The sequence below is a fragment of the Strigops habroptila genome, chromosome 9 (assembly GCF_004027225.2).
Source record: "Strigops habroptila isolate Jane chromosome 9, bStrHab1.2.pri, whole genome shotgun sequence".
NCBI classification, from domain to species: Eukaryota; Metazoa; Chordata; class Aves; order Psittaciformes; family Psittacidae; genus Strigops; species Strigops habroptila.
The window spans coordinates 43,036,201-43,155,814 of record NC_044285.2 but is presented as its reverse complement, the minus strand read 5'-3'; the positions used below and the strand labels follow the sequence as shown (position 1 = coordinate 43,155,814).

The 119,614-nt window shown below is 48.4% G+C and overlaps 2 protein-coding genes and 1 long non-coding RNA gene across 7 annotated transcripts; all 3 read left to right on the top strand.

Annotated features, from left to right (window-relative positions):
* The first annotated feature begins 8,739 nt into the window (after positions 1-8,739).
* Positions 8,740-82,646, top strand: DOCK11 (dedicator of cytokinesis 11). 5 transcript variants are annotated; one of them, XM_030498713.1, is made up of 55 exons: positions 8,740-9,518; positions 24,784-24,900; positions 25,126-25,215; positions 25,385-25,467; positions 26,940-27,009; positions 29,434-29,529; positions 32,605-32,739; positions 33,941-34,118; positions 34,570-34,649; positions 35,649-35,732; positions 37,641-37,781; positions 38,946-39,155; positions 39,500-39,622; positions 40,673-40,755; positions 42,217-42,339; positions 42,511-42,587; positions 43,661-43,845; positions 43,937-44,002; positions 44,150-44,242; positions 44,643-44,766; positions 45,428-45,549; positions 45,978-46,064; positions 47,191-47,280; positions 48,844-48,962; positions 50,886-50,955; positions 51,034-51,159; positions 51,771-51,842; positions 52,172-52,318; positions 52,908-52,991; positions 53,402-53,513; positions 57,061-57,239; positions 59,273-59,389; positions 60,228-60,303; positions 60,734-60,840; positions 62,838-62,949; positions 63,077-63,143; positions 63,961-64,008; positions 64,179-64,256; positions 64,481-64,623; positions 65,241-65,356; positions 65,674-65,811; positions 66,742-66,924; positions 67,589-67,702; positions 69,386-69,601; positions 69,685-69,742; positions 71,260-71,366; positions 72,784-72,906; positions 73,887-74,000; positions 75,800-75,946; positions 76,857-77,067; positions 77,392-77,582; positions 78,171-78,271; positions 78,555-78,693; positions 79,524-79,536; positions 79,631-80,117. In XM_030498713.1, the coding sequence occupies exons 1-54, from the start codon at positions 9,417-9,419 to the stop codon at positions 79,527-79,529; spliced, it is 6,180 nt and encodes a 2,059-aa protein (XP_030354573.1). In that variant the 5' UTR covers positions 8,740-9,416; the 3' UTR covers positions 79,530-79,536; positions 79,631-80,117. The 5 variants fall into 5 exon arrangements, with proteins under 5 accessions (XP_030354573.1, XP_030354569.1, XP_030354571.1 ...); XM_030498709.1 differs by lacking the exon at positions 79,524-79,536 and having other exon boundaries at positions 79,631-82,646; XM_030498710.1 differs by lacking the exon at positions 79,524-79,536 and having other exon boundaries at positions 9,356-9,518; positions 45,981-46,064; positions 79,631-82,646.
* Positions 82,647-85,939: 3,293 nt separating this feature from the next.
* Positions 85,940-87,275, top strand: LOC115613129. Its single transcript, XR_003993282.1, has 2 exons — positions 85,940-86,009; positions 86,739-87,275. It is a non-coding gene; the product is annotated as an uncharacterized LOC115613129 (long non-coding RNA).
* Positions 87,276-88,842: 1,567 nt separating this feature from the next.
* Positions 88,843-101,306, top strand: IL13RA1 (interleukin 13 receptor subunit alpha 1). The gene is made up of 9 exons (XM_030498233.1): positions 88,843-89,217; positions 91,064-91,199; positions 92,892-93,012; positions 95,124-95,308; positions 95,659-95,810; positions 96,584-96,716; positions 97,163-97,259; positions 97,848-97,932; positions 98,542-101,306. The coding sequence occupies exons 1-9, from the start codon at positions 89,017-89,019 to the stop codon at positions 98,656-98,658; spliced, it is 1,227 nt and encodes a 408-aa protein (XP_030354093.1). The 5' UTR covers positions 88,843-89,016; the 3' UTR covers positions 98,659-101,306.
* Positions 101,307-119,614: the final 18,308 nt, after the last annotated feature.

Here is a 119,614-nt window from a genome sequence, read left to right as displayed (position 1 = left end):
AACTCGCTCAAATCTTAGCGGAGCTCAAAGTAACACACATGAGGAGATGGCACAAGACAACACGTGGTTTGTGACTCCAAACATGAGTTTCTGTATCAGGTTATATATGTGGAAGACTGACTGTGATTCCTGTGAGCTGATCCGAGCCACTTCTGGAGTTTGCTGCAGCTGTTCTATGTGTTAAGTGACAAATGCAAGGTAAGAAGCTGCTCTGTGCAGTGCAAACACCATCACTTCACTTACAGGTTCCTTCTCTCTACTATCGGGGCACATTTGGCCTTCCTGCCTCTGGAACTAGAAGCCCAGACTGGAGGAAAAGGCCTGTGGGCTCTGCATTGGGGTTTGGGGGGTATTATTTTAGGTTGCTGCTGTCCCCATATTCTAGTTAAAATGGCAATGGCAAAAGTCAGTGATGGGTGACAGAAGGAGGGAGCACTCACTAGGTGGAAGGGATACAAACAGGATGGGGGCAAGCCCAGCTTTTCGGTTCACTGTGGGGCGTGTTAAGATTTAAACATGACTGCTTTGGATACCTGAGTTGAGCTGTAGTTTTGCCTTGTAGCTGCCAGAAGCTGTGTTAAGGTGTGTTGGACCTGTTTAGTACCCAGGTGATCATAAAGAAGGTTATTGTTGTTCATGATGCAGGACCTTGAGGAAGCTGTTGGACTTCATTTAGCTTGATACTTCGCTTCTAGCACTCAGTTCTGGTGCTCCTCCGCAGTGCTCCAGTATTCCCTGTGCTTATCCCCCAGTGGAACTGTGCTGCACACTTTGTTCAGAAATCGGTGCCTCTTTCCCTCTGCTTCCCAAAGCGGCATCAGTTCAGGGGTATTCCAGTTGGAGTAGTCCACGTCCTGTCTAATCTTGTCCAATACTGGGTCGTAAGGCTTGTCTGGTTCCTTGCACAGCTGGGCTTTTCTGCTTAGAGCCTCCCAGCTCTTGTAGGTGAATGTCCCATAGTTTGCTGAGCTTGTTCTGTTCACTCCAGTGTCTTCACTGCGTGCCCATCAGGCGCTGCCCTTGCACTGCAGAGTGATGCTCCCTCGAGCACAAGCAAAGCATGGCTCGGGGTCAGTTAAATACAACACTTCTTGTGCAGGAGGGTTACTCTGGCTGCTGACCCAAGGGCTTCCTTGACCTTGTGTCCTTTAACAGAAGTTGTTGACATCTGTGTCAAAACCCTGTTCATAAAATACGATTGAGAAATCCCAGGGGCAGAAGTGAGGAACTGCTGTTGTACAGGACCTTGGTGCAGATGTCTCAGTTAACTCGGGCACTTCCCAATAATCAATAAAATGAGCTGATGGGAATGTCATGGATCACTTGGAAATCTTCCCTCAACACCTCATTTCTTCTGTAAGTGGCTCCTGTCAGCTGGCTCGGGCAGGAAGCAGCTATGAAGGAAGCAAAGCTGTTCCTCTGCTACCTTTGTCTCTTGCAGTGCTGGGCACCAACCCCAGTGCGTGTGCAGAGGACAAAGCCAACAGCTCAAGAAGGTGAATGCTGCATAACTCATGGTTTCTTAAGCTAAGAAGGGTGGGGGTATTTCATAGAATCATCACAGAGTGGTTTGGGTTGGATGGGACCTTAAAGCTCCTCCAGTTCCAACCCCTGCCACGGGCAGGGACACCTTCCACTAGAGCAGGTTGCTCAGTGTTTAGAACCGTCCTGGTGCCACAACCAGACATCTGAGCGTACCACAAGTGCTGCTGAGCTGCAGGTTTGGCTGAGCACTGATGTCTCACCACATCACCCAGACACACACCATTGCCATTGCTTCCATGGGAGGCATGAGCTGCGCAAAAAGCTTTGCTGGAGGAGTTCTTCACTTGTGGCCCTGGAGTCGCCTGGTCTTGGCTTTGTTACCGGCAGAGGTACAGGTAAGTGTGCAGGTGTGATTATAAGGCCACATCTGAGGTATTAGAAATCCATTAAAACATCACAGCTGTATCGATATCCCACAGGGATTCTGAAGCTGGGAAACTGCAGGTGTAACGGCATTTATAACCCTCTGCCTCCCCACCTGGAAAACGTGTCTGGATCTGGGTTCCTGAGCCCCATGGGTCAGTGCAGGAATAGCGGCCCCAATCCAATGGATGAAGCACTGGGATTAATCACTTGCTTAAGGCTGATCACGCAGTGAAGTGCTTTTCTGGGCTAGGCCCATTTGCAGGTGATGAAAGGGCTCACAGACATCCAGTGCAGGCAGGGCAGGATGGAGGATTATTGCATAATGATATTAAGAGCCTTTTATCTTGGATGGCTTATGAGAAATTAAATCCTAAACCTGCCACTAACCCTTCCAGTCACAGGGACGGTTCTCAGGGCTGATCCCTGCACCCGGTTCCAGCCCTTACAGCTGCACGGACAGATGTTAGGAAAGAAATACTGATTCTTCCTTACTGCACCCTCGGTGCTATGGTGCTGCTGGTGAGTGGAAAGGACTCCACCATCAGCCTAATCCCATGTCCCCTGCTGCCCGTGCTGACCCCAGGCCAGGGAAGGAGGCGGCAGAGGAGCTGTTTTGCCCGTGTTGGCTGCACCTTCCAGCCTGGTTCCCCCTGGTCACTGCAGCCCAGTCAGGGCTGGTGCCCCGATAGGGTGGGGGACAAACCCCAGGTGCTCTGAAGGCTGCAATGGATGTGGTTAGGAATGGAACTATACAGAAGGTCACTTCAAGATGTGTGTGTTGTCTTTTGCAGGTATCCCGGGATGATGGGCTGAGACACCCTCGTGCGGATACAACAGAACATTTAACATCTTTATTTATTTAACTTTAACTTTATTTATTAAACCACTATTACTAGCACTGTTATTACTATTTTTAGCAGCAGCATTCAGCTGCACTTCAGTTATTAAACTGTTCTCTCACAACACTTTGTGTTTCTCTTCCCATTCTCCAAGCGCCGGCACCAGGCGCATCCCATAGGATTGACCAGGGCGAGGAATTCCTGGGCGAGGGGCCATGGCTGGGGCTTTGTTGACAGCCCCGGGTCGGCGGGATTGGACTGGCCGAGACGTTCCCTTTGGAGCTGGCGGGACCTCGCCGGGATTGAGTTTGGGGCATTTCACTCTCCAGCCACAGCCAACGCTGCTCCTCTTCACCACCGGGATCCTGGCCCGGCCGAGCCGATCCGGTGTCGGGAGAACATCAGGACTCAGAGCTGTTTAATGAAGGGGGGAAGGAGATGAACCCCAAGCAGTGGCACTGACAGAAGAGATCCCCACCCCTGCAGCCACGCCACGCACCATTCCCTGTTTTGTCCAGTCCCTGAGCACCAAAATCAATCCAGCGGAGTCTCGGTGCTCCCCAGGGCAAAAATCCCCCCCAAGACAAACTCTTCCTGCTTTCAGATGGGGGAAATCTGGGAAATTACCCCCAGGATGCGCTTACACTGGTCAAAGTTGGGTAAAATCCATCTTGTGAAGCAATAAAGTTGCCCCCAGAAGGGTGCTCAGTTGTCTTTAGGGGTTCCCAGTTACCCCCATAGCCTCCAGGGACTCCCAAAGGCTCTTGAGGTGTTCCCAGTTACTCCCAATTGCCCCCAGGGTCTCTTGAATTGTACTCAGTTACTCTCAGTTGCCCCTAAAAGGTTCTCAGGAGGTTCTGGGGGTTCCCAGTTGCACCCAGAGGCTCTTGAGGGGTTCCCAGTTTCTCCCAGTTGTCCCACAAAGGTGCTGGGTTGCCCTCAGGGATTCCCAGTATCCCCCAGTTGCCTCCACAAGGCTCTGGGATGTTCCCAGATTTCCCCCTAAGGGGCTCGCCAGTGGTCCCAGCCCTCCAAAGGGGGTCTCAGGGTGCTCAGATCCCACGCTCCCAGTGCTCCCAGTGCCCACCAGGCCAGGCTGTAGAGGAGCATCATGCACAAGCAGGTGACCATGGTGCTGCTGGAGAGCAGCTGGTGCCACATGGCTGTAGGGGTGCTCCTCTGGGGGCAGGGGGGCACCCTGGGACACATGGAGCAGCCCAGGGACCCCCAGGCCCCCCAACCTGCTGGAGGTGGTAGAGCACGGCCAACACCTCCTGCACCCTCGGGACCATCTGCTCAGGGCTGTTGGAGTCCTCAGCCTTGTGGCCATCTCGTGGAGCAGGGACATCTGCCACCGCATGGGGGGACACAGGGACATGGAGACCATGGGGACATGGTGACCATGGGGACATGGGGACCACAGGGGTCCCAGCTCCTGCGCGCTGGCAGAGCCCCAGCAAAGCGGCTGTAACTTTGACACTTGGACCTGTCCCTGTCCCTGCCCCGGGAGCTGCAACTCCCGGAACTGCAACTCCCACAACTCCCGGAACCGCTCGGATCAAATCCTGGCTTTAAGCAGCGTTTGGCTTCAGCGTGTTCATTTTCCACCCCATTCCCTGGTTCCTCCCTCAGGAGCAGCCCCTCTCCCTGCTCCTGATGCCACCAGCACTGACAGGGCCTCTGGGCGAGAGGAGCTTTACTCGCTGTAGCAGCGCTTGTGATCCCCATTCATGGAGAACCGATTGGGAAGTGACTTGAGTGAACACTTGCACATCAGCTTTCACCATGTCCAGGTGTGTGAGGCCACGGCATCTCACGGAACCCCTATGGAACCCAGTGGAACCCCCACTGAACCCCAAAGGAACCCACATGGAACCCAGCGGAACCCGTCACCGGGGCAACAGGAGAGTATAACTGCCCCGCAGAGCACAAGCTGCCAGTGCAGGAGACGACGGCAGCTCCTGTGGTGTCTCCTGCAAGAGAGCAGAAAGAGGTGGGTGCCGATCCCGTCCTTCGGGTGTTTCAGGAATGACCAAGAACACCTCGACCGGCCTCAGCGGAGCCGCTGCTTTGGTCAGCGCTGTGCGAGTGCCGCTGGCTCAGCCGCAGCCGAGCGCTCCGGTGCCTGAAATCCTGGGATCTGCCTTGGTTCTTGGAGGGAGAACAGGGGCCTGTGGGGACGGGACAGGGGGGAATGGCTTTAACCTGACAGAGGGGAGGTTGAGATGAGCCCTTAGGCACAAGTTCTTCCCTGTGAGGCTGGTGGGACACCAAAACGGGTTGAACGCAGAAGCTGTGGCTGCCCCATCCCTGCTCTAGTGGAAGGTGTCCCTGTCCCTTGCTTGGAACTGGATGAGCTTGGAGGTCCCTTCCAACCCAAAGCATTCCATGATTCTGAATGCCCCAAATTACACCCAAGTCACCCACGGGCAGGGACTTGCTGGAACTTCCTGAGGTAACAGACACGCTGAAAAATCAAAGGTGACGGGGGACATATGGACACCACGATGCAGGACGGGCACAAAACCTAGGGAAAAATGTGTCATTTTGCTGGGCAGTTGGAGTTTTCCATCGCAATTTGAGGAATTTCCAGGCAATTTCAGAATTTACTGGGTTTATTTTCCTTTCAGCACTCCGAGGCCATGCCAAGCTCGCTTCTCTATGTTCTCAAGCGCCTCCAAGTTGTTCTGCTCCTTTTCTGCCATGATCAGGGATTTGATGGTTTCTTTGGATTTGTTTTGTTCAGGTGTCCTGACTTAGAACGATCATAGCTGTCCATCAGAACTTTCTCCTCTTCCTCCTCCAAAGCCACCGCCGATTCCATCCAGCTCCTGATTGCTGTGTTAGGTACAAAAACCCTCATGCCTGCACTCAGCGGGTAGTAGGACGGGAGGGGGATCCATGGGCCTGTGGTCGCTTCCTCCCAGGTCAGATCGGATCCGCGGGGTCCATCTCCTGAAGCTTCCAAGCACAAAGGGAGCGGAATTGGTGAAATGAGGGGAATTTGGGGTTCCAGTTGGTGATTTGCACCAGCGAGGATGTGCCGAAGGCTGAAGGCCCGTCTCGGCAGAAGGATTGGAATGTTGAGCGGGTTTTCCTCTCTTCCAGGTGGGATGGACTCCAGGGACTCTGGGCTCTGCCTGATGGAGGATCCGACCAGCGCTGGGCCGTGAGTGATGGCACCGCACCGGGAATGCCACAAATCTTTGGGAAAGAGGCGCTGAGGGAGCCAGCGCTGTGGGGTCGGCGTGTGGTCGCTGCGAGTGCCGCGGGCTGCGCGGGGCTGTCAGCGTCCACCGGCCACAATGACGGTGCCACCAAACACCCGGGGCCATTGTGGCGCAATCCTGGTTTATTCCTGAGCTGGGTGTTGGAAAGACCATTCCCAGACGTTGTTTTCCATCCAGGGTCATGGCCTCAGCTCTTCTTTGCCCGCTCACTCTAAGTCTCGAAGCGAAGCTCTCAACTTTGGTCAGGGTTTGAGGACAGTGATACATCTCTTCACCCCTCGCCTTCCTCACCTCCTCTTTCTCCTTACTGCAGGCACATTAACATCGGTGCAGCCTATCAGGCAGAGATCCCAGAGCTCTGGGATCCATCCCATTTGGAGCGGGAGGAGGAGGAGGAGAAAGCATCATTGGTGTGGGACCCGGAAACACCCAACCGAGGTTTCTTTAATGCCTTTCTTCCAAAGGACCCCCAAGATTTTCCTCCCGTCTCCCGTCTCCCCTTGTTTGGACAGAATCTTGACTTTCCCTTGTTCCCGTTGTGCTTGCAGTGACTGAGCTCCTCACCTTGGCCAGCTCCAGCGACGTGCCGCGCGCCAGGACCACCATAGAGCGTGCCCTGCACTGCCTGCACGAGGCGCGCGGCGACGTCCTGGTAAGAGCAGCTCTTGGGGCGTCATTAATAACGCTCTGGGACGGCCTCTGTGTCCCTGGGGCGAGCTGGAGGCGCTGCCAGGTCTCTGCTCCACGCGCTGCAATCTGCTCTCTTGGCTCAAGGGCCCGGTTCTTGCTGCCGCAGCCGCGTTAAGGGCTGGTGGAGCACGGACCTGCCTCGGCGTGTGGATCATTCCCACACCTTCCTGTGGCCGAGGGCATCCTGGAGCGCTGTCACCAACAGGTTTTCCATTCACTTCCACAGGAGGCTCTGGAGCTGCTGCGCCAGGGGGGTCCCCAGCCATATGAACACCATCCGCTGGCTGGGTACCATTATGCAGGTAACCTCCAGCGTGGGGCTCTGGGCTTGGGCAGTTGCTCTCTGAAGGAGCAGAGATGTCGATAGGGCAGTGAGGAGCTGTGCTGACGTCTCTGTGGCTGCGGTCATCTCCCCATTTACACCTTGCGGGTCCCTCCCAGGCACGGACACGTGGACCCCCCTGGAGCAGCAGCTCTTTGGCCGAGCATTTAAAAAATACAAGAAGAATTTCCACCTGATCCAGAAGGAGGTAAAGCAGCTGGATGGATTTGTTGTATGTGTGTGCCTTCAGGGTTTGCCTCCTGCATCACCCTTACAGATTGCTTCTGGTTTGCTCACAACAGATTCCAACTAAGTCAGCGGCACAATGTGTGGAATATTACTATACATATAAGAAGAAGATCCGTTTTGCCTGCCAAGTATTTACACTGACGGGAGGGAAGACCAAGAGGCTGCTGCAGGAGGTGGAGGAGCTCGAAGAGAAGGTGCTCAGTTATTCCCCACTTGCAACTTTGGGGCAGGAAAGGGCGACTCCACTCCCAGCACCCAAAATCATCCCAATTTTCTGCTGAGGTGCCCATCCTCTCCATCCCATTAAAGCATTTTTGGGCTCATTGGCGTTCAGAGGAGCTCACTGGGGCAGGCTTGGGCTGATAGTTGGGGTTTGTGCTGGATCTAACACATTCCCATGTGCCTGGGCCCTTCCCAGAGATTTTAAGCTCGTTTTTCCCTTCAGCTCTCCACCTTTTGGGAAGAGAAGGAAGAAGAAGGAATAAAGCAATAAACTCTCTCTGGTTTACAGACCCTTTGCAGCCCCAAGAAGAGGCGCCGTGTTCTGCCGCCCGAGCACGAAACACCACAGCGGCAGGACCGGCGCCGGGCTCCGGAGCAGCCCCGCGGCGGCGGTGATGGGAGTGGATTTTCCTGCCCTGAGTGCCCAAGGTGACTCTGGATTTAGCTTCTTCTGGAAACTAAACGGAAACTTCCCGAGCAGGAGGCGGAGCTCAGGATCTCCCTCGGCCTTCCCGCGCCTTTACAACCAGCTTCCAGCCCAACCATGTGCTTTGTTTAAACACCGACCTGCCCAAATCCCCCAAACAGAGACTCGGGAGCTTGGCTTGAGGGTGGTGGTGGAATTGTCAGAGGAATTACAAATCCCTGCATGTTTTCTACCTTCCAGGCTCTTCAACACCATCCAGGGCAGGAACTCCCACATGAAGATCCACCGCCGCCAGCGGAAATAACCACCCGCGGGCTGAGCTCCTCCACTGCGATAACACCAGAGCGCAGCAGCCCTGTTCCCTCCCGTTGCTATTTCCCTTGTTGTTATTTTTGTTGTTACTGTTGAAGTTGTTGTTGTTGTTTGTTAGTATTGGTAGCATTAGATTGTGGTAGGAGTAGTGTTATGTTGTTCTTATTGTTAGTAGTAGTAGTCTGTTGTTGTTAGTAGTAGTAGTATTCTACTGTAGGTAGTAGTAGTATTGTTTTACTTTAGATATTATCATTGTTATTAGTAGCCATATTCCATTGTGTTCTGTTATTGTTATTGTTAGTAGTATTCCATTCTATGTTATTTATAATTTCTATTATTCATATTATTGTATTCCACAGCACTTTATTAAGCTACTATTATTAGCACTGTTATTACTACTTTTGGCAGCAGCATTCAGCTGCACTTCAGTTATTAAACTGTTCTCTTCCAACCTGTTGTGTTTCTCTTCCCATTCTCCTCCCACCCCGCCCGCGGGGCGCAGGGGCTGAGTGAGCGGCTCCGTGCTCCTCAGTTCCCGGCTGGGCTCAGCCCCGACCCGGCTCCGGCGCAGGTTCCCTCCCGCCTCCCGAGGGGCTCCACGAGGTCGCTCCGCGCCAGAGGCTCAGGATCCCAAATGCCTCTTCCCGGGGCAGCCAGAGGGAAATCCCATCGGCTGCGGGCGCTGCCCATCCGTTCAGGATCTGTCCCGCTGCGGGTCTGATCCTGCCCGGCGCAGGCAGGGGAGGGCAGGGCCAAGCGCCGGCATCAGGCGCGTCCCATAGGATTGACCAGGGCGAGGAATTCCTGGGCGAGGGGCCGGGCCTGGGGCTTTGTTGGCAGCCCCGGGTTGACGGGATTGGACTGGCCGAGACGTTCCCTTGTTCTATCCCTACAGGCCCTTGTCCAAAGCCCGGTTCCAGTGCCCGCTCCCTTCACCCTAACGCCTTCGGGCGAGCCCGTGTGCTCCGCTGGGTAACCCCCGCAGCTCCCCCAGGGTAGCACCGGCCGCTACGCCGCGGCAGCACCTGCTGCGGGGACAAAGCGGAGCCGAGCCGAAGCAGGGCGGGGCGGACCGAGCCGAGCCGCGGCCTCCCAGTCCCGGCCCCGCCCAGCGGCTCCGCCCGCCCCTGGCCCGGCCCCGCCGCGCCCGCCCGCAGGGAGGCAGCGGCTCGGCTCGGCGCGGCCCCGCGGCGGTCGGTTCGGACCATGTCGCCATGTCGGAAGTGAGGAAGTTCACGAAGCGGCTCAGCAAGCCGGGCACGGCCGCCGAGCTGCGGCAGAGCGTCTCGGAGGCGGTGCGCAGCTCCTTCGTCCTGGTGAGCGCGGCTCGGCTGGGCTCGGGGGGCGCCGCCGCCGCCAGGAGCCCCGCCCGGCCCGGCGGTACCCGCGGGGAAGGGACAGGGTTGGGCAGGGGATGCGCTGAACGGGGGAGGAGGAGGAGGAAGAGGAAGGGGTTAGGCGGGGGTCGGGCAGCGCTGGGCGAGGCAGGGGATGGAGATGCGGATGGGGATGGGAAGGGCAGCATTCCCGCTCCGGGTTCCCCCCATGTGCATCCCGCCTTCCGCCCCGCTCGCCACCTGCCGGCTCTAAGCTCTCCCCAGCGCCGCTTGCTGCCGGCGGGGTCGCGGCGACCCGGCGCTGGGGTCAGCGCTCGTGTGGTGGGAGCGGGAGTTAACGGGAACGAGCCGTGCGGGGCAGCGGGCGGACAGGCACGGAGCTCCCCCCGCAGCGGGCAGGCGGGCAGCGCGGGGCTGAGCCGCTCGGCCTGGCAGCGGGAGAGGCACCGGCGCTGGTGTGAGCCGGGACCACCACCGACATATCCCGGGAATCCGGTGCCTGGGCGAAGCCACGTGCGTTCCGGGATGCTCTTCCTGCAGCAGGTTGTGTGCGTTGTGCTGCAGCGTTCGTGCCCTGCCCCGGCGGGCGCTGGGCCCCGCAGCTGCTGGGGCTGTGCTGGATGTGCCACTCGTTGGGTTACTCCAGCGTGTAATTAACTTTGACCTTGGTGGTGGTGGAAGGGTAGCAATGGGATGTGCAGAAAGTGTGGTACAAGTTCAGAGAGGAATTTCTGTTATAGAATCATGGTATCCCAGACTGGTTTGGGTTGGAAGGGACCTTAAAGCTCATCCAGCTCAACCCCTTGCCACGGGCAGGGACACCTTCCACTAGAGCAGGTTGCTCAAGATTAGTTCTCTCCCGTCACGTTAGATGGCATGTGTTGTTAAATAAACAGAGGGGATTCAAGTATTCTTTTAAAACCAGAGTTTTCTTGTACATTTACTGATTTCTGAAGCTGGAAATAGCCATGGTGATAATCCAGTCTCATTTCCTAGTGCCGTGGCTATTGCCTCCTATGTGCTGTTGTTCGGGGATCCTTACGGGCTCCCATGGGATGTGCTTTCCCTCTTTCGGCAACAATACATAGGAACAAATGCTTTGTGTACAACCTGATGGAACCTCTCATTAAAAATGAAATTGTTTGTGTAGGACCCAAAGAGCTTTGGTATCCTGCAGGCAAATGGTTCCTCAGTGCCTGCTGTCAGCAAGGGAAGGGATGGGTGGGACTGCAGATGAAAAGGAAGAACACCTTGATAGCATCGTGAAGGAGCTGGCAGAGCCCAGCATCCATCAGCAGCCGCCCTGTTTCTGATGCTCTCCAGGGTTTCATTGCCCATGTCCCTGCCAACTTCTCCCTCCTTTAACAGGCAAATCCCCCGGAGCTGCTCCAGAGGAGGGTGAGGGCAGGTCTCTGATTCCTGGGTCTTGGCAGAGTTTCCTGCTTTTGGCAGTTCAGCAGCAAGGGATAAATCCCAGCACTTCCGCATCACTAAGAAGAGCCATAGGACACTGCAGTGTTCAGGGAGGGAGGAAGGAGGTGGCATAAGCTTATAGGACTGTCATACTCGGTAATTAAGGATGAGGTTCATGCTTTCCAGGTTGCTCCAAGAAAAAGGTGGTTCCTCTCCATCCACCAGGTAGTCATCCTTGTAAAGAAGGCTATTGTCTATGGCTGTTGGGAGGGTGGAGAGGGCATCCTGGAAGGTGATGGGGGGTGGCAGAGGGGGAGATGAAAAGCCATCATTTCTGATCCCACGCCCAAGGTGAGGCTCAGCCTTGGTGCTGGTGAGCTGGGCAGCTGCGGAGCACGGTGTGGGCATGTCCCCTGCCAGCCTGCCCCCTCCTTGGGACCCAGGGCCCCAGCACGGGGAGCAGGGGCTGGTGCAGGCTGCCAGCGTGCTGTGTCCTGAGGTGTCGGGAGCTGGGGCTTTCGGGCAGTCTGAGGCAGACTGGAGTTGCACATCCTGGAGATCCCGTCCCCTTCCTGCAGCCTGGCTACAGCAGGTGATGGGACATCAACAGAAGCAAGTGAACATGGAATAACAGGACAAGGGGAATGGCTTTAACCTGCCAGAGGACAGACTGAGATGAGCCCTGAGACAGAAGTTCTTCCCTGTGAGGGTGCTGAGGCGCTGGCACAGGGTGCCCAGAGAAGCTGTGGCTGCCCCATCCCTGGCAGTGTTCAAGGCCAGGTTGGACACAGGGGCTTGGAGCAACCTGCTCTAGTGGAAGGTGTCCCTGCCTGTGGCAGGGGGTTGGAGCTGGATGAGCTTTAAGCTCCCTTCCAACACAAACCAGTCTGGGATTCTATGATTTTATGAGTAGTTTAACACTCCCTGAGCCTTGGGGGACACCCTGCCCGTCCCCCAGTGATCCTGTCTGGTACTTTGGCTGTCTCCTTGCCTTGGGGGTGATCTTAGTTGAAACCACGGGTATCCATGGTGGTAAGCATGGATGAGATGAAGGGGTGGGGGGCAGAGCTAATGCTGCAGGTACCAGAACATGCAGCTTCAAACACGGGAGTGGTCACTGTAGGGCTCTTTCAGTGCATACGCTGAGCTCGGCATTTTGGGCATTCAGGGTACTCCCTCAACACAAGGAACCATCTGGAGTAAGGAGCCACTTGTAGGCAGTGAATGAAATACTCCTAAATGAAAATGTCTCAGTGAGGAAAGCTTTTAGTGTCATGGACGTGGGCAGCTTGTGAGGAGCGTAATTTGTGTGTTAAAGGAGACTCATCTAGCCAGGAGCACTGTGCTCTGCGTGACCAGCCTGAGCAAGTTTGATGTCTGGGTCAATGCAGCTCCAAACATGCTGTCCTGCAGGTGACGTGAAGCTCACGTCATCCGATTTCTGTTCCTGGTTTTCCATTTATGCTTGTCATTAAGCACCAGGAGAATATTTACACTTCTCTTTAGGTTGCAAAGCTGCAGTGGAGTTGGTGGGAGTTAGGTTGGTGACTGCTGGCAGAGCTTTGCTCCTTTGTGTGTGTGAAAGGGAAGCATTGGATGTGGTGCTGGTCAGAGGGAAGGGAGGTTGTGCCTTCCCGAGGTGTTCTGGAGTACCCGTGTCGCACCCTGTGGACCAGCTGCTCGGATTCATTCGCTGCTGCTCCTGTCATGGTATCAGTGGAGCTGTAATCTGGAGCCATAGCAGCGAGAGTAAGTGAGGGCTGTGGTGGGGAGCTCAGAGGAACTTCAGGACCCGTGGATGGGGAAGGATCACAAAATCCCATATTGGGTTGGATTGGAAGGGACCTTAAAGCTCATCCAGTTACAGGCCCTTGTCCAAAGCCCCTCTCCAGGTTTCCTGGAGCCCCTTTAGGCACTGGAGCTGCTCCCCTTAAGGAGCCTTCTCTTCTCCAGCCCAGCTCTCTCAGCCTGGCTCCAGAGCAGAGCTGCTCCAGCCCTCGCAGCATCTCCATGGCCTCCTCTGGACTCGCTCCAACAGCTCCACATCCCTCCTGTGTTGGGGGCCCCAGAGCTGGGGCTCCTTTTTTTCCTTTTACTGCACTGGTGTTCCAGCATCCTGGATGTTGTTCTGGCTGTGTGTCCTGTTCACAGACAGGCTGTGTAAGGGAGGTCTTGGTGAGGAAAAGGAGTTCAGGAATCCCTGCGAGCAGGCAGAGCCCCGCGGAGCAGAGCTGGGAGCAGCCAGTGTGTGTGGGTACCCCAGTTCTCTGTGCATTTCCCTCTGCAAAGCTGTAGAGCAGGTTGTATCAATTGCAGCTTCGAACAGTCCCTGATGTGTGCTGCAGATTATAACTCACGGATGGAGTTTTGGCAGAATAACTCACAAACAATGTCACTATTTAAACAAACAGACAAATTGAGCAAATGCTTTAAGTTGGCAGGTGGGATAAATGAGATGCTAAAAAACGAAGCAAAAGTTAAGATTAGGTTAAGGAGAGGAACAGTCAAAGCCTCAGTGTGGTAACTTAAACCAATCTTCACCAAGAGATTATCTGCAGCTTAAAGTTTGGGCACCACAGTAAAACCCTGTGTCAGAAGTGCAACTTCAGAGCCAGAGTGCGAAGTGCTGGTCAGAGCTGGGAGAGACAGCAAGGCTTGACCTAAGAATTGCAGCCAGGGACCCTTGGCAGTGGATAGACAGGGATGGTTTTGGCTCAGACCTTCAGTGCAGTCTCCCTCTTCCCATCCTCTCCACGCTCAGGATGTTGCTGAGTGTTAATGGGAAAATCATGCAGCAAGGCAGGAGGAACCAGCGCCGAGGTGCTGCCTGACACAGGACCTGGGCGGCCATGGGGGTGTTGCAAGGCACAATCATAGAACCATAGACATAGGTTTGGGTTTGAAGGGACCTTAAAGCTCATCCAGTTCCAACCCCTGCCACGGGCAGGGACACCTTCCACTAGAGCAGGTTGCTCCAAACCCCTGTGTCCAACCTGGCCTTAAATACTGCCAGGGATGGGGTATTCAAACCCAGCGCCTGCTCCCCATGCTGTGTGGTGCTGCGGGATGTGCTCCCTGGAACCTCACCACGGGCACTGTGCCGGGAGGGGATGGGTTTTGTTTGGTCCTGGCTGGGCTGTGCTGATGTAGGTGGCTCAGTTTCAGGCAGGCTCAAAAAAGAGGCAAAAAGCTCCTTAATGGTGGTATTAAGAAGGTTTTGACTGGAGGCAAAAAGGCATTTTGTTCTTTCTGTGTGGTTTTCTTTTTTCTTTACAGCTTAAACTATATTATTAGTGTCTGAATTTATACTCATGCAGAAGTAATCAGTTTTCTGCATAGAATCCTCTCTTAATAAGCTAAATTCACTTTGATCAATGTGAAGACTTCACATGCAGCGTTTGTAGTGCTCTTGGCGCGCAAGAGAGACACAGAATATGGGCATGTCCCCCCTGGGTGTAGTCAGCATGCTGTGTTTGCATAATTTACATAGAAAAAGAGATGTACATGAGACATGGGAGGAAATTCTGCCCCTGTGTAAGCAGTGGGAGTTGTGCTGTTGTTCAGCCAGGGCAGGTTCTGCCTCCAGAGTGGCTGCTTGGGCGGCTTCTGTGGAAGTGCTCACGGGGAGATGCTTGCTCACAAGGGCTTACTCAAGAAACACTTCAGTGCATTCTTAACATTAATCACATGCTTTCCTGACATGGGGCTCGCTCGTGTGCTCGAAGGGGCTGAGTTTAGCCGGGTGCTGGCTGGGTGCCGTGGCACAGCGTGTGCGCCATGGACGTGTCCGGTGCACACCCTGGTCGTGCAATGGATGAAGGGCGATGTTCCATGGAGGGGAGCACGGCCCCAAGCCCACGGTGCAGCGATCTGGGGCCACTTAGCAAATCCCCAGCATGTCTCCTACCAACACCCAGTCCAGGGGAAATGAAGCAATCCCTTACTCCCTCATGCACACCAGTGCGCTGAGGAATGGGTGCTGTAGGATGAGCTGTAGTCAATGCATCCATTTCTTGAGGTTTTTAGAGGCTATGACAAGCTTTTGATGGGCACTAGATCTTATCCTTCCCAAGGATCACTTTAGTGTATGTGTCCTTCTGCCTATTATAGGCAAGCTTGAGGAAGAGAACAAAGCACCCAGGCCTTACACATGTGTGCATATACCTCTTCCCATGTCCTGCTGGCCATGTGGCTGGGGTTTTGGCATTTGCTGGGCCAGGCTGAGAGTGGTTTGTTCTGTGCCAGAGACAATGTCATGGAAATGGAGGTGTCCCTGCACTGCCAGCATCTGCCCTCCCACCATCAGTGCAGTGAAACGCCTGGAACAGATGGTGGTGGTGCCTGCAGCAAATGCCAGCACTGCGGATGGGGCTTTGGTGCACTCTGCATCTGGTGAGGGGATGCTCTTGGCCTTTGTTTCAGCCTCCTGTGTTATCTGGAGATATTTGCAGAGATCCCCCCCAGGACCACAGGCATTTGAACTTGGACTACCTGCTCTAGAGCAAATTGGAGCACCCTTCTATATATGCGGCTTGGTGACTCCTGCAGCATTTCACTTAGCCCTTTGCAGCTGAATTATTATCTCTAATGACGCAAAATTGCACAAAGCTTTTGACGTTTCCATGGCCTAAGAATGCAAGTCACGGTCGCACACAGCAGCTGAACAGCAGCCAGGCTTGGGACACGTGTGTGCTTTAGCTTCCTTGCTTGATTGGCCTCACTCCTGTTGTGTCCAAGGAAGAAAAGAGTAGTTCAATATCCATTGTGGCCATGGCTGTCATCTTAGAAATGCTGGAGCACGTTTTCCTGCCACCAACTCCCTCCATCTCTTTCATCCCTTAAAAAGTACAAATCAAAGCTCTTCCTTGCTGGCTTCTCTTTCCTTCAGCACAGCCCTGACTTATCTTTACAGCTTCTCCCTGTCTCTCACTGGTTGTCTAATGGGGTCAGGTCTGCTCATTCCTGACCCTTTTCTCACCCCTCTCTGCTTTCTTGCTGAAATGCGATTTTTTCTCTCCCCTATTAATATCTCCTGCCATGGGGCTGTCCCTTGGGAGCAGTTCCAGCTGGAAGAGACGCTGCCTGCTTCAGACCAGGGCAATCCCTGCTCCCTCCTGCTCCTGGCTCTGTGCTGGGTGACATCCCCACCGCAGCCTGGCCCCTGGGGAGGGGACACTGCATGGGAGCAGCCAGAAATACTTCATCTCTCCTGTGCAGTGTTAGGACCTGGTCATCTCCGACTGCCATAGAACTACAGCCTGGTTTGTGTTGGAAGGGACCTCAAAGCTCACCCAGTTGCAACCCCCTGCCCTGGGCAGGGACACCTTCCACTAGAGCAGGTTGCTCCAAGCCCCTGTGTCCAACCTGGCCTTGAACACTGCCAGGGATGGGGCAGCCACAGCTTCTCTGGGCACCCTGTGCCAGCGCCTCAGCACCCTCACAGGGAAGAGCTTCTGCCTCAGAGCTCATCTCAATCTCCCCTCTGGCAGGTTAAAGCCATTCCCCTTGTCCTGTCCCTACAGGCCCTTGTCCAAAGCCCTCTCCAGGTTTCCTGGAGCCCCGTTAGGCACTGTACCATTCCTTGCTCTCTAGCAGCCATGTTCATGACTATGTTGGCAGTGCTGGGCAGCCTGAGCTGTGGGTTGGATGTGGTTTCTGTGTGTGGAGCAGCTCTGGAGGAAGCCACAGCTCAGGGTGGCAGCAGCCCCAGCTTCTGCCAGCTGGACATGGCCGCGGCCCTGTGGCTCGGGCCTTGGGAGCAGAGGGTTTGCTGGAATGGGGACCCAAGGGAGTCTTGTGCCAGCAAGAGACAGGCAGAGGGGCACAGGGAGAGGAGAGGCCGGGCTGGGTTTGTGATAGGGACAGTCAGGAGCAGAGAAAGGAGCCTCCATCCCTTGGAGGGAGGTGCTGGCGCTGGCTGGGTTTCATGTTGGCAAACCCAACAGGGAGCCGCTTGCTGTGGTGGTCTGGGGGCTCCAGGAACGCACTGGAGTCAGGCAGGTTTCCCTCACAGATCTGTGCCCGGGGAGCCCTACACACTCCCTCGTCCCTTTGCACAATGGACGTCTTCATCTGGGGGAAGCTTTGAGGTGCTTGTGTTGACAAAGAGTGCTCTGAGGTGCTCTGGGGTGTGTTCTGCAGCATTCTGGCTGCAGCGGGGTGGCAGGGCCCATCCGCAGCCCTCCTGTGTCTGCTGCGGAGAGGAGGGCTGGATGCCGCAGCCGTTGCCTGAAGCCTGGGGATGGAGCTAAGATGGCGGCTGAGGCCAACGACTTCCTGAGCTGCTTAAACCACCGCCACCATCTCTGGGGTTTGACTTCCCTGCCGGGGTGTTTGCTGTGCTGCTGAGGCAGCCCAAAGCTGTCCTGTGACTTCCTGCTCCGTTCTCCCCCGGTGTTGTTGCATGGGTTTGGGCAAGTTCTGCCTGAGTCCAGAGGAGGCCCCGGAGCTGCTGCGAGGGCTGGAGCAGCTCTGCTCTGGAGCCAGGCTGAGAGAGCTGGGCTGGGGCAGCCTGGAGAAGAGAAGGCTCCTGAAGGGGAGACCTTAGAGCAGCTCCAGTGCCTAAAGGGGCTCCAGGAAACCTGGAGAGGGGCTTTGGACAAGGGCCTGTAGGGACAGGCCAGGGGGAATGGCTTTAACCTGCCAGAGGGGAGACTGAGATGAGCTCTTAGGCAGAAGCTCTTCCCTGTGAGGGTGCTGAGGCGCTGGCACAGGGTGCCCAGAGAAGCTGTGGCTGCCCCATCCCTGGCAGTGTTCAAGGCCAGGTTGGACACAGGGGCTTGGAGCAACCTGCTCTAGTGGAAGGTGTCCCTGCCCGCGGCAGGAAGTTGGGGCTCGATGAGCTGTAAGGTCCCATCCAACACAAACCATGACATGATTCTATTAAGTCTCTCCGCACTGCCTGGCTCGCTCCATGTCACAAAGGAGCCAGGGAGCGTTTCTCTTGCTCGGCTCGGCCCCTGCACAAGTGGTTTCTTGAGTGAAAAACAAGAGTTTTGAAGAGCAGGCAGGAAAGGGAGGGGCTCTGCTCGTTGTGATTAATTGCTCTCAGATGTTCTGAAGCTGGCTATTCTGGAACTGGATGCTAAATATAAAACTGATACTACATAAATAAATGATGAAATGCCAGTGACATCTGAAAAGCACTTTGGGATGCGCCAGTTAAGAACTTATATAAATAACGTATTATTGTCATCGTAATTACTATTTTCCTTTTTTTAGCATGCCTTTGCTTACAGAATGCTTTGAGGAGTCGTATCTGGCAGAAATTTGGCTGTCCCATAGAAACCAGTGCTCTTTTTCCAGTTTCTATCAATGCTGTTATTTTCAGAAGAGAACGTCAAAGCTGTGCCGTGTTTCTGTGGCTCTGGCTCTGCGGCAGATGCTCAGCTGGGTGCGGGTGCAGCTCCACTGACGTAGAGCTGCACTGATCCCTCTCCCTGCTCCTCGTGCAGAAGGGCTGGATTTGAGCCAGGATGTACCTGGTCCGGGAGGGACTGCAGGGGGCTGGAGATGCCGTGGCAGTCTGTGCTGAGCTGTCGCTGCTCTCACACAGTGAGAGGTACAAGGGTACCAAAAGCAATCTCAGATGCTGGCCCTGTGCAGGTGCTGTGCTGGGCCGCCTCAAGCATCTCCTTGCGTCAGAGATGGTCCGTGCCCCAGCTACCACTTGCCTCCAACAGTGCTTTTGCTGTTGACTTGCTCAGGACATCGTTTTCAGAGGTGATGTAGCAGCTCTACCACTTCGTTGCAGTGCAGTTTCTTTCTGAGGGCGGTTTCCTTTGCTCAAGTGATCATGCCGGGATCTTAAGCTTTCAGGAAAAAAACAGCATTCCTGGTCCTCGTGGCTGCAGAGCTAGGTTTCAGAATGTGATCTGCTAAAGGATGTGAAGTGTGGAGTCCACTTCTGAGTAACTGGAAGGGAAATGAAGAGCCATACGCTGATTATCCTGACTTCCTGTAATTTGTAAGCCAATTTGAAGACATTTCAAGGCCTGAATTAGTTTTATTTGCCAGGCCTAATAATGACAGGTAAATGTTTGTATGTCAACTGACTGTTTCTTCAAGAGTTCTTCAAGCTGGCGTCTTGCACTGATGCTACGCCACGCTCAGGGGCAGTGCTGATGACTGCAGACACTCTCTTTGTCACTGGAGAGTTGGCATTACACTGAAAAACAGGACATCCAAGTCACACAACCCAGCACGCAGCCTGCCCTTCATGGTGCCCACATGAGGTTCTGCTGCCACCCAGGGCCATCAATGCAGGAGGGAGATGTGGGTCTGTGAGATGCTTTCAGACCCCGCCTTGTAGTGCTGTGTCCAGCTCTGGGGCAACAACACCAGAGGGACATGGAGCTGCTGGAGCGAGTCCAGAGGAGGCCCCGGAGCTGCTGCGAGGGCTGGAGCAGCTCTGCTCTGGAGCCAGGCTGAGAGAGCTGGGCTGGGGCAGCCTGGAGAAGAGAAGGCTCCTGAAGGGGAGACCTTAGAGCAGCTCCAGTGCCTGAAGGGGCTCCAGGAGACCTGGAGAGGGGCTTTGGACAAGGGCCTGTAGGGACAGGCCAAGGGGAATGGCTTTAACCTGCCAGAGGGGAGACTGAGATGAGCTCTGAGGCAGAAGCTCTTCCCTGTGAGGGTGCTGAGGCGCTGGCACAGACTTTTCCCAGAGAAGCTGTGGCTGCCCCATCCCTGGCAGTGTTCAAGGCCAGGTTGGACACAGGGGCTTGGAGCAACCTGCTCTAGTGGAAGGTGTCCCTGCCCGTGGCAGGGGTTGGAACTGGATGAGCTTTAAGGTCTCTTCCAACAAAACCGGTCTGCGATTCCATGGTTCTCAAGCTCAGTGTTTTTGTGCCTTCAGCACAGCCAGGGTTCCTGTCTGGGCATTCCTCCTGGTTTTTTAAACTTCTTTCTCTCTGGCCAGTGTAAAAATAGTTTTGGTCTCCTCGTGCTGAGCTTCATCGACTATTTTCCATCCTTGTGGTTTTACCACAGCCCATCTCTGCACATCTCACCCTGGGCCCTGCTGTTCCATCCAGCTGAGTGCTGGGTTTGCAGCAAGCTCATGGGTACAACCTCCCCATCACCTGCCGAGAGCTGCTTCCTCATCTCACTGCTGATTCCCTCCATCGGAATCCACATGGCTTTGCTGAGAAGCCCACGAACCTCCTGGCAGCAGCAAGGCTGTATCAGTTGTGACTGCTGCCATGTGTGCTGACTCACACTGCCTCCGCTTGCTCATTCCTCATTCTGCTTCCACCTCTTCCCTCTCCTGTGCTTTTGAATGCCACGTCTTTGGGGTGCAGACTTTATTCTGCCTTTGCACGGGGTTGCGGTGGTTCCAGGCACTGGATAACCAAGCTCAGGGTTTCTCACTTTTCATTCTTATGCCTGGGTGCTGGAAGGATGAATTCTGTGTGAATCTCAGCTCTGCAGCCTTCCTGCAAGCTGGAGTCAGAGCATGTCCATAGGATCAGACGGGAGTGCAGGAGCTTGGGGCAGAAAAAGGGAAGAGTCACAAATGTGCTGTTTAAAAACAGACAGGTGATAAAGACCACACGATTTGAGAGAGCCCTGAGCAGAGATCTTTGTATCCCTGCCTTTGGAAAGCTTTGCTGTGGATAGTAATTTCTCAGTTCCATGTGCCCATGTGGTTTGCCAAGTGAATTTTCTCAGTTCCCAGGCACCATTTAAATTCTCCCATGTACTGTCAGGTTTCATGAGCCAAATAAGAAATGGGGAGTTCTCTTTGCTGTCTGCAAGGTATCCTCACGTTTCCACTCTGTGCATTGCAGTGGGAAATGGTCCTGTTCTGCCCTAGGCTGTTGCCAGCCTTGGGAGTGATGTGATGGTGACCAGTATGTCCAAAGGGTAGTTGTATGCTTCTGGTTTTGTCCCCTCTTTAGTTTTTAATGGATTCCCCAGATCGCCTTTTCCTCCTATTTTCTGTGTATTTCACCTATTTTGCCCTTGGGGATTTGTTTTAAAATCAGGGCTTTGCTGAGTTTTCCACCTTCGTGCGTTACAGGGTCGCAATAGCTGAGGCAGGAAATAGGGGGGCTGTAAAATGCTTGCTAAATTATGGGGAACAGTTGTAAAGCTTGAGATAATACATTAATATGGACACGTGGTCCGTGCTATTTCCTCTTCTCTTTTTGGCTGCTCTAGAGAACCATCAATTTAATCACAGAACCACAAACTGGTTTGTGTTGGAAGGGACCTTACAGCTCATCCAGTTCCAACCCCCTGCCCCGGGCAGGGACACCTTCCACTAGAGCAGGTTGCTCCAAGCCCCTGTGTCCAATCTGGCCTTGAACACTGCCAGGGATGGGGCAGCCACAGCTTCTCTGGGAAAAGTCTGTGCCAGCGCCTCAGCACCCTCACAGGGAAGAGCTTCTGCCTCAGAGCTCATCTCAATCTCCCCTCTGGCAGGTTAAAGCCATTCCCCTTGGCCTGTCCCTACAGGCCCTTGTCCAAAGCCCCTCTCCAGGTTTCCTGGAGCCCCCTTTAGGCACTGGAGCTGCTCTAAGGTCTCCCTGGAGTCTTAATACTCAGTTCAGTTGTGTTTCTCCAGGTACTTTGTGAGTGTGAGTACATGCACTGGGTAGAGCTTTGTTTCTGCGGAAGTGAGAAAGCCCAGGACCTCGGGGCTGCCGAACCCACAGGCTGTTCAGAGGCAGGCACAGAGGAAGCGCTGCAGGGCTGGTGGAGCTGGGTGGGGATGGAGACGTGTGTGTTTGTGTCTCTGTGCTGGCTGTTGGTGCCCTGAGAAGCTACCGTTGATGGTGGTGCAGCTCTTGTGCTGGGTCAGGGTTTGCTCTGGGCTTGGCTTCCGCTGTGCAGTGGGAAACGTGGTGGCAGCCACCACGGAGCTTGTGTCAGTGCAAAGGGATGAGCATATTAGTTAAAGGTGACCCCCCCCCCCGCAATTCTGATCCAGCTCTGGGGCAACAGCACAAGAGGGACGTGGAGCTGCTGGAGCGAGTCCAGAGGAGGCCCCGGAGCTGCTGCGAGGGCTGGAGCAGCTCTGCTCTGGAGCCAGGCTGAGAGAGCTGGGCTGGGGCAGCCTGGAGAAGAGAAGGCTCTGGGCAGCTTCTTTTGCTGATGTTTTAAAAAAAGTCCTTGTATTAAACATTTTTCATTCACTTCTTCTATACATTCACTTCACTTGGATTATACCTGTTGTAATTCTGGGAGAATAGAATCATTGTTACCAAAGAACCCCAGCCTGGTTTGTGTCGAAGGGACCTTAAAGCTCATCCAGCTCCAACCCCCTGCCATGGGCAGGGACACCTTCCACTAGAGCAGGTTGCTCCAAGCCCCTGTGTCCAACCTGGCCTTGAACACTGCCAGGGATGGGGCAGCCACAGCTCCTCTGGGCACCCTGTGCCAGCGCCTCAGCACCCTCACAGGGAAGAATAATGTTGATTAATATCAATTATCATAAAAATACCAGCATGTTTGTGTGATATCCAAATGCAGAACTCTAGAACACAGGTGGCTGCTGTTTTTCAGGCAATAAAAGTCTAAAATAGAAATGTCCTTTCCTATCCTTTCCCACATGAATATTCTCAGCTGTCATTGTGAACCTTTGTTTGTAAAGCAAATACAAGGAATTTTATAAGCTTTGCAAATGGATACTGAAAGGTGAGAAATTAATCTGACTTCTAAGGATTCCCTCTCTTGGGTATTGGGTATCTCCCTTGCTCAGCCTTTCCTTCAGACTCTCTCTGGTGCTTTCTGTCCAGTGGGGATTTGTGCTCGGGCTCGCAGAGGGCAGCAGGACGAGCAGGGAACTGAGGATCAGGACCTTTCCTTGGGGGTTTCCTTGTGCTCGTGCTTGGCTAAAGCAGAGCCTTGCGTTGGTGTTCGTGGGCATGTTTCTGTTGAAGTAGTGTCATTGAATTTCCTGTTCAAATGTCAGCCAATTTGCTTGGTGAAGAGTCAATACTCTAATAGAGAGGCTGTTGTTTCCCTGTGTGTTGTCCAACGGGAGCCTCGTGACCCAGCCTGCATGGGGCAGGCGACCCTATTATTTGTGCGTGGGGGAGCAGCGGTCTCAGGACAGATGCAGAAGGACAGAGAGAGCAACACGTGTTTTGGGGCACAGGCTGGCGTGTGGGGCTTGAACCGGTGGGGTTTCAGGAGGTGAGTGTGCTTACCCAGGCAGGCACACCGCTCTCCTCTTCTCTCCCTTTAAAATCAGGTTTGGTTTTGCCCTCTGAGGTGTTTCCCACGGGTCTTGATTTTGATCCTGGTGCTTTGGGCTGGGGGCTGCTGCCCCCTATCTAACCTGATATATCTAACCTGAACTTCCCCTGTTTCAGTTTAAACCCATCACCGCTTGTCCTATCACTACAGACCCTGATGAAGAGTCCCTCTCCAGTATCCTTGTAGCCCCCTTCAGATACTAGAAGGCTGCTCTGAGGTCTCCATGCAGCTGACGTGTGCCAGAGAACAGCGTGGCTTTGACAGCACTGCATGCGTTTTCCTGCAGACACGGGCTGATGTTGTTGCTGGACTGGCAGCGTCTCTTTGTTCTTAGATATTGGCTTTCCCTGTGGAGGAATTTGTGGTTTCTAAGACTCTAATTACTTTAGTGTAATAGTTTTTCCTCTGCTGTGATAATGACTTTGGTGGGTGCCATCTGCTGCTGTGACAGCACCGGGCAGTGCGAGGCTCCTGGATGCCAGGAGGTGTGTGCTTCAAGCAAGCTCTTCAGAAAAACTAAGACTTTGAAATCTCATTTTCAGGGCTTAAAGCTTTATCTCCAGCCGTGTTGGGACACGGGGCACCAGGGTGGGAGAGAAGGCAAAACATACCTGTGATGTCTCCCTCCTTACTCTGCTGGTCTGTTTGCAGGGGCATGAGCATGCGTGGCCCCACTGGGCAGCTGGCACGGATTGGGATGGATGGAGGAGTCTGTTTCCTCCATGGCAGGCAGGAGACAGGCCACATCCTTCTGTGAGCAGCTGCTTTGCTTGCAGACAGCTCGACCTGCCTCTTTTGGCTTCCCTTTAGAGAAGCTGTGGCTGCCCCATCCCTGGCAGTGTTCAAGGCCGGGTTGGACACAGGGGCTTGGAGCAACCTGCTCTAGTGGAAGGTGTCCCTGCCCATGGCAGGGGTTGGGACTGGATGAGCTTTAAGATCCCTTCCAGCACAAACCACTCTGGGATTTTATGACTTGTAGCACAGATAAAAGCAATTCAACAGTGAATATAATGATGTTCTGATAGTTTTTACTCATGACTCTGGGGATTTTGCAGTAGTTCCTCTTGCTTTCCAGAAATGTAAATGAGAGCAAAACCAGGCCCCAGATTTTCCCAGCCTTTGGCTGTGGCTGAGGTGTGATTTATGGAGAGGGCTTTCCTGCACTTCCAGAGGGATGCTGCTCTTCCTTCCACAGACGAGATGCCTGCCCCGGAGGTCGCAGCAGCTGCCTTACTCTCATCTCAACAGCGCCAGAGGCTGTGTTTCCCCTTAGCTCCATGGATGAGCTGCTCCAATGTAGAGAGACTGAAGCAGCTGCCAAAGCTGTGGCCTGCCCAGGAGCATTTCTTGCTCCATTAAGGAATTAGAGGCTATGCTTGGACGAGAGCAGCAGGGAGCTCTGTTTCTTCCTGTAGCTTGTTACCAGACACAAATAACTTAACCCCTCGTTTCCCTCTCTGAAATCATGCACCTGGGTAGTTACCTGCATCACATGTTGCTGAATTAATGAGCAGTCCAGTGCTAACACAGTTTGTAATCGTCAGGCTAAATTAAGCACAAGATCTTCGTTACTGGTTATTTTATATATTATATGTATAATTTTTTTCACCACCTTTTTTTCCTCCAGGAAAAAACTAAAGTGGTTGAACCTTTGGACTATGAGAACGTGATCCTTCAACGCAAGGTTCAGATCTACAGCGATCCGCTCCGGGACCTGCTGATATTCCCCATTGAGGATGTATCTGTGAGTTGGTGCTGGCTGTTTCTCGTGCTTGAGGCTCACCCATCTCCGGTCCTGCTTACTTCGGAAGATTTCCGCTGTTAGCCACATGTTCATGTTGGCTGTGTTTCTGACACATAAAACCGAAATGACCCACTGGCCATTTGGGACCACAGTATTTATTTAAAGCAAGTATCAAGCCCTGAAGACCCAGTTTGCACTGAAAACATGTTCTTCTTTTCCCTGCAGATCTCAGTCATCAGTCGACAGAGAAGGACTGTCCAGTCGACAGTGCCGGAAGATGCTCTAAAGAAAGCTCAGAGTCTCTTTGTCAAAGAGGTAGGGACAAAAGTCCACGCAACGCCTTCCTTCAGGCAAGTAGAGCAGCCTTGGTCAGGCCTGTTCCACTTGAGCTTGCCTCACCCAGCAGCCTGTAGCCTTTCAGCCTTGTGCATGGTTTTGTTTTGCTTGGCGTAGCTTTCAAAGAGCTGCATTGTTTTCCTTTCAGTGCATTAAAACCTACAGCTCAGACTGGCACGTGGTGAACTACAAGTATGAGGAATACTCAGGAGACTTTCGGATGTTGCCATGGTAAGTGTTGTGCTCCCTTGGAATACTAATGCATGGTCACAGGGCTGGGGTTTGATCAGGCTTAACAGAAACAGCCTGCCCTTTCTTTTGATGCCTGTCTCACAAGCAGCCTTCCCTCCAGGGGTTTGTCACTGGGAAAGTTAGAGGGCCAGAGGTTTGTGTTATCATGATGTTGTCATTCAGCTCTGCCAGGGAGATGCTGACAGTATTGTCAGCATGGGTCATAGAATCCCAGACTGGCTTGGGTTGAAGGGACCTTAAAGCTCATCCAGCTCCAACCCCTGCCACAGGCAGGGACACCTTCCACTAGAGCAGGTTGCTCCAAGCCCCTGTGTCCAACCTGGCCTTGAACACTGCCAGGGATGGGGCAGCCACAGCTTCTCTGGGCACCCTGTGCCAGCGCCTCAGCACCCTCACAGGGAAGAGCTTCTGCCTAATATTCAACCTGAACTTGTCCTGTTTCGGTTTGAACCCATCAACCCTTGTCCTAGCGCAGCAGAGGGGGAGAATCCCCTCCCTGACCTGCTGCTCACGCTCTGGGGGTGCAGCCCAGCACATGGCGGGGTTCTAGGCTCAAGTGCACACTGAAGCCGGGTCATGGGGATCTTACTTCATTACTTCACATCCTATCCACCAGGATAGGGACCTGGGATGAGGATGCGCCACAGACTGGCCTTGTGGCAGGATAAATACTGTTGGTAATGTCTGCTCATCCCAAACTGGGAGCCTTGTTGTCCCCCTGGGCTGATGTTCTCTGTGTGCTGGACACGGTGTTCTCGTGCTGAGCACATCTTTGTGCCCTCTGACATGGACATGTTGTTGGACAACCTCAGTCAGTGATGCAGTATCACTGTTTGTGCTGCAGTGCTGGGGAGTTGCGTGCTCCAGCGCTGGGCTGGGGCAGTGATTCCAGCCCTGGAGCAATCTGGGTGGCTCCAGCAGGCACATACACCTCGGCTTGCACTGGCTCTGCTCCGGGTGCCCCTGCTCCATGTGTGTCTGGACCACTGCTCAGGCTGCTCATGTGCTAGCAGCTCCTTACATGCTTTTTCTTGTGAATTGGCTAAAGTGGGTCTGTTCTGAGGATGTGAAGCAGCAAAGGGCCAACACTGTCGATCAAGTCGTATTAAAATCTGTGAATAACCTTGCAGTCTGATCTTGCTGCTTTTTTAGCAAGATAGAAGATAAACTGCATCTCTGTGCTGCATAAATGCAACTCAGCAAAATCTCTGCAGAATCAGACAGCTAACAAGGAGCAAGCTAATTACATACTGCTTGTGTTTAATTTCCATGAAATGCACTCAGAAGTCAGCTTTCTCCAGCTGGAAGGGGATCTGTCTTCTGCAGGAGGGCAGTTCTGATGTGCTCTGTAGTCTGCAGTTTGGCTGTTCCTTCTGGAGCCAGCATCAGCTGCTGGCTTGCAGGACCCTCGTGTCCCAGTCATTATAAATAACAATGTGTTGTGATTTCAGCAAATCCTTTAGGCCAGACAAGATTCCAAGCCATGTGTTTGAAATTGATGAAGACTTTGAAAAGGATGAGGTAAGGAGATAACTTATTTTGTTTTTACGTATTCCACCGTAAGTTCTGTTAAAAAGCAGATTTCACAAGGCAGAGTCAGAATTCAGTTCCCAGCAGTGGCTTTCTGATGAGATGCTTTGTGCTGTGAAGATGTGACCAAGGCTGAGACAGTGATGTATTTCAGAGTGTATTTCAGGATAATCTTTTGGAGCCAAGGGTCTCCTAAATTGTCTGCCAGATTAGCCATAATATAATGTTTTTCACTTGAAACAGTGCAGCAGGGGAACAGAAAAAAGGCAGCCAAGCAATGACTAAGTAAAATTCTTCATGTCCAGAATGAAAAGTGAGTAATTTGGTTTCCAACCACACCGTGATATCTGGCTCCTCCTCTAGCACATAACCCGCAATTCTTAATCAGTCACCCCGACGCCATGCACTCCCAGCGTGTCAGTCCTGTTCTCTGTATGCTATGCCAACGTTCCGAGGGGTGTGCTCCCTCTGGAAGCTGGCACGTTTGCACTCAGCTGGTCGCAGGGAAGGTTTGCAAGCCTGGAGCAATTCCCTGAGGTGAGCTGGGCGCTCTGGCAGTCGGGACATCCCCATCCTGGTGCTCATTTTGGAGGATGCCGTGTTTCCCTGTGCAGATCATGTTTGCTACAAAAGGGAGGGGAACATTTCTCTGTCCCAAGTACCACGTGAAGCCTAATTCACACCCATGGCATTAGGAAGTTGTTGTTTGCAGTGGAAGAGTTTAGCTCAGCTGTTTAAAACCCACACGGCATCAAGACGCTGCTGAGGACGGAGGAAAAGGGAAGTTTCTTTCTTGTGGAGCTGAAGATTTGAAGGGGCTGTTGGCTGCATGTTCTCCCAGTTGCTGTGTGTCTCAGCACACCTCGGGTCTGGACTGGGATGGCTTCTTCATAAATGGAAATGGTTTTGTTTTTTCTTTTCCTGTGGTGTTGGCTTGCATTACATTGTTAACTTGAGGTTTACTTCTTTAATAATATCTAATATGGGCTGGAGACAGAGCTGTGCAGTATGGTATCAGCATAAAATGATAGACTGGCTTGGGTTGGAAGGGAGCTTAAAGCTCATCCAGCTCCAACCCCTTGCCACGGGCAGGGACACCTTCTGCTAGAGCAGGTTGTTCCGAGCCCCTGTGTCCAACCTGGCCTTGAACACTGCCAGGGATGGGGCGTGCATCTGGAAAAGCAAAAGGACAAAAATGTGCTATCAGAATTGGATGGAAACCTTTTTTCTTTTGGTCAGTGTCACAAATACTCAAGTGAAGTTACTGAGTTTGGATGGGAAAGAGTATTCCAAGAGCTTCGGCAGTTATTTTGGCATTTATATGTTTTGGCCATATCTGAAGGATTCTGTTACAGTTTCCTGACATTTGCATTAGAATTATGTAATGGAAATTCGAGTAAAAGCAATCCCATGATGGAAAAAGGTGAACCAATATAAAGGAGAAATCACGGGTTGTTTTACCCAGGGAAATAAAGCATCAGAAAGTTTACTTTGTCATTGGAAGTTTGACAAGAAAAGAGTGAAAACCTGCCATTCGGGATGCAGGAGACAATACAAACCATTCCCTTCATAGCTCATGGGCAGAGAGCCCAGGTCCACTTCTGCTGCTGAGTCACTCCAAGTCCCAGGGCAGGTTTTCTTCATCTGCCTGGGATCTCATTTCCCTCCTGCCCAGTGGAGGTCACAGCTGGGTATGGATGGAGAGCTGTGCTCCCTGGCTGGGACCACGGGCCAGGAGCAGACGTGCACATCCCAGCTCACACGCCAAGCACAGCCTGGCTGCTCACTTGAAGCTTTCTGCTTCATCGACTGTGCAAGCAGTTAGTTATGTTCCACCTTTTGTGGCTTGGGGGTTTTCACCTAAATGTAGAATGGAGAGTTGATTTATCCAAAGGGAAATGATGCAGTAGGGCTGGAGTTCTGTATTTTGCAACCTCCTGAACAGACCACTTTGAAAATGTCCTTCTTCCTCCAAGCTTTTGCAACACTGTGCAAGAACCACTGTGCATTTCCTCACTGCGAACTGCTGTGCAGCTCTGTCAGTGTAGATGTAATCTGTCCTTTCTAAAGGTGACCCAAACTAGCCCGTTTTGCCTCTTCCTTGGAAAGAGATTTTTTTTGTGAGAACTCTGACTGTGTAGCTGTCTGTGTTACACATATATTCTACGTGTTGTTGTATCGCTGTAGTTAGAACAGTATTGCTTTCCAGGGTGGAGATATCCCTTGTGTCCAAGGGGAATTTTATGTGGGAGGCAGTTCACCTCCTCTTTTTCACAGAATCCCAGACTGGTTTGGGTTGGAGGGGACCTAAAGCTCCTCCAGTTTCAACCCCCTGCCACGGGCAGGGACACCTTCCGCAAGAGCAGGTTGCTCCAAGCCCCGGTGTCCAACCTGGCCTCTTTTGCTCTCTTTCAGGATTCCTCCTCCCTGTGCTCCCAGAAGGGTGGGGTGATAAAGCAAGGCTGGCTGCACAAAGCCAATGTGAACAGCACCATCACTGTTACCATGAAGGTGAGTTTGATCCATTATGTTGATCGTGAACAAGGCACAAGGTTAAGCTCAGACCACATCAGGAGCGCAGTGGGTAGGCTTGGGTTTGGATGGGTGTCTGTCCCTCTTGTAGAGTATCCCCAGGTGGACTGGGAAACCCAGTCTGGCAACAGCCTTTTACCTTTTCCCTCCCCAGAAAATAAGACCCATGCACTTCAATTCGTGACAAGCAAGCTGAACAGAAAGGGCTGTTTCAGAAAACCCAGATTGTTTCTGAAGGAGCAGCTGAGGCTCAGAAGAGGAAGGCAATTTAAATAACTGAAACAGCTGCCCTGCAAAGAAGACTCCTCTAATTGATAGTTTCCTTGCTGGTAGGAAATATGCATGGAGACCAGCTTTAAATTGCAAGGCCAAGTCTTAGCTTTAAAAGCAGGGGTGATATCACTGAGGAGATGGAGCTTTACTGACCTAGAAGTAACAGCTGCATTGTCTCCTGTTCAACACTGCACATAATCCAGCATGACATTGCTCACATTTTGGAATGGAGGTTTTTAGCAGTTCCAGCACAGGTTTTTGCTGTGGCAGTGAGCCCGTCTCTTGTTCCACCCTGCAGCTGCCTCCTTACAGCATAGAGAGAATATGAGGGAGTTACCCTCAACTGTGCAGCTGAAGGATGGCTGCAGTGAGGCTGCTTTGTAAGGATATTAGTAAATCTCAAAAAGCTCGATTCAACGACTTCTGCTTTTGTGAGAAGTGGAGCAGGACCATTCATAGTGCTAAATTTAATTGAGTTTTAAAACGATTACTCATGAGCTTGAAGGCAACACACAGAGCAGGATTTTCTGATCCTCTGCTTTTCCAAGCAGCAAGGTTGAAGCCATTTCTGCTCCTTTAACTTCTGGATGAGGTATCATACATGCTGAAAGTAGTCAGTTGGGTTTATTCTTGACTGAGCCTCTTGTGGTATTGTTGGCCTCTGTGCTCAGCACCTCAGACACACCTTCTAGAGATGTTCTCTGAACTACACTGGCTTCAGGTCCGTCAATAAGATCCACAGAGTCTCTTGTGAAACTCAGATATCAAAGTATCAAACATCAGTAGGTGTTTTCTGAGCTGGTACTGGTCACTTCTGTATCTTACAAAACACCTCCTAAGGCACATGCAAGAAATCTGGGGACTTTGAACATCTTCAGCATTATCACCGCGTTGAGAAGCTCCTGTGTATTGCAGAAGCACATGCGTCCATCTCTGGAGTGCTGGCTCTGCCATTGCTGCCACGTGCTGGGTGGTTGGTACCTCACATTATTGCTAACCATGTGCAGAGTGTGCTTTGTGGAGAGCCAGCCCACGAGCAAGCTGTAAGTAGGGTACAGCCGCCAACCTTTATTTCAGAGTAACCTTTCCTTTGCAGAGAGCTTCTCTGGTTTGGCCCAGCTCTTCTGCTGTCTGCTCTGCAGCATGTCAGTGTGCTGCATTACAACCAGGGCGTGAGTTTTCTGCTCCCTCCTCTCCCTCCCCTCTCACTTCCCTTTTCTTCCTGTCTTCCCAAATGGACTTCCCCAGTTCTCTAGCCGTGCCTCTGCAATTGCAATGCTCACCAGCAGTGTCTGTAGCCTGATCAGAGGGGATGTTCCCCTTTGTTCCTAGGTTTCTAGTATTCATTTCAAATGAGCATAGTCTTCTGACAGTCATTTCTGACAGCAGTGCTTACAAGGGGAAAGGATCATAGGAATAGTGTTTGCTGCTTGCTTCTACATTTCCTTTTGAACAGAATTCAGAAGATGCCAAATGGTTTAGTGTGAAATCCCATACCCACAAGGGATATCAACCCTGTAATATCTAGAGAGAGATCTGTCATGGGTTTCTGTAGCATCCACTGCCAAAGTTTCTGAAATTGATTCAGTGAAGTGCTAAATCAGTGTTTAAGCTGGCTTAATGCTTAGCATACTTAGCTTTCCATGTATTTTTAGGCTTTGTTGGACTAAATGTTTAGTTAAATCTTATAAAACAACTGTTGGAGCAGCTCTGTGGCTAGCTAGTCATCTAAATGAAGCCAGAGGTTACCATTCAGAGCGCAATGCTCCCTTCCAGTTCTGTGTGAGTGGTTTTGTTGAACACATGCTAGTGTCAGTAGTGGTGGGAGCAGGAAATTACTAGTAGTTTCCCATCTGGGATGAAAAATGCTGTGTTTATTTGTAGATCTTCCAGATATGCAGAAGAGTGGAAAATACTCACAATGCTGCTTGCTGCAGCTTCCTTCATGATTCTCCTAACACAGACACCCAGCAACTGTGAAATGCACCCTGCTCCTTACAGCCTCCATATGACAGCATATGGTGCTGTCATAACTGCTGCCAAAATGTTCTCCTGAATTATAGTCCGGTGCCTTTTGGCTGACAAATGTGAAGGAGGATGTTCAGACATAGTGAAGAGCTTTGGTTTTTTTCATAAAAATCAATATCTCAAACACAGAAACACTTCTCCCCAGCTTACTGCTTTATGAGAATTGAACACTGAGCCAAGCCACTTCATATGGAAATAGGTTCGTGTGTATATATATAAAAAACACCAAGCAAATCATAACAAAACCAAACAAAAAACCCCAAACAGTTGAATGGATTAGTGTCCCTTGGCTTGCATTTGCGTGCTAGGAATTTCCACATGTCTGTTCTAAAATCTTCCGGAGAATTGCTTTGTAATTCTAACTGAGGTCTTTATCAAAAAGGCTCTGGCAGTACCTGCTCTAGGCTGGGATAAATCTTCCAGCAGTGAGCTGATCTGAATGTACCATGCAGCATTGCTTTGTGAAGATAAATGAGGCTGGAGCCAGCTGAGAGGCGAGCTAGAAGCCCTGGGGCTTTGCTTTAGATGGACAAACTTATCATAACAACAAGGACATTAGAATTAAAGAAGATGATGAAATGTCTCTTTATGAAAACAACTTGTACTCAAAGGGGTGAATCCACAACACTCCAGGATCTTCAGTGTTTCTTGTTACAGTATTTTCTCAACAGCAAGAGAGCAGATAGCGTGGCTGTGGTTTGTGATATACAACAGAGTGAATACTTGCATGAGCAAGACTTTGTTCTTTTGCAGGTATTCAAGAGGAGGTATTTCTACTTATCACAACTCACAGATGGTTCCTATATTCTTAATTCCTACAAAGATGAGAAGATTTCAAAGGAATCCAAAGGCTGTATTTTCTTGGATGCTTGCAATGACGTTGTTCAGGTAGGTGTGCTTCCTGCATAGCTGGACATGGGCTGATGCACTGCTAGCTCTGAGACAGACATGCTCTCTAAGGTCTGGGCCATTGAGGGGTGAAGATATGGATTTACAAACTAACCTGGAGCTGGTTTGCTCTGTCAGCTCATCCTATTAGAAGGCAGGCAAAGCATTCCATGAGGGTGCCATACTTCCGGCCAGGAAGACAGCAAGTGGAGAACTGCTGTCAGAGTAAAATGGAAGCGTTTCATCGTTACCTCATCTGCTGTCTCCCTGGTCTGTCCATCTCCTTTACCTGGTTATCATAGGTCAGGTGCCTTCCAAGACACCAGGGGGTTGAGGCCAGTAATTGCTGTGACTTAGTCTTGGGCACCTTCCTCCTCTATTTGCTGCTCACACCAGCTTCTTGTTTCTTAAGTTATATCCCGAGAAGTCCATGGAAACATGTAACCCCTTGGGACTTAACAGCCTGCAAAGGGCTTGTAAGGTTTTAGGAGCAGGTATTTGTACAGAGCTTAAACCTGGGTTTGTTCTGTTATGCTGAGAGTGAAGCGCAGCAGTGGATTGCTGCTGTGCCTTCTGCTGCTGCCTCTGCAGAAGCTTCAAGCACCAAGTGCCATGGAGCTGGTACAGGGCAGCTTAAGTTACTCACTTCAGCGTGGGTGAATTGGAGCTGTGTGCTTCCTGAACAGAGGACCTGTGTCTTTCTGAACACAGGAAAAGCAGTAGTGCACACACCTCAGTGATGTACAGGATGCACATCAGGTTTGCCTTGGCTTCTGTTTGGAAAAGGCTGTTTAAAGGCCAGCAGAGCTCAGAGAAGTTGCATTGAACCACTTGCTTTCAATCAGATGCCTCTAAGTGTCCTGGAGTGCAGCATTACTTACAGACAAATCCAGCTCCTGGCTTCCCTGGGTGAACATTAAAGGTCTGACAACAGAAGAAGGAGCTTGCTGGGGCTCCTCAGGGCAGTGTCTGTGGTTCAGACTGGCTTTCTTCCACTTTCAGAGTCAACCATGGAGCTGCGAACTGCTTGATCGCAGCCGTGAAGCCCTTTGTGATTGCTGCAGGAGAGGCTGCACGGTGTCAGCGAGGGTGCTGGCATTGTGTTTCATGGTATTTCAGTTCAGGATGCTTCCACAGAGAGGAACTGCATGAGTTGCTGAGCAAAATGTAACACAAATCTTTCTGGTTCTTGTTTGTTCAGTGTCCCAAGATGCGCCGTTACGCGTTCGAACTGAAGACAATAGACAAATACAGCCACTACCTGGCAGCTGAAACTGAGCAGGAGATGGAAGAATGGCTGGTGACTCTGAGGAAGATCATCCAGAGCAATACTGAGAGTTTGGTGCAAGAGAAGAAAGACACTGTGGAATCTGTGCAAGGTCAGTTTAGCAATAAGCACCTACCTTCACCCCTGTGCAGCAGGATGTGAGCAGTGTGCTTGGAGAAGCGTGTGTTTGTCTTCCTGTATTAATAGCAAAGATTGTGGCTGACACATGATATCATGCAGAAGGGCTTAGTATAATGGAGACAATAGTCTGAGGAATAAAAGTGGTGGGGAAACATGACCCTTCTTCTGGATGGGAAATCCATGGCAAATTTTCAAGACTCCTGGAAAATTGGCTCTGTGCTGGAGTTCTGCTTTGGAAAGACCTAGCAGGCTGTAAAAATACACTCTGGTACTGGTAATGTATGGAAAAATCTTACTCCTGGGGAATGGAAAAGTCCCCATGAACTGTTTCTGTGCTATTCTAAGCAAATACTGCAGGATGCTTTCTGGCAGAGCAGTGCTTCTGCAGTTGTTTTGAACATCTGTTTTTTGTGTCCTTGCAGATGATGAATCAGGCACACAGGGAAAATCAGAGAACATCCTGGAGAGCCTGGAGAGGAGCATGCATCCAGAGCTGATGAAGGTATTGTGTTTGCAGAGGATGCTCTCCCAGCCCATAGATAGTTGTCTCCACCATGTCTATAAAAGGGGTTTTCCACTTTCTGTGTCTTTAGCTCTGGGGGAGCCAGGCAGGCTCTAAGTGCTGGTGGGGTCCCTCTTCTCTCGTCTGTCTGTCTCATAGATGGAGCTCCATGATTTGAGGCTGCATGCTCCTTGCCTCCAAGTGTGGGGCCCTTAAGGAAGAATCAGAGTTAGAGCAAATGAAGGGCTGTTGTGGTCAGTAGTGCTCATTCCTGCTCAGCAGGGGTGGCCGTCCAGGCCATGAGAGCAGAGGGGCAGTTAGGTGGCTGCCACCTCCTGTTTACAATGCAGTGTGGTTGCCTGCTTCTGTCTGGTTTCTCATCTGGCACAGCCATATTGCTCTACTGCCGTTGCATACAGCTGAGAAGTCCACAGGAGGCCATGGGGGTAATCAGGGGCTGAAGCACCTCTTATATGAAGACAGGCTGAGAACATTGGGGCTGTTCAGCCTGGAGAAGAGAAGCTGTGTGGAGACCTCAGAGCAGCTTCCAGTGTCTGAAGGGGGCTACAAGGATGCTGGAGAGGGACTCTGCATCAGGGGCTGTAGTGATAGCACAAGGGGTGATGGGTTCGAACTGAAACAGGGGAAGTTCAGGTTAGATCTAAGGCAGAAGCTCTTCCCTGTGAGGGTGCTGAGGCGCTGGCACAGGGTGCCCAGAGAAGCTGTGGCTGCCCCATCCCTGGCAGTGTTCAAGGCCAGGTTGGACACAGGGGCTTGGAGCAACCTGCTCTAGTGGAAGGTGTCCCTGCCCGTGGCAGGGGGTTGGAACTGGATTATCTTCAAGTCTTTTCCATCCCAAACCAGTCTGTGAATCTATGATCATCTCACCACAAAGGGAGCCTGAAAACTTCTGTTTTGTTTTGCTTCCATTCTTTCCAAATAATGAGTGTTTGCCCCTGTGTGGCCAGGAAATAATACCAGCGCTTTCCTTTGTCCTAGTACGGCAGAGAAACAGAGCAGCTGAACAAACTGAGCAGAAACGATGGAAGACAAAACCTCTTTTCTTTCGACCCAGAAGTCCAGGTAAACATCCCCATGTTTGCAAATGTGAGGTTTTGTTCCCTGGGTCCTGCCTCCCTTGTTCCCACCGTGTTTTCCAGTGGGCTGGGAAACAGAAGTACAGGTCATATGAGAGCTGAACAACATGTCAATGCTCAGGTGATAGCTCACATAAAGGGAGGAGTGACAGCAGCCCCGCACACGGCCTCCCTCCAGCTTCACTGGCTTTTGCATGATGCATCTTGATGCTGCTGGATTTCAAACCCATCATCTGGGTGTCTGGGAGGTTCTATGGTTGCAGAAGCAGTAGAAGGATTGCAGGGGCACCTGCAATGACACATGGGCTGAGCACATCTGGAGTCTTACGGTGATGTTAAAGACCATGCTAGTGGCTTACAGGGAGAGCCTCAGTCTTCAGGGAGTTTTCAGATGTAGGGAACATACAACCAGGAAAACCACCCCGTGCTGTTCCCATGCACTGGGGTAGGAGTTCATTGACTATTGCCTTGTTTTCCTCTCAGCTTTGACAGCTTTGCTAAGCTTTCTGCCAAGGTCCAGGCATGGGGTTTCAGTGGAATGGGCTGCAATTGTTCATACAGTTGGAGAGAATTGTTCCAAGTTATTTGATGGTTTCTGGTTCTCCTTCTGGCATGCTTTGGCTTGTTCACACCTGTGAAAAAGAACTTTCTGGTTTAACAAGGAAATGTAATGAGTCTTTACAAGGTTTAGTTGTGCAAAATGAGCTTTTCTCTTGGCCCTTCTTTAAAGTCTTTAACAGGAAGAAGATAAGCATCCATGAGGTCATGGAAATATTATTCAATGTGGAGCATCTAAGATCTCTTTTTTTCACCTAACCAAATGGTTAGGCTGAATTTATTGTCCTCCCTCTATATCCAGAGCTCCTCATTCTGGTGTGGGTCAGTCAGATCTGCTGGAACACTTGGCATCCAAAATCGTTGCCCTGGTCAATGCTGGTGTGTACGTGCACCCTTGTATGCCTGGTACTAAGGAAACTGGGAGCAGGAACATAGACCTGCAACGTACTTTCCTCATTGAAGAGAAACAGGGGAAGCAATGGGAATAGTTTCCCACAGTCAGATGAACAGTTGCAGCCTATTTTGCTGGGATGACTTGACTGTGAGGTATCAGCTCCCTAGGTCTGGCACACGTGTTTATGCAGGATTGGGCTGTGCCAGATTGTCCCTGAGAGATGTGCTGGTATTTAAGGGTGTTTGGTAGCTGTGTGTCCCCAGTGCCCAGTATGATGAGTATGGTGAAGGTCTTTTCTAGCTGGTGGTATTTTGGACACATGTATCTGCTCTCCAAGAAGGGTGGATGTTGAGGCACAGACCAGGCAAGGGTGTTCTGGGTGAGGAAGGAGCTGATTATAATCAAGACGGGGTTTTCTAGCTGGCTCTGCAGGCAGTCTTTGTTGTGTCTAACCATGGCAGTTATTGCTGTGCATCTAGAAATGCCTCCCACTTGGAGGAGGTGTTCACCATCCCAATGGCATGTGCCTTCTCCCTATTTCAGGCACAAGGACCACCTCTTAAACTAGTCAGCTCTTCAAAGTGGAAGATACTTTTCTGAGGGTAACTCTGGCTTATGTTCCGCTTTCTTCCCCAAGCTCTAAATGGTGTTTGGGAAGATCTCCAGGGTTACAGCAAAGCAGGAAGGAACTGAAAACATACTGAGGTTTAGTTTTCTGTGCTCTACAAACCAGATTGCTAAAAATTGATACATCCTCATGAATTCATGTCTTAAATACATTTGTGTAACATCCCCACATGACGCTTATTTGTGAATGTCTTGTACCTTCTGTACCACTTAAATAAAGATTAAGATGGTACTGGCCATAATGTGACCCATTAACATTATTCAGGCATTTGTTTTCTTGTTTAATGAGACCAGATTTGCTTGTTTGCTGTCTAGAGACTGGACTTCTCGGGGATGGAGCCAGACGTGAAGCCGTTTGAGGAGAAGAGCAGCAGGCGCTTCGTGGTGAGCTGCCAGGACTTCTCCCTCAACCTCCTCGCTCAGCTCAGCGACAGGGCCGAAGGAGGACCCACCAACGTAAGGGTTGCTCTGACGTGTCCTGCTTTGTCTTCTTTCTCCTCCCTGCCAAGAAAAACCCTCAGCAGATTAGTCTAGGTGGATAAAAACATCCCATTGGGGTGGTTCCGATGGGACCTGGGCAAGCAGTGACTGCTGGCCCAGGGTCATTGAAGGATTTATCTGCCTTGGCAGTCTGGTGTTCCAAAAATGTGTCTGGGGACAGGGTCTGTCCTGATGTGCCTCAGCCTGCCAGGAACATGGACTGCTGGGAGACCAGAGGTGTAGGGAATGGGGAGCGTGTGTCTGCCATGTTCTGGGTCCCTGTGAAAGTCCTGTTGGTAAATGATTAAGCTCCATTTCCCAACCACTCACTTCTGTGTTTTATTTCATTTCCCCTAATGGCAAGGGATTTCCTTGTTCTGAAACCTTCTGACTCCCAGACTAACTGTATTCACAGCCCAGCACTCCCAGACAACTGTATTCACTTTATTATATGTATTTGTTATCGTGCCAAAGTTGTGCCTTAGCCTAAAAAGCTCTTCCTTGTGTTTTCTGAGCCTCTGATGTCTGTAGACAGTTATCACATCTCTCCTCAGCCTCTGTCCTGCCAGGCTGAACAGAGCAGGCTCCTCCAGTCTTTCTTCCCTAAACATAATCCCTATTATCACATCCTGCATTTGGAGTCAACCCTTTTATGTGAGGGTGCTGGAGCAGCAGATAGCATCACAGGGGAGGGAGCAGCCCTGGCCCTGCTGATGGTACCTTGTCTGCAAAGGCTTTTCTGTGATGGTTCATTCTGGCAGCTCACAGCTCACGCACCAGCTCATCCTCCTTGGTAACCCCCAGCAGATGAGTGTGTCACTGAGAGCAGAGATTCTTGTTATTCTGTCCCTGATCAGGCCCAGAGTCCGACCTAATCAGCACATTTTTAGTATTGATGTAATGCCTCCAAGTCATGCTGTAATGTCTCGGGCACGCTACAGTCTCACCTTCAGGCCTTCGTTTGTATCTTTACATGCACACAGCTAGGATTTGTGAATTAAAAATACATGGAATTATTGCCACTTGTGTTGTTAAGGTCAGTAGCTACAAACAATTTGGCAGACTTGGCACATGCAGTTCCTCAGCAGTGTCAGCCTGTACCATGGGGATTTTTTGACATGGATTCAATCACATTTCCAGGTCGAGCCCTTTTTCCTAAGCCTGGCATTATTTGACCTGAAAAATAATTGCAAGATTTCAGCTGACTTCCACGTGGACTTGAACCCCCCGTCCGTCCGGGACATGCTCATGGATAACGCTGCATCCAGCTTGGAGGGCACCAAGGGACGTTCTCCAGGCGAGAGCCTTGTGCACGGCGTCCCTGAGGCTTCCCTGCGCTACATAAAACGGGTGAAGAACTGACTTCCTCCTCATTCTGTGTCTCTTTTGAGGCTGTGGCTGTTCAGTAGCATTGCAGTGTGGTGTTGTCCGCTGTGTGGAGAAGCAGAAGTCACCTTATCTCTTGAACTGGGGGGTTTTGGTCAGTGTCTCAAGCCAGTTGCTACTTCGGGCTCACTGGCAGCAACAGGCAAAGCTCCAGGTAGAGCTTTTCAGGACTTGACCATGCTCAAGCCTTGTGAGCCCGCACGGTCCATTTGCAGCAGCAACCAGAGCAGGGGCTGTGTGTGTTGTGGGACGGGGCAGTGCAGGTCGGCTGTCCTGCTGTCTGACAGCCTGCTGTCTGTCTGTTGCAGGGGGTTTTCTCTGTGACCGACCCACATGTGGAGATCTTCCTGGTGGTGCGTGTGGAGAAGGTGCTGCAGGGCAGCATTACACACTGTGCAGAGCCGTACATGAAGAACTCTGACCCGGGGAAGGTACTGGATGGAGCCATGAGAGTATCTGCTTAGTGATGCTGTGTGCTGCTGCAGGGAGTAGTGTGGTCTGAAACGTGGGTTGTTCTTTCTGGCAAATACTGGTCTTCATCCATTCAGCTACTTGTGCTGTTGCCAGGTTGGCTTTGGCTGGGCTGTGCTGGGACATTTGCTTCCTTCCCCTGGAAAGAGAAAGAGGATTTTTAGGAAGAGCCTGGGGCACAGGGGCCTGTAACACTTCAACAAGGCAAAGCCTGGGCTGGCAGAAAAAAAGTGGGACACTTCACCCCCAGAGAAATGGGCTGCCCTGCTACATGGTGCTACACACAGTGCCTTGGCCCCCAGCACAAGAGGGACGTGGAGCTGCTGGAGCGAGGCCAGAGGAGGCCACGGAGCTGCTGCGAGGGCTGGAGCAGCTCTGCTCTGGAGCCAGGCTGAGAGAGCTGGGCTGGGGCAGCCTGGAGAAGAGAAGGCTCCTGAAGGGGAGACCTTAGAGCAGCTCCAGTGCCTAAAGGGGCTCCAGGAAACCTGGAGAGGGGCTTTGGACAAGGGCCTGGAGGGACAGGCCAAGGGGAATGGCTTTAACCTGCCAGAGGGGAGATTGAGATGAGACGTTAGGAAGAGGCCTTAAAGCTCATCCAGTTCCAACCCCTGCCACGGGCAGGGACACCTTCCACTAGAGCAGGTTGCTCCAAGCCCCTGTGTCCAACCTGGCCTTGAACACTGCCAGGGATGGGGCAGCCACAGCTTCTCTGGGAAAAGTCTGTGCCAGCGCCTCAGCACCCTCACAGGGAAGAGCTTCTTCCTGTGATCTCATCTCAATCTAATACCTAATCTTAATCCAGTGTTTGTTATTGCACTGCAAAAGTGATAGCTGTGCCTGGTGTGCAGTGACAGGGATGTCTCAGCTGCCCTGAGGGTGTTGTGCTGTGCCTGGGGAGCTGTGCCTTGCAGCATACAGAGACTTGCTTCTCCCCAGGGAGTGCAGCACTCCAATTCCTTCCCCAGGCTCCGTGGATGCCGTGGCTCACGCTCTTCCCTTGTGTTTTGCAGACTGCCCAGAAGGTCCATAAGGTGGCCAAGCAGGCGTGCAGCCGGCTGGGGCAGTACAGGATGCCCTTCGGCTGGGCGGCCAGGTCAGTCACCACGGGCTGTGCTCCAGCTGCAGGCAGAGCTGCTGCTGCAGGTTATCCAGGGCATGACCTGGGACATGATCCGGAACACGACCTGGGTCACAGTTGGAGTGGGTGGGCAAAGCACCAAGGGCTTTGAGTCAGTGAAGCTGCAGCCAAGGGCAGAATCTGGCTCCGATTCCCAAGGCAGAATGGGGGATGGCCTGGAATGCTCTATCTAGAATTAGAAACGAAATATGAAAGAGTAAACAGTGCTGGGAAAACAGTAACCTTCTTGCTGACCTGTAGCTACTGCTCTCAGGGGCAGAACATTCCTGGGAATGAATAACATCATCCTGTGCTACTGCGGGAATCAGCACAGAGATTCCCTCCTGGCACCAGCCATTGCCAGGGCAGGGATGAGAGTGCAGGACCTCCTGGCCTGGCAGTGGCTGTCAGCTGGGGCTTGTCTCCTATCTGGGGCTGTGCTTCAATTAATGTTCTTGAGGCTGACCTCGGATAGTGATCCCATTCCCACAGTGTTCTTTTACTGAGACTGATAAAGTGCGTTAACACTAATTCCCTTAAATCACATGTCAGGGGAAGGTCTGAAGGCGAGTTCATCCCCCTGCCACTGCCTCCTATTGCTAAGTTGTTCTGTGGTGCTGACAAACGTACTGACTTGGGAGCACCAGCTGACTGTCACAGTGGGCTGGGATTTGGGAGTGTACAGGGATTTTCCCGTGGCATTGGCTGCTCAGCTTCAATCTGGTGTTTCTGGGATGCAGCTTTTTCCTGGGAGCCAGCACACAGCCTCTCAAGGGGTGCCTCAGTTTAACAGCGAGCTCTGTCTGGGCATCGACTTTGACAGGCTTCAGATTTGTTCCTGCTGGGTAAGGAGCTGCATTTGGAGACCAAGGAGTCGAGTGGCCTGATGTGGGGAGCTGTGTTGCTCTGCATCCCTATAACAGTTTTCCCGTGGGTTTCAGAGGAAGGTGTTTGCACAGAAAGGGAATAGGGATGCTTTAATGTTCTTACTGTACACAGGCATCCACAGCCCTTATATTCAAGGGCAAAGATACCAGTATTCATGCAGGGCAGAACCCAGTCTCCTGCTCTGTGTTCAGAAGGAAGCTGATGTATGTCCTGAGACTGGTCTTCATTGCACATTCCTTTCCTAGGAGAATCTCCATGCTCTGACCCAGTGTGCAACTAGGAAGATACTTCACCACTTAGTGGGAAGGGGTTGGAGGGTGTTTGGGATTGAGAACCAGGTTTGGAACTGGGCTCTGTGTGTCCTTCTCACACTGGAGAAAAGGGACACGGTGGATTGGGGGGTGTGTGGGGTGCAGGAGTGCTCAGGAGGTCTGGTGATGGTCAGAGCAGTCACAGGGCAGTGAACCTGCCCTTCAGCCTGACGTGTCAGAGACCTCAGGGTCTGCTTATTTGCCAGCATTTAAGAAACGTGTCTCCTCTTTTCTGCAGACCAGTTTTCAAAGACTCCCAGGGCACTCTGGATGCTGAAGGGAAGTTCTCTCCTCTGTACAAGCAAGACAGTGGCAAGCTCTCAAATGAAGATATGCTGAAGCTTTTAGCAGAGTATAAGAAGTAAGTGTAAGAGACCGGGGCAGGGGCTGAGCAGGCAACAGACATTTTTGAACAGTTAAACGTAAGCATGAGATGACAATTTCTACAATACTCAGAGGGTAACAGAAAGCTGATGTGTTCAGCACCTAAACTGTCAAGGTTCACACTCTTGTTCCTTTCTCTCTAACACAGACCAGAGAAGACAAAGCTACAGGTCATTCCAGCCCAGTTGAATATTGTCATCAAGGACATCCCACTAGACTTCACAAGTAAGGATCTTGGATCTTCGAATGAATCCTGGTGGCTTTAGCCTCAGGTTAATCCTTCTATGGGGAGTTCTGCTGTTTCATTAACAAGAGCACAACCTTGTAACTCCTTCTGATGGATTCTATGGAGGGATGTGGTCCAAGTGCAGACGTTTACCTGAGAGTGTATCTGCTTTGCTGTTTGGCCATCACATCCTAAATCTAAAAGAAGCCACTTGCCTGCTTTTGCTGTTATTATTCCACCAATCTCATATAACAGTTTGGATCTGTTAACACCAGAGGGCTTCACATACATGGTCAGTATAATTCTTTACTTTGCATTTAAAGAAACCAAGGCAAAGAGTGGACTCATTATGTGCTTGGGGTCACTTCAGGGGCCTCTGGCAGCTCCTGTCACATGTTCTGTAGTCAAAAGGCTTTTCTAGTGGACTTTTTTCTGCTCTTTGAAAGGCCATCACTTGAGATGAACTCACCCTCATGGTGGATGTGAGTCTCAGTGAATTAGGCAGGGCTTGTGCACTGGTGTTCGGAGACAACATAACTATCAAACACCTTTCTGAAGCAGAGAGTGGGCAAGGGCATGTTGAGACGTCATCATCTCAGTAGCCTGTCTGCTTCAGTCAGGTGATGTTTGCAGGATTTACAAAGCAGTAATTTAATGGGCCACATTCCTGGCAGGGTCGAGGTGCAGGTCCTGGGCAGAGCGGCTGTCCCTACCCAGACATGGGTCATTCACAAGACCTTTTGACTTTGCCCAGAGCTATGGGGCAAAGTGCCACTTCCACAGTCCCTCTGGCCAGGAGAGCAGAGCCCTGTGCTGCCCCTGCACCCCTGTGTTCTCACTAGTGCTCCTGCAGTTGGGGACCACAGATGTTGTATGATCAAGGGGAGAATTTTCCCTTAATCATTGCAGCAGGAGTGGTCCAAGTCCTGCTGCCTGGTCAACACACACGATCCTCTGATGAGAAGTGAACTAGAGCAGTGGCAGGGTTTGAGACCCACGAATTTCCTTTCACGTGGGTTGTACTTCCCATATTGCTGGGTGTGCACTTATCCAAGCTTTTCTTCTCTTCTAGATTGTGTCACAGCTTCTTACATTCCTATAAAGCCTTTTGAGAAGAGCTGTGAGGACATTGCAGTTGAAGTGGAGGAGTTTGTCCCAGAAGTTACTAAGTACTGTTATCCCTTCACCGTCTACAAAAACCACCTCTACGTCTACCCCTTGCATTTGAAGTATGAGAACCAGAAGGTGTTTGCAAAGGTGGGTGACTTGGAGAGCAGGCTCAGTGTGGAATGGGGTGATGCTGCTGACCTGCAGCAATGGCTCATGCTCCTGTTCTCCCCCGTTTCAGGCGAGGAATATTGCTGTCTGTGTTGAGTTCAGGGATTCAGATGAAGCTGATGCCAGGCCGTTAAAGGTGGGTACCTGTTAATGGGGCTGCCACTTGCTGCCGTGTCCTGTGTGCCAGCCGGGCTGAGCAGGACAACAGGAAAGCTGCTTTCATTTGGCCAGCTAGTTTAGGGTGGCAGCAAGCCTGAATTCAGCTCTTCATTTGTGTTTCCAGTGTATATATGGCAAACCCGGAGGGCATCTCCTGACCACAAACGCGTACGCTGCCGTGCTGCATCACAACCAGAGTCCAGAGTTCTATGATGAGGTAAAAATGCAGTGGTGGCAAATAACAGACTTTCCTGGATGCTACAAAGCCAAAGGGCCTTTCAGGAGACCTCTTTTTCCAGGGCTGGGTGAAATATGGGTAAAAATAATCTCCAGCCCTTTGCCTCAGTAGAAGAGCTCAGCAAAGCCAGAGACTTTGTCAATTTTTAATGCCAGTTTGTTTTCTGCTGTCTTTACTGTCACGCTTTGTGCACTCCAGTCACACACCCCCATTAATAAATAATGTGCTAGTGTGATGAAAGTGTTAGCCAGGAGTTATTTAAGATTGGTAGGAATGTGTCTTGTGTAACTGCATACAACATAGCATTTATGAAATACAACTTAAAAAGTATTACTCCACGACTAAAAATACAGTCTTATCTATCATGATATCATTTTAGATTAAAATTGAGCTTCCAATTCACCTCCATCAAAAGCATCATTTGCTTTTCACCTTCTATCATGTCAGCTGTGAAATTAATACAAAGGCAACATCGAAAAAGCAGGACACCGTTGAAACTCAAGGTACGTTCAATGCTTCAGTTACTTCTATTGCAGTGTAAGAGTCCAAGATAGAATGAACAAAGGCACATGAAAAAATACTTGATTAAAATACTGAACTGTCTGAGTTTTGGCTTTTTGAAAGCATCCTAAAACAAATCTTAGGTCTAAACTGGAATAAAACACCATGTGTTCAGTGTATACTGAAGGTCAAATTCCTGCTGCAGTATGGCAGCTCTTCCTGCATGTTCTTGACTTGGTTTGTATGAATGGGCTCTTGTCAGTCAAGTCACCACCAAAACCTTGATGGGAGATCAGAGCCTCAGGGGCCAATCCTGCCAACACTGGGCATATGTAAGAGACTGAGCACCCCCAGGTCCTGCGGGCTGGGTTGCCTTTGCATACAGCCAGTCCTTGGGCAGCTGAAGGACCCTTGGTGCGCAGCCATGGCTCACACGCTGTTTCTGCCCCTCCAACCCACTCCTGGTCTTGGTTGTGCTGTGTATGAATCCCTTCACCAAGCCACCAGGTGAACGTGCTTTACCAAGGCTGACGTGGTCAGTCCCAGCCTTGCTGAAGCCACTTCCACAGCTGCGAGTCTGATCTCCTCAGGGTGAGACACTGCTCTTTTTGGAGATGGATCACTGGGTGTCACCTAACTCGGGCCCACTGGTTGCCTCCGCAGTGGGATACGCCTGGGTGCCGCTGCTGAAGGATGGACGCATCGTCACCCTGGAGCGGCATTTGCCGGTTTCATCCAACCTTCCACCTGGCTACCTAGGCCTTGGCGACACAGAGGCACGAAGGGTAGGAAGGATATTTAAAATGGACTTAAATGTAAAAAGAATAGGAAGGCTGAGCTTTTGTTAGCACTGTAAGTTCTGGGCCTCTGTTGGTGCTCTGCTCAGCTGTGTAAGGATCCCTGCTGCAGGGCAGCCCCCAGAGCTCACGGTTCTTCAGGATGGGAAGCAAGACCTTCTGTGGTTCTGTAGGTTGCAGAGAATATTCCCGTGGGAGGCTGGGCTGTTGCAGATGGGACAGAGCAGGAGAGGGAGCACGTGCTCTGTGTGCATGTTCTCTGCCACGCTGAGGCTGCAGTCAGGTCGCTGGTGTTGGTGCTGGACAGGAACACATTGTTCTGCTCCAGCCCATACCTTCTGACCAGTGTCTGTCTGCACAGAGCCACCTTCTCACTGCAGTCTGAACCTCAGTGCTTGAATGTTGTGTGTTCACAGCAGCCCAGCGTGGATGCGAAGTGGGTGGATGGAGCAAAGCCACTGTTTAAGATCAGAATCCATTTGGACTCCACCATTTACACCCAGGTAAATGAGCACCTCACTCTTCAAGTCTTTCAACACAAGGGCAGAGGAAGCGATTGCTGTATCGCTACTAGTGCTGTGGGGAAGAAGTACTTATGTTTGCAGAGCAGCACCCAGATCCTTCTGCAGCAGCAGGTCTGGGATTGCTTGCAGGGATCTGCTTGTCTGGGTGTGATGAGCAGTTGTGTGAGTGCAGGAGCTGGGGAGAGGCTGATGTTTTCTTGTCCAACTGCACCGTAACTGGCAGGACCAAGGAAACGCTTGAGCAAATGAGCTGCTTCGATGCAAGAGAAGGACTGGTGGCAATGGGAGGTTTCCCCAGATATTAGACTGTTTATTCAGGTTTTTTTAACGGTTTCCAACAACAGCAGACACAAGAGTCCCAATTTCCCTTTGAAACCAGTTCAGGCTGTTTTACCAAGTCCCTGTGTGTTCTGCTGTCTTATGGCAGTGATGGACTTCCCCAAGCTTCATGTGATGTGCAGCAAAGTGCTCTGGGGCACCTCCTGTCAGCAGTGCTCATAGGGAAATGCCCTGGGCAGGGCTGCTTGTCCCATGCTGGGTGTAATCAGCTGCATTTACATTCACAGCAACTTGCTTTCAGCATCATCCAAATCTGGTTTAGGGTCTTACGGATTCTGTACAGCACTGAGAGCAGCAGAGCAGCTCTATCCCCACCAGATTACATCCTCAGATGCTTTTCAGGATTAAATAACCTAGCAATTAAATTTACCCACGGAGGAGGAGGGAGAGAAATGGGAAGGAGAGTGCCTCAGGTGGGCAGTAGGTTGGTGAGGCAGATGAAGAGTCGCAGCTGGGAGAGGAAGGCTCCCACTTATTCAGGCCAGTGTTGGATGGGGATCGGGGCTCGGGGAGTGCAGCCACATGAGAGTTTTAACACTGCTGGAAGTTTTGTGCTTTATCTCGAGATTATTTGGGAGCCAGGGGCTGGGTACATTGGAAAAAGCAGGGAGATGGCACCGGGGACCAGTGGGGCCACTGGTAGGGACATGGGGCTTGCTGGGGACATCTCTGCCGCAGGGAGGTCAGCAGGTTTGTGAGTGCAAGCTGCAGAGTGGGGGTTGACAAACACTGAGGCTGCTGCACTGAGCTCCTTTGTCTCTTCCAGGACATGCACTTGCACAAATTCTTCCAGTACTGCCAGCTGGTTCAGGCGGGAGCTAAGGAGGTGCCAGGAGAGCTTGTGAAATACCTGAAGGTGAGCAGTGCCTGTCCGTGGGCTTCAGGTGGGCTCTTACAGACAGTCAGTAAATAACAGACCCCTGCCCTGTGGGAACACACCCTCACTGCAGTGCTGGGACTGGTGCATTGCACAGTACCCTCACCTCTGCTTACTGAGAGGGGTGGCTGCTCTCTGTGTGCTGCTTCACTGCCTTTCATAGAATCATAGGATGGTTTGGGTTGGAAAGGACCTTACAATCATCCAGTTCCAACCTCGCGGCTATAGGCAGAGACACATCACACTAGACTATGTAGCCGAAGGCTGTGTCCAACCTGGCCTTGAACACTGCCAGAGATGGAGCATTTACCACTTCTTGGGGCAGCCTGTGCCAGCACCTCACCACCCTCCCAGGGAAAAACCTGAACTTCCCCTGTTTCAGTTTGAACCCATCACCCCTTGTGCTATCGCTACAGTCTGTTTCACAGCAGATAACACAAGAGCATCGCTCTGCCGTGCCCGTGGCAAACCCTCCTGGTGCCCTCGATCTGATTCAAACCTTTCAGCTACAGCACAATTCCTTGCTTTCAGGATTATCCATTCAAAATGGGATATTTTTTCAGGCTGAAAAAGATATGTGGGATTATCAGTCAGTTACATTCGACCACAGATGACCTGTGACCCAGCGTTTTGGCAATCACTGCGGCATGAGTAAGGGCCTTGGAGCAGGTCCAGCAAAGGCTTCTGCAGGGAATACGTTTCTTGACTGTTTACTGTCCTTGTTTCCTTCCATAACTGCCTGGTTTTGAGAGTGCTGCTGTAGCAACTGCTCTGCTTCCAGTGGTGGGGATTCATCATCACAAAGTTACTGGGTGTGTTTCAGATAATGTAGAAATACGTTAAGAAATAGAAACAATGGCAGGTTTTGAAGCCAGGCGCTAAAAGAACAGTTGCTTTGTTGTGAGCATTTTGTCAAGGGGCTGGGTTGGTGCAAACGGGGAGATATTTACATGTAACCACAAGTGAGGGCTTCTTAATCACCAATACCTCTATAATTTCAGTGATTTAAATACCTAGCTACAGATTTAAGAACCTTTCATTAGATTGGCAGGTTTGAAAACTGAAAATGAAACACACTGTCTTTCCTAGGCTCATATCCTGAGACCCAGGCAAGAGAGGTCTTAAATCCCATTTCCAATAGCAAGCTGTGCTCTCTCACTACAAGACATCAGACTTCCATGCTCCAAAGGCTTTGGGGAAAACAGGACTTGGTCACTTCAAAAACCTGTCACAAGTGACACGAATTGGCAGCAAAACTTCAGCCTTAAATTCTGTGTTACTGGAGACAAATCACAGTGTGTGACCTCTAATAAAGTTGTAGCTGCCTGGGCCCGTCCAAGAGGAGGATTAGTGCCATGAGTGGTTGATGCTGCTCCCAAAGGCACTGAGCGCTGCTGCTGTGGGATCCTCTGGCAGGATGAAGCCCAAACCCTGCCCTGTTTGCTAATGTTTGTGCTACTGCCACAGAAATGTCTGTGCACTATAAACATCTCGCATCTGCAGAATGTTGAACTAAAAGTGTGTTTTGAACATCTGTTTTAGTGTTTGCACGCCATGGAGATCCAAGTAATGATTCAGTTTCTACCTGTAATTCTTATGCAACTATTTAGAGTCCTCACAAATGTGACCCAGGAGGATGAAGTAGCTGTCAACTGCACCATGTGAGTGTCTGGTAAACCCTCTGGTTTCCTTCAGTTGCAAAGGCAAAGCCACAAACCACAGTGCAAAGCAGGGTGTGGTTTCCCAGTACAAGGTGTTAAGTGACAGTGTTGGCTGTCCACTGCTCTGCTGTGGAACACTGGCTGCTGCCTTCCCCTGGCACGTCTGGTGGCATTGGGCATCGTGGGGCCCTTGTCCTGGGAGCGGTGTGGGGAAGAATTGTACAAGCATGGAGCGGTTCGGGTTGGAAGAACCTTAAAGCTCCTCCAGTTCCAACCCCTGCCACGGGCAGGGACACCTTCCACTAGAGCAGGTTGCTCCAAGCCCCTGTGTCCAACCTGGCCTTGAACACTGCCAGGGATGGGGCAGCCACAGCTTCTCTGGGAAAAGTCTGTGCCAGCGCCTCAGCACCCTCACAGGGAAGAGCTTCTGCCTCAGAGCTCATCTCAGTCTCCCCTCTGGCAGGTTAAAGCCATTCCCCTTGTCCTGTCCCTACAGGCCCTTGTCCAAAGCCCCTCTCCGGCTTGCTTGGCTTCCTCTGGCTCCAGTATGTACCGTGCATCCCTCTACCAGAGCATCTCAATCCCATGAAACTGGAGGTTGGAGGCTGAGCCCTGGTCCCCTAGAGATGTGCAGCCCATTGCAGTCATGGTCCTGTGCCGTGTGGTGCAGGTTGTGGGGACAATTTTTGTGCAGAACACTGTAAGCCCCCTCTGTTTGAATCACCAGAGGGCAGGGACAGGGAACACCCAGGTACCTGCTGGGTGACCAGCTCCCACCTTCGCTTCCAGAGATTTTATCAAAGCTTGGCCTGATGCTTCCTGGTTTGTCAATAGCTTTCTGTTCCAATGACAACTGTTTTCTCATCCAGACTTTCAGAATGGAATTTAAAATCCACTTTATCTGATAAATGGCTTGTAAACTCCTCCCTGTGGTTTGGCCTGTGGGGTCTGTGACAGTGAGCAATAGTTTATTGTTCCCTCTGGCTGGGATTGGAATGTAAAGCCCAATGTTGGCTGGGGAATCCAGGCTCTTGCTGCCTTCGTCAGCTGCCTGGAGTGCTTCCAGAGGGCTGGCATGTTCTCCAGGGCCTGCCTGTCCCCAGTGAACTGCAAGGCGACAGCCTGAGAATAGCCCAGGGCGTGGAGATTCCGTAAGGAAAAGCTTTCCAGAATGAATAAATTCAGGGGATGCAGGAACGTACCACATTATAACAACAATGGTGAATGTTTTACCTGTTTCTCATCAGAGATTCTGAGGGGGTTTGTGTTCATTTTGCAGGCCTGATGGTGTAGTTGTTCATTCTCGCTTGTATTCTCATCAGGAAAGGGCTCCAGGTCAGGACAGACTCAACACACGATAAGCTGTGTGGTGTGGATGAACCTGTAGCCTCTTCAGGAGAGGCAATGGGCTTGTGCTCCACACAGCACGTCCATAGGTACAGCCAAAGAGAACTGGGTGCAGAGCAGATGAGCTTAATGGGTTTGTTTTCAATTGACCTGACATTTACCTGAGCAATGTTCAGGTGCCTGATGCTCACTGCAGCTGAATTTCAGTACTGGCAGGCTTTAATCCTGGCATGCACAGAGGCCAAAGAACGAGATATGTTACCCACAGAGAAATGCTGCCCCTCACCTCCTCATGCAGGGAGCCTCGAGCATTGAAGGCGACTGGTCTGGGAGACACCAGCACCACAGAGGAGAAGAGGCTTTGGGCACCTCTGCTCTGAGTGGTCTGTGAAGGGGCTGTGCTGTAGCAGGGCTGGTGCAGCCACAGGAGCTGTGAGGGGTGCTCAGCCTACAAGTACGGGCTCTGCAGTGGCAGCAGTGAGGCTTTTGGGGTTGAGACAGATGGTGTCTGCTTTCATAAGCTAGAGGAACTAGCCTTTGCATCACGTGCTGAACACAGACCACATTTCTCCCCAGGGTTCTTCTGCACATCGTGTCCAAGTGCCATGAAGAAGGTCTAGATCACTACTTGCGCTCCTTCATAAAGGTCAGTCATGACACACAGCTCTGCAGAACTCCCTGCTGGGAGCAGGCACACGGCTGACACTGTTCCTCTTGCCTTCAGTATGTCTTTCGAGCCGAGAAACCCAGTGTCAGCCAGGCAAAGATGACCCATGAAATCCTGGTCCTTTCCATGGCCACGATCTTGAAGCAGTCAGCGGATTTTCTAACCATCAATAAGCTCCTCAAGGTGAAGTATGGGCAGTACTTGGCTGCTGAGGCTGCAGGGAAGGAGAAGGGGGTCTGCTATAAAGCCCAACACTTTCACCCATCCAAACCCACCACAGCAGCAAAACTACCAGGGCAGCTCCTCGCATCCACGTCCTTGAGGTTCTCCTGTTGCAACAGATGAATTCTTGCAAGGGATCTGGCTTGTTAAAGCTCATGGCAGGACACAGCAAGGGGCTTTCCATTTTGCCAGTTTTCATAGAATCAGCTGGGTTGGAAAAGACCTTTAAGACCATCAAGTCCAGCCATTCCCCCAGTGCTGCCTAGTCCACCACTAACATGTTTTATATGGCTCATGAGAGCAGGATGAGTTTCTGCCAGTCTGGGCCTTTGCAGGGCTTACACCCCAAACTGCTGCATTGGGGTGCAGAAGCAATGGGGCTATTCCCACCCCAGTCTGGCAGGACTCCTCTGGGTGGCAAAGGCACCCATGCCAAGCTGGCCATGTAGGCACTGCCCAGCTTGCAGAACATCATCTGAACGTGAGCTCTCCCTCCCACACTCTGCTTCCTCACACAGTCAAACATGTTCAGTCCTGCTGAGAAAAGTAATGGTGTTCTCTGTTCCTTCTAGTACTCGTGGTTTTTCTTTGAAGCACTGGCAAAGTCCATGGCCATGTACTTACTGGAAGAAAACAAAATCAAGGTAATAAGTTTGTTTGATGCACATTACAGAGCCATCACAAACTGTCCTCCAAAAGCTTTCCTCAAAAACTATCTTTTATGTATGAAACCCCTACAAGCAGAACAGGCAGATCCTTCCCTTTTCACTTGACTTTCCCTTCTTCCCCTTTTCATTCTCAGTTGTAAGTTAAAAATTCCTGAGCTCCTTATGGCTCGTGCAGCCTCCTTTAGTTGCTGGCTCCTGCCATTCCAGCCAGTGCTTGCTGTGTGCCAGTGCTGCACTGGGAAGCAGCACACATGCTGGAGGGAGCTCCTTGCAGCACTGACTGTGGGACGTGCTCTTGGTTCCAGCTGCCCAGAGGCCAGCGGTTCCCCGACTCCTACCAGCACGCCCTGCACTCGCTGCTGCTCGCCATCATTCCCCATGTCACCATTCGCTATAATGAGATCCCTGAGGAGTCCAGGAATGTCAACTTCAGCCTGGCCAACTTTCTCAAGGTCAGCACTTTCTTTCTTTCTTCTCTCATGCTTTTATCAGGAAAGAAAATCAACCCAAACAATGAGAAATAAGCAGCAAGCAAACGAATGTGTGTGTGCTTTGTCACCTCTTTGGCTTCATAGAATCCCAGGCTGGTTTGGGGTGGAAGGGAGCTTAAGATCATCCAGTTCCAACCTCCTGCCACGGGCAGGGACACCTTCCACTAGAGCAGGTTGCTCCAAGCCCCTGTGTCCAACCTGGCCTTGGTATGAGAACTCTGGAGGGAATAAGCTTTCCTAGAAAAGAAACTTAATCTTTCCGAGAGACTACGATACTCTGTGTTGCCCAGGGCTTTCAGTCATGCCCAGCAACTGTTTAGAACACAGGAGGAAATATGCGTGCTCTCATTCTAAATATTTCTGTTGTCCACTGGAGACTTAAGTGAGGGCATCCAAATAGTTTCAGAGAAACAGGATCAAGTACATTTGGGAAGTCAGCAGCAGCCTGGAGGACCCAATCTGCCTGCTGGCAGGACGGGAGTATGGACGTGATTTAGGATAATTGCTTCTGCTTGTAATGATCAGTCACATGTTGCTACTTTCTCCCCAGCGTTGTTTGACCTTTATGGACAGAGGATTTGTTTTTAACTTAATAAATGATTACATTTCTGGATTCAGCCCAAAAGACCCCAAGGTAAGCTGTGCGTCTCTTGAAAGGTGATTTGCAGTTGTACGTATCTACGTCAGTTAAAGCTCTGTAGTGATTATTTTATGACTCTTGAAGACCTTTTAAACTGTCGCTGCAGAGTCTTCTGGAGACAGAGACCTCTTTGGCTGAGAGCATGTATGCAGCTAAGCTTTAAATCAATGTAGAGTCAGAACTAAAGGGCAAATTTGTTAATAGTCTGGGTGAAAAAGGTAAAGAAGTCCCAAGTGACAGGTCCATGCACGGACACTTAGGGGGAACAACACAAAAAATTGCCAGTTATTACTGAGTTTCATCAAATGTTATTTAGATTCCCCAATCCTTGTGCAACAAACACACCGAGCTGGAAGCAAATGAGTCAGACTGAGTAGTTTCTGTTTGTCTTTTCCTTTTCTCAGCTGCTGGTTGAATACAAGTTTGAATTTCTTCAAACCATTTGCAATCATGAGCACTACATTCCTCTGAACTTACCAATGACCTTCTCCAAACCCAAGCTGCAAAGAGTTCAAGGTATGTCCTTTCTCAAGAGACTTGCTAGAGAGCTGTAATTTTTTAGTTGCAATGGCTTCTAACCAGATGGGATTTGCTTTGGTGTCCAGGAAGTTTGTGTCCTGGTTAGCCTGATTTACATTAACCTCAGGAAAAGGTGCTGTTCTGGCAACTTTTACATCCGTCTGCTCCAGCATGGTGTGCAATCCATCTTGTCAGTGTTTCCTATATGTAAGTTTGCACAGGAACTGACAATATCAGAAAGAAACTGCCCGTATTTCAGTAAATGCACAAACAGTGCAAGTGTAATCCTTTGTTCCCGCAAGTGTCAGCATCCCCTGAGAAGCAGTGTCCCACCGGTCAGTGCTGTAGAGAATGGAGATACAGGAAAACAGACTGAATTCTCTCTGCACTGCCAGCTCTATTTGTGGCCACAAGAAGGTGATTCAGGTTACCTTCTGTTTTCATTTTGAACAAGAGCATAGCAGTGCATGGTGCACTGAAGCCTGTACTCAAACCTGGGCTGAAGGCAGCCAGCAGAGAACTTGAGCCCATGCCAGGCCTTAGCACATAGCAAGGACATACATACTGTGGCACCACCACCCCGTCTCCAGGCTGCTCTCCCTGTCACACCATGTCCCTCTTGGTCCTGATGCTGCTCACCACAGGGCAGGTGGGGTTTGCAAGAGGCTGAGGCCCTGTGCAAATGTGGATGGCCTCCTAAGATTGCTGTAGACATAGCATGATTGTTTCTGGTCCTCATGTCTCATCTGTGCTAAATAAATCAAGTAAAGATTGCCAGGTTTGGGGGACTGGCCAAGATAAACACTGGAAAGGAGAATGAGCTTTGGGATTCCCCCACGTGAAAGCCCAGTGGGTTTGTGATTCTGTGATTTATTCTGATAAAGGCAAGGGGATGTTTGGTTGTGCCTCAGGGTGCAGCCATGCAAGTCCCAAAGTGGTTCCATACATATCCAGGTGGCAGAAGCAGAAGTCACTGTGAAGTGTCCCTTATTTTGGTGTATTTCTGACCACTCAGAGCTTTCTGGACCAGCTACTAATCTCTTACATCAGTTTGGCTACTTGCTTGGCATAGTTTAACAAATTGCACTGCTAGAAATGGCTGAAAACCCGCAACTACGGTGCCTTCCCACTGCTTATTCGTGGCATGATAACGTGGTGATGCTCTTTCTTGGTTCACATTCACCTTTACATTTGCAATGGTTAAACTGAAAAGCTGTAAGAGCAGCTCCTCTTTTCTCCTCTGTTTTACTGTGACTAGGACCTACCAGCTGCCAGTAGCGCAGCCAGAAGTGCCTTTGCCATGGTGCCTGTGCTCTGCCTGCCCCATGGTAGAGACATGTGGTGATGCATCTCCATTGCAGACTGGTCTGGTTTAATGGGCAGGGGACAGCAGGCTCGGAGATGGGGAGGTGTGATGTGCACATCTCCCCCAGGAGATACCCTGCTGCTGTACCTCACCTCATTTGGATGAAGAGCAGTGACATGCCCAGCACCCTACTGCTGTGTTTCTGGGACAAGAAGGAATAGCCCCCAGGAAGGTGGACAGAGGCCTTCTGCAGCAGACAGGCCTGCAGGCAGAGCACGTCCCCCTGACCACATCCTGTTGAGTTGGAGTGTTGCATCTGGGAGCAGTTCCCTGAAACATCTCAGCTGTGGGGGCTGGTTTCTGGTCTCCATCCCTGCTGCCTCAGCTCGGGATGTGTTTCATCAGCCAGAGCGAGCCCCAGAGCCCATCCTCATAGCCAGTAGCATGGGATTGTTTTTGCAACCTTGTGATAGCAAAGGATGCAAGATTGGCGGGAGCTGGGGGTTAAGCAATAGCCTTACAAACAACATTAAAACATGATGTGCTGTCCCATTTCTCCAAGATTCAGAGCATTACTTATTCCTGTTTGGTTTTGCTGTCTTATTTGTCCCTTTTCACATGTGAATTAGAGTATTTTTCAGTTGCTGTGGGATGGGTCACTTCAGTAGGTAGTGACCCAGGTCCAACTGGGATCATTGAGCTTTCTAATGACGAGTTAAATACACAGCTTCCAGTCAGTCGGCTTGCATCCAGCTAAGGAACTAACCATGATGTGGGGCACTTGGGCATTTACTAACATGACTAACAATGAGAGCTAGATAATGCTCCAGCTTGCTTTCCCTTTCCTCTGAATCACACTTTCACAAACCACTACACGCTCCCTGTGAATCAACAAACTTAACCCTGTCTTTTGCAGCACCAGAGCTGTCAGAAGGCTTTGGCTGGGATTTCCAAAGCTGTGTGTGTGCTCCCTGCCTTACCACAGAAAAGCTTTCACACCTATTGGGGTTTTCAAGGACAGAAGTCGAAGCCGAGCCCGCAGCATTCGTACCTTTGGGGGAGAACACACAGCTTTGGGGTTATCCCTCTGGGAGGCTCAAGGCAACAGTCAGATAGTGCCTGTTGAGGCTCTAGTTAGGTGTATGGGTTGTCTGACAGAGATAATGGTGTTAGGGCAAGGTCATTCACAGCAGCTCAAGGGCACACTGAAATCTCTGTCATTTCCCTGCTGCGTTATCCAGGCAGGTCAGTGGAAATGCTGCCTTACTCTGATGCCTTTACCCTTGTCATCAAAGGAGCAGCGACTCCTTTGGCCGCAGTCTAGAGCCCCAATCTACATGAGATGCAGGGTAGAAGTTAACCAAAGTGACCAGGTACTGAGCTGCCTTTCTCCCGGCAGTCAGTGTTTCCTACCTGCTGTGGGAAGCAAAGGGAGCCTCACAGTTCCTGGCAAGCTGCTGCCTGGAATGCTGCCCTGGCTCCCTGGTCCTTGTTATGTAGCTGTGTAAACTGCTGGAGGATGCAGCAGTGGCCATTTGGCACCATGTCCTTATTTGCATCCCTGATCTCAACAGGAGCATTTGCCCTTGCTCTGCTCTCTGACCTGGCGAGAAGGAATGCAGATGCCATGGGGCATGTGGAACAAGCTGCAGGAAGGGCCCTGCCAGGGCTGGGCAACTATGATGGATGCACCGTCCCCACTGCCCATTGCCACCCTCAGAGCTGCTTGTGGAGGCTGGCACCTCAGCTGCCCGGGTTTACAGGGCAGCCAGGAGCAAAGCATCCCCCAGGCAGCGAGTCCATCCTGACTTCACAAATCACTCTGGAGCACTAAGCTTTGTAAAGCATCACACTGCGGAAATCCTTTTCTTTAGCTGGTGCTGAAACAGTGAGGGCTGAAATTAATCATAGAACAGTTCGGGTTGGAAGGGACCTTCAAAGCTCATCTAATCCAATCCCCCTGCAATGAGCAGGAACATCTTCAAGCAGATGGTTGCTCAGAACCACATCCCGCCTGGCCTGGAATGTCTCTAGGGATGATTAGCCTGAACTGGAAGGTGCCAAATTCTTTGCTATGACTTGACTCGGTGGTGGAGAAAGCTGTTGTCAGATCAGTGCACTGTAGGGGAGAGTGATGAGCCTGCAAGCGGGCTGCTGTGGCTTACCTGGCCATTTTGTCTTGCTCTGACCAGCTCCTCAGAACAGTTCCCTTAACCGTTGCCTTGCTGTTTCTTTCAGATGTCCATCTTGAATACAGTTTAACTGATGAGTATTGCAGGCACCATTTCCTGGTGGGGATGCTTCTCAGAGAAGCCTCTGTTGCCTTGCAGGATAACTACGATATCAGATACACAGCCATCTCGGTCTTAAAAAATCTCTTGATAAAGCATGCCTTCGACAACAGATACCAGCACAAGGTCAGCCGTTTTCTGTTGGTTTTTAAACATGATGGTCTTGAATTTGATGAAAGAGCACACATCAGGGTTTTAGATATGTGTGGTGGTCCAAGAGCACTCCCATTACTTTTTAGGGAACTGTTGTAAGTAACTGATGGTTATGGCATAACAGTAACAGAGGTTCAGAGGAATGGTCTGAGAACACAAACAGTGCAGTCAGATAACTGTAGTGCTCTTTTTCCTGCTGACTGTTCAGATACTAAAGCCCTGAGCCATTAAGGAACTTGAGAGTGTCGTTAGCCCAGAGGCTGTTCAACAGAATTGAGCAACATTGATGTTGTTCTGATACTGGGCTTAAATTCATATCCTGCATTAACGTACAGTAATTAGGAAACAGGACTGATCTCTGTTATAATCAGCTGCATGTTTTACTAATTGGTGAATCAGAGGAGAGGATCTCTGGTTAAGATGCTGGATTTCCACTGGAGAATTCTTCAGTCAGAGGCTCGGCATTGCTGTTGCTGAAAAGCATGGGATTGAGCTGGTTTTCTTCCCTGATGCCGCTCCCTGCTAACCCATACATCCCTGAACACGCCCAGCTACCTGTGCAGACACTACCTGACCTTGCTCTAGGCTGAAAACATGCCTCTGTTCAGAGTTTAGCTCCTCAAATTGCTCCTGGTGTGCTGCATTGCTGGGTTTTATCTGGGAATGCAGATACCTTCCTGGGCATGAAGGGTAGAAGTGACCTGCGCTTGCATGGACCTGGAGCCAGCTCCTTTCCTCTCCTTCCCTGCCTGTTTGGAAGGGCTGAGCAGGAGGTGGGCTTGCTTTTCTCTGCACTGAGGATCCATGGTGACTTGCGCAGCCTGGAAACAAAAGTGCAGCCCATGGCAGTTGGCAAGACTTGGTATTTCAGGAGAGATTTGCCAGTTCTCTGTCAATACTGAGGCTGTTTCTGCCTCTCCGGGTGCCTGGAAACCCTCACATGAATGCAGGAGCTGTTTGGCATGCTGCACTGTCCCTGCCTCCTCCAAAACACCACCCGCCTTAAAACTGCCCCGCTGGATTTCTGTACGTGTGTTGAGCTCCAGGCTGCCTGAGCAGGAAACTGCCTGGAGCCAGGGCAGGAGGTTCGGCTGGTGTCCTGAGACACCAGAGCAAATACCACGGCAGGGGCAGGACAGGCTGATTTCTGTTATCTTTTGTCATAGTGAGTCAAAAAAGTGGATTCTTGTATTGATCAAAATGTGCTGTTTAACTGGCAAGCCTGAAATTTCTTCTTTTTAACCTTTCTATCGAGTGCAGGAGAATAAATTTTAACAAAAAGAGAATTGCATGTAGAAGAACCTTGCATTTAGAAAATGTCAACCAGACCCTTTTTGATCTGTATCACTTAATCCAAATGAATCTGTTCCTACAAACTGTTTAATCACTCTCTCTTTCTGAGCACCATTCTCTGTAGAATGATGGACTTAATCCAAGTCCTGCTAAGAAACAAACTGAGATGGAAATGATTATATGGACATTATTTTTCATAACACGTTGTCATTTGTATGGTTTTACAGAACCTCTTTTGCTGGGTGAGGAAGAATGAACATCTATTATTAACAATAGTACAGTAAAACAGAACAATAATTATATCTCAAATTAATGTTTTAACTAGAAGCATTTGTTGTCAAGAACTTCTGACTGGCAGCGCTAGCCAGCACCAAGCAAGGCTTTGCTTCATTACTCCTGGGTGTTGCACTCAAAAATCAAGCTATGGGAGCGAAGTGCCAGTTAAAGGGTTGGGAAATCTGGGGTTCAGTTCGTCACACATCCTGTATGACCGGGAATGTTATTCAGCCCCCAAAATCCCCAAGCTTACTGCTAAAAGGGTAATCCCTACCTGGCAGCTCTGAAGTGGAGATGAGAAGCCAAACCAACCCATGTTCTCAGACACCATGTAGAGTGTGTAAATATATAGATGTGTGTTTGGCTCAAGAGTTTCCCTTTTAGCCTCCACTGTGAGCCTGGGCTCCTCCTGCATGTTTCTCCCTGTCTCTTTTCAGAACCAGCAGGCAAAGGTAGCGCAGCTCTACCTGCCGCTGCTGGGGCTGCTCCTGGAGAACCTGCAGCGCGTGGCCGGCCGCGAGGTGCTCTCCTCCTGCACCGCTGCCTCCAGCCCCGTGAGTACAGCCCAGCCGGGCACCTCGGCCTCCTCCTCCTCCGTCCTCCTCCTGCGCACCCCTGTGCGGCTGCCGCTGCCTGCAGCCGGGCGCAGCTTTAGGAATAAGTGTGGTTTTCTTCTCCCCACAGCCCCGTAATGTGCTTGTTCCTTTTAATCTGCCTTTTCATTGAGTCATAGAATGGTTTGGGTTGGAAAGAACCTTAAGATCATCCAGTTCCAACCCCTGCCACGGGCAGGGACACCTTCCACTAGAGCAGGTTGCTCCAAGCCCCTGTGTCCAACCTGGCCTTGAACACTGCCAGGGATGTCTCTGCCTTTTTGCCTGCTATTGTCTAAAGTGTTTTCTCATGGTGTGTGTAGTGCCATGAGGAGGGGTAAGTCGCTCTGAGTGCAATGAGTTGCAACAGGACTCAGCCTTGGACTCCAGCAGCTGTTCTGGGGAGTTGCCCATCTGCCTGAGGGTTGTGTGTGGTTCCCAGGCAGGCTCAGCCTTGCCGATCAGACTTTCCTCCTTGTCTGGGGCAAAGCAACAACAACGAAAAGGCATTTGAGGAAAAACAGTTCAAATTTTCAACTTAAATGATGAAAAACAAAAGGGAAAAAACTGCTCTTACTCGTATGTTCTGCTGAGCTTTGTGCTCCTCCCCAAGTCATTTGTCTCCTTGTTATGGAAAGATTTTTATGGAAAGATTTTTTATGGAAAGAAATAGATTTTTATTTTTTAACCTGCATTTTAAAAGCTGCTTTAATTTGCCTTTTTCTATTTCATTATTCTCTTCTCTAAGAGAATAGGTGTTATCTTCCATTGGTCACAAAAACTTTATATTGCTTTACAGGCATCCAGGGATGAATTCATGTACGGTTTTACATCTCCCTCAAACAGATCCAGCCTGATTGCAGACAAAGATCCAGGTAAATACATTTTTCTAAACTTTTAACTCTCCCATTGATCTTTAATGTAACTATTACCAGCCCCAAAACCCCCATTCCAAAAACCCAAAACAGCCATGGAATCAGAATCCCAGACTGGTTTGGGTTGGAAGGGACCTTAAAGCTCATCCAGCCCCAACCCCCTGCCACGGGCAGGGACACCTTCCACTAGAGCAGGTTGCTCCAAGCCCCTGTGTCCAACCTGGCCTTGAACACTGCCAGGGATGGGGCAGCCACAGCTTCTCTGGGCACCCTGTGCCAGCGCCTCAGCACCCTCACAGGGAAGAGCTTCTGCCTCAGAGCTCATCTCAGTCTCCCCTCTGGCAGCTTTGGGATCTTCCACTCGCTGTCTGGGATGAGCTGAGTTGTGCCGGTGCAAAGGGGCTAATTGTGGGGTTTGGGTTTTTTTCAGCCTGTGGAGCAGCACTTCCAAATGGCCATGGGATGAAGCGGGAGGACTCCAAAGGATCCCTGAACTCAGAGGGGGCAACCAGTAGTTCCCCGGATCAGAGTGAAAATGTAACGTATCTGGGGTTGGAAAGAAGGGTGCTCACTGCTCCCCTCTGTGCAATGTCTTGAATAAGGGGGAGGGAGAGGAGTTCCCTGTGGTAGCAGTCTCAAAAGCCAGCTTATTAATATCTCTGCTTGGAAACAACCCGGTTGCTGTTGAAGAGAGGAGGTCAGACTCATGGCTCTGGTATGCTTACCCTCTTCAAACATCTCCGAGCCAAAAATAAAACTGTTGACAAATTACTTATCAGAGATGAAAGGCAAAATCTGTGGAGAAAATCTCTGCTCCCATGGTGCGTTCATGCATACTGGGGCGTGCTCCCTGTGTGTGGATGGGTCTGAGCTTGACCGGTGCCCAGTGCATGGTGCTGGGAACTGGTTACCACACACGACTGGAGGCAGAGCACCATGATACGGGATTGCTGGTGACCACTGGCTTGAGAGAAGGTGAGGTGTTGGTAGGAAAACCAATAACCACAGCCCCACAGTCGCAGAGGGTGGCTGCGGTCACACCACGAAGAGCTCTGACCCTGCTCTTCAGGCAGGGTGTGCTCTCCTTGTTGGCAAGTTGCACACATGGAATTCAGGTATTTGTGCAAACCAGCTCCTGGTTTTCCTCAAGGCGCTTTCCAGATGTCTTGGGTTGGTGTGAATCATTAATGCATCTTTAAATACTTTGGCCCTTCCAACAAGCAAGGCAAAGATTATCTGGGCTCCTGCTGTCTGTGTCCTGACATGCTTTGGGGAGGTGAGGCCTCTCAAGCTCTCCCACATGAATCATGAAGCTACAAGACCAAGTATAGCCAGACACTTGACTATCAAACTGTTCATATTCAGCAGTGAGCATATGCTTCAACCCTGCTGAGCTTGCAGCTTGGCTTTTCCCCACAGCTAGACATCCTCTTCTGTGTCCTTGAAGGTATGTTTTACAGGGTCATTGGAACAGCTCTTCTGTTAGGGAATGCAAAAGCCTGTAAAGGCAATGCCACATGGAGGAGCAGCTCTAACGCTGCCCTACAGAGGTAGACACGTTGCTTGTCACCCGTTCCCCTGGCCTGAGTAGTGTGACTTGATAGTTTGGCATGGTCAGTAGCAAAGTTCTGGCTATAGCAGTGTGTCTCCAACTCTAAACTGAATGTTTTGTTCTGTTTGATTATGACTCACATGCACAGCTTGTCCCAGAGTACACAACAAATAGTGCTGTGGATCACTCTCCGAACATGTGAGGCACAGCTTTAAGAGGAGCATCCTGCTTAGAGCTTAATCGTATCCATTTGTTGGAGGGTAGGACTAGGGCGAGCTCAGAGGGTGCCCAAAAAATTGGGAAAGCTTTAGAAGTTGTGTTTCCACCATACAGTGCCCAGGCCTTTCCACATGGACTGGCTCACCCACAGGATTTCACTTCTCTTTGCCTAAGTCACTAAGAGTTAAAAACACTTCCAAAGATCAGGGGAAAAAAAGTCATAGAATCATAAAATGGTTTCAGTTGGAAGGGCCCTTAAAGCTCATCCAGTTCCAACCCCCTGCCACGGGCAGGGACACCTTCCACTTCTTCCTTATATCTAACCTGAACTTTCCCTGTTTCAGTTTAAACCCATCACCCCTTGTCCTATCACTGCAGTCCCTGATGAAGAGTCCCTCTCCAGCATCATATATTTAAGAAAATATATTTTCTCAAGCTGAAATTTCCTGGTTTTTTAAGACAGGAGCAGGGCAGTGAACGCAGGGCTGGTGGGGCTGACCCATCTACTGCTGGATAAGCCAGTGTCCTCTGCCCAGGCATCTCTATTCCAGGCAGAGAAGCACTTGGCCACATGTCCAGAGCTTCCAGACTGCTCATCACTGGATGAGATGTCTCCCAAGCATGGTGCTGTGGGGTGCTGTGCAGGGGGGCAGGAGGAATGCTGGCACACGTGGTTTGCTGTGCCCATAGTGCATGGTGCCGTGCTCAGGCACAGCCCAGGCAATGGGGCCACTGGTTCCATGTGCCCTCTGTGTCCCCATAGATCCGCAGGAGCTCCACGAGGAGCAGTGTGTCACACTGCAGCCGGCTGGACCAGTTTGAGATCCGGACACTCCTCATGTGCTACCTCTACGTTGTGAAGATGATCTCTGAAGGTTGGTGGCTCTTGCTCAAATGAGGGGCAGCCAGAAAGACAAGAGACTCTCACCAGCACTTTTGGTCTGTAAGATCCCCCTTTAATTTGTTTCACATCTCAGTACACTGTGGGCTTTTTTCTTTCAGATACTCTTTTAGCTTACTGGAACAAATTCTCCCCCCAAGAGCTGATCAATGTCCTTGTGCTTCTGGAGTGAGTATCGTGAGGTTGCAGTTCAAACACTGCACCTTCCTGTGCGCAGCATTGTCCAAGAAGAAAGCACGATTGCGGGGTGCCCCTCAGGGCACACGGTCCTCTGCAGCACTGGGGTGTGCAGCCAGGGTGTAAGGAAATGTTCTTCCTCCCCCTGAGGAGGAACGGGTGTGTATGGAGGGAGCAGGGTGCAGAGGCTGTGCCCTGTGCTTGGTCCAGGCTGTCAGAGGGTGTCCCACCACCCGTGGGTGAGCAGGGCTCTGGGCACAGCCTCTGCTTTGCATGGGCTTGTGGAAAGATGGGTGAGGAGACAGGGGTGTGCCATAGGGTTTGGAACCCAACGGTGTGGGATCATGTGCCCTGTAAACACAGACCCAGACCCTCATGCACAGAGGAGTGTGTCTGCAGACAAGGACAGGGTATAATTTAAACCACAGAATCCCAGCCTGGTTTGGGTTGGAGGGACCTTAAAGCTCATCCAGTTCCAACCCCTGCCACGGGCAGGGACATCTTCCACTAGAGCAAGTTGCTCCAAGCCCCTGTGTCCAACCTGGCCTTGAACACTGCCAGGGATGGGGCAGCCACAGCTTCTCTGGGCACCCTGTGCCAGCACCTCAGCACCCTCACAGGGCAGAGCTTCTGCCTCAGGGCTCATCTCAATCTCCCCTCTGGCAGGTTAAAGCCATTCCCCCTTGTTCTGTCCCTACAGGCCCTTGTCCAAAGCCCCTCTCCAGCTTTCTTATTGGCCCCTTTAGGTGTCCTGGATTTTCCTGATCGGTAGGACCTGTAACAGGCCCATATTTTGTTTTCTTTCTAGGGTGTGTTTATTTCACTTCAGATACATGGGGAAGAGAAACATTGCCAGGTACTGTATGCTGCCACCCAGGCAGGGGGGCTGTCCCCATGCTCCCTGCCAAGGCCGAAGGAGCCAGGCAAACTGGGGCAGGCAGGAAGCCTGCGGGGCCGGGGCTCTGCTCAGCACCATGCCAGCAGCATTCCCTCATCCTTGCACCCTGCCGCTTCCCTCCCCTCCAGCTCCTGCATGAGACCCCCCAGCCCTGGCACTCTCGGCTGCCCGCGCAGGTTGGCAGTATCCCCCGCGGTGAGCTGCAGGTGAGACACGAGCCCTGGCTGCACCTATGCTCCCGAGCATCCCACTGCTGTGTCCATAGCTCCAGGGCCATCGGGTGCGGGAGAGACCTGGGCAGACTGGTCAGTCCCTTGGGATTGTCTGGGATAAACCAGATGAGCGTGTTGGAGGGAGGCCAGTCTCCATCCTGGTGCCTCATGTAATCCTGCCGCTCATCCCAACCCACAGTGTTCACGTCCCCTCGCAGGGTGCACGACGCCTGGTTATCCAAGCACACGGGAGCTGATAGGAAATCCCAGACGATGCCGGCGCTCCGCAGCAGAGCGGGGGGGATGCAGGTGCGGCTCCAGCATCTGGGCAGCTTGGAGACCTCCTTCACACTCAACCACAGTACGTACAGCAGAGGGTTAGCCTGCTGAAAGCTGCGTGTACCCATCTTCCACTCGCTACTCATTGCTTCAGGCTGCTCAAACTGCAGAACGATAGTGGTCACTGCTCCTCCCTGCAACATTCCCAGATTGGTGTGGGTGACATTTAAGCCAGCCCCTTAAAAATCCCCCCTGGGACTTAGGGCTTGTGTGGTTTTTTCCTCTTGCCTGTCTGGGCTCAGCTCCTGGGCTGAGTATGGTGCAGGTGACTGTGGTGTGAGCAGTGAGCAGGGCAGAGCTGCCCCACCCAGGGACCTGGGCTGCCATCTGCTCTAAGCCTCTCCTGAGTTTTGTCACATTTAAGCACCTCACCACTTCCCCTCTGCGGATACGACTTGGACACTGTGTTCTCTGTCTGGCTTTAAAGGCAGTGAGATTAAGGGGAAATACCAACATTGGTTTTCTCGGTTGGCATCAGGCAGCTCCTCTGACCGGAGCTGGCAAATTCAGCATCTTGGTATTCTTACCTCATCTCTCAAGTGAAATGCAAGGGGAGAACCTCATCTATATCAGCATTTAGATCTTGTGGGAGCTGGAGTGTTGAACACTGTTTCCTCCTGATTTGCTTTCCATCCCCAGATGCAGGCACCTCAGAAGCAGATATCGTGCACCAGGCGTTGCTGGAGGGCAATATCGCCACCGAAGTGTGCCTCACAGTCCTGGACACCATCTCTTTTTTCACCCAGAGTTTCAAGGTCAGCGTTGATATCAAAGTATTGTAGAAAAGTGGCTGTATCTCTGTCTGCATGTTGATGGTGGTGATCCATTCTCCTCGAGTGGCACATTATGGGAGGCTTTACAACAGCAAATCCTTGTTTGGTTATTCTCTACTACAAAAATAGCCTCTGACCAAATAGTGCAAGATTGTCCTGGTTGTCACATTAATAAATGATTTTTTACTGTTCCTTATCTGCGTTGAGAATTGATGTGATTAATTATACAAAGTTCTCTCTGTCATTTCCAGCTTCAGACACATTATTTCTGTGAAATAAATTCTCTTGTTGCTTTCCAGACCCAGCTTTTAAGCAACGATGGCCACAATCCCCTCATGAAGAAGGTTTTTGATATTCATCTGGCTTTTCTCAAAAATGGGCAGTCAGAAGCAGCTCTTAAGCATGTGTTTGCCTCTCTGAGAGCTTTCATTAGCAAGGTATGTAACAAATATTAGCAAGGTATGTAATACGTGATTCCAAAGGGACAGGACAATTTATATAGGCATGATAGAAGACACCAGTGCACTTAATCTCCTTTTAAACTTACATTTTGAGCTGTTTGGAAATGTGTTTTAGAAAATTTCTTCACTGATTTGGGTTCCCTTGCCTGCCCTGATCACTTTAACTGCTGTTAAAGATACAGTATTTGTTTGACCAAAAGCTGGTGCTTCTTGAATCTTTGCCCTAAACTGACACTACTGCTGACAATGCTATTGCTTGAGTAATGCTTGTGCTGACAAGCTGCTCCTCACCCACTGCATGTGAAAAAGGGATAGGACTTGCTGAACTCTTTCTACACTTTTCCGAGCCCTGGTACATGGCTGTTTAATCCCCTGAGCTCAAGCAGCGTCAAAGCTACAGCTAAGCACATAAGAGCAGTGACTGATGCTGTTGCTGACAAATATGCTTGTCAAAACCTGCCACTTCTTATAAGCACTTTTTCAAGACCAGATGTACGTGCAAACTCCATTCCTCCCAAGCTGCATGGTTCTCATAAATTCAAAAGGAATTACAGTCTCTCAAATCACCTGTATGCAGCTCGTCATTAATAAGTTAAATCCACATGGTGTGAGATTGCAGCCAGGAAGAGAACAATGTGTAAATGATAAGCAGCAAAGTGTTGCTTCCAAACGAGATCTTGCACTAGTTGCTGAGCAAAGTTTGGTTAAAGAGGCTGCTAAGCTGTTTTTCAAAGGTGGAAACCGTCTGTCCTATGTACATTTTACTACACACAGTGAAGCTAAGAGTTGGTATGAGTATGAATTATACTAGAATAGAGCTAGAATGAATATGAATAGGGCTGAATTTTGGTTTGTCCACAGTATTTCCAAGGTGTCTTTCCTAACATTTGCCTGCCTCTTGTGAAGTTCCCCTCAGCGTTTTTCAAGGGAAGGGTGAACATGTGTGCTGCCCTCTGCTACGAGATCCTCAAGTGCTGCACTTCCAAGGTGTCCTCCACGAGGAACGAAGCCTCCGCTCTTCTCTATCTCCTGATGAGAAATAACTTTGAGTTCACCAAAAGGAGAACGTTTCTGAGAACGCATCTTCAGGTCAGTGACTGGTGAGAAGCAGGACAGCAGGACACCTCAGGCTTAATGAACAGATAGATCAATATAACTGTGTCGCCTCATATCTGCAGAGGATCTTGCTGTTATATGGCCAAAAATCCTCTTGATTTCCAAGCTTTGCCTAATTCCTGTTCCCAGTGATTGGCCCAGGGTCTTTTGGGTAGAATACACTGCCAAAGGGCTCGAAGCTGTTGAGTTTTTGGACTCACAGACACAAGGTAGATCTCTGCCCCAGAGGCTGGCTGGGATGGGGTGGAAAGGACAGCAGGAAGAGCTGCCTTTGAGGCCGGAGAAAGGATTTTCCTGGAGCTGTTTTTGCAGGATTGAGTTTTTGAAGCAAATTTAGCCATCTAGTGAGGGAGATGAATGTTGTCTGGGTTGCAGTGAATCACGGAAGAAGGTGACTAATGTCCAAACAGGGATTTGTATTACGACTGTGATGTTAATTCTGTGAACTCACTGTTCAGCAAAGCAGTTGAGTCCTCTGGGGAGTATTTGTCCTGGGGAGATGTGACAGCAAAGCCAAACCACCATTACTTTTGTTGTGGGAAAGACGTGATGTTTTCCTATGAGCATTTCATGTAACTGTGACAATAAAACTCCTCTATTAGGGCTATTAAATAAAGCCCCCACCTTGTCCCAACAGATAATAATTGCAGTGAGCCAGTTAATTGCAGATGTGGCGCTCAGCGGTGGGACCAGGTTTCAGGACTCTTTGCTCATCATTAACAACTTTGCAAACAGTGACAGGCCCATGAAGGTAAGTTGGAGACGTTAAATCACACAATGTGCTATCAGCCATTAATGAAAGACTGAGGACATACTCAAGGAAATTGTGTTTAAGGGTAAAGCTGATGATTGGAACTATGATTTATGAGCTCCTGGTGTGCTGTGTTTGCTCAGTAAACAAGTATTATGCCATCAGTGATAGGGCCAGCTGCACAGGCAGGTTATGCTCCATCCATGTGGCCTCACACCGAGAGGAGGGAGCTCTGCAATCAGGTTACACTTTGCAGAGTGTTCTGCTTACAAGGGCGACCAAACAGCTTTCCAAGAACTTTCAGCTTTGAGAGGAATGACACAGGAGAGCCTGGTACTTCTGTTGCCTGAAGGTTATAATTAGCAGGAATTAATTTTTATTAATTGAGTATCAGCAAGATTAAGAAAGCTCTCTTTCAGGGAGACTAATGGTTGTATTTCTTTGGAAAAGAATTGTCTTGGTGCTAGAATTGACACCTTCTACCCAACCCACCGAACAATGAGTCAACACTGCAGCTTGCTCCATGGCACACAGTGTGACTGCCAAGACAGGATAGAGGAAAACACAAAATGTTTTCACAGTTCTGTGATTATCCTATGACCTAAAGGTGGGATGGGAACCTTAGGTAGGTGCTGAATTGTTCTATAATGAATTTATAGTTAGGATATACCTGGCAAACCCCTCAGTTCTTTTGTGTTCAAAGGTGCTTACAAGGGTTTCAGTGAGCCATACTTTGCTGCTCATATTTTACACTGCAAGACCGTTATATCCAGTTTATGTAAGTGCAAGAGCACAAGAGAGATTTGAATACACTGGAAAAGATGCCATGCACAGCTTACAGATAGAGCTAGGGAGCAGGAGCCCAAGGAGAGGGAGTGTCAACCAGGCTCATCACAGAGTAGAGAAAGTTGAGGGGGACCTAACTCCTGCTTTCCACTACCAAAAGGGAGGTTACAGAGACAAGGAGGTCAGGCTCTTCTCAGAGGTGGGAGTGTCAAGACAAGAGGAAATGGGCACACGTTGCTGCAAAGAAAAGCCCAACTTTACTTAAAGACAAAATTATTTCCCAGAAAGGAGGTGGGATTCCTGTCCTTGGAGATTATAAAACTTGGCCAGATAAGTTGCTTCAGCTTGATGATAGTCCCTCTCTGAGCACGGGATCAGTCTGGAGCCTGTGTTTCATTCTCTATTTATTACATTCCTGTGGTGAGAACCTCTACAAATGCCTTTGGTGCTTTAGGAATTTAAGAGTGACCACATCAGAGACTTAACAAGCAGATGTTGAATAACATGGAAAATACTTCAGGCATGGTTTATGGTCCCATCCCGGGACATTCACATGCACATGTCTTGCTCTCACACCAGCTCCTCAGGATGCTAAAATACCTGCCTTGCTGTAGCATAGAAGCACAGCCTGGTTTGGGCTGGAAGGGACCTTAAAGCTCATCCAGTTCCAACCCCCTGCCACGGGCAGGGACACCTTCCACTAGAGCAGGTTGCTCCAAGCCCCTGTGTCCAACCTGGCCTTGAACACTGCCAGGGATGGGGCAGCCACAGCTTCTCTGGGAAAAGTCTGTGCCAGCGCCTCAGCACCCTCACAGGGAAGAGCTTCTGCCTCAGAGCTCATCTCAATCTCCCCTCTTTCTTCACTATTTGCTTCTAATTAGATTTGTTTTGTGCCAGGCAACTGCTTTTCCTTCCGAAGTCAAAGATTTGACAAAGAGAATCCGTACAGTGCTTATGGCTACAGCTCAGTTGAAAGAACATGAAAAGGATCCAGAAATGCTGATAGATCTACAGTACAGTTTAGCCAAATCTTATGCGAGCACTCCAGAGCTCCGGAAGACGTGGCTGGACAGTATGGCAAAGATCCATGTGAAAAACGGAGACTTCTCAGAGGTAATTCTGGAATTAAAGCCACAGTTTTACACAACAAGACAGATGCACAGAGGACATGTTAATTTTCCCCTTGTCCTTTGCAGGCAGCCATGTGTTACGTTCACGTCGCAGCCCTTGTTGCAGAGTTTCTGCACAGAAAAAGTAAGTGTGTGGTGGTTGGGACGTTTGATGAGGCTTGGGGGATCAGAATCTTGTTAAAGACAAGTTTCTCCTCAGTTGGTAAATGGTTATTTCAGAAACAAACTAACCAATGGGTAAAGCTAGAAAAGGAGGAGTATTTTTAAAGAGGGAATCCAGTTGTTTGTACACAGGCATTTACTAGGCTGGCCAGTACTGCTTAGACAGTCATGCTGGCACGTTGCTGAGTGAAATACAAACTGACACATCATGTCTTGGTTTAAATGTTGTTGTATTTTATATTAGGAAATGTGCTCACAGGGGAAGCCCATGTTAAAAACTTGCTGTCAATATGTTCATCAGGAGTATCAGCAGAGGCAGTATAGAAAACTAGAATAAAGCAGTCAAAATTCAGTCAAAAAATACTGCTGTTTTTTGTAGCCTAACTATACAAATATGTGAAGAATAATAAGGAGACAAGAGAGTGTTGTGGTTTGATGCAAAACCAGGAAGGAAGGACAGGCTTGTGTGGTCTCAAGTAACACCACTTTGCAGGATTTCTTTTAAAAGTCTGTTCCACAGTTGATATATTGACCCCATTTTTCATTTGCATGTAAGGGAGTAATTATTGACGTGGACATTTAACATTTCAGAAAGTTAAGGCTACATAAAAGCTCATTGATTACATGCACTGCCTTCATTGGGAGGGTCAGAAGTGCTTTGCTCAGGTGTCTTGGAGTCCCTCCAAATCGTGTACTTCGTGTTGGGAAAGGGTGAAAACTCAGGACCTGTTTTTGTGATCCCTCTGCACACTTCATTGGTTGCAGAAGGGAGAGTATTGTGGTAATTCTTTATTTGTACCCTGGAGGCTGCTTACCTCAACCGGTGGTAAGGGAGAACTAAAAAGGAAGAGGAACAAATCCAAAGGAATAACAAGTGAATACACCAAGTTCTCTCTGTCACTGGCACTCTTTGCATATATGTAGGCTGAAAAGGGTTCAGGAAAGGCTGAACTACTCAAAGTTTTGGGGTACATAACTGTGCTTTCTGCTAGGAGCGTACAGTCCTGTTCACTTCCCACCCAGGCCTCCGGCATCCTGCAATAGCTTTCTTCTTCATGTAGACGAGGCCCTTAGTGACATGGGTTAGTGGTGGCTTTGGCAGCGCTGGGGCAATGGTTGGACTTGATGATCTTAAAGGTCTGTGCCAACCTAGTCGATTCTATGATTCTTGCATCTTCTGTGCAAATATATACCCATGTTCTTCTCTCCTACTTTCAGTTGGTTGCAGCTGATTAGGTTGGGGATTCCAGATCCAGAGAAACCTGTTGTGCTTGGCGTTAGTTGCAAGGAATGACTCCCATGGCAAATGGCTGGAGAGGTTCTGTTGTGTTCAGTCTCATACATTCAGCAGTAAAATGAGAGGCAGGTCCCCTGCTATTTGTAGGACTTCTCTGTCAGCCAGACTGCTTCCCAGCCGTTAAAGCACGATGCGTTTGAGCTATGTTATTCCACTAATCCATTTGCTTTTGTCCACTACAGAACTCTTCCCCAGTGGATGCGCTGCCTTCAGGAAAATCACTCCCAACATTGATGAAGAAGGTGCAATGAAAGAAGATGGTGGGATGATGGATGTACATTACAGTGAGGTGAGGTCCTGTAGTACAGAGCACGGGCTGTTTGATAGCTGGTTAGGATGGGTCACTCACTGGGGTGATCGGCTCCGGTGCAGGCGCGTTCCATGAAGATGTCACGGAATAGAGGGATTCTGGGATTATTTTAGACTCTGTTTGTGCAAGCTCTAACAAATTACAGTTGTGCACTGGCATCTGTAGGGAAATCTGCTTCCCAGCAATTTCTTAAGAGAAATCTGCACTAAGGCATTTTCTGTGTATAATACGTATAGGTAGCACTGGTGTAAGTTCTCCGTTTCTTTGAAAAGCTTTTCTAGCACTGACACTGAAGAAGCTACACAAGAATCTTTGCCTGCTGTGTTATGCGGATGCTAATTCTGCCAGCACAGGGCAGCGTGGCACAGTATTTCCAAGGAGGGACAACGTGCAAGTCAGGTTTTGCTGAGTGAGAGGTTATAGAATCATAGATCATAGGATGGTTTGGGTTAGAAGGGACCTTAAAGCTCATCCAGCTCCAATCCCCTGCCATGGGCAGGGACACCTTCTACTAGAGCAGGTTGCTCCAAGCCCCTGTGTCCAACCTGGCCTTGAACACTGCCAGGGATGGGGCAGCCACAGCTTCTCTGGGCACCCTGTGCCAGCACCTCACCGGGAAGAACTTCTTCCTTGTATCTAAGGATGAGCTTCTAACTGAACTGCCCCCGTTGAAGTTTAGAGCCATTCCCCCTTGCCCTGTCGCTACATTCCCTGATGAAGAGTCCCTCTCCAGCATCCTTGTAGCCCCCTTCAGACACTGGAAGCTGCTTTGAGGTCTCCAGGCAGCTTCTCTTCTCCAGGCTGAACAGCCCATCTCGTGTTCCCCTTGAGCTAGGGCTGTGCTGCAGGACACCACATTAGCAGAACAACCCAGAAACCACAGCAAGGCATTGAGGAAGTGGATAGACTGTCCCGTGAGTCAGAAAGCCTCCCAATGACTCCTGTACCATGCCTGTAGCACTGCGCTGGGTGGGCCACATGGCTGAGCTGCCCAGTTGCCCATTCACCAAGACTAGGCTTGAGGATCCTTAGCATCACATCCCACTGCTGCTGCACACATGTTCTTGGACATGTTTCTTAGATATCTACTTCTGGCTTCCAGTGCTGCCATCTCCGTACCCTCCCAGAGCTTTGGCATTCTCCTGAGGAGGAAACTGAATAACCAAGACACACTTGCTGGCTCTTGTGCCAATGATAATAAAGAATGAAGGAACTTCTTAAAAGTAACTTCTCCTTTTTTCTCTTTTATCCTTTGTTTACTTCCCTTTGGAAAAGCCAGAACATGGGCTATAGCTGTGGCTGCTTGTACTGGGACCTGTTAAAGAAACTGAACATAAAATGGTTTTCTCTTCTAACTTGGACTGTTACTAACACCACCATTTGGCTCCTCTCATAGGAAGTGCTGGTGGAGCTGCTGGAGCAATGTGTCGATGGCCTATGGAAAGCAGAGCGGTATGAAACCATTTCTGAAGTGTCCAAACTGATCATTCCTATTTATGAGAAGCGGCGTGAATTTGAGGTGGGTGTTTTGAACTAGTTTGCATATATGCAAACAGACCTGGTCTGGTGGAAGGTATCCCTGCCTGTGGCAGGGGTTGGAACTAGATGATCTTAAGGTCCTTTCCAACCCAAACCATACTATGATTCTATGATAGAAGGTAATTTTCTAGATCCCTCAGAAAAAATACAAGAGGCTTTTGTATTTTTGAAGTTACGAGTCACTGAAGTGATGTCAGTAAAGCCCACACTGCACTTCATTGCTGGTCACTAAACACACGAGTGAAAGCAGTGGTCTGGAGGGTACTTGTTAAAGCTAAAGACACACATGACTCATATTTCGTGAATAATTCCCACCTTTCTTCCCCTAAAACAAAGCAGTCATCATCCCCTGTGCTCATCAAAGCCAGATTCTTTTTGAGACTTGAGGATTGTAAAGGTTAAAAGCACAGCGAAGTGTTCAAAGAAGGGACTAGATCTGCAGGTAATTCCGTGCAAATGGAGAGGAGGGAAGGAAGCTTTCCCAGCCCTTCACTTGCTCCTTCCCAATGCCTGCTGTGACCTCTGCTTCGGAGAGGCTGCTGTGCTCCTCTTTCCTTCTGTATCCCATGACCCCCTCCACACCAGGGCAGCATCCAGCTGTACAGCTGAAGCTGGGAGAAGCCTTCATCTGGTTTTAATCAAAAACAGATTTCTGGGTAAAATACTGCAGGCTGCTCTACCCCTGAAGGCCTGGTTAGGGGGCATGCAGGGACAGCAGGTTCAGCCTTCTCCCTAAGGATAGCCATGTCACTGCAGCCTGCAGCTCCTCTCAGACCTGAAGCTGAGCATATTCTTAAGACTGAGGTTTTTCAAAGAACACTGCAAGTGTTCCACCTCCTTAGAAATCCACGTTTTTATTCTCCACAGGAGCGTGACCAGATCTCTCAGAAGCTTCCAGTGTTGGCTAGAATGTTCTGCTTGCAAAATCCTGCTTTAATGATGTCAAAATTTGATTTCCAGAAACTAACCCAGCTGTACAGAACGCTTCATGGAGCGTATGCTAAGATATTGGAAGTCATGCATACAAGGAAGAGGCTTCTTGGAACCTTTTTTAGAGTGGCCTTTTATGGACAAGTAAGTACATACCCCACTCACCAGCCACCCTTCACCAGGCACCCCCTAAAGCTGTTGCTCTGCCAGACCTGGAGCTGAGAAGCCTGTTGGCTCCTCTGGTGCAGGCACCGGCGCGTCTATGTGAACGTTTCCATATTCCACCCTTGAGGTGAGGGTTTGTGTCTGTCTCCAGGAGCACTTGATTTATTGTAGTTTATGATTCTGCTGGTGGGCTTCCCATAAAACAACTCAGTAGGTAGGAAATGGCTTAGTGGGTTCAGAAAACACTGGGGGCGGTGGTGGTGGTTGTAATTATAGTTATTATAAACTACACAAACACAATTTAGCGTTTATAGTATGTACCAGTCACAGTATATAACCACTGTATATAAGTAGTAGTAATAACATTTTCTTCTACATTTTCTTCTACAGACAATTGCTGCTTTTTTCTAGATATTAGTAGAGTAAAAGGTTATTGGAGAAGCTGGAGGCAAAGTATGTCAGTGTTGGTTATGTACTTGTAGAGAGAGTATTTCTGTTAACTGAGGTAGCTGGAAAAAATGGCCAAGGTCTGGGGCTCAGAGTCCCAAGAAGGAGCATGATCTTCTATCTATCTGATGAAGTCTTCTGAACCTGAAAGTAGTTGTGGTTTTATTTTTCTCCTCCAGCCATAGCAGTTAATCTAATAAAGTGCATTACCCCTCATCTCCCTTGTCTCTCTGAACTATCTGCTTCTGGACCTGTAACCATGGGGGAGATGCAGGACCCTCTTTAGAAAATGCTGTGTAAATTATATTAGCTCTGCCTTGCCTTGTTCCTTCTTTTAAAGGAGGTGATTAATACCCCTGAAACCATCTTGGGTTGGTACCTTTGAACACCACTGTCATTACACGCACAGCATGTCAGAGCACTGACTTTTCCTGCAGCAAACATGCATTTTATTTTAGTCCTCATCTTATCTTCAGCTTTGGGTATGTGAAAAGTGAATAAGGTTAGCAAGAGAGAAAGGAAACAACTGCTAGCTTAGTTTTCTAGAAGCCGTAGAAATAACTGGATCAGCCCCTAAAATTCAGCAGTGGATCATCCTAACAACCAAAGCTTGATCCAGTTTTGCACTTGAAAGCTTTGCCAGCTTTATACACCAGCTACACAGACATAGTTTTAACACTCTGTCACAACTTCCGATGGGAACAGCTTGCCAAAACATGAAGCTTTCATGCTGTTCCCATTACAGGAAGCACTGGTGATGCAGGCACAACCTTAATGCAATTTTGTCTCTACAGCAAATACACCAAGTTCCACTTCCCTGAATACAAGAGGAATCAAAGCAGAGGAAACCCATTTCTTTCTTTATTGCTTGAAGTCCCTTTAAGCCTACACAAAATCCTTCTCTTCAGACTGTTGACATGGCTCTGCTATCAGGGCTTCCTCCACTTGCATGTCTTTCTGCTCCTTCCCTATGCCTTATTTTTGTGGGTTTTCTCCTGCTGGCCTCTTTCCAACCTTCCAAAAAGTCAAGTCCTGGCCAAACCCAGCTTCCACGGTGTTTAGATTGCTCGCTGGTCATCCTCCAGCCTTTGTGCTCAGCAAGGACATGTTTTGATGGCTGAGGAAATTCATGACTTTTTTTAAACAAATTTGAAGGAACCTATTAAACAGGCCAAGCTCAGTGAGACCTTGTGCAAGCTGTAGCCTTCTGAACCTTCTTGACTTTCTGAAATGTCAGTGGAAACTTGCTTTCAAAGTAGGAAATCTAAAATAAAGTTTTCAGAGCAAAGAGACTCGGCTATTCCTCACTACCTCTTTGTGATTAATGCCAGACATTCTTTGAAGAAGAAGATGGGAAGGAATACATCTATAAGGAACCCAAGCTGACAGGCCTCTCAGAGATCTCCTTCCGGCTTCTTAAACTTTATGGAGAAAAATTTGGGTCGGAGACTGTGAAGATTATCCAGGATTCTAACAAGGTAGAGTTAAACCGCATGAACAAGCTGATGAAATGCTATTAGTGGTGAACATCAGGGCCATATTACGTGGCAGAGGTTGGAACTGGATGAGTTTTAAGGTCCCTTCCAACCCAAACCATTCTATGAGCCCTCTTTTCCACCTTCTTACAAGCATCTTGCTTCCAATTGCCCTTGTCCTCCTCATGCTCCTGTGTGGACATGTTGCATAGCTTGGCAAGTTTTGGTGCTGATCTGGCACCTGGGAGGAAATAAATGAGTTGGGAATTATGAATGGGAAATGGCAATCCGTGTCTCACTTGAGCCCTGTCGTTGGGAGGCATTATGAGCCAGCACAGAGGAGCAGATGATGGGAAATGGAGTTGTTGTTGCTTTGACACTGCACGTCTAAAAGAAAATCTTTTGGGGCCTTCCACCGTTAGCTCCTTCCTCTTCCTATAGAATACCCATTTATGCTCCCTGCAAGGGGTGTTCACACCCTTACGTTGCAACCATGGATGTGTCTGGGTTACAAAAGACAATGTTGTTGATGCCAAAGCTTGCTTTGGGCAAGCCTGCAGATTTGCATGCCACAGCACAGCACTGTACGAGTGCTAATTTATGGCCTGGAAGCAATATGGTCATACTGGAAGGATTGAGTAGCACAGGCATGTGCTGCATTGATGGACAAGGTGATAGGGCTACCTGTTGCAGATGAGGTATTTCTTGCGTCCAGCCTCCTTATCTCGTGTATTTGCTAGTCAATGGTCTAGACGTCACAGCTGAGGTCAGAGGGAGTGTTTGGTTTGTGATTCACTGCATGCAATGGAGCTGAGTCAGCAGGGAATCAGTTTAAATCATATCCCACATCACCCAATTGCAAGTCAAGTTATTAATCTTTGTTCTTCTAGTGAGTAACCCTCTCATTTCACAGGTCAACGTTAAAGACCTTGATCCCAAGTATGCCCATATTCAAGTGACTTACGTGAAGCCCTATTTTGAAGACAAAGAAATGTCTGAAAGAAAGACTGAATTTGAAAGAAACCATAACATCAATAGATTTGTATTTGAAACTCCTTACACTTTATCTGGAAAAAAGCATGGCAGTGTGGAAGAACAGTGTAAAAAAAGGACCATTTTAACTAGTAAGTACAAATGTGAGTCTGTTTTAGCGACTATTTTTAGACTTCTGGCTCATGAAAATACCTCAAAAGAGTCACAAATTCTCTCAGCTACTTAATCAGAATCATGCTACAATATTCTGGGTGGGAGGGGACTTTGCTTTATGTTCCTATGTGCAAATGTTTATAAAGTAATAAATCATGCTGGTGAATTACAGTCTTGTTCAGAATTCTACACACACCAAGTAAAACCCTGAGGGCAAGGATCTGCTTGTGTATGTTCTATGAAGAGTACTCCTCTATGCTGCCCGGCTTTTCAATCTATAATTCCTTTGCTGTTCCTGCCAGCTTTGAACTCCTTTCCGTATGTAAAGAAGAGAATCCCAGTCAATTATGAACACCAGGTTAATTTAAAACCAATCGATGTGGCTACTGATGAGATAAAAGACAAGACAGCAGAGCTGCAGAAGCTCTGCTCTGCGGGTGATGTGGACATGATCCAGCTGCAGCTCAAACTGCAAGGCTGTGTTTCTGTGCAGGTAAGGCTTGCTGGCCATCCAAAATCACAGTTACAGCTGACTCAGGGAGTCGTCTTCCCATGACACAGCACGTTTACTGTCCAGAACTCATTGACTGCCTTGTTTGCAGCACCACAGCAAACACAAGCACAGCTTGTCCTGCCACATACAGGGGTTCGTTAGCGGGGGGCTCATGGTAATAAGCATTTTGTCATTAGTTGGCCATGGGTGAATGCTAAAATACACTTAACTCTTGGAGATTTTACTGTCAGTATCAGGCACAAATAGCCTTTTTGTGAGCCTGAATTCTCAAGCTGGATGAATGACCTTAAGGCTCAGACCAAATTGCTTTCCCAGATGGAACTAGAAGGAAAGTATGAGGAACCAGGCTGCATCTCTCTTTTTATCTCCATGTATCTTTTGGTCTTAAAAAACATAGAAAAACTAGCACTCTGGTTACATTAGTAATGCAGAGCTGGTGGCAGGCAAATAATATGCTAAGATTGGGTTTGTAGTGGTTTTTCTTAAAATCGTTATTCCCTTCACAACTGCCTTTAGCAACTCAACGCAAGGTCTACCATAAATGATTTCTGACTTCTCTGGTTCTAGGTTAATGCTGGTCCCTTGGCCTATGCCAGAGCTTTCCTAAGTGACAACCAGTCCAGCAAATATCCTACTAAGAAGGTGAATGACTTAAAAGAAATGTTCAGGTAGGATTTCTGATGTAATAAAACCTGGCTGAACATGGTAGCTGCTTTGCTTATAGTTCTGTCTCCAAAATCAGATGCTGGGTGCTTAGATGTGCCTTATAAAGATCCTGGTGCTGGTGACTCCCATTTCACTGAGGTTCCTTCCAACCCAAACCAGTCTGTGCTTCTCCCAAACACTGGAGAAAAGGGGGGGGAAAAATGAGACTTGCCATCTGTTTCATTGTTTGCTTTGGTAGAAGACTGAGCTATTTTAATGCCTGAAGTTCATTCCTTTCTTCCTCAGGAAGTTTATACAAGCCTGTGGAATTGCTCTGGAGCTCAACGAGCGACTCATTAAGGAGGATCAAGTGGAGTACCATGAGGGGCTAAAATCAAACTTTAGGGATATGGTGAAAGAGCTTTCCGACATCATCCATGAACAGGCACGTAACTGCATGTCAGGAGCCCACAGAGGTGGCTCTTGTGTGCTTGATAACTAACTTACACTGAAAAGTAGTTGAAAACTTCATCACTTTTCATGTTATGTAGCTAAACACAAAAGGGCAAGTAACTGAGCTTGAAAAGTAAATGATAGACTTGGTGGATTCCAAACACCAGTTTCTGTTGATGGACAATCTCACTGTTGGTGCACAGTGTGCTTCAGAGTGGAGGCTTAGCTGACACATAGCATGAGTTTCCTGGTGCTGCAGCCATCTAAAGTCGTATGCCATGTTTTGCCTCATGTTTTGTGCATCATAAGAATCCTGTGATAAGTCACAGGTTGAAATTCTGTGGCAAAATTTCCATTTTGAAGAGGTTCAGGCAGGTCAGAGGGGGCAGGAAACTGGATGTCCAGAAACCGGTTGCAGTGGCCAGTGATCTCAGTTTCCCTAATGTAGTACATTCAGGCTAACTGACCTGCTGCTTGGTGAGTCACAGGGTGAAACACAAATACACAGTCGCTGCAGAGCAGCTCCTCCGCTCCAGTTAGATCCTGTCCTTCAGGTTATAAAGTAGAGAGTCTTGCCACATGGCACAGATGCAGTGGGTGCTGTATTTAGCTGCATGTACTCCCTGTGCTTACAAAAAAACCCCAGAGTTCTCTTACTGCAAAGAAATAATTATTGCTTTACAGAGAATTGTTTCTTTCCTATACTGGACAGTTGTAACTAAAACTGATCCAGTAGGACACAGAACAGTGTGTATATGAATGCTACAGAAATTGCTTAATTCTTCTTTCTGATTTCTTTGTTATGCTGCCTTTGTGAAACAGCTCTGAAGACAAGGTTGGCTATCTCTTTTGCATACCTTTTTAAACGCCTGGATTACAATCATGACCTGGAACCTTTCCTGAAGCTGTGATTCTTTTCTTTCCTCTAGATCTACCATGCAGATACAATGCATTCGCCATGGATGCACGACTCCCTCCATGTCTTCTGTGCCATCAGCGGGACATCTGGGGATGGAAGTTACTGTTCACTCAGACCCACTGCTGAAATATAAACATATCAGTCCTATTTTACAGAGCTTTCTCAGGAATACGTGGAACTGTACTAAGGGTGTTTAAAGGAATCCATGATGAGCAAAGATTCAGTTCTTTTTTTCTCCCCCGAAGTTGCCATGCTTTCAAACAGGGTGCTTGCTTCTTTTGCTGAGCAACATTGAAGTGCCTGGACACTGCACCACTGTGCTTCTTTTCTACTATGTTTTTTTAAAAGCTAAATGTGTAACAGGACATGGAAAAACATCTAGCTAGGTATTGAATTGCTGAACTATGAATGGGAATTAGAACGGTACTATGTAAAGTTGTACAATGGAATATAATAAAATGTAAAAGTACTTTGTAAATAGAAGGAGTATATAGAAATTAGCATTGTATCATATTTGCTGCTGAAAGCTTTGTTGGACAGGGAACATGAAGGAGAAATTGTAGTCACTAGTAAGAGACCTTCCTCTTCTAAAAGTGACTTGGGGTCCAGATGCCCCCATTGCACTCAGACCCTGAGAGGAGGCTTGTCCTAGTCTGGAATAGCTAAAACCCAAGTCAGAAATGATCATTTTCATACAGCCTCTGTGCAGATAATTCTAAAGCAAGCTCCGTGAGAGCTGAGCTTACTACAGCTCATTTCACCTCTGGCAGGGGATGGGTTGTGCTCACTGAGGACCACCCAAGAGATCTGTCATTTGAGACGAGTTTCTCTATTTACCACTCATGGTCTCACACAAATATAAACTCTGAGGACACCTGAAATCGAGTTGGGAGTTATAAATATATAATTGGGAATTATAAATCTATAAACATCTTTTAGAAAAAAAAAATCTAATAATCTGTGAGATGTGCTTGAAAAAACTGCAGCACATCAAAATAACTCGTGCAAAATTGAGGGGCTTTTACCATCATATGACATGTACGTTCCTCCTCTGAAACAGAACTGTTTTCTGACAGAAAAAGGTTTTTGTCTGACATGTGGTTGAAGAAAATGGATTTTCTGGAATTCTTTTATTCCTTCTTCCTCTCCCCGAAGCTTCAATACATTATGTTTGTCTCTAGTGAGACACTTTCAGATGCACGAAGAAGAAATCAGATCAGTCATTCTTTCATTCAGCAACATTTGGAACATCCGTGGTTTTCAAATCCTGTCAATTGTAAATATGGTTCCAGTAGCTCATACGGGAAGGGAGGTGGGGGGGAGCTGTTTAAGGATATGTAACAAAATGCCACAATAAAAGGACTCCAGCTGGGTGTTTAGCTTGGCTTTAGTGTCTCTAAAATAATAATCTTCTAATGTCTGTAGCAAAAACTATCTTCAAATAGGTTTTGGCCACAATTCAAAATGTTCATTATGCATGATTCTAAATACCTAAAATGAATCATCTTCTGAGCAAAATAACGTCGTGATCCATAAATTCAGCCATAAGCAAAATACAGATGTGCCTCCATAACAACCAAACCGCACTTCTGCTTGTATATGCTTTTATGCCAGGCAGGCTCTAAATTTAGCTTAGCAGAAAGAGGAACCGAGACTAGAGTGTTTAAATACGGTTACTACCTTATTGGTTTTCATCTTTCACCAAATCATATTAAAAGGGAGATGGAGTTTTCCAGATTATTAAAAGGTGATGAAGCTGTTTAATAGTGGATACATTACATGGTTTTCTGGAGCTAGTTAAACCCTAAACATCAGTACTAAAGGTGTATCTTGAATGCAGTCAGCAATGGCAAGATGTGGACATCCAAAAGCTCTTGTACTACAGCTCTTTTAAATACTACACCTGATAGTTTTCTTGGAATTGAAGTGAAATTCTTATTCGTGTTTCCTGATGTCTTTGATGTCCTGAAATAACACTGTTGGCTGAATTGTCAGTTGCTATTCCTTAGTTCTACTGGAATTATGGTGAAATTCTTATTTCTATTTTCGGATGTCTTTAATGGTCCAAGATGAATTTTTGGCTGAACGTCTCAATTTATTGTTGGTGTTGTAGTTGTCCTGTCATTTCAGTTTCATTTACTGGAAAGCTGCTTCAGTAATTCAGCCAAAAAGGTATTTAATACCAGGCCAAACAGAACATACACAGTCAGTGCAGGTCAGAATACACAGTTCTATGCAGTTCTGACGAACAACAGAAATGATCATGCCCTAAGGATGTGCTTCTGTCCTGCAGGTAAATAGTTTGACTGGATTTGTAACAGAAAAACATCAAATTTGTCCTTTTGAGGTGGGTTATAAGACTGGGAACAAACCACCTGGTTTTTCTTTCTGTTGTCACCAATCTAGAAACGATGGGGACTGGTCAGAGGCTGTTTCACAGCTGCAGCTGGACATGGGTGCCAAGAAGGTGTTTGCGTTTTCTCCACCTATCCTTTTCCTACATTATTGTCCCAGTTTATACAAGTCCTCCAGTTTTTTTCTTATTTCTGGCTGAAACAGCTTAATTCACAGCTACATGTGGGGAGTGCTCTACAGATATGCCTGGTTTATGTAGCTGGTGCTCACATTGGGTGCTTCCTATTTGCTACCTTTTCTGGAGGAATATAAATGTTTAATGTTCATTAATACTTTTGGTTTTTCTTACACCTAAAGCAGTGCAGGTTTTGGTCTGTAAAAGTCAGTAGGTGTATTTCAAATGACAACCTGTGCAGTCTTTATACCTCTGGAGGTGTACATACACCTTTTCTATGTACACCTCTAATTACTTCTGCTGCAAACCTGCTGTATAACACATCAAGTCTTCAGAAGGGATGTGTTGGCAATTTTGCATAAGAGGAGAAGAAATAGGGTGAGGATTAAGAGCTCGTGGCTACTTGTGGTATCAGGACTGGTTTGGATAACGGCATTAGAGCCAGATTGTTTGCAAATAGGACAGACAAAGCAACAGGGGGTCTGCCAGTGCTTTATGTACAAGAACATGCTTTTAGAGATATATACACCTACTTACATAGAGTCAGCAAAGTGTAAACATTCACTCTGCTTTGACTGCTTGTCGTTCTGCAGACAGATTAGAAAGTAGTATTTTAAGACAAGTAACCTCAGAGTTCTATTTCTTTCCCCCAAAAGAACCTGGAACAGAGAAATTACCGCAGCCAAGGATATACTTCTACATTACTCACTGTGCTCTGATAACAGACATTTTCATGAGAGAGGCCAACAAATGGATGTGACAATACCTGCAGTGTACAACGTGTTTCTTTTGTTCCAGAAGCCTTTTTAACATATGCCACGTGGTACTTTGATACTGAATAAGAGTTTGCATAAACGTAACACCTTTTGTCTCAAAGGAGATAAAATCTGTTTGTTTTGCCTTCCTGCAGGGACAGAGTCCCATGGATTCACAGCAGGCTTCAGGGTAGCCCCACAATTTGATATACCATAGCCCAAAAGAACTGGAGGGAAACATAAGAACTGGAAGTTACGGGCTCAAAAATACAAATGAAAGCCCATCTTACTCGGTGTAGCCACTGGAGGACAATAGCCTGTGTTCATTTGCTGTTCACTGACCTGAGTCCTGATTAAACACAGAGTGCTTACTGGATTGAGGAATACTGTGTACAGCTCATTAGTGTGCAACCACAGCCTGTAGTACTTAACCTTCAGATAATATGCTCATGTCAAGCAACGGTGAACCAGTTATGATATACACATAATATTTCAGCTATTCTGGATGTCATTTACTCTCTTTTCATGTAAATGCAACACCTGCTGCTACATATTTGTAACAGAAGTGGTTTTATCATGTGTGTTGTATGTATGTGTTTAACCTTCTGCATGTGAGGACAGGGTAGATCCCGTTCACCTCGGTTGTTAACCCGTGTAACACCGAGTCACACACGATGCTGCTCCAGAGCTTTCCAAGACCAGCAAACTTATGTTGCTCTAATACTGGTGTAAGATTCATGGGACTAAAACCCAGACAAATGAGCTATCGCATGTGCTGCCTTTAAAGAAGAGTACTGCAATAAATCTTAAATGCGTAAGTGCACCAAATGAAATTGTTAACACTAAGTTATTCGGTGGCAAATAGAAGATGTTGATTCGGAAATCCTGAAGAGCACAAATGCCACACATCCAGCTCGGAGCATCCCAAAAACATGATTCATCAGAAAATCTGAATCATAGAAATGGACATGTAGGGACAGGCCAAGGGGAATGGCTTTAACCTGCCAGAGGGGAGACTGAGATGAGCTCTGAGGCAGAAGCTCTTCCCTGTGAGGGTGCTGAGGCGCTGGCACAGGGTGCCCAGAGAAGCTGTGGCTGCCCCATCCCTGGCAGTGTTCAAGGCCAGGTTGGACACAGGGGCTTGGAGCAACCTGCTCTAGTGGAAGGTGTCCCTGCCCATGGCAGGGGGTTGGAACTTTGTTGCTGACAAAGATGTTGAACAGGATCAGTCCCAGCACCAACCCTGAGGAACACCACTTAGCACTGATCTCCACTTGGACATCGAGCCATTGATGGTAACTCTTTGAGAGCAACCATCTGGTCAATTCCTTACCCAGTGAGTGCTCCATCCATCAAATCCATGTCTCTCCAATGCAGAGACAAGGATGTCACACGGGACAGTGTCAAATGCCTTTGGTTGTGTGGGTGGCAACGGCAGGAATGCAGAGCCAAGGGCAGGTCACCAGCATGATCGTAAATCAGCTTACATCAAACATGAAGCCATATCCCAAGTACTTCTTCAACAGATCGTTCCAAAGATACCTCAGGTGTGTCTGTGTGAGTTCCAGTCACTGAAGCGCAGGCGTATTGTCCAACAGGAACAGGAGTGAGCAGATTTGCAACAGCAAGATGCAGGACAGGACTCAATGAGATATTGGTAAAGTCGTGGGTAGGTGGAAGAGATCAGAGGCTTTGGCAGGAGCTCTGACCACCCTGTGCCGGGACCAGAATGTGACAGGGACAAAGATTTCACCAGCAACCAGCAGCCAAAAGCATTGGAACCATTGGATGTGTGCTTGGAGAGGGAAGGAATGAAAATGTGAGCGAGGAAACCGAAAGCAAAAGAGAGGTGGGTGACTCGGGTCAGCTTTACCAGTGTCCTCACTCGCAGGCAGAGCCCCTGGAACTTGAAGCCATGATTCTTTATTTGCTTATAATAAAATAGCAAATTGTTAAATCCTCTTCTTTCTCCAGGAGTATAAAAACAAAGTGGAAGAAAAGCAAAAAGAACCAACTTCACACTGGGTATTCCCTGCCCTGTCATAGAAATCCACTTCCCTTTTTCTGAAATGAGTGTCTGAACAGCAGATGAGCTCTTGCAAAATTCCTTGATGAGCTGAGGAAATGATGAACCATTCTGCTGGCTTTGGAATAACTCATTTCCACTCATGAATTTGGGGTTGCCTTGACGCTTTGCAAGTTTCCTCTCTGCTGGATCTGTGCTGATTTTAACACCTGTATTTGGGTGGCAAATAGGAGCTGCCACAGCAATTTAGCTCCGAAGGGAAAGCCTCATCCCTGATGTTTTCTTCTCTTGAAATGTATCAAAATGTCACTTGTGTGACATTCCCACTTCTGTGAAAACCTGGGAAAACCACTGGCTGCATCATGCCCATAAAAGTGAGTGGAAATTGCAAGTGATGGTGTCGTGCCTGGAAGGCGCTGGAGCAGACGCAGTTTGGGGAAGTTTGTGGAAAGAAGAACCTGTGGCAGCGGATCAGAAAAAGAACCAAATGCGGTTTTAGTGTAGCTGAGAGCTGTGGGAGTGATGGGGATTTGCAGGAGGCATTTGGGAAAGAGGAGTTCTGCCAGGGGGGTGAATGACTGACTTCGGCATCAAGGTGGGGATGTGCTGACAGACAGAGGTGCTTTCCTGGGGAGCGGACAGGAATGTCCTGGGCACGTTTCAACAGCAGGAGCAGAGCGCAGCGCTGGTGGTGAAAGGAAAATGACTTCGCCTCCCAAGGCGAGGTCTGGCCGCGTTTACTCGTGGGGCGACACGAGGGGAGCGGGGTGGACCAAGGGGAGACCGGGGGAGATCGAGCCGGGAGGAGAGGGACCGGGGAGCATCTGAAGGAGGCTGGACCGGACCGGACCGGACGGGGACCGGACCAGGGGGCGGGCCGCTGCCGCCGGTCCCGCCCGGCTCGCGTTACCTGGGCGGGCCGCTGCCCGGCTCTTCCCGTCTGGCCCGGCCCCCGCCACGGGAAGTGGGAGCGAAGGGACGCGCTCGGACGCCGGAGCCATGGATCGCCCCGCAGCCACGGTGCGGGGACGGCTCCTGCTCGCCGTCTGCTGGGTGGTCGCCGAGGGCGCGGCGGCAGGTAGGAGCGGGACCGCCGGGCGGCTGCCGGGCTCCGGGCGGGCTGGGGCGCTGCCGGCGCGGGCTCGGTGCGGGAGCGATCGTGTGGCCGGTGGGACGGTGCCGGTGCGGGAGCGATCGTGTGGCCGGTGGGACGGTGCCGGTGCGGGAGCGATCGTGTGCCCGGTGGGACGGTGCCGGTGCGGGAGCGATCGTGTGCCCGGTGGGACGGTGCCGGTGCGGATGCCCCGGTGGGACGGTGCCGCTTTTCTCTCAGTGAAGCGGCGTTTGACAGCGGCGGCAGAACTCTGCTGAGCTCCGTTTTCGGTTCCCGGGACCGTGTCTTGCGGGGCTCGGCGGTGACACCGGATTAAACAGTATCTCACTGAGCACAGAGACAGTCACGGACCCGCTGCCCTCGCCCTGGGGCTACCGGTGCCTTTGTCCTTTTAGTTTCCCCGCTTCTGGAAGCACCAACGTTTAGGTGCAGGGAAGGGGGGTGACTGTGAGGGTTTCATGGAACCCGGGCTCGGAGCCTTCCCGGCTCTGTCTTGACTGGCGCTGTGCACATAGTTGTAAACGTTATTGAGAATTATTACTGTTCAACTAGCTGTAACCCGGTTTACAACCATGAAATCAGCCTTAAGAAAACATAGGAGGACAAAATACAGTGTCTTTTATGATTCTTTACAACTCTTTTAAGATATCTGATGCAAAGTGTTTGTTCGTGTTTCCACATTATGGCTTCTAGAACCAAAACGTTTTCGCTTCGGGGCTGCCTCAGCCGTTCTCTGCTCGTCTCTGCTTTCTTAGAAGCATCACCAGGGGTTTGGGGTTTAAGACTGAAATAACGCCTTGACCGTGTTTTGCACTTGGACTTTGAGTTGTTCTGAATTGCTGTAGGGTGAAGTTTTAATAACAAAAGTATTAGACCCTCTGTGTATTTTATACAAGAAAAGTACGAGCCTGGCCGGGCCTATGAATAAAAGGAAATCTGCAGCTGAATCTAACATTAGAGCTTCTTAAGGGATAGAGTAATTTAAAACCTACTAGATTTAAAGTTTTTCTGCTAATACAATTTATTGATTTATTCGTAAAGCTTGAATATCCCCACTTCTTACTTTGTGTGGTTAGAAATGTGCAAGCTTAGGCACCGTTATTTCTAATCAAACCCAATAAAAGGAAACATGTAGAACTTTAAAACATTGATCAGGGATGACACTGTGAATGTTTTTAATGGTTTGTGGCTTTTGTATGTAATAAAAAGCTTGATCATGACAAGACAGAACACTTGGAGCTGTGTGGTGGTGTTAAATAGGTATTTATCATTCTTTTATGTGATGTAAAGGGCTCAGTGTTTGAACGCTGTTGCTGTTCCTAAAACCTGTCCTAGGGCTTTGTTAGCGGAAAAGGCAATAAGCAGAGAGATTCTGGTGAGGTTCAACAGAAATTCCTCTTCTCTGTCCCTGGGCTCAGCTGTAAAACTGAACAAACAAAAAAGCCCCAAAGCTTTAAGTATTCGAACAAGCCAAACACATTGAGACAAACCCAGTGAATCCTAGCAATTGTTCTCATTCTCTGTGTGAGCACGTGTTGTCCGTGTGGACACACAGATGGTAATAGTGCCTCATCTCTACCATTGCTTGTCCTTTAACTATGTAAAGGGAAAGCTCGAGGAGTTTGAATGTCCTTCAAGCTTTGGCAGCTCTGGCTCTTGGGAAATGGAAGATGATGGTGTCATGGATGCTTTGCGCAGAATTCTTCCTGTAATAAGCTGCTTTGCCTTTCCATCTGTCCTCTTCCTTGTACTGGCGGAAGGAAATGGGGCTGCTTCATGACCTGGTGGGAAAACTGATCTTGGTGGGGTTATTCTGCCCTTTCCCTATGTGCTGCCTCAGATGTTGGGGCAGGCTGAGCCTGGTTTCCTGGGAAAAACAGCTTCCCTGAGATGAGCAAGACCTGCAGCACGAGTTGGGATCAGTCTAAAGTGATTGTGAAACTACTGTGTAAGAAGGACACTTTCTTTCCACAGACAAATAGGTGGTGGTGCCTCAGTGATGATACTTGTAGACACCCCTGAGAAGCTGTCTCATTTGGCCTCTTATTAAATATTTTCTACTAGCACACAGTAGAGTATCCCTTTAAAAACCCAAATTTCACTTTCATTTTCTTAGGGAATTACCAATTGGTAATGTTCTCCTCAAATTGGAGTCTGACACATCCTTCGTTTTTTCCTGGAAGTGTTCTATTTTCTGCCATATTTCCCTTGGTTTTCCAATAGCACCTTCGAGCTGCGTGACTGGGTATTGAGTGGGCTGTGACTGAGTAACAAAGGGTCGATACACAAGTGGTTTTTTGCCAGCAACTCTGAGTCATGGATCTTCCTCTGCTTTTATGTCGGTTTGGAGGAGGTGAAAAGTGGCCGGCTGAAGTGTGCCAGCAGTAAACGACTGTTTGTCCCGCACTGATTTTGCTGCTGGGCCAGAGCAGAGCAATAAACGTTTAATGGGCAAGTAACTGAAAAACCATTGTGGTTTCTTTGATGTTATTTGGCATTCTCGGTTTTGCTTGGCTTGAGCTGAATCGTGGTTCTGCCACACAGCTGCTGCTTGGAAGATGGAATCGCTCTTTAAAGCTTTGTCTCTAAAACGACATTGAGGGATAATTTTGGGGGTAGAAGAAAGTATTAATCACTCCATAAAATATATGTACTGTTTTGAGTGAAGATGCAGCAATGCAGGATGCAAACCCGCAGCAGAAAAGACCTGGAAAATGGCTCTTCCTCCACAAGCATGTTTCATTACCACAGCCACTGCACTGTTGCGTGCTGCGATTCCTTAAAAATGACTGTTCAGTGATGTTCCATGTGTTTCTTATAATTATTTAAACAGTTGATGGACTGACATAACAAGAATAGTAGGAACAATTTAGTGGTCAGCAGGTTATCTGGTAACAAACACGAGCTGAGAAGTCACTTGTATTCTTTTCTGTTGGAGAGTTAAGTCTGTCAGTATTGCTAATGGTAAAATATGGACCAGCAGGATTGTTACACTGATAACGTCTTTCTTTTAGGAGCAAATGTTCTTCCACCTCCATCCAACCTGGAATACTCATTTATCCAGATCTGCACCCTGAACTGGACATGGAACCCTCCAGAGAACATCAGCAGTGGCTGTGACCTGGAGTACTCCAGCGACATCGTGATTGATGAGGTCCCTCAGGACAACAGAGTAAGTGCGTCACCTCTTTAACCTCCGCTGTGCTCTGGGAAATGTCTTGCTGTAGAGAACCATTTGTGTAAGCATATATACACAATTAAATATATAGAAATACAGTTTTAATACAGCCTTTAGTTCTTGTGATGGGATCAAAACCTCAACAATGAGTCATAACAGCATGTGGGATCTTCAGATGACAGAAATCTGCCTGTTGCTCTCTGATAACTGAGCTACTCCCTATAATGCAGAGGTACCATGATAACAACATGAAAAGACTTGTTTCAGTCTTTGCTTATGCAGCTTTCTAGAACAAATGAAATATGTACAGGGCAGTCTGCGACTTACAACTTAAATGGGAATTAGCAAAGATTGATCTCCTTCAGCTGGCAGTGTTCAAGGCCAGGTTGGACACAGGGGCTTGGAGCAACCTGCTCTAGTGGAAGGTGTCCCTGCCCGTGGCAGGGGGTTTGAGGGTCTTTTCCAACCCAAACCATTCTATGACTCAGTGATGATGAAGAGGTGTGCACATTAACCTTGGTGTCACTGTGATTTGACAGCATAGTGTCTTTTGGAGGTAATGCCAAATGTTAATGTTCCCACATTTGCCCTGTCCCCCAGTTATTCACGGGGGTTGTGTTCTGAAGACAACAAGGAACATGTTTGTTCCCTGGAACAGCAGCTGTAAAACTCTTCTTGGTTTGGGCTTTCGTTTTACATCTGTGTTAGGTTGTTTGCAGCCCAGATGTGATCATCGGTGTGGATTAACAACTGTTTGGTGAGGACTGAGAGCAGCAATGCCATGGTACTGAAGGGGCTGTAGGACACATGTAGGACACATTGTCTTACATGCCAGTAAGACAATGTGCTATCAATCCCTAATTCCAAACGGTGAGAATATGAAACCTTGAACACACACCAACGGTGGGGTTGGCAGCGCTGCTCTTTCGGATATGGTTAAAAACGACACGATGCCTCTTGAAACAGTCCTTTGCTGTTGAGCCCTATTACAGTTTCATGGCGACTGCTGTATTCTGACAGCTCCAGAATATCCTGCACTTGAAGGCTGTTGTTCTGCCAACAGCTGAACACATTTAATGGCTTTACACTGCTAAAAGGGTGATATGTCTTTTTTGACAGCCTCTTCTCTAACAGTCTTCATTGGACCTTTAAATGAGCCAGTCGGACTTGGTAACTCAGCAGAAACTTATTTACCTCTTCTGATGGGTCCATTAACAAATGAACAAGTTGAAAGCCACCTTGGTTAACAAATGAGTTTGTGGAAGGGTCCAGCAGATGGGGAGGTCAGCAGCAGGGAAGGAGCTATGGGACAGTGGCACAAACACATTTTCTCTTCTGAAAATGGCAGCTCCTGGGCTGCTTGGGCTTGATGTGGTGTCACTGCATTTAATTGACATTTGTGGATTCATTTTGATAATTGTTCTTCTTTTGCTCCTTTAATCCATGCAAACTCTTCTTGTTGCTTTTTGGTTACATCTTCAAATGTCCTTTCTTCTGTTTGCCATGTGCACGCACACACAAAGATGAAGGTTTGATCTGTAAGCGCCTGTTTGTATAGCTGTAGTACGAACACGCTTATTCTGCATTATCCATGAAGACTTCCTCTAGGATCATCTGGAGTGGAAGTGCTTTTCCTTTGAGTTCTGAGGGTGCCTGATGAAGAAAAAGAGAAGTGAAGTGATGCTGGGTCTTCCCATGTTGTCAGACACTTACTTCATTTGGCTTGGAGCTGCAGTCTTTCTGAGGGGCTGTAACTTGTCCTTACACTGATAGTAATTCCCATGTGTCTGATACAATATGCCAAATGTTCTGGTCTTCTTTCCCTCCAAACTAAACCCAGAAATGGAGTAAGAGCCGCTTCCGCGTGGTGGATATGTTCTTGAATGAGGAAGTGCGTTTCAAAGTGAGAAGTGAATGCAAGAACACCAACACGAGCGAGCCCAGCCGGTGGGTGGAGGCCTCTCTCCTGCCAGAAGGTAACACATGCCATGGCCAGACCCAAGGCAGACCTGCCTGTGTTGGCATGAGGAGCCACGGTCCCATTTTCTCTGCTATTTTAACGAAACACCATAGAAATGTCTCATAGAGTAATAGGGAGGTACCACACACAAGGACCAGTACAATTGATAGAGCTTAAACACAACTATTATACTGCATTTAAACACAACTAGAGTCTTCTGGCACTTAAAACCTTATGGGCAAGCTTGTAAAATGTAAATAATCTTCCAAGACAGCAGTGTGATTCCTGTCATTCCTCTTGTTCCTGCTGCGATTGTGTTGTGGTTGTGGGATAAGAGAGAATTTAGGCTATGTTAAGCCTGCTGACTTCATGACTAACATCTAAGTCAGTTTATATGATATGATTTTTCTGTACAAACAGAAGTCCCTAAAATAAAAGTCCCCAGTATTTGTGAATGGTGGAGAGATGAATCCAGCAAACTGAACAACTTGGTGAATAAATGAGTTAGTTAAATAATTGTTGTAAAGTTCTCTCTATTTCAAAAGAGATGGCTGGGGTCTACAAAGCTGTGCACAGCAAAATGAATAGAGACAAAGTGGTTTTTGTTTCTTGAGATCCAGAAATAAGGGGTAAGATTGTTAGGAAGCAGACTTTAAGGAATAATGCATTCTGCTGGATGCTGGGAGTTAGGAGGTTCAGCAAGGAAATAGAGCCTCTTGCCTTGAGTAGTAAAAGTGTGTCTAACCCAGGAGTGTGACTTGATGTGGATGAAAACCACGTGTGGACAGGAGAGTCTGAGACTTCATCACCTTGTCTGCACATGTGTCAAAAGGGTGTTTTGGACAATCAGGGAAGCAGATCATTAGGACAACAAGTACTAACCAGGTTGGGGCTTTACAAGTCTGCTTGCAGATAAGGTATTTTTAAATACCTCTTGGAACAGGTAAACCAGTTTCCTACACTCTCAGGCAGTTGCAACTTCAGGGAGAAGCTTGGATGTAGAAGGTAGTTTGGGGTTTGCTATGGATACGTCTGAACTGTTGATAGAATTAACATGCATTTTATTTTTAGTTCATGGAGATGTTGCTGCTCATTACAAGGAAAAAAATCTAATATGCTCTAATTTGATAACACAGTATACAGAACTTGTACCATACAAGATTGAGCATGGAAGACTGGATTCCACAATTGCTCTGCCTGGGAGATACATTGATGTTTCTGTTCACAATTGACGTGTACTCATTTGTACTTAATTTGAGTTTCAATGTGAAGAAGTCGAACATCTAGAGGTATAGGGGTCTCAATTGAAAATTCAACTTATCCCATGCTGTGTTTGTCCATATGTGAGATCTACAGGTATTTCTGTATTCAGAACACTTGAGAAACTAATACTGTATCTGCAGAAGATAACTATAATTAAATGCTGACTATTTCTAATGTTATAGCACTTAGCTTTCTCATAGTTATCCCTATAATTGCCAGTTACTTTAAATCCTCTTTAAAGTATCTGTAGTTTAATAGAACAAAATATCTTCCTGACTCAACCTTAGCATCAGGTAACTCCAAGTAGTAATTCAGCCACGGTGGTAACTGAGATTCACTGTTATGATTTACTTGCATCTAGAAGTTACTCTGCTGAGATTTTGGCTAGTGCAAGTGATAAACAACTGGAATCCATCTTAAGAGACCTTTCCAACTTGCCTTGCAGGTATTCCAGGTACTGCTGCTGCCGACTTGAGTTGTGTTTGGCACAATTTGGAGTACATGGCTTGTACGTGGCGTCCTGGGAGAAATGCAAGTGATGAGACCAATTATATGTTGTTCTACTGGTTCGTATGAACTTTTAATTCCCAACTTTAAAGTGTTTTAATGCTAATCTTTAGTTTTACATTACACATTTGACTTGTCTGCTTCCCCTTGCTTTGAAAGGTCCCCGGGCATTGTGTACAAGGTAGTGTTCAGTCCTGTCCGACAGCGAACTTCCCTGCTGAGGGGTCCAGGAGTGCTGTTGCTGAGTCTTTTGGGGAAGTTGATATAACTATTATGTGAAGCACTGGCTGCTTCTGTAGCCTTTTTTAAAACAACTGCTGCTGCTTTCTATTTGTTTCCTAATTGTGGATTCACAGAGGGAAGAATTAAGAACTGAGCTAGACCAAGGTATTAACTGCTTTGCAGCCCAACAGACATGGGCTCTTTTAAGTTGGAATCACTCACTAATGTATGCGTCAGCTTGTAAATCACTGGAAAATGGTTTGAAAGCATTAGGAACACTTAGCAGTAGTTCTGTTTGTGTCTTTGATGTCATAAATAACCGATTCACCTTGAAAGTTATGGAAAACATCTTTTATCATCATCCTTGCTTGCCAGCGGACTGCCGTGAGTAGGCTCTTGCTCCAAAGGAACAGAGTCGTGCTGTGAGCAAACACTTGGCATCAAGATCTGTGCACGCTCATCTATGCATACTTCTGCATGTTGATGGGGCTTGTGAAATGCCAGCTTGCATTAGCTGCTGTAGAAATACTGAGGTTTTCTTTCTGAAAGCCACATGTTAGAGCTTTAAACTGGCTTTTTGTCTTATCTGAGCTAACTACACTTCTTCCTCTTCCTTTCCAGTGGCAGCCTCACAGGCTACTTGTTTGATTTAATACATCTGGACAGCAAACAGCAGAAAACTCGCTGCTCTAGTTAAACGCAGGGAGGACTGTTCTGTCTCTGAACTGCTACTCAGACAGATTGTTTCTTTATTACAAGAACAGTACCAATGAGGCACTGGAAGATCTGAATTTCTGGGTATATGGATACTTATGGGAATAATGGTTTAGATTAGAGCTATATATTTTCAACTTACCCCTTAATTTTAATGAAAGATGTAGCTGCAGTGACAGCAAAGTGTTTTCATTCATGCAGTGTAGAAAGAAAAATACCCTTTAGATTGTAAAACTGAAAACTAAGGAAACAGTTGATTTTTGGACTGGAAAATATATTTTCCATAATGCAGGTCAGGTGGGTTTGGAGGGGTTTTTGCTTTTCCCCTAGAACCTTATCTTTTCATCCAAAGCAAACATGAATGTAATGTTAGCTTAGAACAAACAAATTCAGTCAGTGCCCAGTAATACTTGCTGAAACAGAGGTTTACAAAAACAGGTCGATGCATGGCAGGGTGCTCTCTGCTCGCAATGTGTCCATCTTCTTCAGCCTCAGGGCAGGGAGGTGACAATGGTGGGTAAAAGAGGGGTTTGTGCTGGAAATGGGACAGACAGTTTTGGCTTCCACAGCCCCTATATAGTGAGATGTAAAACTGGGGCCATATCCCTCCTATTGTGCTCTTACATGAAGCCGTGATTTACTCTCTCTCACTTTTAAATAAATAACAGAAAACAGTCCATTTTCTCGTGAGGAAAAGCTACTGGCGTATTTTCACTGGGGCTTGGGGAACAAAGAGGAGCAAGGAAGAAGGTTGTCCAGCCTCTGTGATTGGAAGTGAATACTGATGTTCTGAAAAGCAAACGCAGGCAGTGGGTGAAACTCAACTGTCTCAAGAGCTGTGGTACTTGAGGCACAGCTAAAGGAGATTGATCAGCTCCATCTGGCACAGAAGTGAAATTCTGTTGATGGGAAGTGATCCAAATATGTGAAATATGTGTACTTGATAAATAATTTTTTTCCTAGGAATAGATTCCCAATTGCCTTTGGTGCTTCGATACAAAGCAGACCTGCCTCTTTTTCTGCTACTTGGCACTCCTCACAAAACCAACATTCTTTCTAAAGCTGGAGATAAATTAGCAGCTTCTCACTTTGCCTGGCTTTACTTCTGTATATGCTATAGCACAGCTTTAATGCAAGATCAGTCTTTAGAGTTTGTAACACAGGTTTCCACACAAGCCGGCCCCTTGCTGTCCTGTTCTTTTGAAGTTTAAAAACAATGGTTTTATTCCTCTAGGTTTGATGGTTTGAAGAAGCATAAGAAGTGCAGCAACTCTTCTGTGCACCAAGGTGTCTTTGGATGTGTTTTCAATCTTAGCTTCCCAAAAGTCACCAATACGTACCCAGCTATAAAGATTCTGATTAGAGATGAGTCTGAAGAAATTAGGCCTCTGTGTGCAAGTAAAAATCCCACCACCCTTGGTGAGTTTAACACCACTTTGTAAACCAGAAGTTAGCTGGTATCTTGTTGTGTTTGAGAAGCTTGCACCTCGTAAGGTGTGGATGAGACAACATGATTAGATGCTTCCTTCGTCTACCAAGCTTTGATTTGGGAATTATATAGACAGGTTTTGGGTTTTGGTGGGTGGGGGGTCATTTCCCACTCATTTTTACTTCTACTCTTTAGTTGTTTTCATTATTTCATGTTTTTTTGTTGCTTTTTTTCCTCTTTCTGTTCCTAAATGGGTATAAGTGTAATATTCTGCAACACAGAACAATCTTGTAAGCAGTGAAATATACTTTTAAACTAATTCTTCCATGTTGTATTTCAGTAAAACCTGCTACACCGAGAAGAGTTACAGTGTCCAAGAGGAATGATGAAATACATGTGGAATGGAGTGGATCAGATCCCTTTCCAGAAAACTGTTTATTTTATGAAGTTGAATATCACAATGGTGACTTGGACACTGCTCAGAAAATCAAAGTAATTTTTCATTCCTTATATAGGAAAACAGTCAGTTAATTGTATCTTTTATAATTGGTGTTGATACTCACAGTAACTGTTTGTATATGCTGTATGTGAATGGGTCTGGTGCACCAGCTGAAGTGTTGTGTGGATGTCAGATTTTTCTCCCCATCTACTGCCCCATCCCTGGCAGTGTTCAAGGCCAGGTTGGACACAGGGGCTTGGAGCAACCTGCTCTAGTGGAAGGTGTCCCTGCTCGTGGCAGGGGGTTGGAGCTGGGTGAGCTTTAAGGTCCCTTCCAACTCAAACCAGTCTGGGATTCTATGAATAATATCAATGTTCCTCAGGAAACTGGCATTTTGGATCATAAATAAATGAGGTTCAATCCCATCTATTGTGTGTGCCTCTCTTTAGAGACGCACACGTAGATCTTTGCTATGGTCACAGAAGATTTTGCTATGGTCAAAGTTAGATCAACGTTGCTGCGCTGACAGGGAGGGGAAGGCATTGTGAATGAGAGATTTTCACACGCTGTTCCAGACACTGAGTCTTAATCACTGATGCCAAATGCCACATGGTGGATGTAGCAGTGAGTAAGATGAAATCCTAGCTTTGGAATCTCTGCTTATGCAGTCTGTGTTGGTTAAATGCTACTATGTCCTTTTTTATGAAGTTCAGCATTCATAAAAAGATCTTCTGTCAGAACATTCAGAATACATTAACTGCACAATGAAAATAGACTTGTGAATGACTGAGAATACATGGCAAATAACCTTTTCTTTTCACCTTAGGTTGAAAGTAATTATACGTCAATTCCTAGTGTTGATCCTAACAGCAAGTACATCTTCAAAGTGAGAGCAAAACCAAAGCCTGAGTGTTACAGCAGCAAGCTCTATAGTGACTGGAGTGAAGAGAAGAGTATTGGTGAGAGCAGTTGTTCCTGCAATTTGTTGCACTTTATTCTTCATCTGTAATGACTCTACTATGTCTGCTAAATAAATGGGAGTCAAAGTTCATCTTCCTATGGATCTATTTCATTTTAGGTGAAAAGAGGGCAAGAGAGTTCTAGTCTTTCAGCAGTACCATCAATTACTGCCCGTGCCGCTCTATATGTCGATGGGGTTGCCATCGGTGCAGTGACCCCTTTCACTGCTGTCAGTTTTTCAGCCCTGAATCTTGCTGGTTTGCATTTTCTTGCCAAATGTATCTACATCAAAATATGCTTTGCAAAATGAGACCTCGCCTACAAAACTGCTGGTGTATTTAACAAACATTCCACCTATGAACAACTTAGGTAATTAATCTATTGTCATTATTCCTACAAAACCCTCTCAAAGCATCCCTAAGTTTCTACAGTTTTTGTTTTCCAGGTGAGAAGACAGACTCTACATTCTATTTTGCTTTGATAGTCACCATTCCATTAATAGTAGCAGTCTCTACAATAATTCTACTGGTTTATCTAAAAAGGTAAATATCCATCACCAATTACAACCCACTAATTCTGCTGGTCTATGCCTTGTGTTACAGTTCATCTCTCTTGCAGGTAACCATCCATCAGCTGCATGTTTCAATAGCAACTGTTTTGTCCATAACACCTATTGCGTAACAAAATTGTCAGCACCATTGTGCCTCAGTCAATAGAATTGGGGTTGTAGACCATATACATGCTCTGATTGCACATGGGTAACACAGCTTATATCTGCTTGCAGATAGATTCTTATTGCACAGCTATTATACCCTGTCTCTAAGCAATGAAGTCTAAATTCAAAATTAAGCTTTTCTATAAGTATATTTAACCAGAGTTCTTTAAAAAGTCTACATTTGTTGCTGTCTTGGTCAACAATGAAGGTGATTTAGAATCTGTCTGTGTGAACAATTCCGTTTCCTTTTGGTTTGGGGAGTAAAACCAGGAATTGGGTTATACAGAGTATGAGGGCTGGCCAGTGATGCCAAAGGTGACTCCACACATTTTCTTGACTGCAGCCAAATATGATTTTGAAATGGTGACGCTTAATATACCTTTCATCTAAATCTGTCCTTTCTCATTTTCTGAAGGCTGAAGATACTAATTCTTCCACCAGTTCCAGACCCTAGAGAAATTCTTAAGCGCATGTTTGGAGAGCAGAATGAGGATTCCCGGGTTAGTAAGAACCTGTTGGTTCAACAGCTAATCTATTGAACTGGAATCTGTAGGCTTCCAATTTTCTTTTTCCTAATAGCTATGTCTGTCTTAAAGCCAACTGTATATAAGTAAATGTATTGTAAGAAGATTAAGTATTTACAATAGTAAGAGTTGTTTAGAAGCAATTACCCAAAGCTGAGAGGGATTTTTTTCCCCTCAAATTGCATATACTTCTCTAGATACAGCAGTGGAATTGCATTATTCTGTTATTTCACAGCCTGCTTATCCCTTAAAATGTGTTTGGGGTTGGTTTGGGGATTGGGTTTTTTGGGTAGGAGTTTTCTGGTTATTTGGTTTATTATTTGGGGTTTTTCCAACTCCATTAAACTACTTCTTCTGAACATTCAGGCCTTTCTCTGCTAGATGCTCATATTTCTGATGATGAATAAAGCAGTTACTTCTGTCAGCCAGGCCTAAGCCATGTCCCCAATAAGCATAACTTGTTGCCCATCTACCTTGGCTTTTTCGCCATAATATAAGGTTATATGTTGTGAAACAGGCCTTGTCTGGGCTGAACAAACCATGCTCACCCTGAAGTGCTGTTAAAATGCTGTTCTTCCCTTTCAGAGCTGCGCAAAGGATGATCCTGTGAATGCTTATGACAAGTTAATTAAGGAAGAAGAAATTCATTCTTTAATTTTAACAGAACCTCCAGAGTGCACTAATTCTGAAACAGAAAACTGATAAACTCTGCTTTACCAGAGAAAGGTGAGGAAACTCATTCCTGCTCCTGTACCTCAGGTGACAATGAAGATGTGAAGAGGCCTCCAAGACATTCACCAACTTTCACCTTGCTGAGTCCTCTCTGAGCGTTACTTCTCTGATGCTCAGAAGATATATCGCTAACAGTGGCCATTCCTCCGTTTCTGCTAGAAACACTCATTTTGTATCATTCAAGATGAGCATGTACATAAATTTCATGGGACTGTATTGCAGCATCTCTCCTTCTGGCTCCAGCCAGCTCTGCCCTGTTCCATGTCATTTGCACTGTTTTTATGCCTCAGACTAGACTGTAAATGGGTTTTTTGGAGAACTGTGACTTCTCTGAAGTATTTGGCTCTATTCTGCAGCAGATGAGCTGAGGCTTATTTACAGTAGGTGGCTCCTTAGTGCTACTGTGTGGAACTGCTGCCAGAGCATGGACCGTTTGCGGATGGCCTGTTCCATGTGCACCAGGGCACTTTCCGGAGGACATTTATGGACTGACCTTCTTATGCTTCTTGTTGATGCGCGTCAGCGGTGGCCTGGCAAACCCCGTAAGAGAGTTGTTTTTACCAATGTGTATGAAAAGCCTCTGCACTTTCCAGCTGGTATTCAGACTATTCATAGAGAAGGGTGCTTTTTATCCTTTCAAGTGCCTGTCCTCAGATGCCTTCATGGACTCTTTGGCTTAATTATACTTTGTTTAAAATGATAACTATAACTTTTTCACTCGCATTGTGCAGTGGCAAGTAACTGTATTGAGTCTCACCAGACTGTGATTCTACCTTGGCCACATTGGCCTGAAAACACCTGATTTTTGGAAGCTAAGTCATCCTGAGTTTGTGCAGCATAATTACCAGGATGGATGCATGAGTCTAAGGAGCTGTGGTCAGATTAGCAAGTGCCAAACCATTGAAACTGAATTAATTCAAAGGCTTCAAGACCCATTCTCACTGCTGAGCTGATGGATTTGGGTGAAGAGGGGATGACAACCTTGGCCTGCTTTCTAAGGGATAAGCTATATTGTTTTGTTAGTGATGGGGCTGTGATTTGAATTTCCCCTCTAGGAGCTTAGCAACTGAAAACAAGGTGCTGATTTGACTTCATATCAAAACAAATTTCTTCTATATTTTACTGCAGCAGCTTGATGACTTTAATGATTAAGGGATATGATCCTTTTCTGATGGTTTTGTTTTGAGGTTGCTTTACCCAGCAAAGCTCAGCAGATGTTCTCTGGCACAACTGTGACAGTTCTCTGCTCTGAATTCTGAGCAGTAGTTTCTACCCTGTAAGGGTGTTAACAGCAGTACCTTGATTGTGCTGGAGCAGAAAGTAATGTCATAGAGACAAGGGGATCCATGAGGAGAAAGGGGTCCATGCAAGCTGCCTATGGTTAGTGTTCAGGAATTTCTTGTTCCTCCCAGCAAAGTACAGGCACGTTAGCCACTGATATAGTAGGTGTCAGCAGACTGGGAAGAGATGTGCTCAGGAATTTGCCAGGAGCAAATGCTATAACCACTGACCTTTTAAATTTCAGCTCTGTCCTCAGATTCCGTTCAGTCAGAACTCTGAAGTGAAATGTTACATCTTTAGAACACTTTTTGTTCTCCAAGAAGTAGAACTGAGCTTGCTTTTTAGTTGCACATTTACATCCTTTACCCTCTTATGTATTCCCTCCCTCTCAAGCCAATTCTTTCTCCAGTCCCCACTGAGCCTCTCAACTGTGCAGTTTCCTCTACATCTCTTATCTACCTCTCGTTACTGGCGGTAGAAAGGGGAGGAGAAATGTAGCAGGACAAGCAGACCCCACATTAGCTTCAATCTTTTACTTATAACCAGGCTAAAAAAAAAAAAGACTATAAAAAAAATTGGTTATTGAGAAAAATGAGAATAAATCCTCAGGGATTCCAATGAGCTAAAACAAAATTCAGGTTGTACAACATCAGCTACCAGCACTATCTGATCTTGCAAAGGTAAAGTAATAGCATAGGAGAAAGGGTAATTAATTAAATCCCTGTGCCAACTTCATTCCCTTTCCCCCGCAAGAGTTATTACAGCGATATAAAGATTTCTCCAATCTACCTCATCTAGAATCTTGCTCATCATAAACCACTCGACAAAGAGATGTGTGATTTCAAGATAAGTAAGCATAATGGTATAATATAAACTCCTGTGGCTTTCAGTATAGCAATCTAGGAAGATGAGCCTCAATTCTGTTGACTTTTGTTTTGGGGTTTGTGGTAAAACCAAAGCTCATTTGTTTGAAAAACAAAAAGGAACCCTAAATTTATAAAGCTAAAGGAGAGAAAAAAACAGATGGGAGGTGTTCAGCAAAAAGAAGCTGTAAACGCAAAGGATGGTGTAGATCACTATATGGAAATGGCTTGGGTAATTCTCTCTCAAATAGTAGTCATTGACACATTTCCTCATGGATGGATTTCCTGAGCCTGTGTTTTGGCATGTGAAGTGTCTGAGTATATTTTCACCTTCAGTGTGTCTTGTTTATGGTTAGGGGGGTTTTAGCTTGACATTTTCCAAGTTTTGCTGTCATTTGTTTGTTCTTTGTTGCAGTTACTTGATCTATGAGCTTGTTTAAAGACTGAATAAAGATGTTTGAATGTTTTTCAATAGGATTGCATGGCATTTCGTTCTCAGGTTGCAAAGATAAAATGAGATGGAAGAGATGGCAGTGGCTTAATGAGGAACCACATTTGAGGCTTGCAGAACCCAGAGATGAAACACTTGAGTGTTGCTTTGCCCTCTTCCCTTTCAGAAGTGACCTAGAATCAGGGGGGAATGTGACAGCTCCTGCTTTCTTAGCTGGGGAAATGAAATGGAGATGGAGCTGTGCACTAGCCTTGTGCTCTCCCCCTCTGTGTGCTCAATGCCATGGTACTTTCTGCCATTTCATAGGGCTGCAGGGAGTTAATAAATTCTCAGACTGGAATTTGGCTGAGGTTGCTGCAGCCTTCCCGAAGGTAGCTCCAATATTTCATGTCTTCTGTTCGCTGCTGAAGTCCTTGAAGGTGCCAGGTTGCTGAACTGACAAAAGCCATTCCCTAATTGCTTAGACCCAAATGTCTCAAATGCCAAATAAACACATTAGCAATGGCTTCTTTAAAAGCCTGCTTGGTTCCCTCACTGAATGTCAGCAGATCAAGTTAAGGCATAAAGTGTTGTTAAAAAGCAAGACTTTGAGGATTTTATTTCCCCATTCTACAGTTTTGGAGGCAATAATGACCCCCAATGATGTTAATCACTCCCCATGAGTGACCTTTTCCTATTTTAATACATTATGGTAAGTAATTTAAATAAAATTGCTGTAAATGTAAGTAAATTGTAAGTAAATGTAATTTAAATGTTCTGTATGAAATATTCTGTATGAAACATTTTTGTGAATTTATTCATTTATTTCAATGAAGGAATGCCAGGACATCACTGGACAGCTTTAAAAGAGTCACTAGATGAACACACCAAATTGTGAGCATGGTGTTTCAGTACTTACTAGGTAGAACTATTCAGAGATTGGGTATTTCCATTCACTGGAAAGTATTCAATAAGCTTGGTTCTGAGTTGGAACCTCAAATACTCAGACTTTCCCCTGGAAGGGAAATGTTGATTTATTTTTTCATTTAAAAAAACCAGAAACTTTCAGTTTTGGAGGGTTTTCCCCTCACCCAAGCAAGCGCAGGAGGTAGGTGAGTGGAAGCCCAGGTACGGTCAGGGCGCTGCAGAAACCTCCATCCCTTCTTCTCCACCCTTGCATCATGGTGGGGCAGTGGCTGAGATCTTTGGGTCCAGGAATGGGCATGGTGGGGCTGGGAGGAGCAGACCTGCCAGGGCGGTTGATGGTTCATTCAAATACTTCAGTTTTACTCGGTGCTTGCAAAGATAGTTTTATGGGAGCAAGCCCCATGAGTTGCATTGCTGGCTGTAGAAACGTGACTTCTAGATAATACTTGAAATCCAAATGCAAAATCAGATTAAGATCTATTTGGATGATTTCATTCTTGCTATGTTGAATCATGGTGAAAGCAGGAGACTTGAGATCACCTTGATGTAACTAAATCCATGCTCTCACCACAGCAAAGCGATGTGGGTTTGAGTGGGAGGCATAGGACAGAGACAAACTTTGTTTCAGGTCCGGAAACTCTGCCTCACGTGTGTAGCACGTAGGAGCCTGAAAGCTTGTTGATGACTTTTGGGGGTTTTTTTGCTCTCTTTTTTCCCACTGTGTTGCTCAGGTTAATGAAATCCTTTCTCTTTTGCTTGTGAGCCTCATGTTTACCACTGAAGTATCCCTTCCACAGCTGTGCTCTGATTACTGCCTGGTGTATTCTAGTAAAGCTCTCTGCTCCATGTTTTGCTTTTTGCTCAAGTACTCCAATGATTTTGCTAACTCTTGCACAAAGCATCTGCAAAGAGATGCTTTCCAGTTAACGAGTACTTCCAGTAATCATACTCTTAGCTTATTACACCGAAGTTTTCCTCTATTTAATTTGGCTCAGACTGCTAAAATGGGTCTTGGCAAAGAGAATGAGGAGGTTGAAAGCTTAGTGAGAAAGAGGTTTTTGTTAAGCTCAGGTGCTGTCACTTTTTGGAGGCTGGACAAAATTTACTAAGCTAGAGCAAAAGTTAAGAGCAGGTTGAATCAGGAGTTAAACTAATGTCTTGCTTTACAAGTAGAGCTGGGCCTACATCTTCACTAGTAAAACTAAAACAGAACAATCCAACCGAATGTGCTTTATGGTAGGAACAAATTGGGGTGTACAATGGCCAGGCTTTCCTATTGATCTCATGGTAGATCAATCAGATCACATGCTCTCGGCAATCACCCTCAGAGCTCTCTGCACACATACAGTGTAATTCTGTAAAGCCTGAAACACCAGAAATTAGGTGCTTTTAAGGCAATTAAGTCACTGCCACTTCTCCTTAACCTGTTTTCATGCAGCAAGTTGAAACAAAATCCTGTGGGTTTTTTGACAATGGCAGTGAGAGCACTGACATGAGCTCGGGCCTGTTTTGCTTTTCCTCCCCCTGCACTTCAAAGCCTCGCAGCCTTGCTAGTTTCCTTCCTTCACACAAAATGTCAGTGTAGAAACTTCAAAAATGCCAGCTTGGTACCCTGAAAACTGCACAGTCCTTCAAATACCAGCTTCAGCTACAGGGAAAGTTAGTCAGGGGGTGGCTATCTAGCTTTAACTTCACACCCCATCATGTTCTAGGAGCCAGCCTTGACTCCATCAGTGGTGGAGCCATCAGTTGACATTTCTCCACAGCTGATTTTCATAGTGCTTTTACTGCATACGTAAGGCAGTGTGACTTGTTTACTAGGAGGAATAAAAGGTACAAGTGCTGGTAACACACCAGTCAGAGAGAAGGGCTTCTGCCTTTCTGTCTGCAGGACTTCAAGGGTTGTGTTTGAGCTTGGCCTGGAGGAAAAAGCCTCCAGCCTTTGGAACACTGGGCCATTTTTATTAGGTGTGTAACATTAATCTTTTGTTTGAGATGGATGTGAAATGGTATTGATTGATCATCTGGTTATTAAAGCTTAGTTCGGGCTGGAAGAGCTGTCAGGACACCACTGGCCTGTGCTCTCCTGCTGCGTGGTGCCAGGACAGAGGGCTCTTGGTAAAGGTTTGTCCAACTTCTAAAGAAACCTCTAGTGAAAGAGTCTCCCAAATGTTGTCCCTCACTGTGTGTTCTCCTTCATCTCACCCAGCAACCGATCCAAATTGGTTTTGCTGCAAATGAAGTTGCCTTCTCCGTCCTCCCCTGGCCAGGGACCGTGGCTGTTCAGCATCTGGTTTGCACTCTGGTCACGCTGCCTTGAGTTCTGCCTCTGCTCTTCTCTGCTTCGGGTTAAAACAAAGCCTGAGACTTTCAACCTCAACTCCTAGGTTATGTTTTCTAAATCATTCTTCATTCCTGTTGGTCTCCTCTAGAGCGTGTGTTCCTGCACCATCCCCAAACCAGCAGAACAATGTGCCTCTTTCCCCAAGTTCATCCAGATCAAGTAGCTTCTCCTTCTCTTGTGTAGCTTCTCCTCACTTACGATTTCAGAGCTTCTTAGCAGTGCTGCTGCCCTGTGAGATGCTCCTCACTGTAAATCTGATTCCACCTGCCCAGGAGGAATGCTTCGTACAACTTCATTGGATTGCATCCCTGTTGCTTGTGTTGCTGTGCCATTTGGAAAACTGCTGCAATGTTTTAATACCCTAATTGCATCCATGAGCATATTTCTAACCATCCCTCCTTTGCTGTAATCTATAAGTGCCTTCTTTCACGTGATCAGGATGTTTAAAGCACGGAGTATAGCTGTGAACCTGGCAGATTCCTGCAAAACTGCAGCACTCGCTGTCCTGGGCAAGCAAATGCTCTTTAAGAGCTACTTTTCTTTCAGTAGCTTCATATCCACCTCGGTGATTAACTGTTGTATTTCCTCAAGCTGATTAGAAGGATGTTGCCTCATACGTTAGGCTTATCAAAAAGGGAAACTGGATTGCTTCGGCACAAACTGTTCTTGATGGCTGGTAAACAACGCAAAGAAGGGAGAAAAGAATTGTTTACTCTTATCCCTAGAGTAATTCTGGAAAAAAGTTGGACAAATGGGCCAATAATTTCTTCCTTTCTGAATACAAACATCATGCGTAGCCTTCAGTTTTTAAAGACTTCTCCTGTTTTCTACAGGCCTTAAAGAAAACTGCCTGTGTTTCAGGTTGCACCAGTGTTTAGTCTGTTACGTGTTGCAGGATTAATAAGGCCCTGCCTACCTGAAGACATCTGCTTTACCTGAATGCTCTCCAGCCTGTTTGTCTGGGTGTATGTTTGTTTGCTCGTTAAAGTTCATTTGCTCTGGTTATAGAGAACCCTTTTAGTAAGGACTAAAACAAAAGCAAAATTGCCAGCACTGAGCTTCACTGCAGCTCATTCTGATCTTCCCCATCGTGTCCTGAGCCCACGCTTCCTCTTCCTTTAGCTCATAAGGTACCCAAAGGCTCTTTTTTTGTTTTATCCCGTTACTCAGGACTTGGTTTAGCCTGTTGCTTTGATGCTCTCAGTCATGCTGGAAGCTGTGTTTCAGAGCCCCATCCCCAGTGGGGTGACGGCTGCAGGGCAGAGGAAGGGCATCGGCGCTCACCAAGACAGGGACCACAAATTACAGCATACACAGAACAGGCTTTGTTGTGGACTGCCTGCCAAGCCCGGCTTTCCTTCTCGTCTGTGTCCTCATTTCCCTACCAAATATGGTGCAAGTGCCTGGTGAGAGCACAGGGAGGGAGAGCCCTGCCAACCTGCATGACAGCCCCTTCCAACATGCAAAGGGCTTTCCCTCCTCACGCGGCTCTCAAAGGTGGTTCCATGTCGCTCCCAAGCAGATCCCTGTCTTGTTTTCTCTGCACACCACATATTTTTGCACACTTGTAAATGGTAACTTTAAGAATGTTTTATGAAGTATGTTTGGAAGTGCACGGAAAGCAATTTTTCTGCTCTGTTGGTGTGCTCTTGAAGTAGAACAAAAAAGGGAAGCGTACTCTGAAAAAGAGCAGCGGGAGGGTTCAGGGGTCTGGGGCCCAATTTCATGATACTGATCTTTAAAGGGTCTTATTTATACCTGCAACCTCTTATTTCATCTGTAAGTGGGGTACTGTATAGCAACTTCATAATGTGCATGGGTCCTGTAGTGTTCACTGCATTTACTGAAGGCTTCAAGAGCTGTGAATTTACCATAACAATGGGTGGCCCATGGGGATTTGTGGGTGTTGGTAATGCTGGGATCAGAGTGGATGTGTCTTCTTGGGTGACAGAGGTATAGATCACACAACCTGCAGCTGATTCATCTGGTGTATAGCATTGCTTCCTCTGGAGGAAATGTAACACCCTGGGATTGGGAAATGGAATTTTTTAGGAATTTTGTGTTTCATTTTGTTTTTCCTTTTAAGAAACTGGGAAGAAGAAGCAGCCTTTGTCACTAGTGCAGAGCAGACCTTCGCTGATCTATTTCCCTCCTGCAGGTACAGGTAGGCAGCCCAGAAAGGGGTGTGATGCCGGCTGGCTCAGAGCAGGAATAGCTATGGCATTCCCAGCCCTTTTAGCTGAGGAGCAGCCGAGGAGCCAGCACACATCCCACTCAGGCCAAGGGGGAATGGCTTTAACCTGCCAGAGGGGAGACTGAGATGAGCTCTGAGGCAGAAGCTCTTCCCTGTGAGGGTGCTGAGGCACTGGCACAGGGTGCCCAGAGAAGCTGTGGCTGCCCCATCCCTGGCAGTGTTCAAGGCCAGGTTGGACACAGGGGCTTGGAGCAACCTGCTCTAGTGGAAGGTGTCCCTGCCCGTGGCAGGGGGTTGGAACTGGATGAGCTTTGAGGTCCCTTCAACCCAAACCAGTCTGGGATTCTGTGATTTTATAAATGTGCTTCTGCTTATAATGTCCTTCGGTTACATTTACCTCCTGCTTGTCAATGGTGATTTCACTTTTACTCCTTGCTAGGTCAGACACGTGAAACAAGCTTGCGCAAGAAGCATTTTCTCCAGCAAGTGGAGCTCACCATACAGGGACAGACTTGTCAGCAGATCCCCTGCTGCTGCTATAAGTGAGTTGTGTGCGGCCTCTACAGGACTTGGAACACAATTGATGCTGTTATGATACTGCTTAACTGTTGGGAATGCCTTTGAATGAGTGACAGAGAAACACAAATCGTGCTGTTGTGTGTAAGCTAAACCAATCCATTTTATGTTGTAGTCCTGTTTGAATCCTGAGCAGCAGGAGTGAGACCTTCCACTTTGCTAGGAAAAAAAAAGCAGCCTGTATTTTTTTAAAGCTAAATCCAGGCAAAACGGAAAGCTTTGGCATGTTGTACCTCCAAAAGCACAGAATCCAATCTGACTGCTCAGGACTGATACAGCACAGATACAGATGGGACACATACAGATCTTGTTATTACCATTATTATTTTTACTTTCCCTGGCTTTTTGCCCTTTCGATGCAATCAAGTAATTTCCTGGCTCTCCCTTCGTAATAAGGAAGGTAAAAGCTTTCCTTTCCAGGGGCAGCCATAGCTGTTTGTGTCCAGGATGTGGAGCTCTGGGAAAATGTCAGACACTGTGAGGTTCCTGCTGGGCTGTGGTGTTACTTGCACCTTGCTCACAGACACTCAGAGGCAATGCTGTTGCCAGCTGCAACTCAGGCATGTCTGTGTGTAGTTACTAATGCTGGAGGATAACTCGCTCCTCAGAGGAGCCTGTGCTCCTGTTATGTTTACTCCGTGTTACTGGATGGAGCAGCCTGAGGAGAAGGACTTGCGGGTGTTGGGTGAGGAGAAGCTCCCCATGACCCGGCTTCAGTGTGCGCTTGAGCCCAGAACCCCACCATGTGCTGGGCTGCACCCCCAGAGCGTGAGCAGCAGGTCAGGGAGGGGATCCTGCCCCTCTGCTGCGCTCTGGGGAGACCCCCCCTGCAGCCCTGATCCAGCTCTGGGGCAACAGCACAAGAGGGACGTGGAGCTGCTGGAGCGAGGCCAGAGGAGGCCCCGGAGCTGCTGCGAGGGCTGGAGCAGCTCTGCTCTGGAGCCAGGCTGAGAGAGCTGGGCTGGGGCAGCCTGGAGAAGAGAAGGCTCCTGAAGGGGAGACCTTAGAGCAGCTCCAGGGCCTAAAGGGGCTCCAGGAAACCTGGAGAGGGGCTTTGGACAAGGGCCTGGAGGGACAGGCCAAGGGGAATGGCTTTAACCTGCCAGAGGGGAGATTGAGATGAGCTCTGAGGCAGAAGCTCTTCCCTGTGAGGGTGCTGAGGCGCTGGCACAGGGTGCCCAGGGAGTGGCTCCAAGGACTTCTCAGAGCAGAGGGACCTTCCACCTGGGAACGTCCCTGGACTACAGCCTCCCACCAACCCACTGCTCTTGTGTGAGAGTCCTCCAGCTCATCCCACTTCTCTACTTGCCCACAGCCCTCATCCCAGGCACTGGGCAGCACCCAGAGAGACCAGAAGGGCCTTTGGTTGAGGGGCAAAATGCAGCCCAAAAGTCAGAGCGGATGGATGGATGGGTGAATGGTATATGGATGGATGGATGGACAGACAGACGGATGGACGGACGGATGGTGTGCGTCTGCCAGGAGCCACCAACAGAGCCATCTCCTGATATAGAATGATTTCATTTTTCCTAAGAAGTGCTGTGGGTGAGAGCTGCCCACGGTGTGTTACCGAAGAGCTGCCCAGCGTCAGCAGCAAGTATCACATTGCCTTTTGCAGACAGGGCTCTTGCAGCCACCTCCAACCCCTAATGCCACAGCAACAGCCAGTCTCTGATACTCCAACAAAGTCCGTTTCCTTTGCTTTAACTGGCTCTCTGTATTCTAACAAGCAGGACCAAGCAGTCCGTGACCTGTGACCAGCCACCCCTGGGTGTCTGATGATGTGCTACACCCTGCTTTAGGGCTCCCAGTAGCAGAAGATGGGTGCTCCAGGCGTGCAGTGCGTGGCACTGGTGAAGCCACCTCTGCCACTACACATCTCTCCATGAATGCAATCCCATGGGATTATGGACATCCAGCACTGGTGCCTGGAGGAATATCTGCCAACACGATACAAACATGATTTCTGCTCCTGCCAGATCAAGAGGAATGGTGCAGTGGGACAAATAAATAGGAAAGGACCCAGTGCTGCTCCACCCGGACTGCCTGAAGTAAAGGTGAAGTACACTTGGGAAGCCTCTCGGGGGCAGAGTGGGGTGCCCAGGCCCTGTTGGAAAGCCTGGGATGACAGGAAAGGTGGCATTTCATTAATAAGTCACTAATGAGCATCTCTGGCATTTCCTGAACACTTCCTATGCTGCTCTGTTGAGGAGCACCCTGATGTCAGCAGCCAGAAATCCTGCTGAACCGGCCTGGCTGCACATGGGTGGAATCAGGTAATCTGGTGGTTTATCTCTCCTCCGCCCCCAAATCCCATCCACTTCAGGCATCAGAGGGAAGCTCCTTTGGACTATGGAGCTTCCTTCTCGTGCTCAGACACCTCGGGTGACTTGGTTATTTTCTCCCATTTCTATTTCCTAAACAAACGTGCTTCAAAGGCAGTGCTGGGGCAGGTGCTGGTGGTGTGTAGATAAATATTATGGAATAACATAGATAAATATCTATGGAATAACTGGGGGAGAGGCCTGGCTTCACCAGGTGCTCGCTGTCTCTGTGAGAGATCTGCCTGCAGCTCTGCTGCCTCTCCCAGGGCTAACACTGCTCGCCTTCCTTCTCTTCCCTGATCCCCCAAAGCAGGGGGAAGCGGGGACTTCCGGGTGGAAAAGCGTGGAGTGGCTTTCCAGGGAATGGGACCTTTGCAGGGACACGGCACTGATCCTGAATGGCTTTTGTAATGAGAAAGGCGGATGTCCCTGGGAATGGTCCCCTGGCTGGGGGCTGGCCCGCAAAGGGAGGTTCTCTCCACCTTACCTGACCCAACAAGGTCTGACTCTGACCCTCGTCCTCCTCCACCCTGCAGAGCACTGCACCGGGCATGCTGCCAGGCTGTTTCCCTTTCTCAGGCTGGAGACGCAGTAGAAACTGGGAGGGAGGTGGCAGATGCTGAGCTTTTGCCCTGACATCAACTGGGGCAAACTACTCCCCCATCCCTGCCATGTGCTGGAGGTTGCAGAGAGCTCTGCACAAGGATCTCCCTCTCCTCAATGCCCAGGGGGGTTCAGGGAGGGAGGAAGCCAGAGCCCTCCCCATTGGCATGCACCAGGGCCACGCACTGAGCCACGGGCATCACCGCTGTCCCTGGCAGGCAGAGGTGTACCCAGGTCTGCACCAGCCACCATGGAGGCAGGTCTCCAAAACCAGCAACGGGTCACCCATGTCGGAACCACGCAGGGTCCTTCTGTGCCATGGAATGCTCCTCAGGTCTCTCCCTGGGAAAAAAGGAACAGAGCCTTTGGTGACATGGTCTGCTGTGAGATGTCCCTGCCCATGGCAGGGGTTTGGAACTGGATGATCTTAAGGTCCTTTCCAACCCAAACCAGTCTGTGATTCTGTGAAAAGCCCAGGTGGGGGGAATAACTGGGACAAACCCAGAAGGCTGAGTAAGCTGTGCTGCAGGATGCCTCAGGGTGTTTATTGTGGTGGAAAGCAGGGGCTGCAGACCATGCCTACAAACATTTGCATACATGTGTGTGAGCTTTGGTGCCTCATTTTGATAGAGCACCAGCAGCGACACTCAACTGGCACAAGCCACTCCAGAACTGCATGCCACAGGAGCACCAGCATGTCACACCACGGATGGAGGAAGGCGAGGTGACAGCAGAAGCACATCAACTGAAGTGGATTAGATGAGATCCACCTATTGCACCTCTGGAGCACCTAGGTAGCAAAGCACCTACAGAAACCATCGTGCAGAGCACTGGGGAAGTGCTGCAGCCGCAGGTGAGGTTCAGAGTGGGTAGTCAGGGCTATGCTGAGCCATGGTGGAGACAGGAGGTGCCCATGGAGGTGGGTGTGAAGCTGGACACGCTGCAAGGCCCCTACCTGCCCACCAAAGTGTGCAGCACCAGATGGGGAAGCACCAGGAGAGGCTTCAATCTACCCCAGCTATAATTAGCCAGGTGAATGTGACCATGCAAGCAAGGCTGCAGGAGCACTGTGTCTGTCTAGCCTGGACGTGACAAGTTCCTGGTGGCACTGCCTGTGCCAGGAGTAGGCAGGACAGGAGGGATATGGGCACAGGGGCTGGTAGGAGTTGGCACGAGGAATCACAATGATCTGGTGAGGGCAAACCCACTGCTCCTGCAGTACTGTGCATGGTGTGCATCATAGAGTGGTTTGGGATGGAAACAACCTTAACCCAAGTTCCAACCCCTTGCCACAGGCAGGGACACCTCACACTAGCCCCAGTTGGAGCTGAACAGCCCCAGTTTTCTCAGCCTGTCTTCATATGGGAGGTGCTGAGAACACTGGGGCTGTTCAGCCTGGAGAAGAGAAGCTGTGCGGAGACCTCAGAGCACCTTCCAGTGTCTGAAGGATGCTGAAGAGGGACTCCTCATCAGGGACTGTAGCAATAGGACAGGGGGTGATGGGTTTAAACTTAAACAGGGGAAGTTCAGGTTAGATCTTAGTCAGAAGTTCTTCCCTGTGAGGGTGCTGAGGCGCTGGCACAGGGTGCCCAGAGAAGCTGTGGCTGCCCCATCCCTGGCAGTGTTCAAGGCCAGGTTGGACACAGGGGCTTGGAGCAACCTGCTCTAGTGGAAGGTGTCCCTGCCCGTGGCAGGGGGTTGGGACTGGATGAGCTTTAAGGTCCCTTCCAACCCAAACCAGTCTGGGATTCTGTGATTCTATCTCTGCCAGGGGGGATCCGCTGTTGGCCTTATCCCTGCTCCCTCTACAGCCCTACATCAGAAGAACAGAGGTTTCCACCCCCTTTATCCATCAGGTCAGGAAGAAGTGAAAGAAAAGAATTACAGATCACAGCATGACCACAGCGGGTGTCCGTCCCTGCAGCAGTGTGACCTTCCCAACAGCAGGCAGCTCAAAATCTGCTCTATAGGCTGGGACAAGCCAGCCAGCAATGCCTCCATAAACCACCAAGCCACAGCATGGGAAGACATGCCAGAGAAGGCATCTAGGATGATACTAGGATGATAAAACTGGATGGGTGGGACCTACCTAATCCATCGGGGCATCAGACCATCATTTATTTGTGTTTCTTTGGTTTTGTTACATGTGCCTGTATGGCCTGGGCCAAACCCATCATCCTTTTGGCTTGGGCAAATGCTTTAGGAGGCTGGCTCCTTCCCCTTATCTGTGAGTTGATGTTTAACCAAGTCAAGCATTATTTTGTTTCAATCTTTCTGCACTGGCACCCTTGCCCTTGAGCCTTCCCTCTTCTCCTCCCCTGCTTTTTATAGCCTGTCAGCATCTTCCTGGATTTGCCCTGCCATGAGCACAGGTTTTTCAAGGTGATGCTGTGCTTCATGTCCATCCTGTTTGGCTTGCACAGACTCCCAGATCATCTCTGGACTTCTGTCCACTTTGTGGTATGGGCAGCAAGTGGAAAGTTCTGTCAAAGAAGGCTCCTGTGCAGTCCAGCATGGCAGATTTGCTTTCCTTAAATTGCAAAAAGAGCAGCTCTTATTGCAAGAACACACAGCTCTGCTGGGTTCGTTTCCCCCCCAGGGTTACCAAATCTGCTCTCAGGCCCCTGTGTGACAGCCTCAGCTGCAAAGGCAAAGCCTTGGTCTGGTGGGATGTTCTCATGACTTCCAGGGAGTTGGCTATAAGCTTATGAAGGATGTGTGAGCCCACCTTGTCACCGCCTTGTTGTGCATTTTATCCTGCATGCCACACATACAATTTTTGGTGTGAAATAAGGCTAGTCACAGGATTTCCTGGCAAAGCAGCTCATAAACAAGCTTTCCTCACTTCCCCCTTATGAAAGTTCAGCTCTCCTCTGCAGCGCTGACTTCTTTGTTTCCCTCTTCTCCCACTTATCCCCTGACTCCCATTAGTATCTGAGTCAGCGTAGCAAACATTTCGCCCTGTGGCAGCCTCTCCACACACAGCAGGAAGATCAGGCTCTGGAGTGCTCTCTTGACACATCTCCTGGGGATCCTTTCCCACTCATGGTGGGGGTTATTTTGCTGTCGTTCCTCATTCACACATTGAGAAAGGGGGAACCATTGACCCATGTACTCAGCAGCTCATTAGCAGTGAATGGTAATAGGGTCTGTGGTGCTTCCTCTTCCCTTCATCCCTTTCTCACTCATATCCTCCCTGTACTTTAACCTCTGCAGTGGCAGTTTCCCGGGCTGAGTGTGCTGTTCAACATCTGCTGGTAGAAGCTGGTACTTAACTAGGTCTCACCATTATTCCTGTTTTACTAAAGAATATGCCCAATTCCCTGGACATAAAGGTGGTCGAGCATGAGCACACATGAAGGACACACCAACAGTTGTGTGTTTTGTAGATGCAGCCTTCTAGCACATAGGTCACCCTGTCACCACGGTGGTATTTACAGTCTCACCAGTAGCCTTGCTGGCCTTGATCCACGTGTTTACGTCTGACTTCCTCGTCAGCACAAGGGATAAGTGTACATAGCAGTTAGACAAGATAGAGGAGAGCTCCCGACGCAGCCAGGAGAGATGTGTGCTTATGAGTCATCTGCTCTTTGGTTACTCCTAGTTGGCAGAAAAATAACTCCATACGCACAGGGTTGTGATGGAAATTTCCCTTCCTTGCTGCAGCCTCTGTCATTGAACCCGCTTGGATCCACGCAGCTCCCCACACTGGTGCCTTGGTGTCACCCAGAGAGACCCTGGCCCTTGCATGAGGTTGTATTTTCCCTACCAGGCTCTGTCTGTACCGGTGTGATTGCAGACCCAGGACTGAGAGTTGTCATCCTGTTGTCACCCCATCTGCCCCCCAGCTAGTCGCAACCATGCTGGTTTGCAGTGTTGCTTGAGGGTTCATTTCCTGGAAACAAGAACTGCGAAGGCAGGAAATTTTTCCAGGTCACCCTACTTACATATTCAAATGGGATGCAAACCTAGCAGGATTCTCTGGCAGCCTTGTGTTTCCTTTTCATTTCTGTTATCCTTTTACCCTGTCTTGCTGCAAAACTGGCAAAACGGAACTGTCCTCACGTTCAGATCACCCTCCCTTTCCCTCTCACTGTCCTTGCCGAAGTCTTGCGTACCTCCTGGTTGTCTCTACACAGAAGCCACCATCTGTGCTGTCTAGCAGCCGGGCGCTTGCTGTTCTTGTCAAGTGACAGCCCAACTGGGACACAGATGTTGAGCCTCATTTCCCACAATCCAGTGGCTTCTGGACATGTTTCCAAGAGATTTGTTCCATTCTCTCCTCTTGCTCAAGGTCCCAACTCAACTCAATATGTCTTTCAAGCAAACAGCAATTTCCTTTTGAAGCTCTCAGTGAAGGCCATGTTTGTCACTTAGTGCCCTGGGAGGAATTTGGGTAAATTGGACTAAAGACAAGTATCTCTCTGTTCCCTCTCCCAGGAAGGTATCAGATTCCCGTATTTCATGTACATTTCTGCTCTGAGAAGGAGCTCAGTAGCAGAGTTATTCTCAGTCTGTCCCTTCACATTGATTCCTGGCTCAGCCACATCCAATTCATTCATTAAAGAGACTTTTTGCCATCATTACTAAGTTCCAACTGAAGGCTCAGGTGGGTTTCCATGAGCTTATTGTGGTTTTCCCCCTGCTAAGGCATGATCATGAATAGCAAAAGGTCCTCACGACAAACACAGCACTTGGGTTTCTGGCTGTCACAGTAACACTGTCCCAGTGGTCAGAGCTCACTGCTCCATTCACACTCAGCTTGACATTGTGTTCCAGTGCTGCCTCTGAAGGAAAATGGGAATGCAAAGCTAGAAACAGGGAGCGGAGAGGTTTGCATTTAATGTCCCAGTTTGGCCTTACAGAAGCTGCAGGCAGAGGCAAAGGCAACAGGTCTCTGCTTACCCTGACCACTCCTCAGGGAATTGCACGTTAACAGAGCCACCAAACACACATCTCTCCCTGCATGGGTTCCAGGGACAAATGCCTTTCTTCAGCCACATCCCACTGTTTTCTTCCTCTGCCTGCACTGGGGCAACTGGGAAGAAACCAGCCGTGGGCTGGGGTGACGATCACATACCCCAGCCACATGGAAGGAGCCGCGGTGCTGCTGTCTCTATCTGCCAGCATCGCTGCAGGGGCAGTGGATTTCTAAGCCATATTCCTCCAAGGGAACTATGAAGTTATTTCTAGCTTTGACCAAAGTTTTCTCTTCTGAGTGCCCCCGCCTGTGCTCCCCACCGTGCCGTGGCTGCTCCGCCAGCCTGTTTTCAGCAGGTACTGATAGCTGTGATGTGCCAGGAGCCCTTGGAGGGCTGCCCGTGTATTTTGTGAGCCCTGTTGCCACGATACTGAAAGCAGAGCAGATGTTTATTTCAACAGAGATGGCTTTGATTCCTTTTCAACTTTTCTCTCGAGCTGCCATCGTGTGTGAATACTTCTTCCTGGGAGCCAAGGGCTGTCAGGGCCCAACAGGCACTTGTCACTGCAGCCGGTGCAGAGGGGAGTAGGACTGAGAGGCAAGTGGCGGAGCGTGGCACAAAGCAGGCTGATGGCCCTGGCCCCTCGGGAGGGGTGGCTGAGGCTCTGGGGAGGCTGGCTTAAAATCATAGAATCACAGAATGGTTTGGGCTGACCCAGCCCAGCTCTCTCAGCCTGGCTCCAGCCCTTGCAGCATCTCCGTGGCACTGAAGCTGGGTCATGGGGAGCTTCTCCTCACCCAACACCCCCAAGTCCTTCTCCTCAGGGCTGCCCTCAATGTGAGTGTGTCTATGCAGCCAGTGCTCCCAGAACTTTTTTTTTCTCTTCTTTTTCTTCCCAGTTGCCTTCATCAGATTATTGCTCCTTGCTGCAGACCTGGACCAGCATGGCTGAGGGCTGAGCTGATGAGACCATCTTCTTCTTGAGAGCAAGAGAAGCCAGGCACCAAAAAACATTGAAGATATGGTAGAAAAGGTAAGGAGATCCTTTTCTTTAAGATAGTAATTCTAGTTGAGAACTACTGACAAGAGATACCACTGAATTTATTTTTCCTTTTCTTTCCTCTTTTCATTTCCTCCCTAGTTTTCCTGTCAGAAGCTTTAAGAAGTTACCTCTTTCTTGTCTTTTTTCTCTCTCTCTCCTTTAACCCATCTTTCCCTTTCTCTCTACCCTTGTCTTGGTGCTGGCAGAAGCAGCAGCTAGGAACAGCATGTCCCTACAAGTACCCTGCTTGGAGCCCTGCCTGGGGCTATGACCGCGCACCCCTTTGGAGTGGGTGCTTTATTAGTATAGCAATTCCACCAGAACCAGCTTCTTGTTGCATTCCCTTATATAGAAATGTTTTTAATTCTATAAATACTATATGTATATTACTAAAACAACACACCACCCCCCAGAATGGCTGGATCAGCTCTGCAAAGACACTGTGCTGATGGGGCTGGCGTGGTGTTTGCCCACTGGCAGGGCCTCTCACTCACTTCCTTCACCCCTTCCACTGCTGTGGCCAAACTATTTTTGGTATTCCAAGAGCGCAAGCTTTGCTGAAATGTTGGTTTCCTGCTAAGGGGGAAATTAGAGCAGGGAAGAGTTCTTTAAATGAATAAAATACATTTGCAAGCAGGGAGGAGGATATATGAGAACATTAATTTGAGATGATCAATGTTCTGTGATGTTAAACTACGAATTGGATATAATTACCTGTAAATATATATATACATGCATATGTGTGTGTGTGTGTGTTGTATGGTTTATTTTATAGATGGAAATGTAAGTAGGGTATATTTGTAATAAAGAGGTCAGAAACACAACACTAACCCCATCTCCCATTGCAATCTTAGAAGCCCAGGACCATCCTACAGAAGACTGGCTTCTTTAAGCAAATACTATATTGAAATGAAAAGTTCACCAGTACAAGGATCTTTCTGAGACAGAGGTGAAAAGTTTGCCCTTGAACTTGTGAACAGTGCACTCAATTTATCGTAATCCTCAATCACGTCGTGACTCACCACAGTGGTACAATACACATTCACTGTTAGCTTAGTACCTGTGTAAAGACAATTCACTGGGGTTTATTCTTCCTGTTATGGAAAATTAAAGATTATGTCAATGAAGAACTCCCAGGAAGGAAATGAAACTGTGCTACAAACTCATCTAGTACCATGGGCCCCACGTCTACTTATCCTGTGAGCAAGTAGCTCTGCCTACTACTGCAGGACAGTTCCTCCCACCCCAGCTGGGGACTGTTTGGCCACACATTCCCCCTCCAGGTTGAAGCTTCAACATGGGAACAGGCTGATCACAGGACAACAAAGCCCGTCCACCACAGAGACACATCTCTGCCTGGGAGCCAGCAGCAGGGGCTTAGGGAGGACGCAGTGAGCAGGGGCCACGCTTGCAGGTGCCTGCAGGGATCTGCAGCTCACGTACTTCCTCAACCAGAGGTGCTAGTTTTATAAACAGCATTTCCCAGTGTTGTGGTTCTTTTCTTCCATTAAACTGTCCAGTCATTTTTGGCCTGTAGCAAGGAGTTCGCCAGCTTAAGTACACCCTGTGTGAAGAAGTGCCTACTTCTGTTTGTTTTGAACCTGGCACCTGCTTGTTTGATGTAATGATCCTTAACCCTGGCATTGAAGGAGATGGTGAACCAGCACCCCTCACCCCCTTTTCCATCCTAGGCATTTACAGCAGCCTGATTATTTTCCTTAATATTATAGGAAGTGTCAATTAAAGAAATAGTTTGGCCATTTCTAAGAAGAAGATTACAGGAAGATGGATCATTTTGCCCTGCTAAGAAATGTGATTTTGCCCCCTTGCTTTTGAGGGCGGACGTGGGATGTGGTAAAGCCATCATCCTTCTGTCAAAGATGTGCCGCTGTTGTCTCCTGGACAAAATGCACAAGTTGTCCATGTTACATGAAAACCTCCATTTATGAACAGTAGCTGAATTCCCTAAATAATCCATTTGTGCTGAAGGAGCTCCTTGTACCTGCTGTCCCGCAGAATGTCCGAGCTGGCTCCTTTGGGGGAACCAAGAGCTGGAGAAGGCTTTTGCAAGCCAATTCTGGTGGCATGAGGCTGTTGTCACCGTACTGGGAACAAGGGGAACCTCTGCTTTATGTCCTGGCACTCGCCTGTGTGCACCCAGGCTGCAGGAGGCTGGAAACAACCACAACAGAGTGCAGAGGCAACCAGGAAGGTCGGGAGCTGCAGGAGCTGGAGAATGAGGGGAGGCAAAGAGGATGGATACACTGCATGAGAAGGGAAGTGGTGGGTAGAAATGGATGTACTATGGTACTGCTTCTAGTCCAGCTGCAAGGCTTTATAATCTTAAATTATTAACTGGATACAGAAATATCAAAGTTGTAATATGGGATTGATAAAAGCTACATCTATCTCCAATGTCAGTGAGTATCAGCAGTTTCTAATGGCAGTGCTGGAAATTTTGCAGCTGCTGAGTAAGTTGCCTCTAAGACAAAGTCATTTCCCTAATGCCTGTGAATCAGAGACTGATTTATGGCGGAGAATGGAGGAATTATATCCTGACAAAACCATTTTCATTCTTCCTTTTCCATCTCTGATGTTCTCATTAATAAAATAAATATGCAGCTCTTTTTCAACGATCCCACTCAACTTTTAATCTCCACAACATCTTTGGCAAGATGTTTCAAAGGTAAAAAAGTGAAAAGCATTGAATTTTACCTTTTTGGGATGCTGCTTTCCACTTTTATGTGACGACCCATTTGCAGTGCTGCTTGTAGTGAGAGAAAGGTGCAAGGAGGAGAATTGCGGAGTTGCCACCTGAGCTTTGCAAAGGCACTGAAGGGCTTCAAATACCAGATCCACCCTGATACACAGACACTGGGCACCGCATTTCCTAGACACATGTATGAGTCTGACGGGGTCTTTCCTAATGGTGAGTTTACACCAGCTCTGCTGGAACCAGATCAGACACTCGCTCCCTCCCTCCTTCACCCCAGCAATCCACTGCAAGGAGTCCCTGGAGGCCACAGCTATAAGATGCTGTATTTTCTTATGTAGCAGTGTAAGTAATTTCATTTTATTCATTTATGGTTGCAATTTTGAGAGACATTTCTAACACTCTTTGTGGTAGGTCTAAAGCAGCTAACGTGGTGCAGGCACTCTCAAAGAGTGTTATTAGCTCCCTGCAGTCTCCTGGTGGAAAAATGATTATATTTTCACACCAGCAACACAAAAATAGTAGTTAAATGCATGAAACAGTAGAAGGTCTGACTAGGGTCACATCACTACTGTGAGGCCCTGCGAGCTGTCCTAAGTGAATTATAGACACGTTTTTAGTCTTGGGAAACAGCAGCAACACATATTTATCTAGAGGGCGGGCTGGGAGGGGGCAGGGAAGGCCTTTCATACAACAATATCAGCAAC

Coding starts and splice junctions, on each gene's coding strand:
- DOCK11 (XM_030498709.1), top strand. CDS start 9,417: ATGTCGGAAGTGAGGAAGTTCACGAAGCGGCTCAGCAAGCCGGGCACG. Junction 52,319..52,907: donor GCCTGGCCAACTTTCTCAAG/GTCAGCACTTTC, acceptor CTTTCTCCCCAG/CGTTGTTTGACCTTTATGGA. Junction 53,514..57,060: donor CAAGCTGCAAAGAGTTCAAG/GTATGTCCTTTC, acceptor TGTTTCTTTCAG/ATGTCCATCTTGAATACAGT.
- IL13RA1 (XM_030498233.1), top strand. CDS start 89,017: ATGGACCAGCAGGATTGTTACACTGATAACGTCTTTCTTTTAGGAGCA. Junction 97,260..97,847: donor CTACTGGTTTATCTAAAAAG/GTAAATATCCAT, acceptor CATTTTCTGAAG/GCTGAAGATACTAATTCTTC. Junction 97,933..98,541: donor AGCAGAATGAGGATTCCCGG/GTTAGTAAGAAC, acceptor CTTCCCTTTCAG/AGCTGCGCAAAGGATGATCC.